The sequence below is a fragment of the Simochromis diagramma genome, unplaced genomic scaffold (assembly GCF_900408965.1).
Source record: "Simochromis diagramma unplaced genomic scaffold, fSimDia1.1 OVJJ01000085.1, whole genome shotgun sequence".
NCBI classification, from domain to species: Eukaryota; Metazoa; Chordata; class Actinopteri; order Cichliformes; family Cichlidae; genus Simochromis; species Simochromis diagramma.
Genome location: NW_024387315.1, coordinates 486,371 through 622,203, shown reverse-complemented (window position 1 = coordinate 622,203; position 135,833 = coordinate 486,371). Strand labels below are relative to the sequence as shown.

The 135,833-nt window shown below is 41.2% G+C and overlaps 6 protein-coding genes and 1 long non-coding RNA gene across 20 annotated transcripts in view; 5 read left to right on the top strand and 2 right to left on the bottom strand.

The window, feature by feature from the left end:
• Positions 1–25,316: 25,316 nt before the first annotated feature.
• Positions 25,317–99,987, bottom strand: celf1 (cugbp, Elav-like family member 1). Of its 12 annotated transcripts, none has more exons than XM_040005101.1 (15): positions 99,894–99,987; positions 90,158–90,277; positions 83,430–83,617; positions 65,828–65,910; positions 63,532–63,580; positions 63,274–63,408; positions 44,409–44,488; positions 43,858–44,019; positions 43,699–43,768; positions 43,395–43,517; positions 41,777–41,893; positions 39,757–39,942; positions 35,044–35,187; positions 31,233–31,405; positions 25,317–26,085 (listed from the first exon to the last, which is right to left on the bottom strand). In XM_040005101.1, exons 2-14 carry the CDS (start codon positions 90,259–90,261, stop codon positions 31,278–31,280), a joined length of 1,569 nt encoding a protein of 522 aa, XP_039861035.1. In that variant the 5' UTR covers positions 90,262–90,277; positions 99,894–99,987; the 3' UTR covers positions 25,317–26,085; positions 31,233–31,277. The 12 variants fall into 12 exon arrangements, with proteins under 12 accessions (XP_039861035.1, XP_039861037.1, XP_039861034.1 ...); XM_040005103.1 differs by lacking the exon at positions 99,894–99,987 and adding an exon at positions 99,539–99,883 and having other exon boundaries at positions 63,274–63,405; XM_040005100.1 differs by lacking the exon at positions 99,894–99,987 and adding an exon at positions 99,539–99,881.
• Positions 52,859–60,610, top strand: LOC120717213. Its single transcript, XM_040005099.1, has 2 exons — positions 52,859–53,485; positions 58,058–60,610. Exon 2 carries the CDS (start codon positions 58,349–58,351, stop codon positions 59,921–59,923), a length of 1,575 nt encoding a protein of 524 aa, XP_039861033.1. The 5' UTR covers positions 52,859–53,485; positions 58,058–58,348; the 3' UTR covers positions 59,924–60,610.
• On the top strand, positions 77,307–79,772 carry LOC120717215 (E3 SUMO-protein ligase ZBED1-like). The gene is made up of 3 exons (XM_040005114.1): positions 77,307–77,605; positions 77,994–78,622; positions 78,712–79,772. The coding sequence occupies exons 1-3, from the start codon at positions 77,320–77,322 to the stop codon at positions 79,102–79,104; spliced, it is 1,308 nt and encodes a 435-aa protein (XP_039861048.1). The 5' UTR covers positions 77,307–77,319; the 3' UTR covers positions 79,105–79,772.
• LOC120717216 lies at positions 83,115–100,017 on the top strand. Its single transcript, XR_005692124.1, has 3 exons — positions 83,115–83,221; positions 86,185–86,189; positions 100,007–100,017. It is a non-coding gene; the product is annotated as an uncharacterized LOC120717216 (long non-coding RNA).
• A 4,366-nt stretch (positions 100,018–104,383) lies between these two features.
• Positions 104,384–120,737, bottom strand: mtfmt (mitochondrial methionyl-tRNA formyltransferase). Of its 3 annotated transcripts, XM_040005115.1 has the most exons (10): positions 120,386–120,737; positions 117,370–117,567; positions 113,542–113,664; positions 113,363–113,465; positions 112,604–112,679; positions 112,430–112,521; positions 112,278–112,356; positions 110,898–110,971; positions 109,645–109,791; positions 104,384–105,116 (listed from the first exon to the last, which is right to left on the bottom strand). In XM_040005115.1, exons 1-10 carry the CDS (start codon positions 120,598–120,600, stop codon positions 104,934–104,936), a joined length of 1,290 nt encoding a protein of 429 aa, XP_039861049.1. In that variant the 5' UTR covers positions 120,601–120,737; the 3' UTR covers positions 104,384–104,933. The 3 variants fall into 3 exon arrangements, with proteins under 3 accessions (XP_039861049.1, XP_039861050.1, XP_039861052.1); XM_040005116.1 differs by lacking the exon at positions 109,645–109,791 and having other exon boundaries at positions 120,386–120,730; XM_040005118.1 differs by lacking the exons at positions 104,384–105,116; positions 109,645–109,791 and adding an exon at positions 109,819–110,391 and having other exon boundaries at positions 120,386–120,733.
• Positions 120,738–124,153: 3,416 nt separating this feature from the next.
• LOC120717219 (cytochrome b-c1 complex subunit Rieske, mitochondrial) lies at positions 124,154–127,208 on the top strand. Its single transcript, XM_040005120.1, has 2 exons — positions 124,154–124,425; positions 126,223–127,208. Exons 1-2 carry the CDS (start codon positions 124,215–124,217, stop codon positions 126,831–126,833), a joined length of 822 nt encoding a protein of 273 aa, XP_039861054.1. The 5' UTR covers positions 124,154–124,214; the 3' UTR covers positions 126,834–127,208.
• A 2,362-nt stretch (positions 127,209–129,570) lies between these two features.
• si:cabz01068815.1 (solute carrier family 51 subunit beta) overlaps positions 129,571–135,833 on the top strand; it is a 9,606-nt gene continuing 3,343 nt past the window's right edge. The window contains exons 1-3 of the mRNA XM_040005119.1: positions 129,571–129,806; positions 132,504–132,545; positions 134,076–134,459. Coding sequence (XP_039861053.1) covers positions 132,506–132,545; positions 134,076–134,459 — 424 coding nt within the window. The 5' untranslated portion in view covers positions 129,571–129,806; positions 132,504–132,505. The remainder of the gene's footprint in view (positions 129,807–132,503; positions 132,546–134,075; positions 134,460–135,833) is intronic.

The following is a 135,833-nucleotide window of genomic DNA, read 5'->3' as shown; positions in this document are numbered from 1 at the left end:
GCAGATGCTGGCTTAAGCGCTGGCAACGCCAAGAGCGAAACACGTCCGTAGGTTTGGTTTATGATACGGCCGTGTTCCGGTGATGCGGCCGTAAGTGCAGTAGTGAGGGGTTGCTGGTTTCAGCACATTGAATAGAGGTTTGACGGTGGTTTATGGTGCGGCTTGTGCCTCGAGGGCTGCGGTCATAAAATAATAAGTAAAATTTTTTACTTGCCATGAAATAAAAGTAAAGCAGACGCTGGTTTATGGTGTCGGTTTTGAGCCTCGGGGATGCATGCATCACTTTTTACGATGCGACTTTGCCCCGGTGTGGCGGCCATAAGCGCAGTGAAAGGGGTACCTGATGTATGGTGCGGTTGTGCTTCAGAAGAATTCTAACAGTTGAGCTCAGAGGTTTCTGTGTAAATTTCTGCTGATGAAAAGCGCGCTCTGTGGGTCTCACTGTGGGTGAGTGTGTGTGAGGCGTGCTCTGAGTGTGTTTCTGTGTGTGAAGTGTGAGCACAGTCACAGTGACGGTTGATGTGTGACTAGGAGGACACTAGAGCAAAGACACATTTTAGGATCAAAGGTTGATGCCTAGTGGACCTGTGGAAACTAATTTTGTTCATGGTGTGGCGACCCTCCTGTCTGTGGACGCACAGGCCAGTCCAGCGGCGTCTGGGTGCCGAGGTGGTGACTTGGGAACTGAGGACTCCCGCATAGCTACAGAATAACACTGGAACGGCCGTGTAACCACGGGTTCACATTTATTCTGGACTAGAACAAGACACATTTTGCGAACAAAGGTTGAGTCTAGATTAGTAAAGAAATATAAAAAGGTTGAATTCCTCGTTTCAGTGGTTGAAATTGTTGTGTGCCTGTCCGCTGACGAGTGTGAAATTAAATAAAGAGGGAATTTGAAGCCACATAGAGATAGACGGGCATAATTGGGTGTGTTACTCTGTGGTGTAATAAAAAATAAAAATAAAAATAAAAAAGAGAGATAGTAAGAGGTGTGTAGTGGAGAATTATGGAGGAGTAGAGAGAGGAATGTGTTGGGAGACTGGCGTGCAGTTTACGCTGTCAAGGTAGGCGTGTTGCCTGCTTATCTGTTTAACAGTGATGAAAATGAAATTAAATAAATCTCTTAGTGTGTTAATACAGGAAGCTGCGGACCTGGACCAACTGCCCCCACAAGCACAGCGGCCGAAGCAAAATTATAAGTAATGGGAACCACACCCAGCACGAATCAGCAGCTGTGAAACAGACAGCAGCGAGGAGAGAATTAGAGGAGAAATGAAGGTTTTAAGAGCAAATGAAATTGGGTTGAATTTTGGGGCCAGCGAACTTGTGGAGGTTGGGAAGGCGTCCGGAGCATCACAACAAAAGGTGAAACAAAAACACACACAAGCAGAGAAATGTGAGAGAAAGGCTCCTTTTAAGGTAACGCCTAGTTTGAGAAAAAATTAAAATTAACCTGCCTGCCTACAAATGCACACTCACGCAATGAAGAAACAGCTTACACTCATGAACACGTGAAGATTTTCCAGCAAGGTTAAAAAAAAAAAATATTAACATACTTCTGTTGTTAAATGATGAAGTTTATCCATTACTGACAAAGAAACCCTCTGGGTTGCAGGACAACAATTTAACTTAAAAAAAAAAAAAGACACTGGTCTGACCAACCAGTGAAGACACGACAAATTTAGTGGGTAAAAGATTCAAATTGTGACATGTTTTCTGCTGATTGATTAATACAAGTGATTACTGAATGAAAGAAAATTCCTTTTTGGGCTTTTAAACATGATCTTAAGAATTTTAACATGTACCTGTGTTGTCCTGTCAGCTTGGCGGGTCATGAGTGGATTATATGGTGAGAAAGAACAAAAAAAGGGGGAGAGAAGGCTGACACAGGGCCTGGCCCCGTTGTTTCCCCCTCTGAATAACACAGCCAACACAACATCATTTTCCTGTTCGTTTGTTTTTGTTTTTCGTTTGTCTTTGTTTTGTTTTTGTTTTTTCTCTTTATGCTTAATTACAGGCTGCGTTGTCGGCCCTGAAAGCCGAGGCTGGCCTGGACTCCTGCTCTCCCTCTACCTGACCCTGACCAAATGCTGCAACAGCTGGACCCACAACAACGACCTGAAAATGTCAACAGTGCTGCAGGAATGCGATCGAATGCAGCAGAGACGGAGAGCACTAAACCTAAGACCCGTTTCACTACACGGGGGAAAATTCTCAGACAGCTTCAGCTGACAGAGCTGTGACGAGACGCCCGCCAAGCCCGAATGAAAAGTAAGGCCGAGCAAAAGAATGCTGACCTTAACAACTCTGCATTAACACTGTGCAGGACAGTGATGGACCAACACGGATGATCGGGCAGCAAAAAGGGCGTGACCGAGACAGGAGGAGTAACTGAGGTCAGAAGGCCCCTCAGAATGGACAAAAACACAGAAGAAGATGCAGGTTTCACCTGCGGTGAGCATGGACACTGGAGAAAGGACTGCCCCAATTGGGGTCAGAACCAGGACGGACTGAACTTTGAGCAGCAGCAGCAATGGTCGCAAACTTACTAAAAAGGAGGAGGGCAGGACCCCAGGGCACGCTTCAGGCCGTGGTTTACCCAGAACACCAGAACAGGAAGGTGATGAACACACACACACACACACACACACACGAACACACACACACACACACACACACACACACACATTGGAATGCTGATTCACTGAGAAGTGATCCACATACATATACATGCACACGCTTGTGCAATGAATAATGCTTTACTAACAGATGCTTATGCTGACACGCAAAATGCTGCACACAAACATCCAAACACAGCATCTGTTCCAACAACAAGAAGCCATTGATTGTTTATTGGTTAAATGCGTTTCATGTCACCCAGAGGGCATTTGTGCAGATTTAGGGGACAGGGTCTAAAGCAGTTTGGTTATGAAAACAACGTCTGTGCGTGACGTCTGTTTGTGGCTCAAGGCCTCGACTGAACTGTTTGCTGTGCTTCACACGGCCTGATAAGGAGCAGTGGCGCAGAGTGAAAATTATGAATTAACGGTGTGAGTCTTATTTCGGAGCGCCACATTGTTGTGATTGAGATTTAATTGTGTCAAGAGATTTATTCTAAAGACACTTCTTCAGCTGAGAATATAAAGGTAGAAACACACAGACGCTGCAGCTTTTACTTGCAAGGGCATGATCACAGATGCTCCCACCAGAGTGGGGCCCTGTGATGTGCGCTCTGTTCCTGCACTTGTCTTTATTTATATACAAACGTAATACAACAGTGAATACATCTATTCATAGGCAGAGGGATGTTAGTGTGTAGGGAGTGTGTGTGTGGTTCTGAAGGACGTGGCCCCTCTTCTTGTTAGTGCAGATCAAAGTGTCCAGCTCTCCTCTTCCTGGCAGGAGTGAAATAATCACAGCTGGTTCAGCTATTATCGCTGTGAGGAAGAATTTATCAAATCTAAGTCATCAAAAGGTCATCATGCAGTATTCTGTCACATGCAAACTTATATCACTCAAAGCTTATACTGACTACTAAGTACAATTTTATATTGACAAACTGAAGGAGGAACACACTGAGGAAAAAAGGGAACAAAAAAGGGCAGCTCTTGGATTTACGTGAGCATCTCGCGTGTGTTTAACACGATTGCCTCAGGCTTTAAAGATCTGTACGAAATTCAACAACTTCATTGCATCAAATACAGGAAATCATAGCTTTCCTATATTTCCTCCATTGTTGGCATGCTGGTTAGTGCTGTTGCTCCACAGTAAGAAGCTCCTGGGCTCAAGTCCACAGTCTGGCTAGTTTGCAGTGGTTTCTCTCTGGGTATTCTGGTTTCCAGTGTGAGAGGAAAAGTCAGGCAGGTATTAGAGCTAGGTGAATTGATGATTCTAAATTATCCATGAATGTAAACGGCTGTGTGTTTCTATCTGATAGACTGGTGAGCTGTCCGGGGTGTACCCTGCCTGGTAACCTATCACTTCAGGGTTATTTCCCAGCCCTGCTGCAACCCGGATAAAGATAGGAGGATGGTAGTTGTTGTAGACCCCTTCCCTTTATAGTAACCAGGATCTAGACTTGATACTGAGACAAAAACGGTGCCGACTTTAGGATTAGTGAATGTCCACAACAATTCACCCAGCCTGTAGAAGAAGGGTGGAGGTTTTGTCTTGCTTTGTTTAGTTTGTGCAGGAGCAGAAGGATGACAGAGACTAAAGGGGGAGGCTGTAGCTTCACATGAGTGTGAGCTGCAGACTGAACCCTTTGGTTGCTAATGTTGAGTCACTGATGTTTGCATTAAGAAAATTGTGTTTTATTAGCTGTGTTTTAATTAAGGTATCACATTATATTGTTGGGAATGTTAAATGCTAAAGTGAAGAAAAGCTTTGATTTCACTCATGACTGAACATGTTATTATTAACCATAGCAGGCCACTGTAAAGAGTCAATTAACTTTTATAGAGGGAAAAAAAAAGCCAAAAACTCTGTTAATACCTATGAATAACAGGCAATGATAGACTTGTCACATTCAAAATAGAGATATGTAATAACAAACACGGGTCCGTGTCATTTAGGTTCTCCATTGAAATAGTCAATCATTTAGAAAAGTAGAATATATATATATATATGTCTCAACGCTGTTTCTCAATAATATTAAAAACCTAAAAACTATTGTTGTGGAAGATAGAAGTCACTGTGACAGCCCTCTGACTGTGGAGGACGTTTGTAATCCTATTTCTGCACTTAAGGCCAACAAATCTCCCGGCACAGATGGTTTAACTGCAGAGTTTTATGAATCATTTTCTAATCTCCTGGCTCCGTTCTTACTGCAGCTTTTCATAGGAAGTGTAGAGAATAACATCCTCCCTCCTACTCTTACTCAGGGTCTCATAACACTTATTCCAAAGCCAAACAAAGACTTACTTCTTATTGATAATTGGAGACCCATCTGTCTGCTCAATGATGACTATGAGATTATGGCTTTACTTGCTAACAGAATGAAAGAGTTCTTGGACACAATTATCAATGAGACACAATCAGGCTTTATGAGAAACAGACACCTTTCTAAGAACATGAGACTGGTTTTAGATCTACTTGATTACTCTGATTTGGTATCTGACTATAGCTTCATTCTCTTCCTGGATTTTTAAAAGGCTTTTGATACAATTGAACATCAATTTATTTTCCACTCTTTGGAAAAATTTGGCATTTTTCTGTAAAGCTATCAAAACCTTGTACACGAATGGCAATAGCTCAATTAAAATGATTAAGACTCCACCCCGAGATTTGACCTGTTATACAAGGAATCAGCACAGCTGATAAGGAGCTCATCATCAGCCAGCTAGCTGATGACACCACACTCTTCTTGAAGAATGCAAATCAAATCCGTCCAGCCCTTAGTGTTATTAGTGATTTCTCTGAGGCATCTGCTTTATGTCGAAATCTAAAAACATGTGAATTACTAGCAATTAAAGGCTGCACTGCAAATGCTCTCTGTAACATTTCTGTTAAACAAGAAGTCACATACCCAGGACTGTTAATATCCAAAGACCAAAAGTCAAGATGCTCGTCAAACTTGTCAAACAGTGTTGGGGAATTCTCAATGGTGCTTGGTGCCATACCCTCAGGGACTTTAATGTTATATAAAAACACTGACAGCTCAATATCTGCCTCAGTCACTCTCCCTGATCCAGCTGAGTCAGCAGTGGGAAAAATCTGCTTTTCACAGGAACTTGGTAACAGCAATAAGAGAATACGTAGTTTATTCCAAGAAGATATCATGTCTCTCCCATATATAGAATATCTTACTGGAACCGACATGTTCCAGATATCACCTGGAAGACAGTCTGGATGGTCCCATAAATATCTAATTGTGAACAAGGTGAAGGAAATCTCATATAAAATTCTTCTTAAATGTTACCCAGCCAGTCACTATATGGTAACATTTAAAAGAGACATAAATACTAATTGAACTTTCTGTGGGGATCATCCAGAAACTGTGGCACATCTCTTTTGGTTCCTCTACACAGAGATTCTGGAAGAATTTAGCAGTTTTGTTATTGTCCATATTTTAAGGGAGTTTTCTTTACGATGGGAAAATGTTTTATTCTTTTTCTTTAAGTTCCCCAGGAAGAATGATAAATGTTTTTTTTATAAAATATTTGTTAATACTTTTAGCTATTTTATATCCATAAATGTAAGTTTATTAATAAAACACCATATTTCTGCCTTTTTATAAGGATATGGAATTGTACATACAATCAATTTCAGACTCAACCAACAAAAAGCCTCTCAGAACAATATTTATATGTTGATTTTTTTCGCCTACTCATATCATAATTTTTTTACTCCTGGTTCTGTATGTTCATGTTCTGTTCTTTTGTAAACTTCATCTGTTTGTATGTTGTATACTCATTGTGTTTCAATAAAGTTCGATTTAAAAAAAAGGTACGTTCTAAACGAAGCTTCAGACGTCACTGATCACGTGACTCTGGCCAAACGACACGGTGCTTCTGAAGCAGCGTGTTGATCTTTCTGACACACGCACCGGAGCGTCAGCTTCAAGCGGACCATCACTACCTCTCACATCTAAAGGTGTCAAGGTAACTTTGAACTGAGTTCAGTCAATCTGGAGTTTTTCCAAGTTTTCTGTTGCTCTCTGTGAGAGAAGAGCGTTAAAGGCGGGGCTCTCCAGAGTCCAGCAAAACAGGAAACCACAGCTGGGTGTGTGTAAGTGTGCAAACCAATAGAATGCAGAGCATCGTGTGTGCTTTTCCTTAATTCTATACTAATTTCATAGCCGCATCAACGAGGACTCAACCGACACCATAAACCAACTTCAAAACCTCTATTCAATGTACTGGACTTATGGCCGCGTCTCCAAAAGAGATTCTAATGTATTATTGCAACAGAAGCCAGTCTTAGACAAAGTTAAATGTGGAAGGTAAAGTGGGCTGCAACTAGCTCAACGTAGTGTCTTATTAGTTTCTCGGTAGAAGCAGTTTAACTGCAACTAGCTCAACGTAGTGTCTTATTAGTTTCTCGGTAGAAGCAGTTTACTTAACACACTGGAATTCAGCCTCAACTTATGTTGTTAGTATCTCGCGCCAAAAACCAGACACCGACAAATTTAATGTGAAAATACGTGTAACTCAGCGAACAGATTAATTTGGAAAGCCCAATATGCACATTTGGTATTTATAATACAACAGGCTGTGCTTACCTTTTTATATTTGGACCGGTCCTCTGTTCGCCTCGCCCCACGATCTCACCACAGGCCAAATCTGCACCTCCTCAGCACACCAAAGATCCGGGTCACACGGCACCAAGTTGTTGAAAATCTCCCAATTCTTTTAATCTTTGGGCTGAAGGAAAGACAGTACTCGGTGTATAAATGCTCAATCAACAATCCTTTATTTCCATACAATTCAACACTTAAGAGCATAAGAACGTCCGGACGGGAGAGATGCTTGCAGAGGGTCACAGCATGTCTCAAAATGGTGACGGATTACTCAGCTTCTTATAGCTCCTAGCGGCCCCCACCTAGTCGTAAAAGCCCAAACATTCACATTCTTTCTCCCTTACAGCGCCTAAGTTATGACCTCGGCTCATTGCTCCTCTGCTCTACAGAAGGTGGGGGTAGGGAATGTGGTCTATCTCCCCTGTCCTAGACACAGAGTCTCCTGCATACAACCTTTCTTTTTATAATTCAGCAGTAAAGCATGTCAAGAAAACAGTGTAACACATTCAACAGTGTCGAGTAATACAGGTCAATCAAATAGATCTAATGATTTTCACACTCTTTTAAGTCAGAAGTATAATGCAAACTAAAACTACATACTGATCACACACTCTATATTAAGGGGTATAATATGATCTACAGCAGTATCATAATTCAACTACTTTGATTACATATATAAGGTAACATATGATAACAGAATAATCTCACAATACACTCTTTCAGTAATCTCTGTGAGCAACACAAGGTAGTGAATAACACACCCATGGTAAATTCACAGACACAGAAAAATTTAAACTAAAAAGGTTAAATTTTCAGAGTTCACATAGTCATGTGACCCAAGTTTCCTCCTGTGGTCTCCTTCTGCTCCTGCAACAGAGACACACACAGAGATACATCCACACCTATGTCAGGTGGGGGTTGACTTCACATAATGGTGTTAAGTCAGTCAGTCTTGTCAGCTTTTGTCAGTCAGTCAGTTCCCCATTTATTTTAAAATTCTTACTCATTCACTCAGTGATTCCTTCTTTTGCTGATTGTGGAAATTATCGTCGCATTCGTTTCCACGCTCAGCAAAACGACGTCATTTCAAAGAGAAAAAGAATTTAGACTGGATTTCCTCGTTGAATCCTTTTGGACAGGAACTTGTTTCCTAATTGTCCCAAATAAGTGGCTTTCTCCTGAGCCCATTTTAATTTTGGAGAAGCTCACTTTGCAACAGTTTTCTCGACGACGCTTCGGTTCTAATCGTGCAGATCTGCTCAAACAGAGATCATCAAACAAAACTTTCAGTGCACCATGAAAGTAACATAATAAAAGGAAAGAAAGAAAATAAAGGAAAGCAAAGGAAAGAAAGGCCTTGTTTAAGTCATGACACGTGTTCTTCATGCCAGGGGGATAAATCATAACAACCCAATTGGCAGGCTCAACTTAGTAACAAAAGACAAATCAACAGCCAGTTTAATCTCAAACATTCATCCAATCAGCCATACACACAACATACAGCATAACCCTGTTGTCTTAGCACATAGTAAGTTTCTTCTCATGTAACTAAATGTGTGCCATGGTAAAACTTCTTCACACACCAGAAACTCACAATCAGCTCACTCAGCTCACTCATTTAAGACCTCTCATCAGCATTCTGTTTTCTCCTCTATGATGCAACCATCTGTCCTCCTATAATATTCAGTCCACTAGTCTATGTATCACTTTCATCTTACTAGTGACTTGGACAAGATGACAAACAGAATCTCATGCTTAAGATGCTGTCTGGTCTTCATGAGTGTCATTGTATGTGTATATGCATGTAGGGTTAGTAAAGTTAATGCACTTTCTGTATGTTTTTGTGTTCCTCTCTCATCACACTTTCATTATTCTCATCACTGCTTAAAACAACACACATCTCTCTCTGTTTTTTTTGTTTGTGTTTTTTAACTGTACTTTTCTCCAAAACAGAAAGTAGCATTACAGCTGTTTCAGACTGAGAAACACCAAACACTCTTCATGCTATCATTCATCCACACAACTATTTTATTTCTTTTTGTCCACTGGGCAGGTGACCTGCAGAATCACGTCTGCCCCAGCTGGATACCTTTTCACACACACCGTGACATCAGACACACTCACTTCTGCTTAGATCACAATTACACTTCATTAATTTGGACAACGAGATCTGCATCTCCATAGGGCAGGGTGTTATCACCTGGCCCTGTGTACTGTCCTCTGACACGGGTCCAATTATAAGTGAGACATCTCCTAAAAGTAATCTCAGTTTCCTGTCCATTTAAACGGTATGAGGAACAAAGCTGTCTGTGTCGAGCCATGAACTCATCAACATTAGTCAATGGGTCTCCAAGGCTCTCGCAAGCATCAGCACATTCAGACTCGGTCCATGGCCGGTAAACATGAATAGTGCAGCTATCATTCCCGTCCACTCCAAAGTGTGGGTTAGCAACCTCTACCATAGGGTAAGTGCTCACCTCACGGACTGGATCAGGAGAAAAACTTTCTTCATCTTCATACTCTGGGACAGAAACACCATATGTTTTTGTTTTTTTGTGTTGTGTCAGGGATGGATATGTGGTTGTAACATTTGTGTTCACTAACTTTACTTTCTGTTTCCTGCCCTGCCTAGTCTGTCTTGGACTCAATGCTGCTCCTAATGTCTCTCCATACTCAGCCTTTAATTTCTCCTCCACCACTGCTCTCTCACGCTCTTCTCTGGCTCTTCTTTCTGCTAACATTCTTGCTCTTCATAATGCTTTTCTACGGTGTTGTTCTAAAGTAGTTGCAGTGGATTGAGCTGTGGTTTCATCCTCAGGTTTCACAACTACTGCTTGCAATACTGCTCTTTTAACATTCTGTGCTTCTCTCCTCTTCTGAGCCTGCTCCAGCCACAACTTAGCAACTGCTAACTGCAATTCCTTCCTCTGCTTCGCTTTCCCTGTTTTACCTGCTACACTTACAGCTATTCTTTCTACAAGCATTTTACCTCTAACTTCCACTAATGTCCCTTCAAATCCATATTTTTTACGCCAACAACCTACATACTGCGTGCTGCCCGGTGAAAATTTCTCCATAAATTTTACATCCCCTTCTAAGGCAGACTTACACATTTTATTCCCCATTATGACAATTCTTTTAAGTTTACAGCAGGTAACACCTTACTCCAAAACCCAGGCTACGTGTACACAACAGGTCACAGAATTACGTTAACACCGCTTTAGGTTTCCTTCTGTGCTGCTGCGTTCACTTTACTGGCACTCACACACGCATATGCTTATTCACACACTTTTTAAGGCCTATGATCTTAAACTCTCTATACCTTTAACGGCGGAGAAAAATACACTAAAGTAAAAATAAGATAAAATAAAAATCAAAGCTTGCGTCAGAATGCGCAGCTAGCGTGCTCCTGGACCTGCGACCTATCCGCACAGTCACAGAGCCGCTTCCTCTAGGTTCGCGTTGACCTGCGCAACCAACGCACTCCCGTACCTGTGAGAAACCGCACGGTCACGTAGCCGCTCTCTATTGTTTTAGGTTCGCGTGAAACCGCGCAACCAGCACTCCCCTGGACTCGCATGTACCCGCGCAGTCTCAGTGATGCATAAGGCCATGGGAAGAGTCTCTGGACGCATCAGTTGACTTCATTGTTTGTCCATGTGGCTCTCAGCTAACTTCAAAGCTGTAGCCTGGTCAACACCCTTCTTTATGACTCCTATCAACCCCCAAATCTTCTCACTGTAGGCATCCTGTGGGGGTTAGAGTCAACTGGTGAATTATCTGCATTTACAACTCTTCTCCTGTCCTGTTGTCACCACAGAAAAAGCTTTGTAAAGGAAATTGGATCAAGCTGTTTTGATCTTCTTGGCTCAAAACCTCAAGTGTTCATGATGTAAATGTAGACAAAAGGCTTCTCTGTTTACATCCTTCTTGCAGAAGACAAAAGAATAGGTGATGTTGCACAAATTCCATGATAAATCTCCAACTTGGACTAATCCATTGTCCTTCATACACATAGGCATTTGGCCTGTTTCCAGTTCGTTTAACTGTTCACTGTCCTGCAGCAAGTCAGATACTTGGAGTCAGACTAGCAGGTCTGTCGTACCAGAGGAGTTCACCTTCCCGGCTACTGGTGAATCAACCTTCCATTCAGGTTCAGAGGAGTTGAAAAGTTGGCAGTGTTCCTGGATGTGTTGCTAAGGCAACCAAACAAACTGTCTCGCTCTCAGTGATGCTATATGGCCACAGTCCAGAAGAATGTGTAGCCAGTGGCATCACAAGCATAACCATTGGTCTCGTTCTTTATGTGAGTGGTTGTGTTCTTAAACTGCCACCAGTAGTTGTTGAAAACCCATGCGGGCACTGGGTGTGGTTTGCTCTGTTCCAGTGCACTCCCTGTCATCCCACTCTGGGTCCACAGGCTCAAGAAGATGCACAGCACATTCCCAGCCATTCTGATGAGTACCTGTGGCTCAGTTGGTTTCTTCACCGGATTGAGACGAGGGGCCCTGGAGGCTTCCCCCCCCCCTTTGTACCCGGTCTTCCTGCCACTTACTCCGAGCTGGCCTGGATGTGTGTCACCTTCTTGCAGTGCACTTGATGTATCCAAGTGTTTCTTCCAGCAATCTTCACTGCTGTGGTCGTTGTCAGCAGCACCCGATAGGAACCTTCCACCATGGACTGGACCAGCACTTCCTCTCCATGGCCTTATCAACATCCAATCTCCAGACTTCAGATTCTGCTCCTGCGGAGAAACAGAATCATCTGGCAGATCATTTGTTCTCATGACTTCTTTACTTTTAAACATTTCAAGCATCTAATCTGCTAATATGCTCTCTCTTCTGCTCTTCTATCATCACTACAGAAGAACTCTAAATGCTCTAACATATATAATCTCAAAGAGTCAGACCGTTCTCTGTTGGAGTAATCCTCATGTACATCTTAACGAATTCTATACAGTCTAACCATGTCCTGCCTGTCTTCCTAAGTCTTAACTTTACTGTTCTATTAGTTCTCTCTGCCTGCAAATTTTTTTTAAAGTATTTAATAATCCTAGAGTGAGTATAAACTACTGCTCATCTCCCTCCTGTTGAGACATGGTATAGCCCATGGCTCAAAATAGCAGCAGTCTTATACAAATTATTAGGCAGTATTGGTTTATCACACAGATAATAAACACCAACCTGCAAGCTCGCTCCTCCTGTAAGTCACAACTGTTTTCCTGCCGTAGGTGAGTGGCCCTACATGTCTGCTGATGTTGCACTGCAAAAATGTTAACACCATGTTTAACTAAAGCTGCCTCTTTTGCGATCTTATCTGCAAAAACTTTCCCTAATGCAACTGGATCTTTCCCTCACATGTGTGCTGCACATCTACATACGGCAATTCCACTGGTTAATAACACTGCCTCCAGCAGAGTTTGGTGTGTTCTACAGGTTTCCCTGTCGAAGTTGTCACACCTCGTTTCACTCACTGCACTACAAAGAAATGTACAGTAGCAAATGCATACTGGCTATCAGGGTGTATTGTCTCTCTGCAGCTTTACACATTTCCGTTAAGGCTAGCATCTCTGCTGCTCAAGCAAATATGAAACATGTTAGTTGTCATGCACAGATAACTTTCTCTCACTGTCTGCTACAGTAAAACCTGTTTTAGTCTGTCCCTCTGCTGTCGTAAAACTCAAATCATCAACAAACCAAACCTTTCCCTCAACGAGTGGCATAGCTATTAAGTCATCCCTCGGCTTACACTTCTTCTCCTCGCGCTCTCTACTCTCACAAGAAGTGCCCTCTTCTTTCGTTGGCAAAAAGGGTTTGACAGATTCAGAATTGCGCACCACTTATGGTAATATGTGTGGTTGTGAGAGTAACAGTAACATTAAAGGCAAGTGTCTTGTAGGTGACAGAAATGTAAGTTTAGTCTGCAGTAGTAAACATCTACCTCGTGTGGAACTAACACTGTCAAAAGGTTAAATAAACTATTTCCTGAAACATTGTACAGCTTAAGCTGCTGCACATACTGATCTCACGCATGGAGGTAAAGCACGAGCAACCAGAGCTAATCTTTTAGGATAGTAAGTTACTGGCTTCACTTGTGGAAAAAAGTGCTGTTAGTTATTTTACAGTCACCTGGTATTTGTGCTGTTCACAGAACCACAAGTCCATCGCTGGACCTCCTCTGCGCTCTCACTTATGGAGCTTGGCACGCTCCCTCAGGTTCCATTTTCCAACGCTGCTGAAGATTTAAGGCAGAGCACGTCGCACACCTTAGTTGTCTTCCTCAACGTCGAAACTCTTTCATCTTATTTAAGATTTGCTGTGCAAAGTCTCCTTGTGATGATCTCCTCGTGACAATCCTTTGGAAGCACAGTAGCACAGCTCTCTGTGCTGAAGGTGATTTCTGATCCTCCTGAAGACTCTCTCCAGGCCTCAGCTTCCATCTTGTGGACAATCCTCTGAGTCACTCCTTCTCGTCGTGGCACCTCACGACATCTACAAATTGAAAAATGACACTCCTCTCGCCACACGGCTTTCGCCATGTGTCAACTCCCCAATGAGACATGTACAAGAGTGTTGCACAGTCTCCCTAAAACAATCTCCAGGGTTTGTCCCTTGGAGCTGCTTCACTCCAAGCTGTAACCCTGTGTAAAAACATTAGTCAGCACTTAAATGTTCAGCTTGTTTAACTCCCAGCTCCTGTATCCTAGAAGACAAAGTCTTAAAGTTAAAACAACTTCACATTTGCAACCAACTGCAGCTCGTAAGTGTAATAAAGTATTCAGCATCACAGAGACAAGTATCATTGCAGGTTTATTCTAAACTCATTAAACTCCTACTTTTCCCCATAATTTGTTCCAAATTATTTAACATCTCAACATCACTCCACATTGTAATCAGTGACTTTCCTTAAGTTTGTCACTCACCATGAGCCCAATAGTGTGGTCAGATAATGAGCCCCATGTAACTATTCTGTAACCACTGCACATCTGTTCAATTGTCACTTGTCTGTCTGTGCTGAATCCTTTACAAGCACTCTTAAAGAAAAACAAACATTTAGCCAAACACACGGTTCATCCTGGTTGTCAGGTGTCGGCCACCCAGATTCCAGAGGAGCTGTGAAAAGTCATAAAGTTAACATTCGCTGTGGAAAAAGTAACAATGGTCTCATCACAGTATGTCTCAAACTGTATTAATTTCTCCCCTGTAACATTCACATTCTCTCCAACATTCTCTCAACAACACAGTGTAATTTCATCATCAACATATAGCCTGTAACTACAGTTTCCTTCATACAAAATCTCAGTAATCCTGTGCTAGAAAAACATATTAAGTTGTGTCCTGCTGTAAATCACATGATCAAATCACATGATTAACCATCTGCTGTAAAAAGAAATGTAAATGTTAGCGCTGCGCAGGTGTATACACTCTTTCTCACAGTAATCTCTGTGAGTAACACAAGGTAGTGAATAACACACCCATGGTAAATTCACAGACACAGAAAATTTTAAACTAAAAAGGTTAAATTTTCAGAGTTCACATAGTCATGTGACCCAAATTTCCACCTGTGGTCTCCTTCTGCTCCTGCAACAGAGACACACACAGAGATACATCCACACCTTTGTCAGGTGGGGGTTAACTTCACACAATGGTGTTAAGTCAGTCAGTCTTGTCAGCTTTTGTCAGTCAGTTCCCCATTTATTTTAAAATTCTTACTCATTCACTCAGTGATTCCTTCTTTTGCTGATTCTGGAAATTATCGTCGCATTCGTTTCCACGCTCAGCAAAACGACATCATTTCAAAAAGAAAAAGAATTTAGACTGGATTTCCTCGTTGAATCCTTTTGGACAGGAACTTGTTTCCTAATTGTCCCAAATAAGTGGCTTTCTCCTGAGCCCATTTTAATTTTGGAGAAGCTCACTTTGCAACAGTTTTCTCGACGACGCTTCGGTTCTAATCGTGCAGATCTGCTCAAACAAAGATCATCAATCGAAACTTTCAGTGCACCATGAAAGTAACATAATAAAAGGAAAGAAAGAAAATAAAGGAAAGCAAAGGAAAGAAAGGCCTTGTTTAAGTCATGACACGTGTTCTTCATGCCAGGGGGATAAATCATAACAACCCAATTGGCAGGCTCAACTTAGTAACAAAAGACAAATCAACAGCCAGTTTAATCTCAAACATTCATCCAATCAGCCATACACACAACATACAGCATAACCCTGTTGTCTCATCACATAATAAGTTTCTTCTCATGTAACTAAATGTGTGCCATGGTAAAACTTCTTCACACACCAGAAACTCACAATCAGCTCACTCAGCTCACTCATTTAAGACCTCTCATCAGCATTCTGTTTTCTCCTCTATGATGCAACCATCTGTCCTCCTATAATATTCAGTCCACTAGTCTATGTATCACTTTCATCTTACTAGTGACTTGGACAAGATGACAAACAGAATCTCATGCTTAAGATGCTGTCTGGTCTTCATGAGTATCATTGTATGTGTATATGCATGTAGGGTTAGTATGGTTAATCCATTTTCTGTATGTTTTTGTGTTCCTCTGTCATCACACTTTCATTATTCTCATCACTGCTTAAAACAACACACATCTCTCTCTGTTGTTTTTTTTTTTTAACTGTACTTTTCTCCAAAACAGAAAGTAGCATTACAGCTGTTTCAGACTGAGAAACACCAAACACTCTTCATGCTATCATTCATCCACAAAAATATTTTATTTCTTTTTGTCCACTGGGCAGGTGATCTGCAGAATCACATCTGCCCCAGCTGGATACCTTTTCACACACACCGTGACATCAGACACGCTCACACTCGCTTCTGCTTAGAGCACAATTTCACTTCATTCGTCAACAATCTACACACCACGTGCGTCCCAATAAATACTTTGCAGTGTATTTCATCCACTTTCAAGGCAGACTTACTCAGTTTATTCTCCATTACAAGACAACAATCAGACTCACTCACGCAGACCACGTCTGGCCCGCACACACACAACATAGGCCTATTGCTTGCGTCTGCACGCACAGCTCTCGTGGACCTGCGTCCTAAATGCACAGTCCAACGCACTCCCGTGCTCGCGTGAAACCACGCAGCTACGGAGCCGTTTCTTTAGTAGCCTGCGACCTTCCTGCATGGCTGGCGCACTCCCGTACCTGCGAGAAACCGCACGGTCACGTAGCTGCTCTCTATTGTTTTAGGTTCGCGTGAAACCACGCAACCAGCGCTCCCCTGGACCCGCGTCTGCACGCACAGTCTCAGTGACGCACAAGGCCTTTTCTACTCACTGTTCGTGTTGTTTCCGTTCATGGAAAGAATCTCTGGATCCCGTCAATCGCCATCCATCCCGAGGGAAGTTCAGACGCAAGGGTCCCAGACGCTGGCTGCTAGTAGACTGCGGTGGAGTCATGCAATGTGTTAGGTTCTGGCTCCGAAGGACCAAATAAATGTTGGGTCTAAACTCAGACCCCGCTGTATCCAGGACTTATTCCCATGAAAGAAAAACAAGGCAACAACAATCGATCGATTCACTTGCAAGGGGGGCCTCGTTGATGTCTACCACGAAATGACCCCAAATCTGGCCTCCTCTTGGTGTACCACTCCCCTCCCTGCAAGACATTTACACCACTCGCCTCACCCGCAAAGCCATCACAATTGTCAACGATGCAACCCACCCCGCGCACTGTCTGTTCAGCCTCCTGCCCTCTGGAAAGAGATACAGAAGTCTCCGCTCCCGCACTACCAGGCTCACCAACAGCTTCATCCACCAGGCTGTGAGACTGCTGAACTCTCTTCCCTCCCGGCTCCCAGCCAGCAGAATCACCAGATTGGCAGAAGTATAGTAGACAGATTGGACTCTACCCCCCCACACTCTCCAACAAGGAAACACTCTCTGAACCAAGAACTGAAAACATTCCTGACTTGCATTGCAATTGCACACACCTGCTGCTATATATATATTTTTAGTATTCTTGTAGCACTATTTATATTATTATATTACTATTTATTATCTTATTGTTAGGCTGTTTTTGTTTTTGTTGTGCATCTGCACCTTATTGTTGTCAATGCCTACGCATTTTTTTGGGACAGTGTGAAACGTAATTTCAATTCCTTTGTATGGCAAGTACATTTGAAGAAATTGACAAATAAAAGTATTCTATTCTATTCTATTCTCTTGCTGCCTTTTATTGAGAAACAGTTCACACAAAACACATCACAGCAAAGCAACGCCCATGTGGTTCTAAGACAAGGCATTGTATGTCTTGAACTAAGACTGTACAAATTTAAGAAACACAATGGCAACATTCAACAATTTGGCGACATGAACACTGCCTCCTCCTAGGAGAAGGTACGATGGAAGTAGGTCCTGCTAAAGCTGAGGCTGGCATGGCATTGAAAGAGGGAACTGGTCGAGGTAGAGGAAATAAAGCGCTTGTCCGCTGCTGCAGCAACATGAGTGTGGAGACAGATGAGAGACTGAATGTAGCCAGCAGGGCTGGGGTGATTCAACCCGCATGCTGGGCAGCTGCTGCTGTGGCGATGATTGCAAAGTAGAGGAGATCGTGGTTGTAACAAAGTTCTTTGACTCTTTGGTAAACAGTCCAAGAACCTTGGGTTGGCCGTGGTTATCTGGGCCAGCTGGGCCCAAATGGACTCCTGCTTCCCTGCAGAGGAAATCATTCAAGATAAGCAGCCACCAAGGAGTGAGCCGGTGTGTACCTGGGTGCCCATCCCCAGACACAAAGAACCACCAACGCACCGATGTCTTCTGAGGGCGTCTGCCACTGGCAGGGGAAGTGGTGGGGGGAGATAGGCCTCCATACCTTAGAGGGCCTGAGATGTCCCCAGAGAGGCCCTGCATGTGTGGGTGATTGTGGTGGAGCGGGAAGAGGGAGGCAGCTGGAGATGGGGAGGGAAGGAAGGGAGGGGCAAGTGGCCCCTCCCTGGGGCCAGCTCCCCCGCTGACCCCAGTAGGCACCTCCATACTCCGCAACCCGCAAGGGAAAGGGGGCCCAGGCCCATCCGGACTGGGCCCCAGAACAGCAGCGCTGCCCGGCCCCACAGAGCCCAGGACAGCCTACCTGACCCCACCACAGAGAAAACTGCACCCACCCCACCATCCACTCATCTTCCAGACTACACAAGACAATAGACGCCCAGGCTGAGATCTTCCTCCACCTCTCCTGTATCTCCCCCTCCTGCAGAGTGAGTTCCTAAAGAGAGGAGAGCTCCTGCAAGGTGTAACAACTCCCCCACCAGTTGAAGTGCCCCCCAGGTGGCTCGATGCACTGGCGGCACCCTGCGCCAGGGCTGGGCCCCCATACATCCACCCGCCCACAACCCCAGCAGCATACCAACCAGGACCCAAGCCCCTGAGGCCCAGCAAGGGCCCAGAGATGGAGCACCCCCAGAACCGGACCCACCCAGGGGCAGCCAGGCTACCAGGTCAGTAACCCACGTCCGCCAGCACAGACCCTCCCCTAGCCCCGCTGCACGCAGCTGCACGAGGAAACCATCACCTAAGAGCCAACAGAGCCCTTAATAGGCCATGACTGCTACCCCGGGTTGAGCCCCCCAAGGAAGATGCTCCTGGGAACCCCCCGACGCCCTAAGCCTGTCTCTACCCCCACACCAATCACAACAGCGAAGGTGGGACCAAACTATGACCCCCCCCCACCCCCACTAGGCGATGGAGCTAATCAAAGGAGCCCAGAGCAATTGATCTGATGTGGTGGCAGAGGCTGTATCGAGACTAATGTAATCTATTAGATAATTTCTATATTGGTTAGAATTAAGATTATTTTTATTTTTCCAGTTCATGAGGACTGTTTTCTTGGCTATGCATAGGGCAGTGAGAACCATATGGGCTATATTCTTTTCTGAAGTGACATTATCTAAACTGCCCAACAAACACACTAAGGGGGAAGTTGGAATGTTACATTTCAGACACTTTGATAAGTCCTCACATATCTCGCGCCAAAACTTCTGAACTGGTGGACAGAACCAAAGAACGTGGATATAATTGTCCGGTGAGTTGGTTTGGCAGTGTGAGCAGTTGTTGGTAGACGTAAAGTCCATCTTGAACATCCGATGACCTGTATAGTGCACTCTATGTAGTATTTTGTATTGAATTAATTGAAGACTGGGATTTCTAATTAGATGAAAGGTTTTTAAGCAAATCTGAGACCAGAAGTTTTGGTCTAAGTTAACTGATAAATCCGCTTCCCATTTTGCAATAGGAAGTGATATTGATTCATCTGTTTTAGAAAGCATTCTGTATATTTTGGATAGTAATTTGGGGGTTTTAAGAGTAAGAAACTGAACCACACTTGGTGGTGTTTGTAGTTCAACTTGACCCAGTTTAAATTTCTTTTTTACTATGGATTTAATTTGTTGATATTCTAAAAATCTTTTCTTGTTGATCCCATATTGTGTAACTAGTCTATCAAATGTAATAAATTCTGTTCCTTCTAGTATATGTTCTAAATATTTGATTCCTTTACCACTCCAATCTGAAAAGTTTATCATATTATTGTTTTGTAATATGTCAGGGTTGTTCCAGATAGGTGTACGTTTGCATGGGATTAATGAAGACTCCGTCAATTTTAGAAACTCCCACCATGCTGTCAGAGAAGAGCTGATGTTGATGCTTTTGAGGCATTCATGTCGTTGGATGTTTGAGCTGATAAATGGTAGATCTGAAGGTTGAACATTAAAAAAACATGAAACATCTTGACATGAAAAACCAGAAACATGACTAGAAACAACAGACAACCTGACAAAGACTGAATGAAAACACACAGACTAAATACAGGAGGTGATCAGAGGAAGGGGAAACAGCTGATTAAAATGAACATAACATCACAGAGAAAAGTAAAACTAAACACAATAAATATGGGACACCAGACCGCTTCAAAATAAAACAGGAAACATATTGAGACACAGAAACAACATGAGCTTGACAACATAGCACACGCAGACATAAAACACATGAAGGGCGAGGGAGACTTAAACACAGGGGAACTATAACAGGGCAACATAGGCAAAATAAGAAATTAACTAATAAACTTAGACATAAACCATAAACGTCAAAATATATTAAAACTCAAAATGCTGGGTTAGATGACCCAGGATCGTGACACAACTACAGCCTTCCCTGGACATAATACATTCCACTCTCTCCAGGCAGCCTATCCTTCAAGCTCAGGTCCTCTACCATAGGCCTAGGAGCTTGAGGGTCCTGTGTAGTATCCTGCACTCTTCTGGACATAGATCTCCGATTTTGTTCCTCGAATCTGCTGGAGCCACTCGCTGAGCTTGGGAATCACCATACCTAATTTTCCAGTGTTCCTCCTTCCTGATATTGCTGTCATTTGGAACCGCTACATCGATCACTACGACCGTCTACCACCACTATGTCCAGTTGGTTAGCCACCACCATTTTGTCTGTCTGTATCTGGAAGTCCCACAGGATCTTTCATTCTCCACCACCCTTGGTGGTTCCATGATGGTTCCTCCTCTGAGCTACTAGTTGTTTCGCTGTCAATGTGGATGTCACACTCACCCTATTCATGTAACAGTTAGTCATGTATCAGTCATTGCTGATACACCATCAATTATTGTCTTTGTTACTATCAGTTATAAAAATGGCAAATCCAGTCAGAAGAGTGGTAGAATTAGTGTCAAATCAAAACTCTGCCATCACCACTGAGTAAACCATTTTCCCCATTCTTATTTATACACTGTGCAGACTGAAGGTGTCCTGTGGCATCAGACACCAAGACGTTGGTAGCAGATTTAAGCACTTTTAAGTATTGGAATTTGGACGATTGGGTTTGCATAGAAAGACTTGTTTTTTCCAACATCCCACAGATGCTCTATGAGATTAATGTCTTTCCAACCACTTTGTCTATAAAGCTTCATGGGATACAAAAGGCCTACCTTTATCAATGTCCCTACATGGTCAATATTTCCTGCTTCCAACACCTTGCTGGATAAAAAAAGAAAGGAAAGAAAAATAGATGGTGATGAAGAAGAAATACTTTATTAATCCCAGTACGATCTGATATCCTTGTGTTGGTGTTGTTCCCACATCATCATAATAAATGTTGTTCCAGGTTCAACATTGCAAGTGACCAATCACATTGTTGTGACGTCATACTTTTGCAAGCCAAGCGATTCATTCACAGTGTTGGTCAAGTTACTTGAAAAAAGTAATCAGTAACTAATTACTGATTACTTCCCCCAAAAAGTAATCCCGTTACTTTACTGATTACTTATTTTCAAAAGTAATTAATTACTTATTTACTTTTTAAAAACACGATTTACAACCTGAAGAGGTGATAAAGCGATAGATCTTTCAGCCCAATTCTACTTTTTCTGCATAATCCATCATACAAAATGTAATCAAATGGAAAAGTCTCTTTTTAAAACTTGTTTTATTAGTTTTAATCTTTTAACTTTATGCATCAAGCAAAAATGTAATTATATGCAACATTCTCTGACTGAAAGAAATTTGTTTAACATTTAAACCTATTTTTTGCACATTCCAGCACATATTTTTTTATGTGTGTTTACACTCAGTCTTTCAAATAGATGCAAGTAAAAGACAGCAGAAAATAAATAAAATCAAAGACTAGCGGTCCTGTTGCTCTATTTTCACCTGTAAAGCAGGAGTGGGGTAGGCGGAGGTTTACCCTGGTGCAGGTGTGCCGCGGTCAGTGGAAGAATCCGCGAGTTTCTCTGTGAATTTCCCATTACGTCGTAGCGCACTCGGTGCTTGCTTGGAAGTTTAGAGGGGGTTTTTTTTGGCTGTAAAAAGAAGTTTTCTTCCCACGCACAAACGGATGCTAATGTTTTTTTCACTTTTTATGGAATCAAACTCAAAGTAAGGTCAGTACTTCCATGCTTTAAACGCTGCACGCTCATACTCTCTCCCGCACTCAATATATTGGTCGTGTCCAAATTCATGGGCTGCATCCTCCTGAGGCCGCATTTGTAGACCGATTACGTCACAGCGACGCGCCGAAGGCTGTCCAAATTCGTAGACTCCTCCGAATGCAGCCGACAAATGCGTCCTCCTTTTCCCCGAATTTGAAGGATGGGTCGGGTGTGTCCTTCGTGGCCTACCATATCCCAGAATTCATAGCGCGGCCCAGCCAAACTCCAGTTTCCAACAATGGCGGCCGCTACTAAGTTTTAAAATTACTCATACTAATCTTTCTGGGTCACAAAATAAACTTTTAACATATTTTCAGGCGAGAAAGTAGCTGTGTAAACATCAAATATCTGCTCGGTTTATCAAGACATCGCATATTTGCAAAAGTGCTTCGACGTTTTCGGAGACATCTGCTACCCACCAGCTCGATAGCTAGCCGGGAGCTCGAGGGTCACTGATGCGGCCGAGAACGGCACAACTCCCGGCACATCGGGGCAGGGATAGCTCAGTAGGTAGAGTGGTGGCCCCATGATCGGAAGGTCGGGGGTTCGACTCCACTGAACGGCTACCCTGAGGTACCCCTGAGCAAGGTACCGTCCCTACACATTGCTCCCCGGGCGCTGCATTGGTGGCTACCCACTGGGTGAATGGGTTAAATGCAGAGGAACTATTTCCCTATGGGGACTAACACGCACACTTTACTTTACACTTTATCATTTTCAGATCACCGCGGACTTTCGCTGCTCAGGTTAAACGTAATATATAAGTCACTTAGACAACCTAAAAATGTTATTGTTGGGCTTTTTTCTGTGTTTTGTTTGTTCGTGAGTAAATCGGTTTGGCTGAGATTAAAGTTATTAGATTAGATAAAATAAAACTTTATTAATCCCCCGGGTGAGTTCCTCCTTGGTTTTTACACAGCTGACTAAACGTCAAACAGAAAACTTATTAAACAGAAGTATGAGACAGTCGAGAATTTATGCCAGTGTCTGGTTATATTTTAGATAGCAAGAAGCAGACGGCTGAGTTTATTAAACTCCACCGAGACAGCGGTGACGCTAATCAGAAGGCTAGACCGTCCAATTTCACGGCCGTTTACTTCCGGCCTACCCGACCTTCTGAGGACCCGGCCCACGTAGACCGCGAAGGCCGGGTCCTCAGGAGGATGCAGCCCATGAATTTGGACACGACCGATATCTACTGTTGATCTGCACACAGCTGTTGTCAAGAACGTCGCACTTGCTTACGTCACTGTCGTGAGACATTCTCACAAAAAAATCATGGTTTTAGTAACGCAGTAACGCAGCGTTCCTACGGGAAAGTAACGGTAATCTAATTACCGTTTTTGCAATAGTAATCCCTTACTTTACTCGTTACTTGAAAAAAGTAATCGGATTACATCTCTGTTCATTCATGAAATTCCAATGTTGCAAGGACAATATGTATAATGCTTACCGTTTATTAAAGAACAGTATCCTGAAATGCAAAGAGTTCAAATTGATGGATCGGCGGACAAAGGCGGTTTCTTGCAAGTTAAGTAGATTTTATTTTTTTAAGGCACTTTTTTCTGAAGTCGCAAAAGTATGACGTCACAACAATGTGATTGGTCACTTGCAATGTTGAACCTGGAACAACATTTATTATGATGATGTGGGAACAACACCGACACATAGTTTTTTCGTTAAAGTAGTACGCATTGGTTTTTAATCTTGTGGCCAACTGGTGTATTGTGAGAAATGCAATGCTGAATGTAATACTTGAGAACACCTGGAATTGGGCAGGGCAATATGGCCAAAAATATTTATCACAATATAATTTAAAAATTTGCGATAATGATATAACTGACGATATTATTGATGCAAGACAAAATACTTTACTCCACAACTTTATTAGTCCAAAAAAACCCATCAATTTATTTTCATTTAAACAAGCAGCTATTTTTTATCTGCATTAAAGCTATATAAAAATGTAAGAGTGCAAATGCTAATTCCTTGCTGACAGTTTAACCAAAAGACATTTCCAGTGGAAATGGGCTGACATATCCTGAGCCTAACCATGTATAATATCCACAAAAGTTAAAAAGAGGTGCTTTGCAACATGAAACTGGCATGCAGGATTATAAGGCGCATTAAGCGAAATTTTAAACTCAAGGCTATCAGTCACGCAGTAGAACATGGGAATAGAGCAGCTGCGAGAGAATTTAAAACAGTCAGATAAGTCTAACTTTACTCAACTCATTCTTCTTGCTTCCATCACTTCTGTACCATTGATTCATTAATACTGAATTCTCTCGCAGCTGCTCTATTCCCATGTTCTACTGCGTGACTGATAGCCTTGAGTTTAAAATCCGCTTCATAAGCATGTCTCTTAACAGGTGCCATTTTGGAGTCCTTACACACACACAATACGGTAATATTATGTTGAAGCACAGTATGTATTACTGTGAGGCTCCTGACTACAGTAGCTGTAATGCTCTGACAAGCGGTGGGGCTTTGTAGCTTACCAAAGTCATACAAAAACATTCTTTGATAGATTTTTGAGCGCTGTGTGCCACATAAAATCGGTTGGAGGTCAGTAAGCAGAACCAGAATTCATACATAAGGCGTACCGGATTATAAGGTGCACTGTCAAAGAGAGCCTTATAGTCTGAAAAATATGGTAATAACGACAGCCCGCTTGCATGTTCTACAAAGGAAAAAAAAAGTGCTTTGGTGGCTTTCTAATGGACGAAAACCAAACCAGTTCCACATCACTGAAGTTGCATTTCTACAAACCAATTCTGGTTCATCTGTTTCATTCAATGATCCGCTTTTGCCCTTCTCATTCTCCGTCACTGCCATGCTTTTTCCGTCATGTGTGTATGAAAACAAAAGCATTGTGCATGTGCGTTTTACTCATAATCTATTGCAATATTTCATTTTCTTATCATTGCCTAACATTGTACCGGTATTATCATGAAACGTATAATATGGCCCAGCCCTACCTGGAGCAATACTGATCCATTAGTCAAGGAAACGAACTGCAGCCCATATAAATGTGGGTCTGTAGGGTCTACGGACTGCATTTGGTAAAAACACCTCAAATCAAAAGTCCTAAAAAGGAGGAATACTGATTGCGCAAAACATTTGGCACAAGTTTATTTTTTTTAACTTAGCAAACTTAACAAACATATTCATTTTTCTTGATATTTTTTTCAAAAATTTCAGTGTAGTTAATAAAACTAAAACAGGCCTGACAAAATATTCTCCTCTATATCCGATTATCTGCAGAAACAAGAGTAAAACAGCATCATGTGCTTTGAGACAATAAGTCAAAAGAAAAAAAACATTTTTACAATTATGAATGTTTCCTTCTCATATCACTCAAAAGGGAACTCCAGAGGAGAAGGAATTACACAAGTACAACAACATGTCATCACCAATTTCTTTGACTTTTTTCTTTTCTTTTTCTTTTTTTTTAAATAAGGCACACACTAGCACTCACATACAACATAATCTAAAGAGATTAGCTGCTTTTCCACAAAAAACATAACAAAACCAAAAAAGAGAGGCACTGGAAAAATTGCTCCATCGTACAGTCAATAAAAACAAACTAGAGACTCTTATTAAACTGAATTGTTTTTTAATTGAGTGGTTATTTTACTTATTCTAGAAAAATAGATTTTCTTTTGCTTGTAATAAATTTTAACATTCAAAAATGCTCAGAGGCAACCTTTCTAGTGCCTATTTTGGCAGCACATAGGACATAGGAAACATCAAAACCTTTTGGGCAATCAACGTCAACTACAACGTCAAATGTGAAATTGGAAGCACCAGTGAAGCGCAGTAGACAAGGACTGGACGATGAGCTGTGACGCCACACCAACATGCTAGGGCAAACAGGAAGAGATCTAGAAAAACAAAGAAAAAAAATACACAACAGGGAGACAAACCTTGGTTACACAGTAATGGAACACAGACAGGAGAGAGAAAAGAAACTGACAATAATCACATTTATCATGGTGCTTTACTAAAGTCTAAAAACTCAGTAGCCATTTTCAGGGACAGAGTGAGGATGATGAGCATGTTACTAGAAACTGAGGTGGATGACAACAGCAGATTCACACATATAGAACAGCTATAAATGTGGTGCCAGCACAAAATCAGTGACAACATGCAAACAAACACAGCTAATCATGTAAGGAGACCAGAGGGTGTTACGGAGGTAGTACCTTTTTAAGCCTCATCTTTAACATTTTAGTACCTGATGTAACATGCTGCACACATCTTCTCTTAAAATCAGCTAATTGGAAAATGGAACTGATGATTTTCAACATTTATTTAAGTGCATCTGGAAATCTGCATTACTTTAAAAACTTAGAACAAATGTTTGTTGAGACAGGTAGTAGTGGAGGGCGAATCGATCCAAATATCGATTGTATCGATGCCAAGTCGGCATCCGTATCGGATCGATACTGGCCTGGTGAGATCGATTCTTTACTTTAAATTCTGCTTGTTTGCAATGCTGTGGTTTCGGCAAAGACAAAACAGCCAGGTCGCTGGACTCGCCGCTGCTGTGTCAGCTCCACCTCAACCCTCTTGTGTTTAGATGTTGGGCCATCACGTGACATGGCTTAGACGCTTTGGGGGTTGTTAAGTTGTTTACATATTATTTATATTTTCACCAGTTGTTTTTATTGTTGTTGGGAATTTTAATTGTAATTTTTGTATTATTATTTCTCAACAGTACTTGTTTGTTTTAATTTGTTAACTGGTTTGCGTTCACTTTTTAATTAAAGATTTTTCTAAAAAAAAAAAAAAAAAAAAAAAAAAGTGATAATATTAATTTTATATTAGCATTTTCTATTTAATTATTTAATCTATTTAATTATAAACTTTGTCCAAATTATGTCCTGGGTTTTAGCTATTTTAATAATAAAAAACTATAATCACAAAAAACACTTAAAGTCAAGGTAATTAATTGAGATTTAGCAATTCAATGACGCATCCACCTTATTTGTTGAAAAGTATCGGTACGAGCGATACTGGCCCGTATTTCCTTGGTATGGGATTGATACCAAAATATGCAGTATCGCACACCACTAACAGTTAGTGGTTTTATTCATAGGGATGTAGCCCAATTCCTTCGTTAGTCTGCCTGACTATTGATCCCGCTTATCAACTCTTGCAATTTTGAAACTGAAATCAGCTGATTTCAGTTCATGTGTCGTTGGAGGAAAATAGTGGCACAGCTCCAGCGTGGACATGGACATTTCTTTTATTTTTATTGCTCAAAAGTACGAGAAGTGGAGACTGCTCCAGGACAGAAACAACTTTGAACACAACTTGGGCTCTTCACAAGCATCTGCATAGACAGCATCTAAAACTAAGTTGGGTTATGGTAAAGCTGAGTAAAATGCCGACCACAGCCCAGCACAGTGATAAAGTGAGCTGTCATTTGTGGCAAAGCCAGCCGCTGCTGAACTTCAACAGGTACCAAACTGTTTCTAAAGTAGAATCACTGTGGTGGTCGCTTTAAAGTCTCTTTGTGCTGGTTCTCATCTTTGTTTGGTGTTGCTGGCTTTGGTGTTTATACCTAAATACTAAGAGAACAATCATGTGTGTCCTGTCAATTCCTCTCTCTATTTATTCATTTGAAGATTCAAGAACGTTGAACATTAATTTCCGTAAAATATGAAAATGTAACTGCATCTGTCCTGTGAGTGCTCAGGCCTATCTTTCTGTCACAGTTCTTAATTATCCTAGCCATGAGCACAGTTTTAATCCAGACTGATTGAATAAGGCCTTCTTGAAACATTTTAGTAAAAATTATTAAGATGGATGTGACATTCACATTAATTATACCTCTGGATCAAGTTAGGCATGATTTCCTTTATTGGAATAAACTAGTTATCTTGCATTCTATCTTACAGTTCTACCTTGTTTCTGATAGTTCAGTTTCTAATTTACTCAGCGTTATAAAGTCTGGTATTTGCATAGTGCTAAATTAACACTGGATGAACTGATTGTAGAAGCCCATACTCCTAACTGCTGTAGGTTCAAATAGCTGTTCAAAAACTATTCTAATCAAACCAGTGAACCATATGTCTGTGTAGGTTCTTAGTCATCCAGGTCATGGTATTCTGAGGTGCTTGGAAGCACAAGGGCAACCTAGACAATATTTGGCAGGTGATTTTAATTTTTTAAATAAATAAAAAAAAAAATTCAATTAATGACTGAGAGCCCAGAGTATTATCACATTGTGTGAGGTCTGATCTCTCATACGTTAAGGGCCCTCTCCTCAAAGGACACATTCAGATAGATCCTTTTAAGACGAAAGAGCTAAACAAATGGGGATGAAAAATGGAGTGAAATGAGGCACGTCCAGTTCTTTTATAAGGTTACATTCTCAATACATAGTTAACTGCCACCATGTAAATGCATACAATACATCAATGTACTTTTATTATAGATTTGTATTTTGACAATAACACATACTCGTGTCCCCCAGGCTCTCTGCCTTATTATTTACAAATAATAGGCATGACTTTAAAATGCCAAGTCTTAGCCTTTCATTTGACAACTCAGTAATATAATATATACCTAGTCCAATTAGACAGTACATGACAGTCCTAAAGGACAGAGCCCAGGGAACACAAAGATGTGGAAGTGCCCAAACAGTTACTCTCTAGGGCAGGGGTAGGGAACCTAGACCTGCAGGACACCGGCTCTCGAGGCCTGGAGTTCCCTACCCCTGCTCTAGGACGTAACTTATAGCAGAAAAGCTGATCAAGCTATGCTAAACAAATGTTTTTCCTTTAATATGGAACTTCCTTGTCTTGAAAGACTTTAAACACTGATGAAATACGTGGGTACCCTGGATGTATTAATACTCCCCATGGTAGCCCCTCTGCAAATAATTCAGTTTTGAACGTATCCTTGGTATTATTTTTCAATTATTATTAATATTCTAGCAAAAGTATCGGATGGATCCTTCATATACAGCTCGTGCCACAATGTCATGTAATACACATCAGCAAAAGGAAACAACGTTCAACAGGCAAGTCTAGGACACACACCAAGAGATGAAGTGAGGTGGCAGATTCCACATTTTCTTCATAATTTCCAATCAGATAAATATTTAGACAATAATAGTTCCCCAAGACTTACAGAAAGTATAAAATCTCTATGAAAATAGAAAAAGCATTACGATTAAAATATATATCTCAACATTTATCTTCCTTCCTAGCTCTATGTACGACGAAACATGCAAAAAACAAAAACACAATATAATTTCCTGGCATTTCAGAGAGCTGCCAGGTCAATCTTGCACAATATATAGAAAGTCTCTAGCCCTTGAGGTCAGCTAGCTGATAGCTATCATGAAAAGGGAGGGCTGGTGGAAAACTAAACTAAAACAAAATGTAGTAATGAAAACCATCATGTTCACATTGCACAGAATTTTAAGCAACTGAAAGAAGTCATTCAACTTTGGATTTATTGTGAAAGTTGGGGTTATTGCTTGTTAAAGTTGACAGTTAAGCTTCATAGATCACATCAGCTCAGTCCCTGATGTTTCACCCAGGTTGATCTACATCTCAACTGCATGTTTTATTAAATGTACTGATTATACATGAAGTATAATTCCATATCAAGTATAATTGGTCATGGTTTCTACACTACACTACACTCACCCCCTGAGGCCTCTCAATTAGTGTTCACCATAAAACTGTTGCTGTTGACAAACAACAGATGTAATATAATCAAACATGAAAGTGACTCGATTACGGCTATGTCCACACGTACCCGGGTATTTTTGAAAACGCAGATTTTTCTATGCGTTTGCACCTTTCGTCCACACGTAAACGCCGTTTTTGGTCACTGAAAACTGAGATTTTTAAAAACTCCGGCCAGGTTGGATATTTTTGAAAACTCCGTTTTTGCATTTACGTGTGGACGAGAAAAACTGAGAAAATGCAGAAAAGGCAGCGTCAAAGGTGTGCGCCTTTGACGTCACACTGTGCGCCACGTTATTGTTTCGGTGAAATGAATTTCTACAATACTGTTAATTGTTCTCTCTGCAGTGTTTAAATGCTTACATATACACACAGTTACTGTCCCTCCACACATACGACTCGGTTCTGTTTCTATGCCCCAGCTTTGTTTACTTTTTCCCACCGAGGCTTCTAGACTTCTGATTGGCCAACATTTCTGCACGGTTAGGAATATATCGCCACCTGTTGCTTTGGCATGTTCCTAGCAGCGTTTTCCTTCATTTCTACCTTTACGTGTGGACGGGATTATTTTTTAAAACGAAAACGGAAAATCTCTGTTTTCAAAAATACCCGTGTACGTAGCCTAAAAGTAATGCTAAAACGGAATACAGTCTTGCCAGCGCACAAAAATCACAGGTACTCTTTCAAAATGCCAGAGAAAAGGGTAGAACAACAACAGGCTTGTTAACTTTTGCAGAAATCAGTGATTTAACGTGCACACACGCATACACATGCGAAAACACTTAAGTCCAAATGCCAGTTGCACATACTGGTGGTGCTCCACCTTGACAATCTGATCTTCTGTGCCTACCCTGACAAATAAGTCTGATAAACAATACAGGTGTCTATCACTATTTGGTCTCCATTTCAAGCGATAGCAGGGAAAACCACATCAAATAGAGATTTGTCTTTCCCATTTGCTGCCTGGTTTTTAACATTAAATGTGTCAAAGAGGAAGAAGGTGAACAGGAAGTGGCAACAGAGAGATTTGGCATCTGATAGTCAGCATGCAACATTTCTTGACAAATGACTCATATGTGTTACTTTCTACAACAGCAAACTAACACAACTGCTTCTCTTTTTTGTTAAAAAGAAAAAGTGCATACACCACAAAAGAACATGGGGAGAATCCAGGCTAGTGTCAAAACTTGTCATGTAGCTTCACGTCTGTCTTTGTCCTGACATGTTTTCTAATGGCCACGAGGAGCAGTGAAGCAGCCCTGTAGCACACAGACAAGTTTCTGAGTGCATCAGTCTCAGCTGGTTATTCACACTACACTTACCATAACACCACCCTGCCTAACTAAGCCTGTAGTGTCTCAGCTCCTTCAGTAGGGCTTGCTGTCATTCTTTGAGCGCTTCAGCTGCACCTTCAGCCTTTTCATTCCAATCTGGAAACCATTCATTGCCTGGATGGCTGCCTGTGATGACACTGGGTTGTCGTAGCTCACAAAGCCTAGAGAAGAAAGAAACACTAAGAGCAGCTCAAGGCAGCTTGCAGTAGGTATTTTCAATGTGCCGAAGAAAACCAATTGTTGCAAATAAAACATATTTATATGCATACACACACACACACATATATATATACACACACACACACATATATACACACACACACACACACACACACACACACACACACACACACATATATATATATATAAAAAACAAACACCCAGCACGCCCCTGCGGGCGGTTTATCCTTCAAGCTCGGGTCCTCTACCAGAGGCCTGGGAGCTTGAGGGTCCTGCGCAGTATCTTAGCTGTTCCCAGGACTGCACTCTTCTGGACAGAGATCTCCGATGTTATTCCCGGGATCTGCTGGAGCCACTCGCCTAGCTTGGGAGTCACCGCACCTAGTGCTCCGATTACCACGGGGACCACCGTTACCTTCACCCTCCACATCCTCTCGAGCTCTTCTCTGAGCCCTTGGTATTTCTCCAGCTTCTCGTGTTCCTTCTTCCTGATACTGCTGTCATTCGGAACCGCTACATCGATCACTACGGCCGTCTTCTTCTGTTTGTCTACCACCACTATGTCCGGTTGGTTAGCCACCACCATTTTGTCCGTCTGTATCTGGAAGTCCCACAGGATCTTAGCTCGGTCATTCTCCACCACCCTTGGGGGCATCTCCCATTTTGACCTCGGGACTTCCAGGTTATACTCGGCACAGATGTTCCTGTACACTACGCCGGCCACTTGGTTGTGGCGTTCCATGTATGCCTTGCCTGCTAGCATCTTGCACCCTACTGTTATGTGCTGGATTGTCTCTGGGGCATCTTTACACAGCCTGCACCTGGGGTCTTGCCTGGTGTGATAGACCCCAGCCTCTATGGATCTTGTGCTCAGAGCTTGTTCTTGTGCTGCCATGATTAGTGCCTCTGTGCTGTCTTTCAGTCCAGCTTTGTCCAGCCACTGGTAGGATTTCTGGATATCAGCCACCTCCTCTATCTGCCGGTGGTACATACCGTGCAGGGGCCTGTCCTTCCATGATGGTTCCTCGTCTCCCTCCTCTTTCTTGGGTTTCTGCTGCCTGAGGTATTCACTGAGCACTCGGTCAGTTGGGGCCATCTTCCCAATGTATTCTTGGATGTTCGTTGTCTCATCCTGGACTGTGGTGCTGACACTCACCAGTCCCCGGCCCCCTTCCTTCCGCTTAGCGTACAGCCTCAGGGTGCTGGACTTGGGGTGAAACCCTCCATGCATGGTAAGGAGCTTTCTTGTGTATGTATGTGTATATATATGTATGTGTGTATATGTGTGGTGTGTGTGTGTGTATATATATATATATATATATATATATATATATATATATATATATATATATATATATGTGTGTGTATATACCAGACTGACCAACCTGTGCACTGCCTGGATTGATTACAAGAAGGCCTATGACTCAATGCCCCACAGCTGGATACTGGAATGCCTAGAATTGTACAAGATCAATGGGACCCTAAGAGCCTTCATCAGGAACTCAATGGGGATGTGGCGTACAACACTAGAGGCCAACTCCAAGCCCATAGCACAAGTCACCATCAAGTGCGGGATCTACCAAGGAGATGCTCTGTCCCCACTGCTGTTCTGCATAGGCCTGAACCCCCTCAGTGAGATCATTAACAAGACTGGCTACGGATACCGACTACGGAACGGAGCAGTTGTCAGCCACCTCCTGTACATGGATGACATCAAGCTGTATGCCAAGAGTGAACGAGACATCGATTCACTGATCCACACTACCAGGCTATACAGCAATGACATTGGAATGTCGTTCGGACTGGAGAAGTGTAGTCGGATGGTAACAAAGAGAGGGAAGGTAGTCAGAACTGAGGGGATTGAACTACCAGAAGGCAACATTGCAGACATAGAGGACAGTTACAAGTACCTGGGGATCCCGCAGGCGAATGGGAACCATGAAGAGGCCGCTAGAAAGGCTGCAACCACCAAGTACCTGCAGAGGGTCAGGCAAGTCCTGAGGAGTCAGCTGAATGGTAAGAACAAGATCCGGGCCATCAACACGTACGCCCTGCCCGTGATCAGGTACCCTGCTGGGGTAATAGGCTGGCCAAAGGAGGAGATAGAAGCCACTGACATAAAGACAAGAAAGCTCCTTACCATGCATGGAGGGTTTCACCCCAAGTCCAGCACCCTGAGGCTGTACGCTAAGCGGAAGGAAGGGGGCCGGGGACTGGTGAGTGTCAGCACCACAGTCCAGGATGAGACAACGAACATCCAAGAATACATTGGGAAGATGGCCCCAACTGACCGAGTGCTCAGTGAATACCTCAGGCAGCAGAAACCCAAGAAAGAGGAGGGAGACGAGGAACCATCATGGAAGGACAGGCCCCTGCACGGTATGTACCACCGGCAGATAGAGGAGGTGGCTGATATCCAGAAATCCTACCAGTGGCTGGACAAAGCTGGACTGAAAGACAGCACAGAGGCACTAATCATGGCAGCACAAGAACAAGCTCTGAGCACAAGATCCATAGAGGCTGGGGTCTATCACACCAGGCAAGACCCCAGGTGCAGGCTGTGTAAAGATGCCCCAGAGACAATCCAGCACATAACAGCAGGGTGCAAGATGCTAGCAGGCAAGGCATACATGGAACGCCATAACCAAGTGGCCGGCATAGTGTACAGGAACATCTGTGCCGAGTATAACCTGGAAGTCCCGAGGTCAAAATGGGAGATGCCCCCAAGGGTGGTGGAGAATGACCGAGCTAAGATCCTGTGGGACTTCCAGATACAGACGGACAAAATGGTGGTGGCTAACCAACCGGACATAGTGGTGGTAGACAAACAGAAGAAGACGGCCGTAGTGATCGATGTAGCGGTTCCGAATGACAGCAATATCAGGAAGAAGGAACACGAGAAGCTGGAGAAATACCAAGGGCTCAGAGAAGAGCTGAGATGTGGAGGGTGAAGGTAACGGTGGTCCCCGTGGTAATCGGAGCACTAAGTGCGGTGACTCCCAAGCTAGGCGAGTGGCTCCAGCAGATCCCGGGAATAACATCGGAGATCTCTGTCCAGAAGAGCGCAGTCCTGGGAACAGCTAAGATACTGCGCAGGACCCTCAAGCTCCCAGGCCTCTGGTAGAGGACCCGAGCTTGAAGGATAAACCGCCCGCAGGGGCGTGCTGGGTGTTTTTTTGTTTTGTTTTTTTATATACACACACACACACATACACACACATATATGTGTGTGTGTGTGTATATATATATATATATATACACACACACACACACACACACATATATATATACACATACACACGCACACATACATGTATATATATATATACATACATACATACATATATATATAGACAGCACAGAGGCACTAATCATGGCAGCACAAGAACAAGCTCTGAGTATAAGATTCATAGAGGCTGGGGTCTATCACACCAGGCAAGACCCCAGGTGCAGGCTGTGTAAAGATGCCCCAGAGACAATCCAGCACATAACAGCAGGGTGCAAGATGCTAGCAGGCAAGGCATACATGCAACGCCATATATTATATTATATTATATATATATATATATATATATATATATATATATATATATATATATATAAACTTACATGAACTCACCAAAACATTTGCTGAGGTTAGTCTGTTTGTCAATGAAGACTTTTGCAGAGATTACATTTCCAAAGGGCATAAACATCTGGAGCAGATCCTGATCTCCAAACTCCTGGGGCAGGTGGTAAATGAATAAATTCGCACCTTCTGGACCTGCCAAACAAAGAAAATTATACAAGTATAAAACACAGTAATATTCTAACAGGACTATCATTATGAATTCACGTAGCTTTTAAAAATAGAGTCACATTTTTTGTATTCATGCAAAGAAAAAAAAATCTGATTGACAGACTGTAACAAACTGTTTAATCGAGTCATGCAGAGCCTGGTTAACAGATTCTTAAAAGTGTTTAATAATATGGTTCAGAGCTGCTTTTTAACAGATTCTTGTGTTTTACAAAACATATATGCACTGCTTCTAAAAACACAAACACTGGCTGCACATCTCCAGGGACAAGCTCATAGCCAACCTGATTTTGTTTACTTTGTCTTATTTGACAGTTTCCATAACACAAAAATGCGATATCAAAACTTCTCTGCAGCCCAGCAGCTTCCTAATAAACTGACCAACTGCAATTTTTAGTCTCATTCCAGCGTGTGTCACAAAAGAAAAAAAAAGAAAAAAAAAAAAAACAGGCCACTTAGAAAATTATCTGTAAATAAGAACAAGTACACTGTGAATTCAGCTGCATTATAAGAAATGAAAATTTCACATAAAGCAGAAAAAGGACTGAAAAAGCAGTCCATATACACTAATGGTCAAACGTTTTAGAGCACACCAATTTTTCCAGCTATTTATTGCAGTTCAAGTCGTTCAAGTTCAGTGATTAGCTTGAAATGGTACAAAGGCAAGTGGTGAACTGCCAAGGTTAAAACAAAAGGTAAGGTTAGCCAAACCGAAAAATAATGTACATTTCAGAATTATACAAAAGGCCTGTTTTTTAGGGAACACAAAATGGGTGTCAGTGAATACAGTTTCCTTCACACTCAAAAGGAAGAAACTTTGACTGGAAGAGGTTTGGGAGACCGAAAGCCACAACTGAATCAGAGGACACGTTTCTGAGAGTTATCACAGGCGGCTCACAGGACAACAGCTTCAAGCACAGCTTAATAGTGGTTGTAGTAAGCGAGTCTCAGTTTCAACTGCGAAGACTTCGAGCTTGCAGCAAGAAAGCCATTGCTAAGATTTCAGAATAAGACAAAGAGGCTTGTCTGGGCCATGAAACACTGCCACTGGACTACTGAAGACTGGAAGAAGGTGTTATCAACTGATGAATCAAAATTTGAAATCTTCAGTTCATCACGCAGGCTCTTTGTACGTCGTCGAGTAGGCGAAAGGATGGTTCCACAGTGTGTGGCATCAACTGTCAAACATGGAGGAGGAAGTGTGATGGTCTGGGGCTGTTTTGCTGGATCCAGGGTCAGTGACTTGTACAGAGTGAGAGGCTCCCTGAACCAAAACGGCTACCACAGCATTCATGCAATACCCTCTGGTATGCGCCTAGATGGTCAAGGGTTCATTCTACAGCAAGATAATGACCAAAAACATTAGTCCAATTGTTCAACTGTTATATTTGCCAAAGGCGGCTACTTTGTTGAGTCAAAAGTTTAGAATAAATTTGGTCTATAAATTGATTCCATGATTACTTTTTTTTTTTTTTTTTTAACTCCAACTCCTTTCATTTCAGAGTGCAATGAGACTTTAAACTGCATAATTTTCGATTGGAATTGGAAAAATTGAGGTGTTATAAAAACCTTGACCGGTAGTGTACTTTCATGTTTCAAAAAAGACACATTGAAATCTTGAAATTTCAACACAAATTTGAAATTGTGCGCATACTTTGCCACTCCAGAGTTTCACACTTGTAGTTCTTTTTTACTATAAGTTGAGCTGTTGACATGATGAGCCAAGGTCATTTTAGAGAGATAGTTACATCTTACTAGTGCAGCACCCAGTCATGGCTGATGCAGCATAATAAAATAAGGCAAAACCCTTATCAGAAAGTGACATTAAAACACACTACACACATCTCTTAACAACTTAACAGTTAGTTGTAGCTAAACGGCAATTTTTATTTAAAGGCATACTCAGTGTTTCACACACCATATTCAGAAAATGTGAGAGATAAAATGCACTGCTAAAATCTAAAACTGTAAGGGGGGATTGTCACAGAAAACATGTAATGACAATAACATCTGAGAAGCAGTGTCAGATAATTGTTGTTCCAAGTAATTTCTATTGTAACTCCATGTTGATAATTGTTGATGTCCTTCTGCTCTTGCTCTTGACGAAGGCAGTCGCACTTTTCTCCTCTCCTCCTCCTCTCCCTTAGCTTCCCTGCTTAGCCTCTTATGTCCTGTCTAGTCTCGTGTTTTTTGTATTAGTTTTCCCTGGAACACTCTCTCACAGTCTGTTCTCTAAAACCTAAAAGAGGAATTATGGATTGGATCAACTGGTCCCTAAATGCAAGTGACACCCCTTTCTCAACGAGAAGTCTGGGCTTGGGTGAGCCTGAGTGCTGAAGATATCTACCTATTCGGAACCATGGTAACAGGGTTCTGGCTGATCGGAGCTGGCTTGGCCCTGACTTATCGAAGAATTAAGAAAGCGGAACCGGCTGTTCAAACCCCAACAAGGCTGCCCGCTGGGATTGAAACGACGGGACGAGGCGTGAGTTTCACAAAATGGGCTCATTGAGTGCAGCATGGATAAGATCTTTGAGAGGCTACGGCTGCTGTGAATACTCAGAATAAGATCTCTGACTGCAGACTGGATACATCTCAGAAGGGCTAGCTCGGAATAACATCTCTGTGCGCAAATCGGATGACATCTCGGGGAGGCACACTGCCGTGAGTTCTCAGAATCGGCTCCTTGAGCACAAGAAATGACAACATCACAGAGCGCAAGTATGGCGAAGCTCGCGGCTCTCCAACGGGAGATTGAGAGACCAGTGTTGGACTGTAGAACTGCTTTGAAATTCATATGAGCTGTTTGCACTAAAGTATAAACCACCCTCACTTCATGCGGATACCCCTTTGGCGCCAGCTGCGGTCTCAAGGCTGGAGCTGAACAACAACACCCTGATAACGACTGTGTTGAGTCTGTTCCTTCCCATTCCATGCAAGGCCACCTGGGTTGGCTGGAAGACTGTTTACTTAGCCTGGCAGGGCGAAGGACACTGTGTCAGCTGAACTCTGGACACACACACACACACACACACACACACACACACACACACACACACACACACACACACACAGATATGCACAACCTCATCCCCCCTCCCTTTCCAAACGCCTTCGACGCTTGTTCCCTTCCGATGCTGACGGTGGATCATGGAGACCAGCGCACGCAGGCCCGGATGTGCTGTCTAAATCGGCTGTCTCTCACCCTTTACCCATCCCTGTTGCTTGTCATGTGTTTCTTTGGTGTATTAAGAGTTTTTTCATGTGCAGAGGTGTTTTTTCTGTTCTCAAACTGATCTCCCTGTTGGAGCTCAGTCTGGGGGGAGTTATTTTTTCTCCTTATCTTTCCTCATGTGGTGCATTTTCCATTGTTATACCTCTCTGACCTGTCTTCCCCATGTGATGTTTGTGTAATGTATGTATGGTCGGAGGGTAAGATGGCGCCGCCATTGGGTGCAATAGGTCGGCAGCCTTATGAAATTTCCCCTTGTGGGACTAATAAAGGTATATCAAATCAAATCAAAATCAAGTAATGTTGCTAACTGTTAGTAGGTAAGCAGAGGCACAATGGTGATGCATGGTAACATCTCTGCAGCTAGTTTACTTGTTTACTGTTACATGTTACATTTACCATGTTTAATTACTTCAAAATGATGAAGGAATTAGAGCTGTCAACAAGTATTTTAAATTGCATAACAGTATTAAAAAACAAATGAGAAAAAGTGTAAAATTAAAACAAAATCATCCATGAATCATCTTTAGGGGTATTCAAAGGGAGATCATGATGGCAGCTGACTGAGCAGAGTATTCCAGACATCCTTCTCCCCAGAAACTGGGTTCTGCTCCTAAGTGCCTGGAGAACCTCTAAGGAGAAATCCAGGAGGCATCCTAAACCAGAGGTCAGAACCACCTCAACTGTCTCCTTTCATCACAAAGGAGCAGGAGCACTACTCTGATGAGCACTCAGCTTGGATATCAGAGTTACTCTCCCTACCGCAAATGCTGAGCACAGCCACCATACAAAATAAACTCATTTTACCCACTTCTGTTCATGACCCTACATAGTCTCTTTTGATCATTTCCCAGATCTGACCAAGGGTGAGGGTTGGAAAGTAGAAGAATTTCTTGTAAAAAAAAAAAAAAAAGTTGCATAACCAAATGGCACAACATGTGTGTGCATCTTTGTCATTAATACAATCCTTTAGAGAGGTTCCAAGTTACATATGGTTTATTCTTGTTGCCTGAGTTATGTTAAATTGTGAGAAAACTGACAGTAGGTTTATCTATTTCATCTAAGGCATATAGGTACGACCTAATTGAAAAAACAGCCTACAACTCATGAGGCTTATTACTGATCAAGCAAAAGCTGGATAAAACTGAATTAAAGAGAAAATACATTAAAACATGCTAATACAGTAGAGCTGCATTCTGTTTTTTAATAGTTACACACTGAACCTCTGTATAAATGCCTTTAATAAGTGTCCACTTCACTCATTAGTCATTGCATTAGATCTACTCCCAGCTAACAAAACTCACCTTCCTTTTGGCTGCCTGCAGCTGACACATTCTGCTGGGATAGCATGGTCTGGTTGTAGAGGCTAGGGAGGGTGGCGGCGGCGTACTGCTGAATGCCAGAGTAGGCCTGGCTCAGTGCCTCCATTGTATTTCCTGAGCCATTAGAAAGACTTCCAGAGCCAAGACTGCCATTAAGTGCTGCCATGCCTGCATCAGTTACAAGAAGAAAAAAAGCTGTATGTTCACAGTGGTACAAACTTCAGTAGACTAAGAATCAGAAAAGAGGCCAAAAGGCTGTCACTGTTCAAGATTCAAGAAAACTTTATTTGTCACATGCAAGTTGCCCTGCAGTGAAATGGGACCGACCCCCCCCCCCCCCCCGACCTTACATACACAACACAGACATCACATGGGGAGACAGGTAGGGGACCGGTAGTATTACGGAAAAACACTGAAATACAAAACAATGGGAAAGTCCAAGAGGGAAAAAAGAGACCTCTACTCATGCTGAGCTCCTGGGAGGACAGCATGAGAACAGGAAACAAAAAAACTCCTCTGCACAGAAAACACATAAATGTCCACAGCACAACATTATAGAGCACGTGACCAGCAACAGGGGTGGGTGGGGGGTGAGGAGTAATCCCAAGCAAACACAGCAGCCATCCTGCCCTGCAGCTATTTTTCCAGCGCTGGGCCCAGACCCGCCGTGTTCTCCAGGAGGGAACAAGCGTCGAAGGCGTTTGGAAAGGGAGGGGGATGAGTGTGTATCAGTGTATGTGTGTGTCCAGAGTTCAGCTGAGACAGTGTCCTTAGTGTCCTTTACTGTCCAAGTAAACAGTCTTCCAGCCAACCCAGGTGGCCTTGCAGAATGGGAAGAAACAGTCTAAGCACAGTCTGTTATCAGGGTGTTATTGTTCAGCTCCAGCCTTGAGACCGCAGCTGGCGCCAAAGGGGTATCCGCATGAAGTGAGGGTGGTTTATACTTTAGTGCAAACAGCTCATATGAATTTCAAAGCTGTTCTACAGTCCGACACTGGTCTCTCAATCTCCCGTTGGAGAGCCACGAGCTTCTCCATGATGTTATCAACCTTACGCTCCGTGATGTTGTCATTCTTGTGCTCAAAGAGCCGATTCCGAGAACTCACGACCGCAGTGAGCTTCTCCAAGATGTAATCCAATTTGCGCTCAGAGGTCTTATTCTGAGTGTTCACGGCAGCCGCAAGCTTCTCCAAGGTCTTAACCGTGCTGCACTCAATGAGCCCATTTTGAGAACTCACGCCTCGTCCCGTCGTTTCAATCCCAGCGGGCAGCCTTGGGGGGGTTTGAACAGCCGGTTCCGCTTTCTTAATTCTCCGATAAGCCAGGGCCAAGCCAGCTCCGATCAGCAAGAACCCTGTTATCATGGTTCCGAATAGGTAGATATCTTCAGCATCCTCGATCGACAGTCCCGCCAGGCACACGACCCTCCAGTTCTGCCACCCATCCATCGTGTATCCGGCAGGGAAAGTACCTCCAGGACACTCAGGCTCTCCCGAGCTCAGACTTCTCGTTGAGAAAAGGGTGTCAATAGCATTCAGAGACCAGTTGATCAAATCCATAATCCTCTTTTAGGTTTTAGACACAGACTGTGAGAGAGTGTTCCAGGGAAAAGTAAGTTTTTCCCCCTTTTGGTTTTACAATTGTAATTAATGAGTCAGCCTGAAAAGTAAAAAAACAAAACAAAACAACAACAAAACAACCCCCCCCCCTAATAAAATTATTTATGCAACAGATTGCATGGATTAAGTTGCTCAAGTTAGCAGGAACCACCGAAGGAACCACTGAGCCAACGCACTTGGAACTTATTTACAGTTAGTCCTTCAAGTACAATCCAATCCAACAGGCAGTGATTATTATAAAACAGTTACAAGCCAGATTACAGCCAGAATTAACGTATGAAAACAAAAAGCACAGACAAGCAAATCCAGAAAATGAAGATTTATATCAGACGTACTGCCTCAAATTAATCTATATTTCAGCCTATGCAGATAAGAGTTTTTACCTGCCAAGGAACCTATGTTGAGGCCAGCTCCAGCACTAGCAGCCAGAGACTGCAGGGCCCCTAAAGAAGCCATGGGGTTCGCCGAGGAGTTGCCACTGGAGGTGGGGGAGGAGCCTGCTTGGGAAACATTTGCTTTTAATGATATAATAATAGGGGAAATGAACAATTTACCTTGCATCATTAAAAGTACTATAAGAATGGAAAACATCAAAATTAAAATTAATTTCACAAGTCTAATCACAAGGAAGATTTGACAAAGCCAGGATTTATGTTTTAAGGGTTTTATTAGTTTAATTTTTATTAGTCTTACAAGTAATTTAAATGATTTCATTACTACAGTCTGCTATATATTTACCTATGAATCACATCTAGCCAGCTCTGGTTCATGTTATGGTAGATTTAATATCATCATGTGTGTAAACAATACATGTTTCCAGGCAGCCAGGCATTTTACAATAATTTCCATTGGGTCAAAATTACACCCTGGAAGGAAATAAATTGTTACAATGCGTTTTTCTTTTTATTCCCTACACCCAAAAAGTGTATCATGACCCAATTCTATTTTTGGAAAAGTCATGAAATTAGGTGGAGTTTTACTTTGACAGCTACATTTTAAAATGCAAAGGGGTCCAAATAAGCCCTTTGCCAATTCTAGCGTTAAACAAAAGCACTTGCTATAATAAGGTTTGGTTTTTTTGGGGGGGTTCAAGTCTTGCTTTTTTGGTTTTTGTTACATGACAAAGTGTTTCATATACAGTATACGTGTTGGCTGCTTTTCATGCATATGAAAAAAAAAGGCATTGGCCCAAATCATCACGATTGTAATAAAATATTTTTAATCAGGTTTTTTTTTTTTTTTTTTTTTTTAACTTAAGTTTGCACACGCCTTTCTTGAATTTTATTGCTCAAAAGCCCAAACATAATCTTATCAAATCTAAGGAGCTTGGAAAGAAAAAAGCATCTTTCCAAGCTCCTTAAACTATGATGACCTGGATGACTGAGAACCTTCACAGATATGATCTTATCAAATTTTACTGGGTTTAGGTGAAGGTCGTTGGCTCCAGTTCTCTAATACTATGCAATACTATACTATACAATGCACCAATACTATACTTCTTGAGGATGAAGTTGTATTTGGACTAATGGACTATTGTTTCTCCTTACCTAATTGAGCAGTTCTTGCGTTAGGCCAGTAGTGGAACAGAAATGAATTTGCTGTAAAGCAAATGGGTTTAATATACAGTTTAAATCCTGGTGTTCAGTATTTTACATTATATTAGAGATTACCTGACATTTAATTTCAGGTCCAAGAGCATATAAAGTTTTAAATTCTGTGAAAGTATGTATTTATAGCCATTCTGTGATGGATCCACAGTATTGTTTTATCCGGTTAGCCAATATTCTTTCACCTGTGTCCACTAAGTTTTACAGGGCACAACCTACATACTCAACCTCTGCTGCTCAACCCAAAAATACATTTTTCTTACAAAGGTGGCACCATAAATAGGCTTTCCAGTGATATACGATTCATTTGCAACATTCATTGTCACAACAAAGAAATCAACCAAACTTAAATTTCCTTAGTTTTGTAGTACAGACTCTGTGTTTTGGTTTTTACCTGAGCTTGTTAACGCACTTAGTGGGCTAGTAGATGTCGTCATGGCGCTAGAACCCGTAGGTGTGGCCTGTGTAGCAGTTGCTGCTGCTGCTAAAGCAGCGAGGTTCTGCATAGCATTAAGACCTGACAGACACATGAATAGGCAAGTTCAAGTTCCCCAACAGAGATCATCAGTTATACAGATATAAGGCTGGACTTAACTTTCTCAATAAACAAAGGGATGAATCCAAACTCAAAATAATTAATGAGATTATTATGTAGCCAGTAATATAGCTTTACATTTTTTGGATGTGTGTATATGTACCTGAAACAGGGTGCAGGTTGTTGAGTGCATTCCCTGTGGAGGCAGACTGCTGCAGCAACTGTAAGTAGAGCTAAAGCAAGAAGAAAAATGGAAGATAACATTTAAATTTGTCAATTTGTTTTCTAATGGTTGTTACATTTTGGATAAATATACACTTACTGCTAAGTACTGTGGGCCTAAACTGTTGAGTCCAGTGAGATTACCCCACATGGAAGCAGCACTAAGTTGCTGCATCTGCTGCTGCAGCTGTTGAGCCATGCGCTTCTGCTCCTTGTCCTTCTGAGTGTCTGCAAATTTCACTACAATTGGCGATGAACAACCCTGAACACAAACACAGGAAAACATTGTGCTCATGACAGGTTACTGGTCAAAACTATTAAACTGCAACTTTCAAATTCCAAGTAACGTAACCAAATAGTTAAAAAAAATCTAGAATAGAATAGAATAGAATAATCCTTTAATTGTCCCACAAGGGGAAATTTGGTTGTAACAGCAGCCAGAAAGACACATATACAAACAAACAGGACAGAAACATACACAATTTTTTCTTACATATTTACATCAAGGACAATGGTTAATCGCTTGCTGTGAATAATCATATACTGGGAAACCTTGAAACTATTTATCCAGTGGAAACAACAGAATGCAGATCTTCTAAAATCAAAATCACAGACAAAATGCAAATTTGTTTTTTTTAGTTTAAACTTCACCTCCATGGTCTGGGACTGGTGCATGGATTTGATAGCAGACTGGGCCATTTGTCTGGCTGTGAATGTCACAAACGCACAACCTGCAAGAAAGAAACTAAATGTATCAATTTTGTTAACCTTTCAGTAAGACCACACTTATTTTTAACAAAATTTTTGATACACTTTTCCAGTTTATTGGTGTAAGAGGGAGAACTTGGTTTTGATTAAGATTCATTATTCATATTAAACCTCCTAAGACCCGAACTCTTCCACAGCAGCATTTTTAATTTCTCTTTGATATTTGGGCTGATTGGGGCCCGATGAATGTAAAAACAAAGAATTACCAGATTTTTTTTTTTTACCTCACTTTTGTTTTTAATAAAAATGAGAGCCACGTATGAGGATATTCATTTAAAATTTTGAAAGAACAGTAGCAGTATAATGTCCTCATAAGTGGATATCAGGCCCTTGTAGAGCAAAATTTAGTATTTTGGTCTAAATAACCCAAAATGTGATGTCCACATATGTGGACGCCAGGTCCTAGGAGGTTAAGAGGGGAAAAGTAATTTATCTTTATATTTCAATTCAATCAGTAGGTCATCAGTTCCTGGCATTGGATAAAATAGTGATGATATCATCTTGTGGACACATCTGCTTTTCCAGACGATTGTACCGCTTAGTCTGTACACCCGACCTGACAGGGGAAGAAAAAAATCAAACAGAATTAAGGGTTGTCAGTCTGGTGAACCACCGGTGCAAGAGTTAGGGTTAGGGGCTTATCTAGATATTCTAACATTAAGGCTACAGTTAGATTTTCCTGTTTCAGTGCAGCTAACCAAATAATGAAAGAACTGCACTGAAACAGACAGTGAAAGCGGACAGTGTATCTTTTATTTGTTTGTTTTTTTAAGTACAAAAGTGATACCTTAGGCTGCTTTTTAGTTGTAGTGTCCTTGTGTTCCACTGAGTTCTGTCACTAGTTACCTTACCTAGGTAATGTAAGTCTATTAGCAGGGACCAACTAACCAAGTCATATCACTTTTTGACTCTAAACATGGTTTAAGAACAGATCTCTATGATGCAAATTATCCTATTTATAGTATTTTCACCTTCTAACATTTTTGTGGTATTCGAAACAACATTTTTCTTCACTTCTATCATGGTTCTTTAAAGCTGTTAAAGAGCAGGGCATTTTACTGAATTGATAATCAATGTTGTCTCTTTAGAATCAAACCTGCAGAGCGAAGAAAAAGTATGAGCTTTCAGCTGTTGAGGGCATCTTCTGGTGGATAAGATCAGTCTTTAATCTTAGTCACTTTTTACATCATCCCAGTTTAGTTGTCTATAAACCTTTGGACATATAGAACTGCTTGGTTTGCCATTGCACAGAGCTTCCACATTTTGGTTTCAGCCCATACTAGGCATTTACAATACTGTGCCATCCCTATTCTTTTTATTTGCATATGTTTCAGTACATTTATTAAAACATTTTAACATGTTAAAGTTAGTAAGACTATGACCACTTTTATTCCTCAAGTGAGTCTAAATTGTCTTAGACCTGGATGACTTTACCTCTCCTGACCTCTTACATACCATATTGACAATTGAACTGAAAGTTTTGGATTTGGATTGAGTCTGATGGAGTTACACTCCATGTGACCCAGTTCTTGTGTAATCTGGCACACAAGAGCCCTTTTCCATATTTGATGAAGCTTCCTTTTGATTGATCTCCAGTAGGGCTGCCACGATTTGTCGACTAGTCACGATTACATCGACTATCAAAATCGTCGACGACTGATTTAATAGTCGACGCGTCGTTTGAAGCTTTGTAAGATCCCAAAAGACGCAGGAATAAGTAGCAGGATTTAAGAGTGTAATAACGGACTGAAACAGAAGATGGCAGCACTGCATGTACAAGGATGCCAGCTGCCGTTAAACCCCGAAGAAGAAGAAGAAGAAGCAGCTGTGTCCCAGAATTCATAGCGCAGCCCAGCTCAGTTTCCAACAATGGCGGCAGCTAGTTAGTTTTAATGTTACTCTTATTATTCTTTCTGGGTCACAAAATAAACGTTTAACATATTTTCAGGCGAGAATGTAGCTGTGTAAACCTCAAATATCTGCTCAGTTTATCAAGACACCACATATTTTCAAAAGCGCTCCGACGTTTTCGGAGACGTCTGTTACCCACTAGCTCGATAGCTAGCCGGGGGCTAGGTCACTAGAGCCGTGAGAACACCGGACTCCCGGCAAATCGTTTTCAAACCCACCGCAGTCTTTCGCTACTCAGGTTAAACATGATATACAAGTCACTTAGATAACTTAAAATGTTATTGTTTGGCTTATTTTTTAGTATTTTATTTGTTCCTGAGTAAATCGGTTTGGCTGAGATTAAAGTTTTTACACAGCTGAATAAACGTCAAGCACACAGCTGATCATCAGAAGTGTGAGATGCTCGAGAATTTACTCCGGTGTCCTGTTATATTTTAGATAGCAAGGAGTTTATTAAACTTCACCGAAACAATCTGCAGATTTCATTAAACTTTAATAAACTATCATCTTGTCTTTATTGTTAGTTAGCACATACCTTACACACTTAAAGCTGTAAGCTAATGATAGTTATATAAGAGCAGATGCTGCTGGTGCAATAAGCTGTACGTTTTACGTCCAATGGATGATGATCTGATTAGTCGACTAATCGCAAAAATAATCGGTGACTAGTCGACTATCAAAATAATTGTTTGTGGCAGCCTTAATCTCCAGTCAAAGGGCCATCAGGTCCTGTGTCAAACTTCACAGCTTGTTTGAGGCTGGAGCCCAGGCCAACTGTTATAAGGTGACAGCAATAAGTCAGTAAAAAAAAAAGTTGGGCCTAGCTTTGGGGTCAAATAAATTAAGCCAATTTGGAAGTGCCAAATTATATCTGAGGGTCACCAGATTGTGACTACAAAAAGACTTCCGGTCCTACAGAAGTCTATGGGAAAAAGGTTTTCTATCTTGACCTTGGTAAACACTTTGGTCGTGAATAAATGGGCTTAGTCATTTGTTTTGGGTGATACTGAATAAAATAAACTGAGTCTATTGTGTAAATTTTGCTTAGACCATGTTTCAAAATGGCAGATTATCTGTAGAACTGAACAGTTTGGCCTAATGCATTGTCAGTCATTAGCCAATGAGCACATGGTTTCATAGTCAGAGTTGCCCTTCCTTGTTTTTTTTGCAGCGGTGGAAACGCTCATCTCAAGGCTACAAATCGGGACTTGAGAAACCAATTAGCTTTACTTGGCCTCTAATGTACAGTATTTTCCGCACTATAAGGCGCACTTAAAATCCTTTAATTTTCTCAAAAATTGACAGTGCGTCTTATAATCCGGTGCACCTTATGTATGAATTCTGGTTGTGCTTTTACAGACCTCGAAACAATTTTATGTGGTACACGGTGCTCAAAAATCTGTCAAAAATATATATTTTTTAATACTTTTTTTTTTTTTTTACTTTTTCCAAGTTTATAGAACATACAAACAAAAATAAAAGAAAAAAGGGAAGGAACACAAAAGGAACATAATGAACAGAATCTCTGGGCCAAAGTTTTTTTTAAAAAAAAAAAAAGCAGATTAAGCGTTATGCTGCTAGATTACACATTATATTCAGATATCTCACAGAATTCCCTTATCTCATTCTCAGAGATGCAAAACAACGCATATGTAAACATAACTGTTGCTGCCAGATCTGGGGTAACCCAGCATCTGTCCAAATACTCTCCCAACAAACAAAATGACACCCCCAAGAATTCCCAAAAGTCAGTAGGACTCCCCCAAACTCCCAAGCCCATTACAAGAACCTGTAACCAATTTCAGTCAAAACACTCAATTCTCAGGGAGGAACTCCTGCCAGCCAGGGATGCCCAAAGTAACGTCCAATCGACCCAATCCCCACCATCCACCCCACCCCACACATCCACAGAAAGACAGCCAGATGGAACCTGTTGCCTAGTACTCTCCCAGACAGGTCCAGTTCCACCTACAATCAAAGAAAATTTGACCGCAGAGGCAAAAAGCACAAAGCCCCAGTCTCTCCCAGCCATCCGCCTGCACCTCAAATGGTCAAAAACAGAAGCAGTTTGAATTCGAGAAACCATTCCAGCGAAGAAGAGTCCGTGCCTTATTCGGTTGAGTGGTCCTTGTAGGCTATCCATTTTGTCCGATGTTTTTGGAATTTGTCAGTTTTCAATTTCAAAGAGTAGGTCATTTTCTCCATTATATACATTTCCTCTATTACATTGGCCTATTCTTTCAATTTTAAGGGCTCACTTTTCAGACAATTTCTTGTTATTACCTTTTTCCTTGTCACCAACATAATTTTAAACAAGTAACAGTCCTCCTTTCTTACATTTTCCAATAGTCCAAAATACAGTACTCGGCCTCGCACGGCACATCATACCCAAATACTTTCTTCATTGTTACCGCAATACACTAAGATTTGACATTTTTGCACTTCCAAAACACATGAGAATGGTGGCGTTCCAGTCCCCACATAGTCTCCAGCATTGCTAGGGTGTTTTCAGCTGCTTGCTTTTGATATAAGGAGTAATAAAAAACCTAATTACATTTTTCCAACCATATTCTCTCCATTGTCTAGAGCTAGTGGAATTATGCTGTGAGAGACATGTGAATCCCCAATCATCCTCTGACAATTTAAGATGTAATTCAGATCCCCACTTTTGTTTAACATATAATGTTTCATTCCTATTCAAATTTCGCAGACCATTATATAATTTTGATACAATTTTTGATGGAAGATTTTTATACGCACCTGATATTATTTCTGTTATCTGGCTACCTTCCCTCAGGGCCTTCCTCCTGATTCCTGTATTATAAAAGTGTCTTAATTGGAAACAAGTCTGATTTATCCAGTCCAAACTGTCTGTGTAGTTTGTCGAAATATTTGAATATTTTCCCATCTATTAATGTGCACATTGCCGTAATTCCTTTATTAATCCATCCTAAAAATGTACTATCCCATTAGCCACTTAGGAATTTTTGAGAATATGCAGGCCAAACCAACAGTTTGCAGTCTTCTTCAATTCTACACTTCGTCACTATAACCCACCAGAGTTTAATAGTGAATTCAGTAATAGGATTTGCATGTGTAGACTGTATAGTTTCTTCTCCCAATCTTGCTTGTGGTTGACATGATGAACAATAATTTATCTCAATATGTTTCCATTTTGAGGTGTAGTCCGGTGAGCACCAGTATACAATATATCTCAGCTGGGCTGCATATAAGTATTCCTTGAAATTCATGAGGGCGAGTCCAACTAGGAAAGGAAAGAGGAGGAGGGTTTTAAATTTTACTCTTGGCTTTGTCGCTTTCCAAATAAATCTGCTCACTAGTTTATCACTTTTGCCAAATTGTACATCTGGTATATAGACTGGAGATCCATGACAAGTGGTGCCCATTTAGTCAAATCTTTTTGAATCGCGTTGCTAATCTTGCCATAATTTGCCTCATATAATGTGCCTAATTCACAGATTAGATAGACACCTAAATATTTGATCTTATTTGAGTCCCATTTTAGTTTATATTTCTTTTGAATTGAATCTCTGGGGGAATAGTTCATACAAAGTACGTGAGTCTTTAAGATGTTTAGTTTATACCCTCATTTTTTACCAAAATGTTTAAATACTTTAATCAATTGAGGAAAGGTCGTGTCAGGATCCTGTAAGTATATTATTATATCATCACCAAAGAGACCTATTCATTGTTCAACTTTAGAAACTGTAACCCCTTTTAAATGATGATTTTGATTCTAGATCTGCCAGCTTGTTTCGGATCAATTTCTGTGCTTTTAGGCTTTGGAAGAGCGCTTCGGTTAGCTCCAGTGTCATGTCTTCTATGTCTTCTCAGACCTTCATTATCTTGTTTGATTTCTGATTTCAATGATTCGATACCCTTTAGTAGCTCACCAGCTGAATTGCTAGCTATGCTAACGGGGCTCATGCTAGCTTGTCCTGTCATGATGCTAGCATTAGGAAGTGGCTTTATCCTGTCCCTTTGGCATTTTGAGTTCCCTTTGCCTTATCCCGCCACCAGCTTTGTCTTGCCCAGTTGAATTGTCTGTTAACGAGTTTCGGTGTTTTTCTATCAAGATTGTGGGGAGCAGCCACCGAATAGGTCCACTCACTACGTCATGACACCAGAAACCGCCCAAAATTTTTTAATATGACTTTGGTAAGCTACGAAGCCACACCACTTAGATTGTCGTAGGATTGCGGCTACCGTAGTCAAGAGCCTCACGGAGTAATCTGGGTCCAAAACTCCTTTCGCTTTAGATCCCAAAGTCAAACAATAGTAGGGGATCACTGAGAGTTAAAAACGGTGTAAATCAGGGGTTGACAACCCTGGGCACGCGTGCCATCAGGGTTAACTGATGGCACAACCATAGCTGGACTGGCCATCGGGCACTTGCCCGGTGGCCAGATTGTGATTTTTCGTTTTTTACGGGCCGATGGTTTTGTTGTTGTATTTGTAACGGTATAAACAATGAAAGGTGGTGGATTAGCCAGATGCTGGCCGATGTGTAAACATAACTCAGTTGTTTGGTGGTGACTATAGCGGAGCTTCCACAGAGGCCAGCAGGTGAATGAGGGAAAGGGGAGGCAGGAGGAGGAGAGACCCGAGGCGGCCGCCGGTCTGAGTGTCAGGTGAACTGAACTTCAGGTAAGAAGTTATGACCTGCAGTCTATCTGGGTCAGATATAAGCCAAGTTTAGGTGGAGTTTATTTTCATTGTGCTGACTTTTTACAGTCAGTTACAATAACTCGTACTGCGTTCTAGCTAGCATGAGTTTCTATATAGCAGGGTGGTGCTATGATGTTACTGATAGTGAACTTTATCTTATTCATAAGGTTAGTTAGTAGAGTTGCCAAAAGTCCCATAAAAAAACAGAATCGTCCCGTATTCAGAGAAAATATTACACATTTCGTACTGAGCTGAAAAGGAACACAGTTTGTCCCGGACTTCAGCTAGGATGGAAAAATACACAAAGCTGGATTTATTCTGTGTCTTTGCTGCACAGCTGCCTCTTCTTCTCTCATTCTCTCCCCTCTCTCTCCTGTTGCTACTTCAATCATGAAACTGATCAATGATCAGCTGATCGGCTTTTCTCTCTCGTTTGTTGATCGCCCACTTTGTGCCAGAAAGAGGAAACCAGCGGATGTCGCGCTAAACAACAGCAGCACGTTTAAGCTTGATCAGCTGATGTTAGAATTTATTTAATATTACTGTCTAGTATCAGCTGATGTTTGCTGGAGCCACAGCTGTAAAGCTGCTGGTCATGATGTCGGTTTGGATATGTGGTGAGAGGGAAACATGAAGATGAAACCAGGAGATGTCCTTACTGAACCATCAGAGCTGAACAGGTGATGGAGAAACAGGTTTACCTTTTAGGTGACATGAATGAGTTGAAGTTATGAGCTGTTTCTGAGAGACTAATAACACCAGGATCCTTTTCTAAGTAGCTGACAGCTGGTAACTGTGCAGGGGCGGGTCTAGCAAAGTTTTGCCAGGGGGCCAGGTAGGGCATTAACAGGGAAAGGGGGGCACAAAGAAATACTTTCTTATTCTCATTTAAAATGTCTCACTTTTAATAAATAATTATCTGAATTGTACAACCAAAGTTTTCATCTGATGTAAAATGTATAGAAATCATACATATATACCAACAAGACTGTACATCACTGTCACAACAGCATCTGTTTTCATTCAAAGGCTTTATGACTTTTCCAATAATACCTGGGGGGCTGGTCTCTAGTCAAAATGCTCGGGCTGTTTTTTTGTCCCAGTCCAGCCTTGGGCACAACACGCCGTGAATTAATCTGAGAAGGTGCATTAAAAAAAAAAAAAAAAAAAAAAAAAAATGGCCAGGACAGTGCTGCACATCACAAATCAGCTCGCATAGACACATTAGTTGTGCCGCTTCTTAATGATGGCATTAACCCCAACTACCAGATTCACCTTGTAATTGGCTAAAAATAACTTCGCCTACCTGTGAGAGTAGCTGGCAGTTTTAAGCGATGTTGAAATTTCCACATTCCGACACAAAGCTTCAGCAGCTGTCCGCTCAGCATCAGCACCGCGGAAATACACGGATACAGCCGAAGAGTCAAGACAGAATTCACAATGTGTTTTCGGGACTTTCAGGTCTATGGACCAATGTTTTCTTTTCTGATCAAACCAGAAAGCTTTAATGAGCAGCTGGATTTGTCTCGCATTAACTGGCTGGACACAAAGGACATCGAAATGCAGCTGACTGAACTGAAAAGCTCGACTCTGTGGGGTCAAAGTTTGCAGAACTACGAACGCAGCTGGAATCCACAGCTGTGCGTGTTCATGGAGCTGCATGTTCACCTGCTGGACATCACTACCTGACAGGTTTAACTGTCTTCAGAACATTGCAGAGGCCTTATTGACAGTGTTTGTTTCTACATGTGTTAGTGGAAAATGATTCTATGTTTCTTTACCTTCTTTTAAATGTACAAAGATGCCTTTTCTCTGCCCTTTGTCTATGGTTAGATTAGTTTAGAATTATCCTTTTAGACTTTCCCAGCGAAGACATATTGTTTTGGGACATATTGTTTTAGATTGTTTTATCTCTCACAGCTTTCTCACAGCTCTCTGCTGACGAGACTAGCGCCACATATGGAGTTGTTTATTTTATCTGTTTATTATTTTCTTATCCTGTTCTCACTGTCTTTCCTATAAAAAGTGCCAAGCCTCTGTTCACGGTGTGAGTTGTTCTCAGCAGCTCACCCGTGTACACGTTTAGCAAAGAAAGTAACTTTGTCTCATTGTGTCTTTATTTCTCCTGGGTTTTTTACAGAGTTTTCTCCCCAACATTTCTTGGTCCTTCGGAGCCGGAGCGCCTCCATCGTGTCCCATCTCCGTGACCAGTCCACGTTGTTCGCCTGTCGACAGCTCACACACCAGGTGTGTGATAAAAGACCAAGAGCGTTAAATTCGGGTCTTGGCCAACGTCTTAGAAAGTGACCCACGGTGGTGGGGCCCGATCGAGGTGGACCAGACCCGGCGACACTGACCAGGTAGATACAGACACACTGACACAATCTTGCGTAAAAGCGCATTTTAAATTCAGGGAATTTAAAATAGCGGAAGTAGCTCGTCGACTGGTAGCTCTGGGAGCTCGTCGACTGGTAGCGTAGCTCGTCGACTGGTAGCTCTGGGAGCTCGTCGACTGGTAGCTTTGGAGCTCTGGGTAGCTCCCCCAGCTGGGTCTAGACTGGGTCTAGGGAGTAAGTAGCTCTGGGAGCTCCCCTTATCATAAGGGTTCCGGTCGCGCGCGCGTCGAAGCTGTGAATGTGAATGTGTGTGTGTATTGTCTTAATTAACGGAGCAAGCTGAATTTTCACGGTCCAATAAGAGACTGAGCTGCTCCTACTGTGTTTTTCTTTTACTGCTGTTCACTGACGTGCTGGTGATTTGAGAGAACGGTCGAGTTCCGTCTCGTAAAGTTCACACCGCTTTTGGAAATAGTCCGAAAGTAGAAGGGCGTGTGAGCAACCACTCTCATTTCTAATACCAGCGAAGGTGATAGCAGCTGTATCGTGAATATATTACTTAAACAAAAAATAAGTAAATACATAAATAAGATGGGTAATCTTGTGAAATTAAAACTCACTCCTGCTGACGAGCAGTGGTAAGAAAAGTCCAGGCGCCGGACAAAACAGTCTGTAAATTGAGAAATTTAAGAAAACAAAATATAAACACTCAGAGGAATAGAACTCAACTGCCAGTTTAGTAAAACTAGAAGACGAGACACTGTGCAGTGCCCACAATCCTTTTAGTAAACCAACACTCATTCCTGCAGCCGCATCTGCAGCACCACCCATATCAGGAAGAACATAATAATCCCCTATTAAGTGAAAACTAGAGATCACAGTAGTTTGGGGTAGTTTAAAAGGGTTGAAAACAGACCCCACTGAGTAGATATAAATATAAAAAGTACGAAATAAAGCTAAACAATGGGAAAATTACAGTAGAAATTATCTTTAGAGTATTTGAAATTAATAATAGCAAGGATAACAACCTGTAAAGTGATATTATCAATGAAACACAGTTGGCATGATGACCATGCCCAGAATGTATAAAATGAATATAAAGCAAATAATTCACACGAAAATATTTTAATAACATAAATAAAGTATATTAAGGCTGTGTCACTGTTCAGCCAAGGACAGTGTGTGAAAAGGTAACTGTCTCCACCTTGGGAAAAGGATGATACTGCAGGTCATCTGAAGCCCTTGATGGATACAAAATAAAATATAAATAATATATTATAATAGAACTGCCTGGTCCGCCATGCAACAGAGAGAACAAATGTGACCGCAGATTGGATGAATTCTAAATTATCTGTTTGCTGAATAAGATGATCCTAACTAACAAATTGGCTCAGTAGTAGTATAGTGGTACACACTAATAGAATATTATAATATGCTATTGCTGTTATATAAGACAAAGAGGATAATATTAACAATGACATAATATTAATATGAAGAGGCACCTAAATCGGTTATGATGTGAGGTGGATAATTGTTAAACAGTAGTCTGCATCAAGCTTAAGGTTTGCTGAAACTCAGTGTAATGACATGTGAGATGAAGACAATACAGAGAATAACTAAACTAATGAAGTGCATAGAGGCACTTGACCAGCTTGAAACCTATCATCCTAGAATGACACATTGCTGAGATATAGAGCACACCTATAATAACAACCAATAAGCAAAACCCTGTAGACAACAGCTAAAACTACAGGATTGAGAAGCTGAATTAAATATGTAGACACTGCTAAGCTGATGAGCATGTTACACATTTTCTTTTATTTTTATTTCTTTTTTGTTTCTTTTAGAGCAGAAGCTGCTGTAACACACCCAAAGAAAGACTCTAGGTCTGACCAACCGTCTCAGTCGTGGGCAAAAAGATGACAGTCAATAAAGTTCTAAAAGATAATTTATTGACGAAAAATATATCAAGAGATAAAAGATAAAACAGTCCAGTGTCCCACTTATGAATTGTATAAAAACACACAGTCCCAAGGCCAGAGCCAGCTATGCCACACGGCCAAGTTGCACTCCACATGTTGCCTTTAACAGGGTTAGAAGTTGTCCTTGGAGACCCACCACCCTGCAAGCATATAGCATATAGTGGTCACTCAAGCCTCTGCAACTCTGCTGCCTTTAGGCTGTGGCATATAATAGGCCCTGGACTGCACAGAGAGACAAAACGACACACTTAATATAAAATTCATAGCGCAAAACCCATCCATCCCAAACATATCTGATTTCATCACATTACATACCTACACAGAGAGACAAAACGACACAGCAGTGTTTGTAGTGTGGGCTATAAGTAGACCAGTGTATCAGTGCAATCAAGTACACTTGCCTCTAATTAGTCCAACGCCATTCCAGCCATTGGCTCACCAAAAATGTGACACACACAAAACCACTCACAACCCAGTGCAACTTGACACAATAATATGGAGCTGAATTAACACAGGCACATTAGTCTACCATGTTACAAGCTGCATGCTATTAAAAGCCAACATATGCAGACTTCTGCCTTGTTCGGATGGCAGCATTTTTTCTTTTTTCTTTTGTGTCCTGACACGTGTATGTTTTTGTTTTTGTTTGATTATTTTGTTGGTTTTGGAAACAAATTTAAACGAACTTGTGACAATACTTGAGAATCACAGTGACACATAGTGATTAGGCATATGATTGGAAAATGCCTAGGTTTAGAGCTGTGAGCTATGAGCTGTGAGCAATGCAAAGTTAAATATATATATGTATAAATGGGAAACAACCCTAACTTGAAAGTTTGAAATGTGTGAGATCCATGACTTGTTTGAAAAACTAGAAATTATTTAAAACTGCCTTAAGTGAAAATGTAGTCTTGCATCTATTCTCCCAAACCAAGGAAAAAAAAAAGAAAAAAAAAAAAGAAGAAGCATTCTGTAACTTAAAAATAAGGCTGACGTGTTGACATTAGACTAAAACACTAATCCGCAGGTGGCTATCAGGGACAGAGAGGCGAGCAAAGTCACAAACACCAAGGCTGCAGACAGCCACGCAGAAACAGCAGACAACATAGAGACAACGCCTGCTAGAACCGTGGAGAGGAAGGTCACTTCACACGAGATTGTAGGAGTAGGCCACAGAGAAATAATGCAAAACAGTTTTGAGGCAGCCACTTAAGAACTTACAGTTTTCAAAGGACAAATTAGTTGTAAAGTCAGCTTCAGGCCACACAACTGTACAACAATTAACTGCCCCTTTAGAACTAGTACATACAGAAAGTGGCCGCAAGTGCTTTATTAAATGCATATATGACTCATCGTGTCCAGTAAATTTGCTAGGTAGAGACGCTCTGACAAAACTTAAGATAGGTGTAATACCAGAAAAGAATGGCATGACTGCTGAGTGCATGCTAAATGACACCCCACCAGAGCCAGATAGCACTAACACAGAAAACAGTAGCCGCGTGTGTCTCTCTCAAGGCTACGGTGTTCCACATTATTACTGGACTCTCGCTTTGCCAGAGCTAAAAGCACTACACGATGTGGCCCGTCAACACACACCCGCCACATCCACTTTCCAGAAACCGACCGAGTATCACAACACTCTGAGATTTAAGCAAACTCCAGGCCCAGATCCACCTTATGATCAGCAAGTGTGAAAGCTAGGAGAACAGCATTTGACCTTACAGCACAGGCCGAAATTGTGTAGGTTACGCAGTAACCACAGATAGTAAAATAATAGAAGCAAAACCACTTTCTTCTTCATGTCCTGCACAGAGCGCTGAGCTGATAGCTGTGATACGCGAAAGTGAAATACACAAAGACAAACTAATAAATATACATACAGACAGCCAGTATGTTTTCTCTGCTGTGCATCATTTTGCAAAAAATTTGGCAAAACAGAGGAATGATTAGACCAACCGGAAAACCGGTTCAGCATGCCAGCCTGCTACAACGCCTACTGACTGTAATACATTTACCACAACAACTCGCATTGTGTAAATGTGCAGCACACAAAACTGATGGCACTTTCATTACTACAGGCAATAACTTTGCTGACAGAGCAGCAAAACAGGCGACACAAACGACAAACATCACATTGATGGCAGTAAACACGCATCAGATTCCACTGGATGTGTTGAAAAATGAACAAAAAGCAGCAAGCACAGCCGAGCAGGCAAAATGGCTAAAACATGGTGCAGTTCTGACAAACAACTTAATGATGCGTTATGGCAAGCCAGTGTTGCCAAAATCCCTCCTCAAAACGGCCGCATTTGTCAACGGGGGGACTGACCAGTATTGTCAACTCTCATTTCTACACTGTAAATTTTGAAACATCAGCAAAACAATTTGTCAGAACGTGCATGACGTGTCAAAACAATCCACATGGACCTTATTGAGCTAAATGAATGCCAAGGGTAAAAATATGCCCTAGTGGTTATAGATGTATTCTCAAAGTGGCCAGAAATCTACCCTGTGAAAAAGGCAGATACAATTTCAGTAGCAAAATGTATGTCTAAGTTGTAGGAAAATAAAGAGATGATTGTAAATAACGAAGAATGTAATGATGTCTATGAAGTGTCTTGCAGATTACAGCCCGGTGACTGGGTTCTGATCAAGGTGCTCCAAAGGAAAAACTGGAGCGCACCCAGGTGGGAGGGACCACATCAGGTTCTCCTCACCACGCCCACCGCTTGCAAAATTGCGGAACGACCATCCTGGATCGATCAGAGTCACTGCAGGCGAGTAAGTGAAGCCATCTAAACTCAGCCGACACAGGCTCGCCCAATTGTTGTGATCTCGCCCGGTGGAGGGAACAGCCTTTCTGGCCGGGGGGTCTACTCACGACAGGAGGGTGTGTCCTGTTGTCATGAGGTGGTGGCTCCTAATACCTGCAGCGGCCCTCACCCTGGCCGGTCTCCTCATCTTTGCTTCCGTGAGGGACAACAAGTCACGCTATCTGAAGAGAAGGCAGACACTGTATGACAAAGGAAAGTACACAAAGTTTCCCCATGGCTACGCCACTAACTTCTGGTGGCAGCTTATGAACACTACAGCTAACCTGAATAATAAAACTGACTGCTATGCATGTACCCATATGCCCCTATCCTCGCAGACGTCTGGCCTGTGGCCGTACAGCATACCTGAAGATCGCAGTTGGTGCCTGTTGGGCCTGGCAACACATCCAGGCTACGGTACTCTTTGGTCCAAGGCCAACTACAGCATCCCAGCAAAAGCAACCTGGAGGTCATCGTCACTGACGAATGTGCACTGTTCCGGACAGACCTACCTACTGACCTGGCCCCAAGTCTCAGACCCACTGCCTGATGTAATTCTACTGAACAAGCTGAACGCAGCGCAACTGCCAGTATGTGTGATGAACAATGGATCGCGGGCAGTGGGGGAGCTGCCCACACACCTATGTAAGTACATATACACTTTCTGCCCACCGAGGAACGAGAGGAAGTGTATGGCCTGTTCAATCAACGACACCTGTGCCAGTAACACGACGCTGATGAGCCTCAACTGTCGCTCCAACTACAGCTACCGAATGCCACTACAAACAAAGACTCAGTACCAGACAGGATGTGCACGGACGGCACCCAGCAGTAGAGGAACCAGAGTTTTGGCTGACTGGTACTTCCTATGTGGCAATAAGGCTTATCTGTCACTCCCTGAAGGTTGGGGGGGTCTGTGCGCCCTGGTGCAATTATCAGATCACGTCTTCTTCATGCAAAGTGTTGCACATCACCCAAGCAGCCGACAGAGACGTGAAGTGGACATCGCCTCACCCAATTCTTTCGGCATTACAGTGGACACTGGAGTGCCGGGAGAGTTTCGCATCTGGGGAGGAGGAGTGAAATTCTTACAGAGCTTGGTCCCCGGCATTGGAGTTGCCGAGGTGCGGGATCACGTGGAAATCAACCGATATGCTCTGCTACGACACATCAACTTAACTAAGACCCTGGGAACGGCCTTAGCAGGAGAACAGAAGGCCATCAGAACGATGGTGCTGCAGAACAGACTGACACTGGACCTGCTAACAGCATCACAAGGAGGAGTTTGTAAGCTGATCGGGGAGACATGTTGCACTTTTATCCCTGATGGATATGAAGCTGGAGGAGACATTTATGAAGCTTTGCAGAATTTGACCGTTCTGCAACAATATGTCACTGACCACACACCTGGAGCAGCTACAGCACAAGGCTGGCTGGACTGGCTGTTCGGCGGTCCATGGCTGGCTGCTGTAGCAAAACCGTTTGTCCTTCTAGGTCTCATCATGATAGCACTGCTCATATTAGTGTTGTGTGTGTTGCCATGTCTAAGAGTAATGATTTCAAAGATGATAACAACTACAATGACTGCTTATGTTGCCGTGCCTCAAGAAGAACAGCATCCCGTTGCAATTCTGTTAGAGGAACTTGTAATAGCTGCTAATAAATGACGTGGTGATTAAAAATGACTTGTCAAGTGATCATGCACTGATTAACACATTAGTAGTTAATACAGGTACAACATAAGGTTTTCTTATTCTTTTATTTTATTTTATTTTTTGTAGTTTTAGTTTTATTATTTTTCTTCATTATTACTTTTATACTTTCTTTTATTGTATTTTCCTTGATTCTTTTATTATCTTTTTATTTGTTTTATTCTTTAGACCACATGATTTACATTTCTGCTATGTTGACATTTTGAACATTAAAAAATTGCTAAAGATACTTAATAAATAACCTTCACAGACAATTGTTGTATACATTTAAAATAAGTTAAAACAGGAGGGAATGTTAGTGGAAAATGATTCTATGTTTCTTTACCTTCTTTTAAATGTACAAAGATGCCTTTTCTCTGCCCTTTGTCTATGGTTAGATTAGTTTAGAATTATCCTTTTAGACTTTCCCAGCGAAGACATATTGTTTTGGGACATATTGTTTTAGATTGTTTTATCTCTCACAGCTTTCTCCCAGCTCTCTGCTGACGAGACTAGCGCCACATATGGAGTTGTTTATTTTATCTGTTTATTATTTTCTTATCCTGTTCTCACTGTCTTTCCTATAAAAAGTGCCAAGCCTCTGTTCACGGTGTGAGTTGTTCTCAGCAGCTCACCCGTGTACACGTTTAGCAAAGAAAGTAACTTTGTCTCATTGTGTCTTTATTTCTCCTGGGTTTTTTACAGAGTTTTCCCCCAACAACATGTCTGTGTGAGCAGATTTTCTCTCACATGAGTCCTCAGGTAGCCTCTGAATGCTGGACCCTCGGAGACCTGTGTCTGAGTGGGAGACCAGAGATCACATTAATGTGTATCGCTATATCAACAAACATGCCCATATTGGCCCAGTCTATTTTTCTTATCATTGTTGTGAGGAACCCATAAATAGCATTTTCATTTTATGTTGTTCATCTGGTGTTATGAATAAAAAGTGTCTCTTTTTTGTTTCAAACACAGATTTCTGAAAAAACTTAAAACGTACTCTGCTGTCACGTCCAACATAAATGAAGACAGGAAACTAAACAGCAGTGACATTTGTAGGGTTACTGAAGTTGGGCTAGTTGGTATATAATGATGTGCTACATGATTGCTAGCAACACAGCTATATTAGCATAACATAAACACAGTGAAGCTGGAGGATGAACGCTAACTTTTTTTCCACTCTATAGAAGTTAATGTGAGGGTTCCCAATGGTTAGGGACAACTGTAATCGCATGGCAGGATGCTGTAAACGGACCAAACTTCGGTCAGGAGAACAACTGAGAATTCATCCACAATACGAGGTTAGTCATTAATATACTGCAACAACATGGGAATAGAGCAGCTGCGAGAGAATTCAACATTAATGAATCAATGTTATGGAAGTGGAGGAAGCAAGAAGAATGAGTTTAATAAAGTTTGACTTATCTGTCCGTTTTGTTTCACTTAATGTACCTTATAATCCCGTGCACCTTATGTATGAAAACAGACCCATTCATCGGCAGTGCGCCTTATGGTCCGAAAAATACGGTATACGTCTTGCTTAGGCCCACACAAAGTCCTGAAAGATCAGGTCCTATAGCTATTAGTACCAGACTATTCTGTAGAAAGCATTATGTAGTCCAGGCTTATTTGTGCTTGTGCTAGATATACCTAAAACAGAATAGAGATTCTGCTCTGTGGAATCACCTTGCAATTTAAATTCAGCAAAGGCCTGGGTGATATCAGGAAAATCTAATATTGTAATATTTTTGCATTTTTTATTGCGATTCAAGATATATATCATGAAGTGTTTAAATAACTTCCAAAAACATGTTATTTTCAACCGTATAGTGAATAAAATTGCACTGGTATACTCATTCAAATCGACCATTCAATATTTTTTTCTACTTTGAATACAATAAATCTGAATGAATTGACATGTTTTATTTCAATCATTTTTTAACCCTCAGTTGTACATAGAAGTTTTTTCCAAATGACAATACTGTGACAGTAACTCTCTTTCTGTGGTCAACATTAGAGCTTCAACAAACTGAAGATCATAACAACAAGAAAGAACATCAAGCAAGAATTCGCAAGACAAAATAAAACGAGTGAAATTAGAAAGGCTCTTTTTTGTGCTTATAACATATAAAAACAGTAAAATTAAAAATGCAATGACCTCATATTACAGAAACAAAAGTCTAGATAGTGACTAAAAGCGACTGACCAAGAGCAGTCACAGGTATCACAGCTGGTTTATTCAATATTTTCTTTGGTGTGTAGGGAGATGTTGACATGCAAAGTTTAAAACATTCTTCATTTTGCAGTTGAAGGATAAATGGACTAGACTGATTCTTATATAGCGCGTTTCAACTCTCCCAGAGTACTAGAAGCGCTCTATACAACATGCCACATTCACCCAATCACACCCATTGGCACAAGCACTTCTAAACAGAGTGCTTACGAACTACATTCACACTCCGATGGATGCATCGGAGAGCAACTTGGGGTTAGTATCTTGCCCAAGGATACTTGACACGCAGACTGGACGAGCCAGGAATCGAACCACTAACCTTCCGATCAGTAGGTGACCTACCTACCTCCTGAACTACAGCCACCCCCAGTGGATGACTTTTCAGCTGGTGGAATAAATTTATGGCAATGCTACCCTTTGTGGCAATAGTTTTATGGCATGTTTTACGGCAAATTACTGCATTTTGTTTGGCATCCTCCTTGTTAAATCACAAAACAAAACAGTGAATTACATGCACATAGCTTAATATTGCCATGGGAATTTATAGTTTATGGTTGCAAAAGAACCATTTTAACCAAACCAAAACTCGCAATACATAAAGTATATCTAATACATCGCCTACCCCTAGTTCTGCATGCACTTTCCTTTTTAATAAAGCATTCAGTAGAGCATTAGATCTTGAACAGTTTTCTTGGTTATGCTCCTGGTTCATAATCTGTGCTATGTCCTGTTTAATTTTTGTTATCAGGACACTCTTCTGTCTTTCCTTCTCTAATCTGGCCTAAGAAAACAGCTTTCCCTCCCTGAGCCTGGTCAGGCCAGAGGTTTTTACACGTTAAAAGGGAGTTTTTATTCTGCTCCATACTGCAAGTGCTTGCTCATAGGGAATCGCTGAGTTTTAATTTACAATTCTTTAGTTTACTTACCATAAACTATTACAAAAGATGACTACTGGACTTAGTCATTTTCAGCCATATAACAAAGCTGCAGACAGACAAGACACAATATCACACTTCAACCTGTAATTGTGTATAAGCCTGGCAACAGAATAGCAAACGCTGGAAAGCTAAACCTTATCACAAATAAGTCTTACCACGGCTAAGTCCATCAGGGCCTCTGAGTATCCGGCACTCCTCTATCTGTCCATATGGCGAAAACATCAGTCGGATATCATTCTCGTTACACTTCTTGGAGATCATTCCAATAAACAGTTTTCTGTCCTCCACTGCTGTATTAAACATAAGACAACATTAAACTTCTGTACATTATATCAAGAATTATGGTGCCCTGCAACATTCAACATGCATACAAGTATGTTTATTAGCAGGTACTTATGCTACAAAATCCTTACCATTGTTTTTCTCACTATCAGCGGGCTTCATCTGGATTGGATGGTGCATCTGAGCAAGACAGTAAATATATATATATATTATTTCATAAAATACACAACATGTAGAGATACAGAAACGAATATGTTGGTTTCACGTGCCAAGTTATGTAAAATTACTATTGTGTGCTTGTTAGAGATGTTTGGATCCCATTTGACTACAGATACCTGAAAAGCTCCACAAACAGAAAAACCTTTCTCTTTTACATAGATACATATACATACATAGATAATATCGACAAATGGCATATTTTCCTTTAAGACACATGAAACATCTTCAGTGCAGTTTACTAAGATATGACATGGCAACGTCCTATTGTATTGTCCCAACAAGTCCTGAATTACATGTTTGCCTACAGATCAGCTCCTTTTGCATCAGCTGGCTGCTGCGATCTGTACCAAGTTTTCTCTACAGTAGGGGGCACTGTCACTACACTACTTCTTACAGAAGAACAGAAAATAAAATAAATAGACAAGGATTGTTTTAAAATAAGGAAGTGCATGTTTATGCTGCATTTTTATGTTAAAAGACCTGCTTTTTTTTTTTAAACATTTTTTTCATTATTTAAAAACAAAACTGAGTGACACTTTCACTATTGATCAAGCATTGACATTTTTCTTAGATTGTTTTTGAAATACTGCATTTTAAGTGGAAAGTCTTTCTGCAACATCACACGGGGGGTTTGTACTCCTCAGAAGGTAAATGGCAGGGTGCAGCTGGTCCATTAGTGGAACCTCGGATAGAGGAGGGACAATGCGGTTTTCGTCTTGGTCGCGGAATACTGGACTAGCTCTTTATCCTCTAAGACAGCGGTCTCCAACCTTTTTTGCGCCACGGACCGGTTTATGCCCGACAATATTTTCATGGACCAGCCTTTAAGGTGTCGCGGATAAATACAACAAAATAAAACTAGTACCGGTACCGAAAAAAAGAAGATTTATTCATAACACACGTGAAAAGACCCAGGAAAACCGAGTTAACGATAAAAACAATAACAAAATAACGCTGAAAACTGATAAAAACCCTGAAAACCATACATTTCACACCTGAGCCTCAACTCTCGCGGCCCAGTACCAAACGACCAGTACCCCGAGGCCCTCCAACAAGCACTAGAGTGGTTCCCAGTGTGAATTTGCGGGAATAAGAATCCGCACCTCAAAATCAAAGGCCATGGTCCTCAGCAGCAAAAGAGTGAAGTGCTCAGTCCGGGTCAGGGATGAGTTGCTGCCTGAAGTGGAGGAGTTTATCTCTGGGTTGTGTTTACAAGTGAGAGGAGAGTGAGAGACAGAGATGGACTTGTGGAAGCGTCTGCATTTATACAGACACTGTCTGTCGTGCCAAAGAGGGAGCCGAGTGTAAAAGGGAAGCTCTCAATTTACCAGCCAGTCTGTGTAACCTACCCTCACCTTCCTACTGTCACGAGCTTTGGGTAAAGCCCAAAAGAGGGAGATTGTGCAAATACAACAGTAGAAATTAGTTTCCTTCAAAGAATGGCTGGGCTCTCCTGTAGAGATAGGGAGAGGAGTCATTCGAGAGGGGCTCAGAGTAAAACCACTACTCCTCAGGATCGAAAAAAGACAGTTAAGGCAGTTGGGGCATCTGATTAGCATACCCCCTGAGCATCTCCTGAGGTGTTCGGGGCATATCCCACTCGGAGGAGGCCCCGTAGCTGACCGACCCAAACACTAACCCTATCTTAATATCAAGAAAACTAGTTAAGATTTGACAGTGGATAGCTATTTATGTACTTAGCACTTTTAAACCCTCCTTTTATTCTTTCTTAGCCACTTGTTAGTGAATTTGTAGGTTTAATAGTTTCATAGTTCATTGAAAAAAGTATGATTATAAGGATCGCGATTTAAACTGAACCAATCCTGATAAACAGGGGGAGACAGGTTTTTTTCTTGAACTGATATTTTTTTTATCTTCCTTAGTCAATTTGCCGTTTAATTCCTCTAATCTGCAGTTTTACTTTTCTATTTTTCCAGTATTATTGGGAACATCACACCAGCTGCCATGCAAAGAATCTGGAGGGTAAATGCTTAGTGCACCTCTGTGGACAACTGCTGAAAAAAATAGAGATGTCACAGAAATCAATAGCCTTTGATGTCTCAAAATGAGTGATTTAATTTCCTTTCAGACAGACAAAATATGCTTAATCTCTATCCACTTTTCTGATGGACAACCAAAAATTCAAGTTCAAGGTTTCAATGTGAACTGCACATGTGATGAAAGGGCAAATCAAGGACTATCACCTACCCCTGGCAGAATCTTCATGTTGTGCAGAGCATTCTGCGCTTCTAAGGCTGATTTGCGGCTATAGTAAGTTACAAAACAGCAACCTGCCAGAGATTGAAAAAGAAAAATCTTACTCAGCTGATTCACATCATACAAAGATCATGTTTTTCCTTTTTTGCTAATTAAAAACAAAGGACATTAACATAGCAAACCAAAAATAAAATCAATATATTCAATTTCAGAAGATTAGTAGTATAACTGGTTCAATTAATTCAGTCTTTTTTAAAACATAAAAATAAACTAATATTACTCTAGGTTTAGCAAATGTCAGAATAATAATAAAGTGTTTTGAGGGGTTATTTTGCCACCTCTAGAAAATGCACAGAATGTCACATAACAGAAGAAGCAAAGGATAAAATAATGCCTTGTATTACAATATGCATTAAAAATAACAAATGACAGTGATGTAAACTTTCTTAAACTCCTGTACCTCACAAAGTACAAGGGAAATAACTACTGTTAACACTTCATAAACATTCATAGGCAAGGTGTTGATAAAATTCAGCTCAATAAAGATAACCCTATTATGCACGCATGCATTTTGCAAATAACAATTCTTAACTCATTAATGTGGTCAGTGAAGAATACATGTAACATAATTTAACCTACATGTTCATGGAGCACTTTATTCTATACATGTTAAGCACTTAATCTAATCAGAGATGGAAGCCAGAGCACCACCACCCACCCAGCATGGACAGAACTTTTAAACTCCACAAAGAAAGGCCCCTGTTGGGTTTCCAACCAGGAATCTGAATGCTGCAAGGCGACAGTGCGAACCACTCCACCACTGTGCTGCCCATGAGCAGTTTAGAGCCGCACATGATTTTAAAACAACATGGGTTGTGTTTAATTCATCAACAATTTACGATTATTATTATTCATTCAAATCAGATCCACAATAACACGTATATGCTGTTGATGAAATGATATCTATTCCGTTTACAAAATTAAAACGTTTCAAGAAAACAGTGGTTTCTTTTTAAGAATTGTTGAGGACTGATTTATAGACAAACATGTGGGATAATACCACAGCAGTAGTTGTACTTTCCATCTTTTTGTCTAACACACAGTGACCAAACACATTATATGTTTCATAAAGTACAGAAACTTCTATATGTTAGTAGTTCTCCAAAAGCCACTCGGACTTGTTCCAATTAAGGACAGATTACAAATGTGTGTTGTAGTCCCCATCACTATAATGGCATACAAAGTCTGGTTATTGAAAAACTTTCACGGGAGCTTCTTAGAAACAGTATAGTAATAGAAGAAATTGGAAAACATCTCAGAACCAAACAGTATACCAGGGTGTCCAAACCTTTTGCAAAGAGGGCCCGATGTGGGGAGGAGAGGTGGGGGCTGACCATTCAGCCTGACATTCTACAAACCATTAACATTAAATGCAAATGAATTATTTAATGACATTTTTATTGCAAATGGCATACTTTTAATTTCTTCACACAGAACGCAAATAAATCTTAACTGTTTTACCAAAATCACTATTGAAAACTTTTGAGAAGGTTAAACATATCCTCCAATAAAAATCCATTCACTGAGATTGTAGAATTCATTCTCCTCAAAAGACTTAACAAATAACTTGCCTGCACTAATGTGAAGGGTGACACTGAGATCTCGATTGCATTAAAAAGGCCAGGTCTGGCTCAGAGACAGTGATTTTGATGCACAAGATGTCATGCTGGTGACTTCTTGCTAAAGTTCATAACCAAGAATGTCTTGCCAAACAAGCTTATCAATTTCTTAGAAATGTTCAAATCTCTTGGAACCTGCTTTCATAAAGCTGGTGGTAAAAGTTGAAAAGCAGGAGCTGTTGGTGCCAAATGTGACACTCAGCGTCACACTGTAGCTTGATGAGCTCCACCTGCAGGTGGTCTGGAGCGTCACCGGGGTTCACGGAGAAAGGAGAGGAAAAACCAGCAAAATCCAGGACACGCTGTTGAAACTCCTCAGCGAGAAATTAGATGTCTGCACGATTCTCCTCATACAGGGAGTGCAGAATTATTAGGCAAATGAGTATTTTGTCCACATCATCCTCTTCATGCATGTTGTCTTACTCCAAGCTGTATAGGCTCGAAAGCCTACTACCAATTAAGCATATTAGGTGATGTGCATCTCTGTAATGAGAAGGGGTGTGGTCTAATGACATCAACACCCTATATCAGGTGTGCATAATTATTAGGCAACGTCCTTTCCTTTGGCAAAATGGGTCAAAAGAAGGACTTGACAGGCTCAGAAAAGTCAAAAATAGTGAGATATCTTGCAGAGGGATGCAGCAGTCTCAAAATTGCAAAGCTTCTGAAGCGTGATCATCGAACAATCAAGCGTTTCATTCAAAATAGTCAACAGGGTCGCAAGAAGCGTGTGGAAAAACCAAGGCGCCAAATAACTGCCCATGTCTCAACTCTGTATATTTTTATATTTTTTATATTTTTATGTATTTTATTTATTGTTTACTCTATTTAATTTGTAAAATATGTGTACACACACACACACACACACACACACACAGAAAAATATTTAGTATACACATCCAGAAATGCATATACTATTACATATTGTACATATATTTATTAGTTTCAGATGTAGCCATTCTTGTATTTTGCTTGTTTACATTATTGTATTTTGCACAACTCTGTTGCTTGTGAAGCTCGCACACAAGAATTTCACTCACATGTACTGTACCAATGTACCTGCACATGTGATGTGACAATAAAAGTGATTTGATTTGATTTGATTTGATTTGAACTGAGAAAAGTCAAGCGTGCAGCTGCCAAGATGCCACTTGCCACCAGTTTGGCCATATTTCAGAGCTGCAACATCACTGGAGTGCCCAAAAGCACAAGGTGTGCAATACTCAGAGACATGGCCAAGGTAAGAAAGGCTGAAAGACGACCACCACTGAACAAGACACACAAGCTGAAACGTCAAGACTGGGCCAAGAAATATCTCAAGACTGGTTTTTCTAAGGTTTTATGGACTGATGAAATGAGAGTGAGTCTTGATGGGCCAGATGGATGGGCCCGTGGCTGGATTGGTAAAGGGCAGAGAGCTCCAGTCCGACTCAGACGCCAGCAAGGTGGAGGTGGAGTACTGGTTTGGGCTGGTATCATCAAAGATGAGCTTGTGGGGCCTTTTCGGGTTGAGGATGGAGTCGAGTTCAACTCCCAGTCCTACTGCCAGTTTCTGGAAGACACCTTCTTCAAGCAGTGGTACAGGAAGAAGTCTGCATCCTTCAAGAAAAACATGATTTTCATGCAGGACAATGCTCCATCACACGCGTCCAAGCACTCCACAGCGTGGCTGGCAAGAAAGGGTATAAAAGAAGAAAAACTAATGACATAGCCACCTTGTTCACCTGATCTGAACCCCATTGAGAACCTGTGGTCCATCATCAAATGTGAGATTTACAAGGAGGGAAAACAGTACACCTCTCTGAACAGTGTCTGGGAGGCTGTGGTTGCTGCTGCACACAATGTTGATGGTGAACAGATCAAAACACTGACAGAATCCATGGATGGCAGGCTTTTGAGTGTCCTTGCAAAGAAAGGTGGCTATATTGGTCGCTGATTTGTTTTTGTTTTGTTTTTGAATGTCAGAAATGTATATTTGTGAATGTGGAGATGTTATATTGGTGTCACTGGTAAAAATAAATAATTGAAATGGGTATATATTTGTTTTTTGTTAAGTTGCCTAATAATTATGCACAGTAATAGTCACCTGCACACACAGATATCCCCCTAAAATAGCTAAAACTAAAAACAAACTAAAAACTACTTCCACAAACATTCAGCTTTGATATTAATGAGTTTTTTGGGTTCATTGAGAACATGGTTGTTGTTCAATAATAAAATTATTCCTCAAAAATACAACTTGCCTAATAATTCTGCACTCCCTGTATGCACACTGATATTCGCCTGTGGAAAACTGGCGATTTTTATTTCCTATAGCAATGGGAAATTTGCAGTATTGGGCTGCATTTGTGACACAGTCAAGTTAGCTATCATTTGTGAGCCGCAGTGAGGCCAGCCGCCTCCTGTCCACCATATAAATTTTCTTGCACTTTTACAACTGCACCGATTCTCCTTCATTGCTGATCGCAAATGTAAGCTTGCGCAGACATAAAAACAAACATTGCACTGAAAGAGCCTGATTGCATCAAATTCAAAAATTCATTAAAAGTCACCCTTAACAGTTGATGTGAAACTTTCAGATTTTTTCTCTCCTCTGGGCCAAGTTTCATCTCAAACTGCTTTCAGGTTTCACGTGTGCTCAAATTTAAAAACTTCAAAGGAATGTGATAATGTCCTGTTAGAAATGTTAGAAAATTATAACATCACATACAAATTTTATTAAAATTCATCTGTGACTGTAAACTAGGGATGGACTGATCCGATATTACGTATCGGTCCACTACTGACCTAAATTACTGGATCGGATATCGGAGAGAAATTAAAAATGTAATCCGATCCATTAAATATCACAAAAGCACCTCACAAAACTTGTCACAACATGACTTAACTTCGTTCATACCCTTACCACGTCGGAGCAGTGTGCGTCACGTGATAGAGCGGCTGCGCGAGACCTCTCGGCGGTCTGGTTGAAGCCTCACTACCAACCCGGCATTTCATCTCCGAGAAAGTGATCCCACAGAGAAGTAAAGCAAGTGTGTAAGTCCATCTCTGAATGTTTGTAAAGCATTCCTGCGTTAAGCTTAACAAGTGACTGCCTCTTCTTGCTGCTACTTCAATCATGAAACTGATCAATGATCAGCTGATCGGCTTTTCTCTTGTTTGTTTTTGGCCCACTTTGCACCAGAAAGAGGAAACCAGCGGCTGAACAACAGCAGCACGTTTAAGCTTGATCAGCTGTTGTTAGAATGTATTTAATATTACTTTCTACACCAGGATCTTTTTCTACAGCTGACGGCTGTAACTGTGCAGGGGCGGATCTAGCAAAGTTTAGCCAGGGGGCCGATAGGGCATGAACAGGGAAAAGGGGGCACAAAGACATACTTTTCTTTCTTATTCTCATTTAAAATGTCGAGCTTTTAATAAATAATTATCTGAATCTTACACCCAAAGTTTTAATCTTATGTAAAATACATAGAAGTCCATTACTGTATATAGTAACTGTTAAGTCTAATATACCCTAGTAAGCTATAGTACTTTTTCCTTTGGGAAGATACCATCTGTGCAGTCTGCAGTTCTGTTGAAGAAAGATGTTGAATCTATTTAATTATTGTAGAAAAATAATTGATTTCTGTGCATTTTTTAAAAAAAATTTTATTTAATTTTATTTATTTAGTTTTTTACACACGTACATTAAATTAAAGTTGATTACGTCATCACGAGGCGGAGGGTGGTTCCCTTTTTTTTTTTTTTTTTGCTGGGAGTTGGCAGCCCTATTAGTTAGGTTGTTTGATATTTCTGCTAAGTACTCTTTAAAATACCAGAATAGGAATGATGGTGCAGGTTTAACTTTATTAGATCAGTGTTGCTGAACTATGAAATATTTTGGGTGCAGAGTATTTTTTGCATACAGGTATAAGAGAATAGCTTTAGTGTTGTTGTTTATTTAAACTTGAGTGTAAACTTATACAAAATGCAGCAACATATTAAAAACAGTTTTATTGATTAAAAATACACTATATCGGATTCATATCGGTATCGGCAGATATCCAAATTTATGATATCGTAACATGCCATCTCTACTGTAAACATGAAATTGTCAGTGGACTACTCCTCTGGGTTACCTTCTCTACACGTGTGCCAGCTTTCATCACAAAATGCTGCAAGATTCCAGAGAAATTAAATTCAACAAGGTTATTTTAATAAACAAAACTTTACAAAAACAAAAATTCTATCTTGGATAGCTGACATGAAATTCTCTATAAATTCCACTCCTCCACAACTCACACTACACGTCTACAACGTTTCAGCTCCAACCATTGCAAATATTTCTCTTTTTCACCTTTATTGGAAAGTGTAGTCAAGACAGACAGCCTTGGAAAACAGCTCACGTGTCCATTAGTTTTAAAGGGCTGGATTAACCTAATCGATTTCTTAGTTAGAGTGGGTGCAACTGCCATTGCCCCAGCAGAAACAGTATTGAAGTCTATCCCAGTTTCCTATCACCTGGCCGTGGATCTCTAGGAACTTGAAGAAACTGGTCAGCTTGACTCCATGGCAGTTACATTGGGTCCAGAGTCTAAAAGAGCAGCTGCTGAGGAAAATAAATAAATAAATGAATAAATAATCCAGCTAGCCTCCATCTTCAACAGGTACAACATCCTGGACAAGCAAGAATTCCCTCCACTTGCAACGGACCTCCTCCTATGCTCTCACTCGTAACCATCACCCAGTTGTGAAATAGTGCACTCAGGATTGTTCTGCCTGGTCTGCAGATCATCTGAAGGTGAGTAGAGCAGCCCCATCTCATTAATCTCGGGCCACAGGTTCTCCCTCAGATAGGTCTACACACATCATCTAGCATCTCCGAAAAGTCTCTCTAAACCCTATCTATCCAAGGCGCCATAGTCTTGGACATTTTAGAGAATTTTCTTGGCAGACACAGGCACAAATGATATTCCAAAACAGCAGTCCACAATACTGAAATGCACGCTTCTGCATCTTTTTGACACAGTAAAAAAAACTCTGCAATAGCGTTTTTATCTCTGACCCCACTCACACCTGTGGCCGTGGAATGGGGCAATAAAGCAAGGTGCTCAACCTCCACACCTGGTTTTCCTCCATCTCCATTGGCTTGATTTTGTTCTTAACAGAAATGTGGATGAAATCTGGAGAGTACGGTCTATTTGGTGAATTATGCCCTCCCACTTATGATTGTTTAATTCCTTCCAGAGAAAGTGGGCAGGGTGGAGGTTTGCCTGTAATGTTTAACAGTTTAAATGCTCACCTATTAAGGTTGATAAAGTCTGTAGCTTTCAGGTGCTGCTTTTTAAAGCATAAAACACCTCCAAAATTTTGTTTTCTAAACCGTCAATAGTATTTTTATGTAATCATATTATTTTTGCTGGGGATTTTATCATTTATGTTAATGATCTTACTTGTTTCCCTTATCTTAATCCATTATCCCCAGAATAATGAAGTCTTTTGGTTTTAAACAGCATGTTGTTGGACCTACACATAACCATGGACATACTTTAGATGTTTGGGTAGGGTTTTGTTGTTGTTGTTGTTGTTTTAAAAACACCTGACTTCAGTATTAACTCTATATTTTGAAACTGATTTGTTTATTTCTGGCCATTTATGTATTTAATTAGATCATGTTTCTTCTTTCTGTTTTCCAGGTGAACAGACAAATGAACCCACGGTAGTACACTAACAGCATTTTAGTGAAGAGAAAAAAACCCAATGAAATGTCTGTGAAGGTTCTCAGTCATCCAGGTCATGGTAGTCTAAGGAGCTTGGAAAGAAAAGCATCTGGACTTCTTTAAGTTTCTTGAAGACATTTCACCTCTCATCTGAGAAAGAAGCCATCTATGTCCACTATGAACGACCATTTTAGAACAGAGGGGGTGGCTTACGACACCAACTGTCTGGTATCTATAATCCAGGGTTGAGATCCTTCCCAAACGCTGTTGCTCTGGGATGAGAAGTGAAAATGTCTTCAACAAACTCCAGAAAAGTCCAGACACTTTTGTTTCTAAGTCCCTTAAAATCTATGGTGAAGAGAAACCCCTTCACAACACCAACCAAATGAACAACACTCTCCAGGAGGAAGGTGTATCGCTATCCAAATCTACCATAAAGAGACTGCATGAAAGTAAATACAGAGGGTTCACTGCAAGGTGCAAGCCACTCATAAGCCTCAAAAATTGAAAGACTAGATTGGATTGCTAAAAAACAACTAAAAAGCCAGCACATCTCTGAAAAACATTCCTTGGACAGATGAGACCAAGATCAACTTCTATGAGAATGATGACAAGAAAAAAAGTATGAAGAAGATGCAGTTCATGATCCAAAGTATACCACATCATCTGTAAAACACGGCAGAGACAGTGTGATGGCTTGGGCATGCATGGCTGCAGTGTAGGGCTGAACGATATATCGCATTTGCGATAATATCGTTACATGATCAAGTGCAATTTTCTAACCGCAAAGGCTGCGATTATACTCTGGACATGTCCAAATTCATGGGCTGCATCCTCCTGAGGCCGCATTTGTAGACCGATTATGTCACAGCGACGCGCCAAAGGCTGTCCAAATTCGTAGACTCCTCCGAATGTAGCCGACAAATGCGTCCTCCTTTTCCCCGAATTTGAAGGATGGGTCGGGTGTGTCCTTCGTGGCCTACCATATCCCAGAATTCATAGCGCGGCCCAGCCAAACTCCAGTTTCCAACAATGGCGGCCGCTACTAAGTTTTAAAATTACTCTTACTAATCTTTCTGGGTCACAAAATAAACTTTTAACATATTTTCAGGCGAGAAAGTAGCTGTGTAAACATCAAATATCTGCTCGGTTTATCAAGATATCGCATATTTGCAAAAGTGCTTCGACGTTTTCGGAGACATCTGCTACCCACCAGCTCCATAGCTAGCCGGGAGCTTGAGGGTTACTGATGCGGCCGAGAACGGCACAACTCCCGGCACATCATTTTCAGATCACCGCGGACTTTCGCTGCTCGGGTTAAACGTAATATATAAGTCACTTAGACAACCTAAAAATGTTATTGTTGGGCTTTTTTCTGTGTTTTGTTTGTTCATGAGTAAATCGGTTTGGCTGAGATTAAAGTTATTAGATTAGATAAAATAAAACTTTATTAATCCCCCGGGTGGGTTCCTCCTTGGTTTTCACACAGCTGACTAAACGTCAAACAGAAAACTTATTAAACAGAAGTATGAGACAGTCGAGAATTTATGCCAGTGTCTGGTTATATTTTAGATAGCAAGAAGCAGACGGCTGAGTTTATTAAACTCCACCGAGACAGCGGTGACGCTAATCAGAAGGCTAGACCGTCCAATTTCACGGCCGTTTACTTCCAGCCTACCCGACCTTCTGAGGACCCGGCCCATGTAGACCGCGAAGGCCGGGTCCTCAGGAGGATGCAGCCCATGAATTTGGACACGACCAGAGGCTGCACTCTGGTCACGTGACACGGGGAGCAAAGTTTTGAAACAGTCTACCGAGAGTGAACTAGCAAGCAAAGCTGTAGCCTACACAATGGCCTTAGGTTCAACAGAACCAGAGCCTGCGGGGATGCTAGTACCAAAGAGGAACTGCACATCAGCCGTGTGGGAATATTTTGGGTTTAAAAGAGATGATGTCGCACAGAGTCAGGTACTGTGTAAAACCTGTCTTGGTAGAGTTTCTACATCTCGGGGAAACACTACGAATTTGTACCAGCACCTTAAGACTCAGCACAAAACAGAGTATGATAGATGTATGGCTAAAAAAATCTAGTAGTGTGCAGAATAAACCTAGTAACGTTACTCGGCAAGGATCACTGACCGAACTGTTTGAAGGTGTTACGCCATATGAACGCACTTCAAAACGGTACGTGGAAATCACCAAAGCAGTAACCCACTGCATCGCGAAAGACATGATGCCCGTCAATACGGTGACCAAGCCTGGGTTCAATAATTTGGTAACTACACTGGATAAGAGGTAGGGGTGCAACGATATTCGTATCGATATTGAACCGTTCGATACAGTGCTTTCGGTTCGGTACGCATATGTATCGAACAATACAACATTTGTAATTTATTTTATCAACTTTCCTTCTGACGATGCTGTCTGTGTTGAGCGCTCAGTGAATCTGTGTTCGACTACTCCGCCTAGGCTGCACTGTCGAGCGCAGATCCACTGAGCGCTCAACACAGACAGCATAGTCAGAAGGAAGAGAGCAGGGCAAGCTAGCGAGACAGAAGTTAAGCTCTACTTGCAACAGGCAAATTGAACCTCATTCAGATCTGGCGTTTGGAATTATTGTGGTTTTCATGTGACGTATGACCCTGAAGGTAAGCGAGTCATGGACTAAAGTAAAACAGTATGTTGGATGTGCCATGCAATGCTCAATTACATTGGTGTGAACTAGTGTGTTAGCGCAGTTAGCTCGTTAACGTGTTTGCCGTCTAGCCCCATGCACGGGGCGATCGGCGGTAGCTCGTTAACGGAGATTTGCCGTGTTGTGGCGTTAAGGTCATTTCAACGAGATTAACCTGAAAGCACTAGTGGGAACACAACGAATATGACTGCACATTTACGCCGACATCATCCTAGTGCAAAGACAAGTGGAAGCAGACAAAAAAAGCAAGCATGCTACTAACTTTAGCCGAGTCATTTAGACAGCTGTTAGCACATGATTCTCCTTATGCTGCTGAGAATATAGCCCAGAAGAAGCGGATAGTATAGCTTTTATTTTGGAAAGAGCCATTTCTCTGTAATAAACTCTCTTTTCCAAAGATGAGTGATTCCTCAATCAGATACAGGGCTTGCAATATCGCTAGCCCGACGTCCCGGAGCTAGCGATTTTTTCAGTCGGGCTACCAAAATCTATCTCTTCCCTGCCCGTCGGGCTATTGTAGGAAGGAAAAATATATGTCAATGCTTTTGCATTCTTTCAGAAATGTAGCTGGGTAATTATGTCATTGGCATCGGTGAGCCACTGTCAATATGTGACATATTGAAGTCGCGTTTGAATTTGCGCTTGTTTTTTTGCTTTCACTTTGCAATTGTGCGAACTGTGTATAGAGAGCGACAGCACTGATCTGTGAGTGATGATAATTTGTGCACCAATTCCTCTGACATCGTCTTATTAATCGTTAGCTTACTATGCAAACATGACAAGTGAAATCTCCCGCAGCAAGCTTAAACATGTGAGAGGTTGATCGCGCAGAGAATCGCTGAGCTTATGTGAGTGAGCGTGTAAAAGCATTTCAGTTCTGCTGAGCCAAATAAGACAGGTCAGGGTGAAGAAGTGACAGCCAAAGAAAAGCTTACCACAAAACGGAGAAGTTATGACAAATCAGACTATAAGGCAAAAAGAAAGTGCAGCTTTATGGTTTCATGGACAAAAGAATTTCTGTGGCTGCAATATGATGAGCTAAATAACCAGGGCTGCACATAAGTGGTCCGCAGGTGCGCATTCGCTGTCAAAATAAAAAACACGCACAAGGGTTAGGGTTAAATTTATAAACTGTACTTTTGAGTTAAAATATATATTTATAATTTTAATAAATGACAAATTAAAAATGCATGAACATTTTTTTGTATCGAAAAAATATCGAACCGTGACACCAAAGTATCGAACCGAACCGTGAATTTTGTGTATCGTTGCACCCCTAATAAGAGGTACAGAATGCCCTCCCGCACGTATTTCAGTCAGACTGCAATACCCGAGCTACATATGCAATGTAGGCGGAGGGTTGCAGCGGAGTTAAAGGCTGTTGAGTTTTTTCCGGCGACAACAGACATGTGGTCAAGCCGTACAGCAGAGCCCTATCAAAGTCTGACGGTGCATTACATTACCGAAGACCTCCACCTCGAAGCTCGCAGCCTACAAACGGCCTACTTCCCCGAAGACCACACAGGGGAAAACATTGCTGCTGGCCTGAGAGAGGGGCTTGCGTGTTGGGATCTCCCTGAAGACAACCTTGTCTGCATAACGACGGACAACGCGTCAAATATGGTGAAAGCAGCACAGCTGAACGAATGGACCAGGCTCCAGTGTTTCGGACACAGATTACATCTTGCTATTGGTAAGTTACTGCCGTGAGAGAGAGAGAGTGTGTGTGCGTGTGCATGCATGTATGCGCGAGCGAGCCTGTGTATCACTCTCTCCCACAAACACACCACACTATTATTTATCTTCTTTACTGCTGTTAATTCTAGATATGTCATGTCAACCCCACACTGATGTACCCACCTCTTCTTATGTATTTTCTTTTTTGTTTTTGTCTTATGGTCTTATGTTCTTGTATGTCATGATGTATGTAACAATAGCTTTGGCAACACTGTTCCCATAGTCATGCTAATAAAGCAACTTTGAATTTGAGAGAGAGAGAGAAATGGTGAAACCTTGCATCATAACTGCAATTGTATGTCTAACACTAATTTTACTTTTTACTTTATTTTTTTTCCCTCCAGAAAATGCAATCAAAGATGGTAGAGTATCAAGAGCAATTGGGCTGTGCAAGAAGTTGGTGGGGCACTTCTCGCACAGTTGGAAGAAAAAGGCAGCACTCACTGAGGCACAGAAGGAGCTTAAGCTTCCTGAGCACTCTCTCATTACTGAGTGCCCTACAAGATGGGGGTCCAAAGAGAAAATGATTGCCAGAGTGCTGGAACAGATGAAAGCCATATCGCAGGTATTGACAGGTGACCAACATGCACGCTCCCTCATCCCAACCTGGCAGGATGCTGAAGTGTTGGAGTCCATTCATAAGGCACTGCATCCTCTCTCCGAATTTACTGATGCTCTTTCTGGAGAAGAGTATGTGAGCATCTCCTACCTCAAGCCAGTTCTCCATCTTCTGGCAACATCAGTCTTGGCTGAAGATGCTGAGGACACTGATCTGACTAGATCAATTAAAACCAAGGTCCTGGCATACCTCAACGACAAGTATAGTGACCTCAACACCCAGGAGCTTTTGGATGTTGCGTCATTCATGGACCCTAGGTTCAAAACGCAATACATCAGCGCAGACAACCTTCCTGCCATTAAGGCCCGACTGAAGACAGAAATGGTGGAATCGGCTAGACGTACACATAATCAGGTAAATCCTTGAAAATTATATTTCCACAAACACATAATATTTATATATAAGCTAACTGCAAAACTAATGTCTCTCTTCCCATCTGGCAGGAGAAGAGGTCTCGCACTGAAACTGCTCAAAATTCTCCAAGTGCACAGGCCTCTGGGGGAAAGGCAAAGAAGACTCTTGGTAGTCTTTTTAAAACCAGTGCGGCCTCTTCAGCTTTGCCTCTGCCACTTGAAGATGTCATGGAGGCAGAGTTGAATAGTTACCTGTTGACCCCTGTCATTGACGGAGAGGATGATCCCTTAGCCTGGTGGAAGGTGCACAACATTCACTTTCCACGACTGTGCAAGATGGCCCGCAAATATCTGTGTGTGCCAGCCACAAGTGCCCCCTCAGAGCGTCTGTTCAGCACTGGAGGGAATATAGTGACCTGCACTCGCTCATCCTTAAAGCCAGCAAAAGTAGATATGCTGGTCTTCCTAGCAAAAAACCTGTGAGCTAGGATGATTATGGCTAGCTGAGCCATACTCATTGTGCACTTTAGTTTGTGCTGTGTTGCTGTTACTTACTGCAGATAATCAAGATGTTCAGCCAGTTTTAATTTAAAGGCGTGTTTGTGTGCGTGTTTATACAATTGCTATTATGTTTGCACTTTATGTGTAATGTTACTGACTGCAGAGATCAGTAAGATGTGTGTATTTTTTATTTATTAGTTTTATTTATTTAATATTATTTTTTAATTTAATGACTGTCTAGTAGTTCACAGATGTCGAAAAACTGAGTGTGGTAAAGCCACTGATTTTTTTATGTATATTTCTGCAATCTGCACATTGTACTGACTTTCATTTTAATGTTTACACCAGGGTTCCTTGTCAGCACTTTATGCTCAGATGTTTGTAAGCTAAAAATAAACTATTGTGTATGTTCAAATATATTGTTGTGATTGAAGAAGTTAAATAAAAATGTCAGTCATCAATTCATGCATCACCTCATGTCATCATAACAGAGGTCTGTCTTCCAGGAAAGAACAGTTTAAAATTAATGTAATATAGTATTGGCCATACTATATGATGTATTGCTTGTCTTTGTTTAATAATACAGAAGACAAAGACCTTAAAAAATAATCGCATATCGCATCACAATCGCAATATTGGGGCAAAAAAAATCGCAATTAGATTATTTTCCATAATCGTTCAGCCCTACTGCAGTGGCACTTGGACACTAGTTTTTAATGATGATGTGACTATGGCAGAAGTAGCTGAATTAATTCGGAGGTGTTCAGAGACAGACTGTCTGTTCGAATTCAGCTAAATGCAAACTAAAGTTTGCTCAAGTCAAACTGATTGGCCAGAAGTTTATTAAGGTAAAGAAGTGAAATAGTCCAAGTCAGTCACCTGATCTTAACCCAAATAATTATGCATTTCACTAGTTTAAACACTAAACTTCAGACAAAGAGTCTCACAAACAAACAGCAAATGAAAGCTGCTGCAATAAAGGCCTGGTAGAGCATTAAAGAGGAGGAAACCCAGCATCTGGTGATGTCCATGAGTTCAAAACTTCAGGCTGTCATTCCCAGCAAAGGGCTTTCAACCAAGTATTAGAAATTAACATAACAGGTATCGGTGCGTTGGTGGTTCTTTGTGTCTGGGGGTGGGCGTCCGGGTACACACCGGCTCACTCCTTGGCGGCCGCTTATCGGGGCCTGGAGCCTGGGGCTCGCTCGGGCCACTTCGGAGGTGGGGTGCCCCCGGCCTCTCGGCCTGGGGCTCGGTCACTCAGGCACAGCTGGCTGCCGGCGGAGCTCACGGGCGCGTCACTGCAACTCCCCCTGGCTTCTGCTCCGCGGCTGCTGAGTGAGCCCTCATCTGGGACTCTCCTCAGCTCTTACTGGGACAGTGGCGCGGCCCCTCTGTTGGTCTTCCTTGGTCTCTTGTGTTCTGGGGGCCTCTGGATGTCTGGAGTTTTGATCTCCTCCATACCTGCTTCATACCCTGGAGGACGGGGCTGTGGCTCCCCACACTCCCTAGCAGATCGTTACATGGAGAAACCTTTGGAATGCAAGCATGCTGATCCACACAGGTATGCACACAGGTGTACACACGGGTATTCACAGACGCGGACTACAGCTTTCTTGGCTGCTGCCTCAAAGCACATTGTGTGTCTATCTTGCGTGCTGCACAATATCGTTTATTATTTAGTATCTACTGATATCTACTGCTAGCTAGTTTATTGTGATGGTGCTGTTTTTTTTATTATGTTGCTCTTTGTTGTTTGCTTTTTCTTCTGTTTTTTTTCTCCATACAGGTAACCCAGGTGTTTTGTTTGTTTGTTTGTTTTTGTTTTTTTTGTTTTCTTTCTTTCTTCCCCCCCTTCTCACCATCTCTTCTCCCCTTTGGTTTTCTCTCTCTCCCTCTCTTTCTTTCATTCTTTCTCCCTGTCCTATCCCCCAGTCATGTCTGTCCCGTTTGTAGCAACTGAAAATAAAATAAATTCATAATTATAATAAAGGTCAATCAAATGGATCAATATGGCAAGGCCATGATGATCCACTTGGTAAAATAAATCCGCTTGGCATCTATCTTGGCCTTAAGACAACAATTCTGATGGCTAAAGATCCAAAAAAAAAAAAAAAAAAAAAAAAAAAAAAAGAAATTAACATTTTATTTTCAGTTATTTAATTCATTCAATTAGTTTTAAGCCCCTGAAATGAAAAGATTGTGTTAAAATGTGCTTTATTTTCTCACATTTTTATACAATCTTTTTGTTCAACTCACTAAATTAAGGCTGAAATCTGAACTTCAACTGCATCTGAGCAGAACAACAGTTTAAAAAAAAAAAAAAGTTGCCTCTGTCCAAATATTTATGGACCAACTATTTCTCAACATTAATTACTGCTAATAAGCACAGCCAGAGAGTTCTTTAACACAGCGGACCGTCTCTTAAATAACACAAATTTTAATCAGATTCAAAGTGGGAAGTTAACTTTAACTTTATGAATTTTAAACCTATTTTAAGGATAAAATTAAACCCATAAAATACAAAACATTAGCCCCTGATTCTTTTATCAGTGTCACCTACCCTACCCCTACAATAACATTTTATCTTCATTTATACCAACCTCTTTAGATGAGCTTTTAAATACTGTGACTGACATTGACACAACAATCAACCATCACATTTTGATAGAGAGGCATGGGTTAGTATATCTGGGACAGCTCTGCAATGGTTAAGATAATTTCAGAAAAATTGCAAATTTTCTGTTTCCACTAGTGACCAAGGGTCACTGAATTATGGAGTCCCCCATAATTCCAACCCCCCAAAACTCATACTTGCAGGCTGTTGATGTAGAAATTTTCTCCTTATGAATGTAATGCCAGCACCTGTTCGGCAGGTGTCATCTGACCTGAAGACTGCAGCCTAGGGCTGGGCGATATGGCCTAAAATTCATATCGCGATATAATTTGAAGCATGTGCGGTAACGATATATATCGCGATATATTCTTTTCTTCTGTATAATGTATTTTCCACACTATAAGGCACACTTAAAATCCTTTAATATTCTCAAAAATCGAGAGTGTGCCTTATGTATGAATTCTGGTTGTGCTTACTGACCTCGAACAGATTTTGGCTGCAGAAATCTGTAAAAAATGTTTTAGTACAACTTTGGTAAGCCGCACTGCTTGATGGATCATCAGAGCATTACGGCTGCCGTAGGGAGGAGCTTCGCGGAGTAATCTGGGTCCAAAACTCCGTCCGCTTCAGGTCCCAAAGTCAAACCAACACTAAGAGTTAAAAACGGTCTAAACTCTTTCATCTTTAATTAAATCATCAGCGTTGCTGCTTTACCAGGTGTAACAATTAAGTTTAACATCCAGGCATCCATGAAAACAGAATTTCTTAAATTTAACGGAGTTAGAAGTTAGCAGGAAGTTAGCTCGTTAGTTTCCACCTAAACATTTCATAGCATGTTCTGACTGAGAGATTTTTGAAACTAATTCAAACGTACAGCTCTGCTGTCACTTCCAACATAAATGAAGACAGAAAACTAAACAGCAGTGGCGTTTGCAGGGTTACTGAAGTTGGACTAGCTGGTATATAATGTTGTGCTACATGATTGCTAGCGACACAGCTATGTTAGCATAACATTAGCACAGTGAAGCTGGAGGATGAACGCCAACTTTTTTTCCACTCGATAAAAGTTAACGTGAGGGATTCTGGTGGTCAGGGACAAATGCAATCGCATAGCAGGATGCTGTACACGGGCCAAACTTCAGTCAGGAGAACAACTGAGATCATTCATCCACAATACGAGGTTAGTTATTAATATACTGCAACAACATGGGAACAGAGCAGCTGTGAGAGAATTCAACATTAATGAATCAATGTTACGGAAGTGGAGGAAGCGCAGTTTTTGGCTTTCCCCATATTTCAACAGTGCTTCATCTCTTTGCTGTGACTGTCGTCCGCCATAATTTGCAGATGATAATGGTTGTAGCCTCTGCGATGCTTTCGACCAAAACAGGCGCAGCTTGATGACATCATCAACATACGCTATTGCGATAGAGATTTTGACTATATCGCTCTATCGTTGGCCAAATTTATATCGTTTATATTGTATAACGTTTATATTGCCCACCCCTACTGCAGCCCATTTAGTTTGAACAAATTGTGTTTGTAATTGTGACAAAGAAGTTACATTTAAGGGTGACATATTAGACTACTACAGGTTCAGAATGAATACAGCTGTTGCATTATGCCTCTCTCATCTGGATATTTGCTGTTTCTTAATGACCTTATGTGAGTATAACTACATGCCGCCGACCTTTGCTCTGCGGTGGATTCTGGCTGCGGTCTCGGAGAACATTAATCTCGTAGACTGCTCCATAAGGTTCAAACAGTTCACGAAGCTGCTCTTCCGACCAAGACCGGGGAATCTGTCCAACAAACATTTTAATGGCATCAATATCTGGTTGGTCAGGGTGATCCAGGGACCCATTCATCTTCTTCCCACTAGAAAGACAGACAACCGTCCATTAAATTGGAGCTAGAAACAAACTTAAAAGTATGCATTAAACAATAGTGTACATGTACAACATTTATCGATTAGGGTCTGACAGAAAGTGGCTATGGTCACATTTTCACACATTTCTCTAAAATCACCTCTGATTAGGAGCATAAATGACTGTTTGTGGTTTTTACTGATTAATTCTGTGAATACTCACGAAAGGGACACAAAATATGTTAATTGAATTAATTTCACTTTAATTTTACTCATCTAGCACCAAATCACAACAGCAGTCACCTCAAGGCGCTTAGGGCATTCGCCTCTTTGTTAGATACACTTGATCAACGACACATTAATGCAAATAACTAGTGAGCCAATCACATGGTAGCAACTCAATGCATTCCAGCATGTAGACAGAGTCGAGATGATGCACTGAAGTTCAAACCAGGCAACAGAATGGTGAGGAAAAGTTATTTAAGTGACTTAATGTGGACGGTTTTTGATGCTGCTGTTCTAAGTATTTCAGATACTGCTAATTTGCTCAATCACCTCTAAGTTATAGAGAATGGTCTAAAAATTTTAAATATCCAGTGAGCGGCAGTTTTGTGGGTGAAAATTTCTTGTTTATGCCTGAGATCGGAGCAGAATAGCCAGGCTGCTTCAATCTGATACGAAGCCAACATTAATTCAATAACAAGCCCACTAAGGTAAACAACCGTGATATTAAGAAGTCCATCTGTGAACACATAACACGCCTAATCTTGGAAGAAATGGGTTACAGCAGCGGAAAACCATGCCAGGTGCCACTCCTATCAGATAAGAACAAAACAAGAACAAGGAAACTGAAGCAATTCTAATGGTCTGTTGAGTCAATGTCTGCTGTGAACGGTAGGGTCAGAATTTGGTGTAAACAACATGAAAACATTAATCAGTCCTGTTTTGTATTATGCACTCAGGCTGGTGGCAGGGCAGCGGTGTGGAGGATATATTCCTCGTCTCAACCGAGTATTGTTTGAAAGAAAGTGCTTTTTTCAGTCTGAAGACCAGAAGCTGCTGCTGGCCTTCTACCACTCCTCAGTGGAGGGCATGCTCTCTTACTGCCTGGGAGTTTGGTACACAGGGGCCAATACTGAGAGCAGGAAGGCTGCACAGAGGGTTATTAACAATGCCCCAAAAGGCAGCCCTCTGCCAGCCCTAGAGGCCATTGCCAGATCCTCCTGTCTCAGGAAAAACAGGGTCATCACAGGGGACCTTGCACGCTGCCCACCCGTTTTACCCGCTGCCCTGTGGGGCTTTTTCCTATCCTGAATATTTATTATTACTTATTAATTAATGCATAAGTACTTCTTATGTGATTTCAAATGGAATAAGCGATAGAACACTCAATTACTAAAATAATCAAAGCACTACAGATTATTACCTGTACTAGCCTTACAATGCACTAAGGAATTTTTAATGTCTAATTGAGCTGCACTGGCTTTTGCGATCTCACACCATCTTTATCAGGTTATGTACAGAAAAGTTCAGGCTGCACTATGCCAACAACATACACATAGTGGACTCCTGCTTAAATACAAATTCTAATATTGACAATAATCTGGACTTTTTTTTCCAGGGAAGAGTTTTTGCTGAAATTTTAAGGAACCCATGTAGTGAAAGACCTACAAGCTCGTTTTTTTGTTAAACAGAATGCATATTTGATGGAGCGCATAATTTGTTTTTTTTAAGTATTTATTTTTAACTCTTTCACTATAAAAGGAAATACAGCTTTAAATAAAAGCATATACATAGACTGCCGACACAAACACTGAATGTCTTGTATATATATAACAAAAAAAAAAAAAAAGATGTTGAAATCGGGACTTCTGAGGAATTTCACTATCTTGCAGTACACATATTTATTGCTAAATGTACACTCCACTACAATTCTTTCCAGCTGACTTCAAGAGGCACCTGGAATAATGAACCTGGCTAGGAAGGGTTACTTACACAGGACTAGCATTTAAAGAGCAATGGTCCACCATCATCTCTGGGAGAAAATCCAGCTTAAAAGAAGCCATGCTGATAAAACCTGTATCTTTCTTCTTCTTCAGCACAATGGAAGTAAACTCACAAGGCGATCAGAAGGTAGAGGCAAACTCCAGATTGCACACTTGCTGTTAAGTCCCCGAGGACTGGTGTCATAGGGCAGCAGTGTGCAAAAAACCAGAGGTAAAAAAAATAAACCAATCCACATGAAAACCCGTGTGTTTGAACACAAAAACAAACCAAAAAAAAAAAAAAATCAAGTAAAGGGACACTTATGTTTGAGATGAAAGAAGAACAAAAACGTCAGAGACAAACTGGCAGGCCTTCAGGTTAGCTTACCAGGCTCTGGGACAGAGACTAAAAACTGCATGTAGTTCATGGAAACAGAGGGATGCTGGGATAACTGGGACTAGAGTGCGTAATAGCCATATGAATGACCACAATCAAAGTGCTGATGATCCAGGGCCTTTGTGAACATTTCTCCTAGGCCAGCAAATCTGGCTGCAGCGTCAGATAAACAAGGTGTCAGATTGATGGTGATAAGGCCCAGTGGTCAGAGGGAATGAAAAGGGGAGTGAATAGTACTCCCCAGCCAGCAGCTAATCCCTGGACTAGCTACACCAAGAGTAACAATTAGGTTCCGGCCTGAGGGGCCCGTGTTTTCGCTGTTGTCTTACATGCTGCACAGGTCTGTGTGTGATTTTTGTGTGTAAAGATATACATGAACCAATATCAAATAACGCCTTTGTGTGTGCAGCCTAAACTCACAGCTACACACAAACAATTAAGTTCACCAAGGGTTACACTGGAAAATAATTATATCAAGGGACATACAGTTTACTGACATGTTATAATTTAATATAAAAACATGCTTTGACCCACGTAAGTCCTCAACAAAGAAACAAAAAAAGACACTGTTAGTTGAGCACAACTATATTAATACAGTGACAAACAAACCAGGCAATAATTTACTACGAATTTAAAAAAAATAAACAGACCGAATCTGCAAAAGGCAGCATTTGACCTCTGTGCCTTCATTTCGACACAATGTAAGACAGTACACATTTTCCTCCACTGTCTAAAAGACAAATTGGATCAGATTAAAACACACCCGTCTGTTATTCCTTACATATGCTGCACTCTGCATGGGCGTCTTCACTTTTCCCCTCCAGCAAGGCACAGTGCCTTTGTTTACATACACACACGGCATTGACGCAGAATGAGAAGAGCAAAAGTGGATCGTTGAATGAAACGATGAACCAGAACTGGTTTGTAAAAATGCTGCAGCTTCACTGGTGTGGAACTGGTTTAGCTTTCGTCCGTCAGATACACAACAAAGCGCTATTTTTGGTAGAGCATGCTAGCGGGCCGTCGTTATTACCGTGTTGTTTGGAAAATACAGCACACTTAAAATCATCCTTTGATTTTTCTGAAAGTCGACAGAGCCCCTTATAACCCCGTGTACCTTATGTATGAACTCTGGTTGTGTTTACTGACCTCGAAACGATTTTATGTGCACGGCGCTCGAAAATCTGTCAAATGTTTTACTACGACTTTGCTGAGCTACGAAGCTGCACTGCTTGATGGTAAATGGTAAATGGCCTGTATTTATATAGCGCTTTACTAGTCCCTAAGGACCCCAAAGCGCTTTACATATCCAGTCATCCACCCATTCACACACACATTCACACACTGGTGATGGCAAGCTACATTGTAGCCACAGCCACCCTGGGGAGCACTGACAGAGGCGAGGCTGCCGGACACTGGCGCCACCGGGCCCTCTGACCACCACCAGTAGGCAACGGGTGAAGTGTCTCGCCCAAGGACACAACGACCGAGACTGTCCAAGCCGGGGCTCGAACCGGCAACCTACCGATTGCAAGGCGAACGCCCAACTCTTGAGCCACGATCGTGGATTGTCGGAGCATTACGGCTATCGTAGGCGGAGCCTCGCGGAGTGATACGTACTGTGCTTCAACATAATATTACCGTATTGTGTGTGTATAACCTCTTTTTAAGTTTTGTGGATGTTATACTTGGTTATGCTGAGGATATGTTGGCCAGTTTCCACTGGAAATGCCTTTTGGTTAAACTGTCAGCAAAGAATTTGCATTTGCACTGTTACATTTTTATATAACTTTAATGCACATAAAAAACAGCTGCTTGTTTAAGTGAAAATACATTATTAGTGCAAAAAAAACCATCAAAGTTGTGGAGTTGTAAAGTATTTTGTCTAGTGTCAATTATATCATCAGTTATATCGTTACCGCAAATTTTCAACTGTATATCGTGATAAATATTTTTGGTCACATCGCCCTGCTCTACTGGAGAGAAGATAAGATAAGATAACCTTTATTAGTCCCACACGTGGGAAATTTGTTTTGTCACAGCAGGAAGTGGACAGTGCAAAAGAACCCACGAAAACACAGGAGAACATGCAAACTCCACACAGAAAGATGATGGTGGAATTAGGACTGGGCGATATATCGAGTTTTTAAATATATCGATATATTTTTATACGAGACATGAGATGTGACAATATCGTTTATATCGATATAGTCTATGTTACGTTATAATTATACTTGTGGAACCGCAAGTTTGCCTCTCTTTCGTCCACTTTTGTCTCTACGCTGCGTTACTCTGCCTCGCCTCTCTCCTTCACTGAACACAACTCCACCTCCCCCATCGCTTCACCCGCAGGCAACAACAAGATGGACACGGCAGCTATCAAAGAGGAGCTGGTTGGTAAAAAGAAAACTTTTGGAGATTACTATTTTAGTGCTGCTGCGTTACACTCGTTAAAATGATACCATAACACCATAACCGTATTAACGCGGCAAATCTCCGTTAACGAGTTACCGCGGAATGCCCCGTGCGTGGAGCGTCAACACGTTAGCGTTGCAGTTAGCGTCAGCGGTTACCTCGTTAATGTGTTGACGCCGTGCAGCTAGCACTACTAGTATTTTCACCTCTCCAAAAGTTGATTCTGTTCATCTGGACGTAGCGTATAGTGGGAGAAAGGTTTCGTCACTCATCCAAGTGACTTTAAATTTGCATAATGACTGAAACCAGCCCACTGAAGGAACAATGGGCTGGGAGGTCAGTTCCTTAATCATAATTATGCAAATTCTCATGACCATTGATCAACAACCACTGACCAAAACCCACTGATCAATGGCCATGAGTCCCATTCACAGAGAGCTGGGGAATGGCTGCAATCACAGCATTGTAAGATGGTGACAGATGTACCCAAAGGCCCCCTCCTCCATTCAGAGATGGTCTTTCCCTTTTCACGTAAATGGCCTCCTTGACTCCGCCCTCAAACCAGCGTTAAAGGTGTGAGCATCACAGCAGATTCCTTTGTGTCAAAATAACTGAGGGTAAAATACAGAAAAACATGAAGGCGGTTTTCTTGGTCAGCTTTGATGTGCATAATTAATATGAGACAATAAATGTGTAATTTCAACAAACTGTGAGTATATCTGAAGTGCTTGTATTAATTAATGGGTGTGAATCAGTGAATGAGGCATAATAAAGCACTTTGAGCGAAAATATGACAATATATAATGATGCCCCTTTTTTTTTTTTACTTTATCTGTGACTTAAATGCTGTGATATTTACATTAGTTATTACGACAGGCTAGCTGAACATAAGGATTCCTATCAGGCCATGATGATTTGATCTTATTTGCAGCAAATATTGGTTTGCTGCTTTATAGATTATTTGTGCAGTTCTGAGGTGGACCAAATCTTTAAAGTATTTAATTTGACAAAAAGTGGATTTGATGGTTCTATGCAAAAATAATAAATACACCAATACACCTTAATAATTTAACGCTGGTATCAGATTTTATATTATTCAGATTAGATTAGATTAGATGAAACTTTATTAATTCCTTGGGTGGGTTCCTCCGGGAAATTTTATTTGCGTTATATTCATGCAGTTGTGCATATTCACGCAACTTACTTAATTACAGCTTAGATTAAGAGTCTTTACCGCACTTTGTTGTCATTTACATTAGTGCTGCTTTATCGCTTTTCTGTGTTCTTAGTTTACTTTGTGTGTGTACACACATACATGCATGCAAACACACAAGAGAAGAAGAAAAGACAGATGAGTTGAAGGTGACACTATCAAGACGGTAGACAGTAACTTGTTATCTTAAGTGCAAAAAATGCAAAGTTAATGTAATGACAGACATTGAGAGAGAGAGAGAGGTGAAAGAAAGGTGAGAAAAAGTTGAAAAGAACGGTGCTTCTGATGAAACTTTTCCAAACAGTGGTTTGGACATCGACCACAAACTATTGCAAACAAGGAAACGGCAACAGCAACTGTGAAATGTGTCCAACTGGTGCATCCTTTGCTCTTAGCTTCCTCTAACTATGTTAGCTAGTCTTCATTAGCAACCAGTGCATTTTTGCTAATGTGGACTTTTGGATGCAGAGTAGTTATGGTGCTCCATATCCACACACACACACACACACACACACACACACACACACACACACACACTTACCCCCTCAGTTCCAGGTTGGGGCCTTCCACGGTAGCAAGGACATGTGAGGGCAGACCAGTGTGTTCTGGAGACACATACAGTGTTTCAGGGTCAAGGCTATCCATCCAAGGCCTAGTAGTACTAGTAAAACACAAACCCACACATACACACAAGAGACACATCAGGACAAGACACAAAAGAAACCAATTACAAACACAAGGCTCTAGGAGTTCGGCCAATTTGGTCGCGTTTGCGACCAAATTGGCCTTAGAGGGCCGCTTAGAGCTGCTTAGAGGGCTGCTGAAGCACCGCCGCACCAACTCCGTGCTGCTGCTCCATATCGTGGTCTAAACCAATGAGAGATAGTCAATAGCGGAACCTCTCAGATGTTGATGCCCAAGGTAAGATGTTCAGATACTGAGATCTTCAGTTCGAAGTCTTTGAGGCACTTTTAATTTGGACTTCCTTTTCATTTTATATATCTTGAGACATTTTAAGTTTAAATTTCAGCTCAGTGAAGCACTTTAAGCACAGGAACTTTTTCATTACCATATTCTTCGGACTATAAGGCGCACTTAAAATCCTTTCGTTTCTGTTTTTTTTAATGTGCATTAAAGCTATATAAACATTTTACAGTGCAAATGCAAATTACTTGCTGACAGTTTAACCAAAAGGCATTTCCAGTGGAAACTGGCCGACATATCCTCAGCATAACCACGTATAATATCCACAAAACTTAAAAAGAGGTTATACACACACACACACACACACACACACACACACACACACACACACACAATGCACAAGGCTCCCGACTACGGCAGCCGTAATGCTACGACAATCCATCAAGTGGTGCGGCTTCGTAGCTTAGCAAAGTTTTACTAAAACATTTTTGACAGATTTTTCAGCGCCGTGTTCATAAAATCAGTTCGGTAATAACGACGGCCCGCTTGCATGCTCTACCAAAAAATGTGCTTTGTTGTGTATCTGACGGACGAAAGCCAAACCAGTTCCGCACCACTGAAGCTGCAGCATTTTTACAAACCAGTTCTGGTTCACCTGTTTCATTCAACGATCCACTTTCGCCCCTTCTCATTCACTGTCGCCGCCATGTGCGTATGAAAACAAAGGCACTGCGCATGCGCGTTTTACCCATATTCTATCGCAATATTTCATTGTATTATCATTGCCTCACATTATACCGGTATTACCGTTGAACAATATGATATGGCCCAGCCCTACTGGAGCCTCACAGAGTAATATGCGCTTCAACATAATATTACCGTATTGTGTGTGTATAGGGACCTCAAAATGGCACCTGTTAAGAGACATGCTGCTGTGACAGAATTTAACATTAATGAATCAATGGTACGGAAGTGGAGGAATGAGTTGAGTAAAGTTTGACTTATCTGACTGTTTGGTTTAATGCGCCTTATTATCTGGTGCACTTTAGGGTCCAAAAAATATGGTAACTTATCTTTCTTGTAGAAATGTGCTCCAAATAAAGAACAAGATTGTTAGTTAATCCTTTACAAATCAATGTTGCCAGTATGGACTAGAGATGGCACGATACCACTTTTTTATGTCCGATACCGATACCGATATCATAAATTTGGATATCTGCCGATACCGATATGAATCCGATATAGTGTTTTTTAATCAACAAAACTGTTTTTTAAATATCTTGCTGCATTTTGTATAAGTTCATACTCAAGTTTAAAACAACAACTACACTAAAGCTATTCTGTTATACCTGTATGCAAAAAAACCCATTTCACAGTTCAGTAATACTGATCAATCTAATAAACTCAAACCTACACCATCCTCCCTATTCTGGTATTTTAAAGAGTACTTAGCGTAAATATTAAGCAACCTAACTAATAGGGTTCCAACTCCCAGCAACAACAAAAATAAATAAATAAAAAATAGGGAACCACCCCTCACGCTCCACCTCATGATGCTTAATCGACGTAATCAGCCTTAATTTGATGCAGCGTGAAAAAAAAATGCACAGAAATCAATTATTTTTCAATATATTAAAATATTAAATAGATTCAACATCTTTCTTCAACAAAATTGCAGACTGCACAGATGGTACCTTCCCAAAGGAAAAAGTACTGTAGCTTACATATTAGTACTATAGCTTATATATTAGTTAGGTATATATATATTAGACTTAATAGTTACTATATACAGTAATGGACTTCTATTCATTTTACATCAAATTAAAACTTTGGGTGTCAGATAATTATTTATTAAAAGCTCGACATTTTAAATGAGAATAAGAAAGAAAAGTATGTCTTTGTGCCCCCTTTTCCCTGTTCATGCCCTGTCGGCCCCCCTGGCTAAACTTTGCTAGATCCGCCCCTGCACAGTTACCAGCCGTCAGCTGTAGAAAAAGATCCTGGTGTAGAAAGTAATATTAAATACATTCTAACAACAGCTTATCAAGCTTAAACGTGCTGCTGTTGTTTATCCACTGGTTTCCTCTTTCTGGTGCAAAGTGGGCCAAAAACAAACAAGAGAAAAGCCGATCAGCTGATCATTAAGCAGTTTCATGATTGAAGTAGCAGCAAGAAGAGGCAGTCGCTCCATATATCGTTTGTTAAGCTTAACGCAGGAATGCTTTACAAACATTCAGAGATGGACTTACACACTTGCTTTACTTCTCTCGGGGATAACTTTGTCGGAGATGAAATGCCGGGTTGCTAGCGAAGCTCCACATGCTATCCAGACCACCGACAGGTCCCGCATGCCACAGCCGCTCTATCACGTGATGCACACTGCTCCGACGTGCTAACGTTCTGAGGTGAGTTACGGCGTGTTGCAAGTTTTGTGAGGTGCTTTCGTGATATTTAATGGATCGGATTACATTTTTTATTTTTCTCCGATATCCGATCCAGTAATTTAGGTCAGTATCGGACCGATACCGATACGTAATATCGGATCGGTCCATCTCTAGTATGGACAGCAATTATTTTTAAAAAGTGAACATGTAAAGCTGCGGTGTTAAGCGATGTGGTTAAAACATTTGGGTGCACCTAAGAAAAAAAGAAGTTAGGTGCTCCAGCGCAACCATGGCAAAAGGTTAGTCTAGAGCCCTGAAACAAATATGTTTAAAAAAAAGAAAAAAATATTTTACAAAGACATCCAACACATAAATCAATATGCTAGAGCCACTAGACACTCAAGCTAAGTTGACTTCAGTGATTAGGCATCTAATCACTTTATCTAACGATGGCAACCCACAGGAAGCAAGCTAACTTGGCAAACAACTGAACATTAACAAATTATTCATAACCCAGCAATTCACAAAAACATTAAAATGACTGTGGTCTAAATGAAATAACGATTACAATACCACATTAATAATCTTAATTACTGTGTCAAGTCTTTACCAGTTTGCACACTAGTCAGTCTACCACCACCACCATCAGTGGTGGGTGTAACATATCCAGAAGCTGTTTGCTTGCCACAACTGAAATGCAGCAAAGAGAGCATGCTACTGACTTCCAGACAATTAAATGTTACTGTAGAAACAGGAAAACCTATAAAGTTAAAGGCAACAGCAAAATAAATGACAGTGTGTCAATAATCTGCCACAATAGTCAAGTATTTCCCAAATAGTCTAGTAGTTCCCAGGGAAATGTTCTTGTTTAAAAATGCCTAGGCCATTGAGTTACAGCTAAATATCAGCTGCAAATGCTGCTGACGCGCTTGCATTGTCAGGCCCTGAATCACTACTAGTGCTCCACATCTGTCTTGTCATTATTTCTATTGTCCCTTATCACTGTTTTCACTTGCTGAACCTGTAAAGCACTTTGGTCAACAATAGTTGTTTTAAATGTACCATACAAATGAAGTTGAAGTTGGTTAGGCCACCGACAACCACATCTTTGCCTTTTTTTCTTAGCACCTTCATAATGTTCCTTAGGAAGGTGAAACATTTGAATAATTTGAGATACAAAGTGAAGCCGATGACAGCAAGAAAAACACCCAGAAGGACAATAGGGTAGGGCCGGGCCATATCATACCGTTCACGGTAATACCGGTGTAATGTTGGGCAACGATAAGAAAATGAAATATTGAGATAGAATATGGGTAAAACAAGCATGAGCAGCGCCTTTGTTTTCATACGCACATGGCGGAAAATGCGTGCCGGTGACGCAGAATGAGAAGAGCAAAAGTGGATCGTTGAATGAAATGGATGAACCAGAACTGGTTTGTAAAAATGCTGCAGCTTCACTGGTGTGGAACTGGTTTAGCTTTCGTCCGTCAGATACACAACAAAGCACTATTTTTGGTAGCGCATGCTAGCGGGCCGTCGTTATTACCGTGTTGTTTGGAAAATACGGCACACTTAAAATCATCCTTTGATTTTTCTGAAAATCGACAGAGCCCCTTATAATCCCGTGTGCCTTATGTATGAACTCTGGTTGTGTTTACTGACTGATGTTTTAGTACGATTTTGCTAAGCTACAAACCCGCACCACTTGATGGGTTGTCGGAGCATTACGCCGATCGTAGGGAGTAGAGCAGGGCGATATGACCAAAAATATTTATCACGATATACATTTGAAAATTTGCGATAACGATATAACTGACGATATAATTGACACTAGACAAAATACTGTCAGGGTCCTGGGACGGGGCGACCCAGGACCCCTGGGCAGTCATGGACCTGTTATATTATTATGTATTTTTGGTGTTGCTTCCCCTTCTCTATGCTTGTACATATGTGTGTGGGTGGCTGTGTGTCTGAGCACTTGTTTATAGGCGCCGTCAGGCCTGGGGGGTGTGGCCCTGCTAGGGGACTGGCCACACCCGAAGCCACACACCTGCTGCTGATCAGGCCTCGTCGGGGGAGCTACTTAAGAGAGTCTTGGAGCTCCCAGCGGCGTGGGATCATTGCTTGAGACTCCACGTTAGTCACCCAGTTTAGGTTTCGTCGTTAAGTGCATGCCTGCCATTGTTTAGTGTCCTGACAGCTGCCGCTATTGTTTCCCGCAGGAGGAGCGTGGAAGGCCTGAAGAGCAGCGAGCACCGGGAGTGCAGACACGGGAGCAGAGAGCACTAGGAGGACGACACGGGAGTCTGGGGAAAACACGGGGATTTATTGTTGTTTTGTACCACACACTGTAAATAAACGCACTGTTCGCACACAGAGCACCGCGCCTGGGTCCTCCTTCCCTACACCCCCCATGGTCTGCCATGCCAAACCGTGACAAAATACTTTACAACTCCACAACTTTATTAGTGCAAAAAAAAAACAAAAAACATCAATGTATTTTCACTTAAACAAGCAGCTGTTTTTTGCATTAAAGTTATATAAAGATGTAACAGTGCAAATGCAAATTCTTTGCTGACAGTTTAACCTAAAGGCATTTCCAGTGGACATTGGCCGACATATTGTCATCATAACAGTATATAATAGGGCTGTGCGATATGACCAAAATCTCATATCCCAATATAAGAATTCTATCATCCCGATAACGATATAAATCACAAAAATGTAACATTTTCTGTAAATTCTGTGAATCTCGTGAGAGTGATTCGGTTTATTTTGAAAAGTCTCAACAGGATCTTGAGCTTTATTGTGAAAGGTTTATGTGGAACATAAACCAGCGGACATGCGATGGTGTTACCGTCGTTGTTGCTAACGACAACGCATAAAAACAGGCGCTTGTCCGTCCGTAGTGTGTTTATATTAAATATAAGAGAAAGAGAGAACTTTAGGAAATTAATACAGCCACTACAGTGTCCATCAAAATGATGAAAAAATATTGTCGTAAACAGTTTATTTTGCAACACCACGAAACAAACGATAGCGTAAAATGAAACTATAGACGTTTTTATATCGTCATCCGATATATATATCGTTATATCGAACAGCCCTAGTATATAATAGCCACCAAACTTAAAAAGAGGTTATACACACGCAATACGGTAATATTATGTTGAAGCACAGTACGTATCACTCTGCGAGGCTCCTCCCTACGATAGACGTAATGCTCCGACAACCCATCAAGTGGTGCAATGTCCACTGGAAATGCCTTTAGGTTAAACTGTCAGCAAGGAATTTGCATTTGCACTGTTACATTTTTATTAGGGGTGCAACGATATTCGTATCGATATTGAACTGTTCGATACAGTGCTTTCGGTTCGGTACGCATATGTATCGAACAATACAACATTTGTAATTTATTTTATCAACTTTCCTTCTGACTATGCTGTCTGTGTTGAGCGCTCAGTGGATCTGCGCTCGACTGCACTGTCGAGCGCAGATCCACTGAGCGCTCAACACAGACAGCATAGTCAGAAGGAAGAGCGCAGGGCAAGCTAGCAAGACAGAAGTTAAGCTCTCCTTGCAACATGGACCTCCCCCACCCTCATTCAGATCTGGCGTTTGGAATTATTTTGGTTTTCATGTGACGTATGGCCCTGAAGGTAAGCGAGTCATGGACTAAAGTAAAACAGTATGTTGGATGTGCCATGCAATGCTCAATTACATGGGTGGGAACTAGTGTGTTAGCGCAGTTAGCTCGTTAACGTGTTGGCCGTCTAGCCCCATGCACGGGGCGATCGGCGGTAGCTCGTTAACGGAGATTTGCCGTGTTGTGGCGTTAAATGGCCTGTATTTATATAGCGCTTTACTAGTCCCTAAGGACCCCAAAGCGCTTTACATATCCAGTCATCCACCCATTCACACACACATTCACACACTGGTGATGGCAGCTACATTGTAGCCACAGCCACCCTGGGGCGCACTGACAGAGGCGAGGCTGCCGGACACTGGCGCCACCGGGCCACCGGGCCCTCTGACCACCACCAGTTAAGGTCATTTCAACGAGATTAACCTGAAAGCACTAGTGGGAACACAACGAATATGACTGCACATTTACGCCGACATCATCCTAGTGCAAAGACAAAAACAACAAGCATGCTACTAACTTTAGCCGAGTCATTTAGACAGCTGTTAGCACATGATTCTCCTTATGCTGCTGAGAATATAGCCCAGAAGAAGCGGATAATATAGCTTTTATTTTGGAAAGAGACATTTCTCTGTAATAAACTCTTTTCCAAAGATGAGTGATTCCTCAATCAGATACAGGGCTTGCAATATCGCTAGCCCGACGTCCTGGGGCTAGCGATTTTTTCAGTCGGGCTACCAAATCTATCTCTTCCCTGCCCGTCGGGCTATTGTAGGAAGGAAAAATATATGTCAATGCTTTTGCATTCTTTCAGAAATGTAGCTGGGTAATTATGTCATTGGCATCGGTGAGCCACTGTCAATATGTGACATATTGAAATCGCGTTTGAATTTGCGCTTGTTTTTTTGCTTTCACTTTGCAATCGTGCAAACTGTGTATAGAGAGCGACAGCACTGATCTGTGAGTGATGATAATTTGTGCACCAATTCCTCTGACATCGTCTTATCAATCATTAGCTTACTATGCAAACATGACAAGTGAAATCTCCCGCAGCTTAAACATGTGAGAGGTTGATCGCGCAGAGAATCGCTGAGCTTATGTGAGTGAGCGTGTAAAAGCAGCAGGATATATATTTTAGTTCTGCTGAGCCAAATAAGACAGGTCAGGGTGAAGAAGTGACAGCCAAAGAAAAGCTTACCACAAAACGGAAAAGTTATGACAAATCAGACTATAAGGCAAAAAGAAAGTGCAGCTTTATGGTTTCATGGACAAAAGAATTTCTGTGGCTGCAATATGACGAGCTAAATAACCAGGGCTGCACATAAGTGGTCCGCAGGTGCGCATTCGCTGTCAAAATAAAAAACACGCACAAGGGTTAGGGTTAAATTTAAAAACTGTACTTTTGAGTTAAAATATATATTTATAATTTTAATAAATGACAAATTAAAAAGGCATGAACTTTTTTTTGTATCGAAAAAATATCGAACCGTGACACCAAAGTATCGAACCGAACCGTGAATTTTGTGTATCGTTGCACCCCTAATTTTTATATAACTTTAATGCAAAAAACAGCTGCTTGTTTAAGTGAAAATACATTGATGGTTTATTTTGCACTAATAAAGTTGTGGAGTTGTAAAGTATTTTGTCTAGTCTCAATTATATCGTCAGTTATATCGTTATAGCAAATTTTCAAATGTATATTGTGATAAATATTTTTGGTCATATCGCCCTGCTCTACTCAGCAGTCTACACTTTCAGGCCAGTGGCCACTCTTTAAAGGATTAGGATGTACACATCCTGGACAGGGAGGAACGCTGGTTTGATTGGGGAGTCAAAGAGGCCATTTACGTGAAAGGAGAAAGACCATCTCTAGATAGAGGAGTTGGCCTAGGGGTAGCTTATTGCAAACTCTGTGAATCTTACTCATGGCCACTGATCAGTGGTCAGGTTGGGGAAATCTGCAGTCAGCCGAGACTGAAGAAGGCACTCGGCCGAGTGACAAAACGTTTCTCCTGCTGAAAACGCTACCTCCAAATGAACAGTATCAACTTTTTGTGATTTCCTTACTTGGATGATTGATTATCAAGATAGTAAACTGTTATTTTGGTTATATTAAGAGTACATTCACCACTTTACTTGCTGTCACACAGCATTTTTTATTTTACTGGAGATGTTAATTCCAGACTTCTCTGACAAAAACAAACAACTTTACCTCAGCAACAATCAGTTACCTCAGGTTGCTGTGTGAATGCTTCATGCATTAGTATAATTCAGAATTATACAGTTTTCTCTCTATTACTATATTAACTTTAATCCAATGAGCTGACCAGCAGAAGACTGAACCCTGAAAAACAGCCTGAAGATAAACTGCTGACTTTAGCTGTCCAAAATATGTTTTGGTGCTGGCTGTTTACTGCAGTACAAGTAGCATCCATGTTAGCAGCATGCTATGATTCTCTGCTTTACACTAATACAGGAAGTGATACACTCCAGAGGATCAAAGGTTTAGCTCAGACCTCTTGGCTATATATCTTCTAAACTCGAGCTTGCTATTAAAGCTGGGAGGCGGTCTTGTTGCCTGGTGCAGAGAAGCTTAACAGTTTAACAGATCAGACTTAAATTAAAAAAAAGTCCACTATTACTGCGAGAGAGGTGGCAGGGGTGACTTCCGCTTTCGGTGACGTCACATGCATGTGTATTTTGTACAATACATACATTTATATTGGACATATTTATGTGCACATATTCACAAACCTTTCAAGTGAGTTAATGATTCGTATCGCTACTACCAAATGATACTGTAAGCACAGCTCCCTTACGCGAACCAACCCAAACTCGTCATGACGTGACTTAAACAATATTTTTGCCGGGCCATCAAACTATGCTCCAAGCCCAGCAGCTGCCTCTTCGTGAGTTGTCTGTGTCATTAACGCTAGCGACAACAGTTAACTTAAAATGCTCAACTACTTACCCGGGTTCTTTACTTCACTGTTAGTTGGATTTGTGCTTAACAGGCGAAATCGTGTTTTGGATATTTGCTTATTATGTAACAGTGTGACGTTTAAAAATATTGCACCGCTCGGAAAACAAACTGACCACAACACGTGTGGATAACTTGTGGTCTGTCACTTCATAGATTTAACTAGAAGTCACTGTGTAAAATGGCAGTCTCCTTATGCTGAACCATTTCCATTCGACAGCTGTAAAGGGGGTGGAGAGGTTTAAAGGAACCGGTCAGAACCAACATCAGCATGATATTTGCTTCCTTTTATATTTGAATGGCTTAATGTAGAATCGTTCCTTGAAACGAAAAGAAGCGATCTTACTTCTTCCTTTCTCTCCGTAACGATGGTGAAAGTGCACGTGACAATTCCCTTGTTCAAAGTGTAACGTGGTACGGTCCGTAGAAAGGGACTATCGTTTCCTACTTTCCAGCAAGCCTCTAATGTGGTTCAGTTTTGTTTGTCGTTGTTGTTTTCCCCATTGAAAATAGAAAAATAATAAAGTTAATAGATATTCATGTTTAACTTTTTAAAAAGGTGTGAAATCTAAAGATATTAAAATCAAAAAGCTTTATATAAGTTATCCTTAAAAATTAATTGTTCGTTGTTAGTGGCTATATTTCTAATTAGAAACACCTGTTAACTGTAGTTGTGGAAAAACATCATAAAGATGTGAAGAAGATGACAATAACAAATACTTTATTCATCCCATATATGGCAAATTATTTAGTTACAGCAATTATAATAATAATATTACTAGATAAATTCTTTTTACTTTTGAGTGTGCCATACCTGTCGCCATTTGAGCTGTCAACAGCCACAGTGTTTAACATCTTATGTGAAGGGATGCCAGAAGCTAAAAATAACATCATGAAAGTTGCAAAAAAATAGTCAAGTTCAAAATGTAGGTAGCTCACAAAAAAGCTAGTCAGAGACGTGTGTTTATGGTATTTTTTAATCAAAGGATTTTCATTTAGAAAGGCCAAGCATCCTGTTTAGCCAGTGAGGCAGCACCGAGATACTGAATTATCCCTGTGGTGCTTTTTCAAATTTTCCTCATTTGTCAAGGATAGTGAAGCTGGTGGACGCAAACACAGGATTCTCAGAATAAACGTTTATTTACAAAGAATAATAATGCAACAATATCTTGAGCTGAAAATCTTTGGAAAAAGAAAAAGGATCTCTCTGCTGCTGAAAAAGTGAAATAGTTGAATGCCTTGGACAAGTAATGAAAACCCTAGATATATCACAAATACTTAAGCGTGATCATTGTACTGTCAAGAGATTTGTGGCTGAGTCACGGCACACACAGGTTCATGCTCACAAGCAGAAACGGCTGCAGTGGGCCTTGAACTACATGAAGACTAATTTTCATCAGTCTTGTTCACTGATGAGTGCCATGCAACCCTATATTGTCCATGTGGATGGAGTGGTGGATGGCCACCATGTGCCAACAAGGATGTGAGGTCAGCAAAGAGGTAGTGGAGTCATGTTTTGGGTGGGAATCACATGGAGAGAGCTGGTCGGCCCCTTCAGGGTCCCTGAAGGTGTGAAAGTGACCTCTGCAAAGTATGTGGACATCCTGACTGACCACTTTCTTCCATGGTACAAAATAAAAGAACCATGCTTTCCACAACAAAATCATCTTCATGCCTGACAATGCACCATCTCATACTGCAAGGAATACCTCTGCATCATTGGCTGCTATCGGCATAAAATTAGAGAAACTCATGGTGTGGCCCCCGACCTCCCCTGACCTCTATCCGGTCTTTAAGTCTGACGTCATTAACCGTGTCTGGGCCCAAACTCCGCTGCAGGTCCATAAGCCAAACGATCACTGCGGCATTACTGAGAGTTAAAAACTATCTAAATTCTTTCATCTGTAATAAAATGATCAGTGTGGCTGCTTTACCAGGTGTAAAAATTAAGTTAAACATCCAGGCATCCATGAAAATGGAATTTATTAAACTTAACGTAGTAGAAGTTAGCAAAGAGTTAGCTCGCTAGTTTCCATCTAAATATAATATAGCTTGTTCTGACTGAGAGATTTCTGAAACAAATTAAGACATACAGCTCTGCTATCACTTCCAACATAAATGAAGACAGGAAAGTAAACAGCAGTGACGTTTGTAGGGTTACTTTAGTTTGGCTAGCTGATATATAACGATGTGCTACGTGATCGCTAGCAACACAGCTACGTTAGCATAATATTAACAGTGAAGGGTGGAGGATGAACGCTAACTTCTTTCCACTCGATAAAAGTTGCCGTGAGTATTCTGGATGGTCAGGGACAAATGCAATCGCATAGCAGGATGCTGTAAATGGACCAAACTTCAGTCAGGAGAACAACTGAGATAATTCATCCACAATTCGAGGTTAGTCATCAATATACTGCTGAATGGGCTGGACTGTAGTTGCATCGTAAGGTTTTAAAAACTGAGCTTTAAAATGAATAGTGGTAATAAAAACCGAGAGGGCAACAGTGATCACCGACTGTTTTTAGGGGCTTTTTGAGAATAAACAGAGCGTTCTCACTCCCGAGGCGTAACATGTCGACGTTTTGTCACGTCCCGCGGCGTTCCTGTGGAACGCGAAAGGAGGCCTTCGGCGTTCTTATGGTACGCGGCGGGTTATGGCTGGAATCCAGTGCAATGACGCTCCCGCGGTAGTAGACGTTCCAGCCCTGTATTCCAGCCCTAAACCTAACCTTATCCTTATTCCTGACCTTAACCAGGACTTTAATGATGTTAAATAGCGTGTTTCTAAGCGATTTGAAGAAAAAGAGCGAACATGTGTAGATTCAGTCCAGACGGTTCTCATATTTCCTCTTTTTTCCGAGGTCGTCATTTAGGAACGTGGTGGGTAGCCGAAAACGTAATATGGTGACGATTTGTCACCTAGCGTAAAATGTTACGCTTTGGGAGTGAGAACGGGTTGCAATAAATAGAACCAGACACAAAGCATTAAAACATGTTAAAAAAAACCCACAAAAGCCTTATTAAACGCAGGGTAGTTTGGGCCCGGAAGCAGGATTCATCATGTCATCACTAAAAGACCGGATTGAGAACCTTTGAGCATTCTCAAGCAAAAGACCAAGGAGGGTGGCGGTAGTTCAAAACATCCAAAAACCAGCTCTGGGAGGCTATTCTGACATCCTGCAGACATTCAAGCAATAACTCTCCAAAAAGTTACATGGATGCAAGAATTGTGAAACTGCTATCAAATAAGAGGTCCTATGTTAATACGTAACATGACCTGTTAAGATCTTTTTGATTGAAATAGCTTTTGATTTCAGTAAATATGATCTCCTAATGCTGCAAATTCAACAAATAACCATTTTCAGTTCTTTACAACCTATGAAATATTTTGGAACTCTGTTGTGCCTAATAATTCTAAACAGTGCATTTTAAGTTTTTTTATTTTTAAAAAACAGTATGTTTTCATTGGGAGGGTTGTTCAGTAACGTTCAAATTATACTAATAAAACTAATAGCCGATGACTCGAAAATTGTTCTGTTACTTGCATCGACTGTTTAGGAAAATCCAAGAGAAATATCATTTGCATAATAATTTGGAATGCGGTGTATATAGTACCAAATCACAACAATAGTTGCCTCAAGGTGCTTTATATTGTAAGATAACAACTGTACAAAAATATGGAGAAAACCCCAACAATTAAACAACCCCTTTGAGTCAGCACTTGGCAACAATGGGACGGAAAAAACCTGCAGAACCAGGCTCAGGGAGGGACATGTTCGTTTATCCACCTTGAGCATTCACCAGTAAAACACTTCTTCCTTGGATTATTAATTATTAAAGCATTGAATGACTAAAAATGATTGGTCAGTTATCTCATAGCGTTTGGGATCAATAGCTATGAATCTTTCACATCACTGTGGAGCAATTTTGGCCTAGTTTTCTTTGCAGAATTGCTTCAGCCACATTGAATGACTTTCGACCATGATCAGTCTGTTTCAGGTCATGTCAAAGCATCTTGATTTAACTTCAGACTTTTAAGGGACCAGATCATCAGATCATTTTCTTGTTCCATAACTCTTCAGCTCTTCAGCTTCAGGACACATCTGATGGCCAGACATTCTCCTTCCGGATTTTCAGATAGTCAAACAGAATTTATAAACTCCATCAAATCTGGAAAATCCATCATACTACCACCACCACCACGTTTGAATTTTAGTATGATTTCATGAAACGCGGTGTTAGTTTTATGCCAGATGTAACAGGACATACACCTTCCAAAAAGGTAAACTTTTGTCTCGGGAGACGACAGCAGCGTTGGGGTCATTACTAAATAAAATACTCGTTAGCAGCTCATCACATACATGAATAATCAAACTCCATATTATCCTAAAGACCTCATAGTACTGTGTTACCCCAACAGAGAACTTAACTCTCAGACTGTGGGCTTGCTTGTGGTTCCTAGAGTATTTAAAAGTAGTAGGGGAAGAAGAGCTTTCAGCTTTTAGGCTCCTTTTCTGTGAACCAGCTCCTAGTTTGACTCTATACTTCTAAGATTAGGCTTAAAACTTGCCTTTTTGATAAAGCATATAATTAGGATTAGATCAGGTGACTCTGAATCCTCTCTTAGTTGTGCAACAACTTTAAAGGATCGATAGGAAAAAAAATGTCAACAGTTATTGATGTTGCTGTACCATGAATACCTTTTTTCTCTAATAGCTAATAATTGTATTTAAGAAATTTATGTAGTTTGAGTCTGAACTAATATTTTCACAAAATGGGACATTTTCTCAACATCTGATAGGTTTTCTATGCGAATAAAACAGAACATTGTAAACATTTTCACAATTTTCAACATTTGCAAACGATTGCATTTTGCTTTTATTTAAACAGCACCCCAACTTTTCTAGAACAAGGTCATATAAGCTCTCTGAAGAAAAGCAGAAAACAACTGATGTAGCTATAAATACTGGTCAATCTGCTGTATTTGGACATGTTTATGTATGGTGTGCATGTTAACGTCACAGTGTTTGGTGTCTTAATTTATCATACACTACAAATGCTGCTGAGAGATTCCAGTATGGAGCAAAGAGGAGGGCAATTCCAGACTGAAAGACCAACCAAACACCATCACATCTACAGCCCAACCATTAACACTGGTAGAGACGGGGAAAAGTCCTTAAGGTAAATATTCAAAGGGAAAAAAATCAGTTCATTATTGTTCCTGGAAACTGCTGATCAACATTGCAATCATTTATTGCAATAGAATAAATACAGCAAAAAATAACTGTGGCATGAATGCAAATGCCTTAAAAGTATAACACATTAAAAACAGTACATTTCATTAGATGGTGTTGTGTTTACTTTAAGTGAGAATATTATTGTTGCGTCACAACTTTGAGTTTTTTCTCATTTGATGCACTTCAATTCCTCCTTTTTTACTGAAAAACTGTCCTTCAGCCATCTCACACGGCGTGTTCTTCTGCTGTGTCTGATGCAGGTAGCCATTATAGAAATCAGCTGCAGTGAGTCTTTTTTTCAGGAGCACTGATCTGAATCCCACCCAGCCATCCTGGAACACACATTAATATAAAACTTAGGGCAACAATCAACAGGACAAAGTGAAACAAAGAAAGCAGTACTACTGCTGCAACATTTCAGGAAGTTTAAGCTCAGGGGTCAAGGTCAAGGTCAAATTTATTTATATAGCACATTTCAAACAGCCGATGCTGCACAAAGTGCTTAACAATATAAAAATGGTATTAAAAAGCAACAATGTAATACAATAATAACAATAAAAAAACAATAAAAGGACAGTAAAAGAATTAAAACAATAACTAAACTAATTCAAATAAGACCAAAATGCTTGGGTCATAGTGTGTTAAAAGCCAGGGCATAGAAATGTGTCTTTAGTAATGATTTAAAATGCTCAAGTGTTTGTGCAGATCTAATATTTAAGGGGAGACTATTCCAAAGTCTGGGACCTGCCACAGAGAAGGATCTATCACCATGGGATTTGAGGTCAGTCCGTGGGATGGACAGCATTAGTTTTGAGCTAGACCTCGTGGTTTTTCCTGGAGCATAGGCAGAGAGGAGCTCAGACAGGTAAGGAGGGGCTCGGGCATTAAGTGACTTAAAAACAAAAAGTAGAAGTTTAAATTGGATCCTGTAGGAGACAGGAAGCCAGTGTAAAGAAGCTAAAACTGGGGTTATATGCTCTCTCCGTTTGGTACCAGTTAGCAGGCGAGCAGCAGCATTTTGAACCATCTGAAGACGATGGATGGAGGCCTGATCTAGACCATAACACAATGAATTGCAGTAGTCCAATCTGCAAGTAAGAAAAAGGTGAATAACACGCTCAAAGACGTTAGCCGGAAGGTATGGCTTTACCTTGGCTAGCTATCTTAACTGAAAGAAGCAGGACTGAACTACTGCACTCACCTGCTTATTCAATTTAAAAGAACCATCAATGTAGACACCGAGGTTTTTTACATGTGTTTTACAATACGAGAAAAAGGCGCCCAGAGTGCTGTCGATATGATTAACGTTGCCAAAAATGACAACCTCAGTTTTATTTTCATTTAGCTTTAAAAAATTTAATGACAACCACTGTTTGACATCATCAAGGCAGCGTAATAAGAGCTGCGGATGGTCTGACCCTGCTTTTAAAGGTAGATAAATCTGCAAATCATCAGCAAAACAATGAAATGAAATGCTGTACTGTGAGAAGATTGAGCCCAATGGCAACAAATAGAGTGCGAACAGGGCAGGACCCAAAATAGAGCCTTGAGGTACACCGTATTTAAGAAGGGCTATTTTGGAGTTGTGGGGGCCCATATTGACATAAAAAAACCTTTCTGACAGATAGGACCGAAACCACTGTAGGGCAGATCCTTTTAGGCCAGCATGAAATTCTAGCCGTGATAACAGGATGTCGTGGTCGACCGTGTCAAAAGCTGCTGACAAGTCCAACAATAAAAGGGCAGCAGGGCTGCCAGAGTCCAGAGTTAAAAGAATATCGTTAAAAACCCTTAAAAGTGCCGTCTCAGTGCTATGTAGTGATTTAAAACCAGATTGAAATTTTTCAGAGATCATATTAAAATCAAGGTGTGCCTGCAACTGTAGGTAGACCACTTTCTCCAAGACTTTAGATAGAAAAGGAAGCTTTGAGATAGGCCTGTAGTTGGACAGAACAGTTGGGTCCAGGTTTTGTTTTTTAAGAAGAGGCTGAACTACAGCTTGTTTAAAGCATGATGGGACGCAGCCTGTAGCAAGGGACGTATTAATTAATCTCAGGATGAAAGGCCCAACAGTATTAAAAGTGCTTTTAAGCAAGCTCGGGGGGAGACAATCAGAGGGGCAGTGTGATGATCTTAAGTTACTAACTACCGCGGTCAAGTCATTAAGGGAGACTGTACCAAACTGCTCTAAGACAGCTGAGCACACAGGAGAAGGACTCTGATCTGAGGCAGCAGACAACGAGACAAGGGCCCTAATCAATAGGATCTTGTCATTAAAAAATGCTAAAACATCATCGCACATACTTGGTGAAGAAGTGACTCCAGAATTATCACATAAACTAAGAAAGCGATTAAGAACGTTAAAAAGTACCTGAGGCCTGTGACTGTTTACTGACACTAAGTTTGAGACAAACTGTGTCTTTGCAGTTTTTACAGCTTCTTGGTGAGCAGAAAGACGAGTCCTTAAAATCTGTAGGGAAACATACAATCTGTCCTTTTTCCATCTCCTTTCAGCGCGTCTGTAGTCACGTCTGAGGGAGCGCGTATGTTCATTCAACCACGGCTCTGATAAATGCTTAGCGCGCACAGTCCTGAGCGGAGCAATACAGTCCAAGATATCAGTGCAGGTAGAATGAAGAATGTCCAAAAGGTCCTCAACACTTTTACAGTTGGAGTTCATTATTCCAGAGTCCATAAAGGCAGCAGAAAAAGCAGGCGCTGTTAGTACATTAAGCGCTCGCTTTTTGCGCGCTGGGACGTACGGCTTATCCATCGAGCAGCGCAGTGTTAGAGTGAACAACACAGGAAGATGATCGGAGATGCGCAACTTGGATATTTCCGTGATGCACACATCCAACCCGTGGGAGAGCACCAAGTCCAGTGTGTGACCTTTTTCATGCGTGGGACCAGTAACCCACTGGGTCAAGTTAAAAGAGTCAATAATATTTAAAAAGTCCTTGACCAAAAGTTTAGAGTCACAGCAGACATGGATGTTAAAATCACCAAGGATTAAAAAACTGTCAAATTTAAGAACGATTCCAGCCATAAAACCTGAAAACTGTTTGATAAAATCCTTGTTAAACTTGGGAGGGCGATATATGAGGGCACACAGCAAAGGCGCAGCAGAATTCAGGTGTAACTCAAACAGCTGGAGTTCAAAACTAGAAAATGAGTCGTGCTGTAATGTTTGATGGCAATGAAATCGAGCGTTGAACACGGTGGCTAAGCCTCCCCCCCCCCCTACCAGAGGACCGAGGGAGGCTGAAGAATGAGAAATTAGGAGGGACCAGTTCCGAAAAAGCTACAGACTCACCGGGTTGAAGCCATGTTTCTGTCAGAAACAGAAAGTCCAACTGTTGTGACTTTAGGAAGTCGTTTAATACAAACATCTTGTTTGCTAATGATCTTACATTTAGTAAAGCCATTTGGAGTGTGTAGATCCTAACATCAGATGTTCCAGCTCGGTTAAGTGTGCGAAGATTTCCGTGGTCCACGCCGCATCCACGGGTCCGAGGCCGCTTAGGGAAATAAAAAGCTGAGAGCGGGTGATCAAGTGTCGTGGGAGCTCCAGGGACAACAGGCTGGATCCATCTAAAGATGCACTCTGCTGGTCCAGTAGTTCCACGAGAAGCACGGAGAAGAGCTCGGACTTTGATGAGTGTACCAGCCCGCTTTCCTCGTTTCCTCGGGCGCTTCTTCCAGGAAGTGGTGTAGGTGTGTTGGCACAGATAAACCGGGATACAGGGCTCAAAAAGTGGTGGAGGAGGCCCATAATCATCTCCTGTCTCAGTTTGCTTAAGAGCCAGGTCATACGATGCTTTGATTTCTAAGAGTAACTGGTGATTGTACACGCAGAGCGAGGGCATTTTGGGATAAAATAGAGAAGGATAAGGCTAGCCAAGCCAAAGCAAAGCTAGCAGAGTTGACGGACGTGTCGCCGTGCATACTGCTGGCGCCATCTTGGAAAAAGTTTAACCATTTGCTTATCTGAAACAGACTTTTCAATAAAGGTCTTTTTTCACCATTCTTTGATTATTTTTTTGGTCTGTTTCTCGGCACTGTACCAATCAGAATTGTTGTCTGAGGGCCAAGAAAAATGCCCAACAGATTTGTTTTCCCAAGTGGACCAGTACAGCTGTGCCATACTGGACCGAGAGAAAAGACACAATAAGTCTGCTACATTACCTGATGGGAAAGGAAGAAAACAAGCAAAAAGAGAACAACACAGTAGGGAGACCACAGCAACATCCTAGATAAGCAGAAGTAACTGTAAATCATACATTTTGAATGATACCGAGCACAATATGCTTAAAGGGAGCAGCCAAGGAAGATAGCGTGTGTCTGTGAACACCCGTGTGCGTGAGCGTGCCTGCATTCAAAAGGTTTCTCCATGAATGCTACTATCCATATCTGATAGTAGTTGTGGGGAGCCATAGCCCTGCCCCTCCAGGAAATGAAGCAGGCATGAAGGATATCCAGGCCCAGACATCTAAAGGCCCCCCAGAACACAAGAGTCCAAGGAGGTCCACCGAAAGGGCGGATGCGCCACCCTCCTAGAAAAGAGCTGAGGAGAGCATCACCCTCACGACCGAGCCACCCGCACCAGGACCCGCCAAGCAGCCACTAGAAGTGAGACAGTACACACCCGAGCACCCAGCCCCAGACACCAAGAACTACAATGCACCGAGAGGTGAGGTCATCAGCCACCGGCAGGGAGTGTGGTGGGGGGAGATAGGTGGGGGCCCGAGATGTTCCCAGAGAGGAAGAGTCCAAGACCCAACCAGACACATAAACATAGACAAACAGGCACACAGTCACAAACATGCATTCCCACCCTCATACACATATATAAATACATACTCTATACCCCAAGGTCCAGGTGCCATCCTCCCCAGAGTGGCAATCCGCCCCCAGACACAGGAGATGTTTCCCTTTGCTCTGGGGTGGCACACAGACTGCCCAGAGAAAAGCCCAGACCCCGACCAGGCAGCCAACTCCTCCTCCCAGCTCCAAATGACAAACAGGGAAAGAAGGGGGTGTGAAGACCCCATACCTGACTCTGCCCGCTCATATGTGGTTTTGCTGCAATTTTATTGTTACATTCTTTAGCTCCTGTAATTATCTGATGCTGTTTATAGCTCAAACAACATCATGGTGTAGAGATTGTATGCACTGACAGCTTCTTTGTGGATGAAACTGTGGTGCTATAATCCTAAAGCTATTTAAATGTGCGGTGCTTCTATGACTGATATTTTACAAAAAGTCTTCCTTTTGGTCAGGTGACAAGAAAAAATGCAACACTGCCAAAGTCTGAATGCTGGTATCAAACTGCTCTCACTACAGTATGTGTGAGTTTATGTTGACAGAGTATGTTTCTCCTCAACAAAGAGTCTGCTCTAAAGTCCTCTCCACCTCTGGAGACCATGCTACTAAGAGTTTTCTCATCAGATGTGACAGTGAATAAGAGTAAAGGTCCTTCTAATAACATCCGCACCCATCCCCAAAATGTGCCAACAGTTAGCTGATGTTACTGGTGCAGATGAAGCCACCTTGGTGGGCCTTATAACTGAATGGGACAAGATGGCCATCAGGGACGAGGTGCAGCATCTGCCAGAGTGGAGTGCAAAGAACAACTTGTTCCTCATCACGAAGAAAACCAAGGTGGTCATTGCAGATGTCAGGATGAAGCAGAAGCACCCCCACCCCACAGAAACAACCACGTTCTGCTGCTAACACAACTTCAGCTCTTTGCAAGCACCTGCACAGACTGCATGCTGACACTAAGAACAAATGACTTTCTTCTAGGAGTAATTAATCAATGTACAGCATTACTTTAAAGAAAAGTGTTTTTTGTGTAACACATTATTTTTTAGTAATGAATCCAATACTGATCACAACAACGTGGAGAAACATCTCCAACACGGACGAACATTTAACCACACCATTCAATTAATTTGCACAAATACAATGTCTTTGATATGTTGCTTAGCAATGGTGGCAACTGTGTGAAAGTCACCTGTCACCTCACTACTAAAGCTAAGGAAAAGTGCAGACGCTATGGTAAGCATGTAGTGAAGAAGGTCAGGGGTGCTTGAGGGAACAGTTGGACCAACCTTGCAGCAGACTGCTAGAGTATTTGACTCCTTCTGAAAGCTCACTGAACCGGGGATGGGGTTCCTTCTTTGATCTGCAAACAGAATGTGAATGATAATGGCAGCACAGTGTTATTGTTATACAATATTGGAATACCATACAGTAGGGCACATTTATGTCAAATTACAACTTCCATAGCTCTCACTTAGAGGTTCCCACCTCTGATTCTACAAATATTTCTATTTAAAGGTTTACTTATTAACAAAGGTCTACAACACAGGTGCAGTGACATTATCTAGACAATTTACATGATCATGTATGTTCATTTTTGTGGCTGAGATGATCTTTTTTTTGAAAAACTGTCATCTTTCTCCACAAATTCCACAAAAAATTGGAGTTTTCTTTTAGTATGTCTGGATTGTTCACTAATTGGAAAGCTTGTGGTTTGAGCCTAGATACTTCTGGTCTGCATGTAAAGTGTCCTTGATACCGAAAGCTCAATTTCCCCGACGCAGAGACCAGAAACTAGTCATCACACTGGCTGCAATTAATGCCTTGAAATCATCCGAGTTTTCCCATTTACTATTTCTTGCTTGCAGTAGTCTCACGTTCCTTCTAGCTGATGACAGACCTCACAACTAATCACTAAGTAACTCAGTGCATCATGGGAAGTTCCCAGGAACCTAAACCTAGTGCTTCCTAACTAAGGGAGGATTCATGGTAACCTGATGCAGCCCTAACTATATGCAGTATCAAAAGGGAAAATTCTAAGCCTAATCTTAAAAGCAGCAAGGTGACTGTTTCCCGAATCCAACCTGGGAGCTGGTTCCACAGGAGAGGGGCCTAAAAGCTGAAGGCTCTGCCTCCCATACCGTTTTTAAATACTCCAGGAGCCACAGGTAAACCAGCAGTATCAGAGGAACTATTGTGGTGATATGGCACTATGAGGTCTTCAAAAAAAGATCAGGCCTTGTTACTTAAGACCTTGACTGTGAGGAGGATTTTGAATGTGATTCTGAATTTTAGCCAAGGAAAAGAAGCTGATATGGAAAAAATATCCTCTCAAGTCCAGGTTAGTGCTCTTATTACAGGATCAGCTCAAAGCTTTTCTAAAAATAGAGGCTGTCAAGGCCGCTGTGATTTAATGAGAGAGTCCTATCCTCATATTTTCACTGGTTTGCATCTTTTAGAAGCTGTTGAACTACCCTTAACTTTGAGTCACATGACCTGTGCCTCTGTTGGCTAGCTTCTTGTTCACACCAAAAGATCCCAACTCAAGGAGAAATATTTGGGCACTTTATGCATAGAATCTGGCCAAGACATTCATTTAAAACTCCACCAACGTCACAAACACTCATACGGTCCGTTTATTGTGTTACCGGTTTGGTTAATCACTTTACCTGATAATGACACATGACATTTTCCATCAAAATCCAGAAGTTTTATTGTTCTGCCCATCCACATAGTCCTCAAAGGTATCTGATGTAAGAGAGGGTCATTGTTGAGATCTCCAAGAGAGTTTGGCATGACTTAGTTATGCAATGAGCCTTACCCGGGACCCGACTGCACGATATAGACGGTCAATTTGGTCACAAGTCTGTTCCTCCCACACAATCCAGCTCATGGACATCTTGATTTTTGGGGCTGTTGGAGGAAATCATGTTGAAAGTTAGAAGACCAGTTTTTCATTCAGACAACTATATGTATCCAGCTCAGCGTTACGCACCAAATGTTGCACCAGTTTGTCCTTGTTCCCTTTGATTTTCCATTCTCTCAGACAGTGACATCAACGTGTTAATCAGCTGCAAAAGCACACACAAGCAATCATGTTACAGTCCTGCTGGTAAAAGGTAAAAAAATAACCATGTTCTGCAACAGTTCTGAAAATGCTGACATTGTGGGAATGTTAGTAAAAAAAATTCATTTGCAAATCTCAAAACAGCGACACATGGAAAAGTTTCAGGACCTCGAGGACTGGAGTTCGAGACCCCTGATCTAATCAGTATCTAAAGGAGTATCTTAAGGAGGTAGTGTTTCTCTGAAGTAAAGCTGGGGCAGAGGTTCAATAATCTTTACCAAGGTTTGCTTGTTATCAGTTCAAAACCCTGCATCTCTGATGTTATGGGGGTGCATTAGTGCCTATGGAGCTGGCAGCTTGCACATCTGGAAATGCTCTAACAATGCTGAAAGGCGTATATAGGGTTTTGAAATAGAAGACTCCTGTTGCTGAACTGGCCTGCCTGCAGACCTTTCACCAGCTGAGAACATCTGGTATTGAGATGTTGCTGCCATAAAATTCAAAATGAGCTCATATTGTCCTTAAAATGGAAAATTTTCTCAATGTAAACATTTAATAGATTTTCACGTTCTATTGTAAATAGACTGGGTTTATGAGACTTTCGGATCACTACTTTTATTTACATTTTACATAACATCCCAACTTTTATGGAACTGGAGTTGTACGTTGCATGTTCTATCAACTCACGAGATGTGCTCCCATTGTGGCTAGAGTACCTCCCAGCTCATCAGCAGTACAATTCTCAGGGACCTGATAGAATTGCTGGTTGAGAATAGGCCCCACATCAAACCTGCAGGGTGATATTGAGCTCTGTTATGGTTGTTATCAGGAAAAAGAAAATACTCAGACATTTATCTGCTGTTTACCTGTGAGGTCGGATCTGGATGATGGAGACTCCTGTCACACTGTCACCATGCAAGATGGTGTGGAAGATAGGAGCTGGACCGCGCCATCTTGGCAGCAGGCTAGGGTGAACATTCAAAATCCCACTGAAAGAGAATGCAGTGTCTGTTTCTGTGGATTTATATACAGGTTCTGATCTCATGCCTTGTGTAGAACAGCTTCAGTGCTCCTTAGAGCACAGTCAAGCCCATAACTATTCGTACTCCTGCACATTTTGACTTAAAGTTACTTTTATTTAACCAACGAGTTGGCTTTTTTTGACCGGAAATGACATGGGCGTCAATGTTGCACAAGAGGTATCGTTGTGGGGGAAAAAATCTCAGCTTTGATTTAGATTTGAGCAAAAAGTGTTACGTTCAGAATTATTCATACCATTCTCAATAATCAATAGAAAAGCCTTTATTGGCTATTACATCAATCAAAAGCTTCGTATAATTGCAGACCAGCTTTTTTTGCACGTCTCCACGGGTATTTTCACCCATCTTTAGCAATGAGCTCCAACTCTTTCAGGTTGGAGGGTCTAAGACCCTTTAGCTCCCTGCACAGATTCTTAATTCAAGTCAGGACTCTGGCTGGGCCGCTGCGAAATGTTAATGTTTTTGTCTGCCAGCCATTTCTTCACCACTTTTGCTGTGTTTTGGGTCGTTGTCGTGCTGAAATGTTCGCCGGTGCCCAGGGCCAAGTTTCTCTGCAGACTGCCTGATGTTGTTGTGAAGAATCCTCATGTGTTGCTCTTTTTTTCATGGTGCCGTTCACTGTGATTACACTCCCTGGTCCATTGGCTGAAAAACATCCCCAAAGCATTAGGTTCCCACCACCATGTTTGACAGGAGGGGATGGTGTTCTCAAGGTTGGAGGCTTCTCCCTTTTTTTTTTTTTAACACCTAATGAAGGAAACATCATTGTGATCAAATAATTCAATTTTTGATTCATTTGACCATAACACAGAAGACCAGAAATCTTCTTCCTTATCCAGATGAGCATTTGCAATTCTGGAGAATTGGCGTCCTCCTCAGTCTGCATCCGTGGAACCCAACAGTGTGCAGTATGCGTTGGACTGTCTGCCACCAACAGAGCCCAGATTCCCCAGGATGGCCTTAGTGGTGGACCTTGGATTCTTTTTCACCTCTTTCACTATCTTATCTGGCCAGCACAGGTGTGGCCATCTTGTATTTTTTAATAACACTTTATACTGTAGCCACTAGAACTTGAAAATATTTAGATAGGGCCTTGTATCCCTTTCCTTGTGAGCAGCCACAATGCACAGCCGGAGGTCCTCACTGAGCTTCTTTGTCTTAGCCATGACTGTCCATAAGCAACTGCAGAGAGCTGCTGCACACCTGATCTCGTCTGCTCTCGGAAGCTAGACAGGGTTGAGCTTGGTTAGTACTTGGATGGGAGACCGCCTGGGAATACCAGGTGCTGTAAGCTTTCACCCCAACCGGTCGCAGCAGATAGCCGCCCCTCCCTGAGCCTGGTTTCTTCCTGTTAAAAGGGAGTTTTTACTTCCCACTGTCGCCAAAGTGCTTTCTCATAGGGGGTCATATGATTGTTGAGGTTTCTTTTCCTCTGTATGTATTATTGTCGGGTCTACCTTACAATATAAAGCACCTTGAGGCGACTGTTGTTGTGATTTGGCACTGTATAAATAAAATTGAATTGAATTTCGCCTGTTGATTTGGTTAAAAAAGATGTTCCCAATTAATCAGGGTCATTAGGATGCTTTAGAACAGCTTGGACTATTTGAAATGGTGATATAAATTTTTGGATTTTCCCAGAGACTGACAGTTTGTGAAGGGTATGAATCATTTTGGACATGACACTTTTTGATCAAATCTAAATAAAAGCGGAGAAATATTTTTTCCCCCCCACAATGATACCTCTTGTACATCGTGTTATTATCTTTTGGGAGACGCCTGTGTCATTTCCAGTCCAAATACAAACGAAAAAAAACAACAAAAAAAACCTCGCTTGTTAAATAAAAGTAACTTTAAGTCAAAATGTGCCAGGGGTGTGAATAATTATGGGCTTGACTGTGCCTTAGAGCAGTGGTTCCCAAACTTATTTTGCTGGGCCCCCCTTTGTTTTACAAGAAAAATATTTGCGCCCCCCCCCCCCCCCTTCCCGGCGCGCACACACACATCCTCCAACCACACACACCCATATTTTGGTTTATTTCACACCTCAAACATTTAGTAAACAGTTAAGCAAATACAAGTAAATTGCAATAAATTACAGGTAGTAATAAAATGAACTACTAACTCTTTTACGCTGCGTCCGCACCTACACGGGTGATTTTGAACACGCAGCTGTTTCGTCCACGTAAACGGCGTTTCGAATCACCGAAAACTGAGATTTTTTTAAACTCCTTTTTTGTGTTTACGTGTGGACGAGGAATACAGAGTTCGTCACGCAGCGTCAAAGGTATGCGCCTTTATTCACATCACGCTGTGGCCACGTTATTGTTTACATGAGATGAATTGCAGAATGGCAGATAGAGACGAAATACTGTTAATCTGACTGTCTGCAGGTTTTACACACAGTTACTGTCCCTCCATTTACAAAGGCAGAGGCGTCACGGTGTCATTATTTTACATGTAGTTGTTTTTTCCTGTGTAATAATATTCAACATTGCATCAATACATTTCTCAAAAAATGCCTCTCTGTGCAAAATGGGTTCAAAAACATAAACAGCTGTGGGATCCTGTTTGTCTGTGATTTGAACCGAGGGGACAAATCGTGGCAGGATCAGCCTGATGTTATTTGTATCCTGCTGTAACTTTACTGTATAAAGAGCAAACATCTCCAACATGTCAGGAGTAGTTAGTCATTATGAGATGTGTTTGTGAACTAAAAATCAAGAATGTGGGATCCTGTTTGTCTGCGATTTAAACAGCCCAGCGCTGCTCCTGATGCAGGGGAAACCAATCCTGCAGGGAGACCTACCTCAGCACCTGTGCAGGTGGAGCCAAAGGGCAGATTTGCTTCACCATATTTTCTAGTCTTTGTCTTAGAATGAAGTTGGTTTGGAAACATATTCAGCGATGCTTCATCTCCTGCTTTGCGTTTGTGGAGGCGCCCGGTGCTAGCAGTGTCCAAGCGTTATTGTCCCCCCCCCCCCTTTTCATACCGCGCCCCCCCTGCAATGGCTCTGTGCCCCCCCCCCCCCCCCCAGGGGGCGGGCCCCACACTTTGGGAAGGACTGCCTTAGAGAGACTTAAAACTCAAACTCTCTTAAACTCTAATGACACCATTCATCTAGATCAGCCATTCCCCCCCCCCCCCCCCCAAAAAAAAAAAACCCAGGGGGCCTATCCAATCTTAAATCTTCACTCTAATCAAAATACAAGAGAAAGTCATATATTTCCTTGATTTTGGGGGGAATCACTAATCTACATATTCATTCATTTTCTCTTTGTGGATGTCAGCTAGTTGGACCTCTCAGTGACAGGGCCATGGGTTCAGCCTTTTCTTTTAATTTGTCACCCATCATATGTACACTGTATTTATGTGTCTCTCCACAGTATCACCTATTTTGTTTTATTTTCTCTTCCCAGTGCATTTGCATGAGTTTACTGAGATGTTAAACTGATTCTTAAAACAGAAAAGAAAAATCTGATTACAACAATTAACCCACCCTTGAAAGACCCAGGGGTGAGAGCTATAAGAGGCAGCCCTGGGTACTGAGGACATTGTCACAACATTTCAGAGACAGTGAGATCATAGCCAAACCACAGCACGGCACCAGTCCCCAGGTTTTAACGATTAGTTGATCAACGATAAATGCTCACTATGGAAACTTGCTGATTAGTCTCTCAGGAAGTAGGCAGCCAAAAGACACGACCACACCAACATCAAACCGTCCATTCACATCATCAGGGGGCCAACTGTGTAGCGGAAGGTGGTTCTCTTGAGCAAACCTCTTCACTGGAACATCACCAGCCAAGGTAACAACTTCAAGGGTCTCCACTATCCCTTCACTGGTGCCCCTACAACACAAAAGGAAGGGTTAAGTATAAAAAACAAACTGAAAACTGTAGCACCTCAGCAGTGTATTCAACTCTCTAGGACAAAAATATGTTTTAAAGTCAATACCAGATAAAGGCTCTATTTTACCAGGAAATCAAAGTGGAAAATAGAGCATTAAACTGATTGTATTCATTCCCTCACTTTTATTGACTGTGTTTGTGTTTGTGTACAATGTATGCAGTGAGATTTCTGATCATGGAGTCTGGAATTAAACTACAACACAGTTCTGTGTCAATGAAGCCCTCATCTATTTCCTGCAAGCTAACGATTCTTTTAGTAATCTATTCCATCAATTAGTACTTGTGTCTTATTAATGAGCATTGATAAATATTCAAAAGAGAAAAAATAAAGATCTTTCAAGTGCTCATTAGTTTCCGTTTTAGAAAGTGGAATGTTTTTTGTTCTATTTGTCAAAAAATAACTAAGCCCACTGATTGTATGTAAAGACAAACATTTCTTAAATGCAAAATTATATAAATACACTAAAGTACAGTCTAAGATCAAAGTCAAATAACATAAAATATGTATGCAATCTAAATTAAGGCATAAAAAATTACCTTCACTCTGTCTTTCAGGGTTTTGTAAGAGTTTTACTCGCCCATGTAGATTTTATTCACACACTTCTCCTAAATAAGTTTCTATTGCAGGTCTGTTTTTAGTCGCAAAAGTGTGCAATGTCTTGTTTTCATGGTGACAATGGCGCAGTACAGAGCCGTGCATTAAGCGAAGAATATGTGTCCAGAGTTTTTATAATTGAATTATTGTAAATACTCAATGAATAGTTGCAGCCCTGCCCTCTCTAAATGTTTAAATGTACATAGGACACTGGAATTGCACATACAGATAAAGCCAGCAAGAACTGCTGCCTGGTCCTCCCTGTGGGATGTGTCAACTATTACGAAGCCACTATCATTCAGTTACAGAGTATTACCAAGAGGTGGCGCTTTCCTCACAAGAACTTTGACTTGTTTGAAAGTGATAATAGTATTTTAGTATTTTATGCAAGGACTGTTTCTCACAGAAGTTCACAGAAAAGCTCCATTTGTATGTAACCTGTGTGTTTATGTACACTCACTGATCAATGAGTATGATACAAATACTGAACTTCACCACTCAACCACTGACATTGCTGCAATTCAGTGAATGTACACTTGTAGTTCAAGACAACGTGCTGAAATTAAAAGTGAGCAAAGGGCAATGCATTGGGAAAGAAAGTGACTTTGATTGTTGGTGCCACAGGAGCAAATCTGAGGATTTTTTTTTTTTTTTTTAAAAACTGATCAGCTACTGAGATTTGAAGACAACTGTCCGAAACAGGAAACACTTCCTCTCCCGTTCATACAGCAGGTAAATAAATAATCAACTAACAGTGCATATTATGTTAGTGCGATCTGCCTTATTACAAACCTGCTATTACTGTGCATTTAGATAACCACGATCAGAGACACAGACAGAGTCTGGCTCAGATGCTGGCAGTCCTCGCTGCAGTCTACCGGTAGCGTCTCCTTTCAGGCCAGACGAATGTCACCGAGCAGTGACTAGTTTGTGGTCAAAGGCTTGCACCCATTTGCCACAGCAGATGATTTTCAGAAAGTGAATGTGTTTAATTGTAGGCAGGGACATTACTGGATATTCTTGTGTAATTGCTACAGAATAATTTATGTTATACTTTGTTATTGCTACAGAAGAATATTGATTTTATTATTTTACATTTACAATTTTTTTGTAAACAGATGAACCTGAACTGGTTTGTAAAAATGCTGCAGCTTCACTGGTGTGGAACTGGTTTAGCTTTCGTCCGTCAGGCACACAACAAAGCACTATTTTTGGTAGAGCATGCTAGCGGGCCGTCGTTATTCCCGTGTTGTTTGGAAAATACGGCGCACTTAAAATCAATCCTTTGATTTTTCTGAAAGTCGACAGAGCCCCTTATAATCCCGTGTGCCTCATGTATGAACTCTGGTTGTGTTTGCACTGCATAACACAGAAACTGCAGTCCAGTACGGTGTAAAACATGCTAGAGATCTGACTTATGTTCACTCTGAAACGCCAAGTCTGCTACTGATCTCAGTAAATGTAAAAGAGCCGTTTCCTTGGTTGTGCCAAAGGTGATTTCAGATGTGTGTTTTCTGTTTAATATCTTTGCTTATATTCTTAAAAAGTCAGCAGTCAATAGGATTTACAAAGAGGTTACATTAAAAATAAATAAATTACCTGAGGTATTGCATACCCTGTTTTCTACGTTATAATCTATCTGGTCATTTTTTAATGTCAATAAGAGTTTTACAGTCATAAATAAATGATACATAAACGTTGTTTTGCAAAAAGCTGACGATCACTTTGTGGCACAACACAGTTCCTGTCTGTAAATTTAGAGATGTGGATATAAAATATTTTTTTAAAAAAAGCTGAAAAAAATCTTCACAGGCCATTTTCTTCAGAATCTACTGCATTTATTATTTAATAAAACTGACGGCACTCTGTGCTAATACATTTGGAGCTTATTTCGTATTACATTTTAAGTTAAATAGCACGTTAGGCAAGAGGACGATTTCTGGCAGGTTAAACTGCTGTGTCTGAAGAGGAAACAATTTCAACAAATTAATTAAGATTAATTTCAATAAAAAAAATACATTACAATATTATTGCAAACTATTGCAATAATATTGCAAAAAAAAAAATCCTCCTCTGTGTGTATGATATGTGACATGATATGTAACACGTTGCAGTGTGAAACCCCGTGTGCACGCCTGTAAGCGGCTTGTGTGGGACACGCACCTGCAGGATGTGAGAAGTTTGAGAGATTCCACAGCGAAGTGATCAGTGCCAAAAAACAGGAGCCTCCATTTGGGTTTTGATGCCGATGACAGGACTCTACATAGCTGTCTCTGCCCGCGGTCAGTGTCGCCCCTCCATACTGTCCCCATACAGCAACGCTGACAGCGCTTCAGCGTTTCCACAGAAGCTCTTATTGTCTTGGCGCTCGTCCACATACTGAAAGCAGCGTCGGCTCAAAGTGTCAAGTTCACAGAATGAAAAACTTCCTCAGTTTGTCGCCGTTTCGACCCACAGGAAGCCGCCATATTTGTTTCTTCTTCTTCGACTTCCTCCTCTTCTTCTTTATAATATTTATTGGCGGTTGACAAACAGCAAAATGGTGCACTACCGCCACCAACTGGTGTGGAGTGTGGACCGAAACGTCCACAAAAGAATAAAAAAACAAACAAACATTCAAATCCTTCCAAACAAATTAGTCCGCCTTAACCCTATAATGCCCTCTGTGTCATATTTGATACACGAGTTTCTGAGACCTCCATCTCATCAACATGATCAATACTTGCCATAATTTGTCCATAAAATGTTATGGACAAAACTCTTTGTTTTTGTCTAAAATTAACATTGTTGTTAACAAAAAGTTGCCAAAACGCCCAATGTATCAAATGCAAAACAAAAAATATATAATAAAAACATATTATACACAACATGATATACCAAAGAAAATGTGGATTTTGTTATTAGGATTATTAAACATCTCAGTTAAAAAAGAAAAATAATTTTCTGGCTATTTTTGATGGGTTGGGTCTTACAGGGTTAAAAAGCAAAATATGGCCTGATAACTTTCACTTCTCAAGTTCTTATGAAATAAATCAACCAAGTCCAGTTTCACTTTCATATCACCCAGCTTTTTGATCAATTGTCTTCTTTCAGCATCATATTTCTGACAGTGCATTAAAACACGTTCTATTGTTTCTTCTTCTTTATTGCAGTCACGCTGTCATGTATGGTGTTTTTCTATTAAAAACAACATACTATTCAATCCAGTGTGCCCAAATCTAAGTTGAGATATAACTGTCTCATCTCTCCTGTTCCTTCCTATGCTTCTCATTTCTCCTGTTTTCCTTTGGATTTTGTAAAACTATTATTGGCAACTATCAAACCTTTGAATGCAATCTTACATATTAAACAAATATGTAAGACTGCGTTCTTCCATTTGCGCAACATCTCTAAAATTAGAAATATCCTGTCTCAGAGTGACGCTGAAAAACTAGTTCATGCATTTATTACTTCCAGGCTGGACGACTGTAATTCATTATTATCAGGAAGTCCTAAAAACTCACTGAAAAGCCTTCAGCTAATCCAAAATGCTGCAGCAAGAGTCCTGACAGGGACTAGAAAGAGAGAGCAGATTTCTCCTGTTTTGGCTTCCCTTCATTGGCTTCCGGTTAAATCCAGAATTGAATTCAAAATCCTGCTCCTCACATACAAGGTCTTAAATAATCAGGCCCCATCTTATCTTAATGACCTTGTAGTACCATATCACCCTATTAGAGCACTTCGCTCTCGCTCTGCAGGCCTACTTGTTGTTCCTAGAGTATTTAAAAGTAGAATGGGAGGCAGAGCCTTCAGTTTTCAGGCCCTTCTTCTGTGGAACCAGCTTCCAGTTTGGATTCAGGAGACAGACACTATCTCTACTTTCAAGATTAGGCTTCAAACTTTCCTTTTTGCTAAAGTATATAGTTAGGGCTGGACCAGGTGACCCTGAATCCTCCCTTAGTTATGCTGCAATAGACATAGGCTGCCGGAGATTCCCATGATGCATTGAGTTTTTCCTTTCCAGTCACCTTTCTCACTCACTATGTATTAACAGACCTCTCTGCATTGAATCATACCTGTTATTAATCTCTGTCTCTCTTCCACAGCATGTCTTTATCCTGTCTTCCTTCTCTCACCCCAACCGGTCGCAGCAGATGGCCCCGCCCCTCCCTGAGCCTGGTTCTGCCGGAGGTTTCTTCCTGTTAAAAGGGAGTTTTTCCTTCCCACTGTTGCCAAAGTGCTTGCTCATAGGGGGTCATATGATTGTTGGGTTTTTCTCTGTATCTATGAAGCGCCTTGAGGCGACTTATGTTGTGATTTGGCGCTATATAAATAAAATTGAATTGAATTGAATTGAATTGAATTGAATAGCCGAGCAGCTGAATAGGGGAATAATATTGTTGAATAATGTGGAAGTCTTGTTATTTATATATTCCTCACTGCGGTGCTGCCTCCAAAATACTGAGTTTAGGAGAGGTAGTCTTAGCTCCCTCCTCCACATTCTATCCATGCGAACTGCTACCACTGCTGCCGTCAATTCCATATAGGGGATTGTGACTGGTTTTAAAGGTGCCACCCTGGATTTCCCATTATCAAGGAACTGTGTATCTGTGAGTGACTGTTGTGCAGCAGCAGGCAGGTAACAGTGTCATACCCCTTCTCACTCGCATTTGCAAGGTGGTGCAACTGACCAGTGGTCATCTCTCCAAAATCAGGAGGTTTTAATCCAATCACTTGTAGCCTTGATATTTAGGCATTTAGCTAGCGCTTCTGAGGAGTGAGTATAAAGGGAGTAAAGTTTTTTAACTGTCAGGTAATTTCAAATGCAACATCTCTATTAGGTAACAGACATCAGCTAACATACAACTGTGTGTGCAGTTTATCACACAATGTGTTGCCAGCTAAATGTCCAGCTACTGTATTTAGGGAGAGAAAAAAATGTGGAATAGCTTTTCTCAGAGGAGGAGAAAGACAGCATCTCAGAAAGACGGGACAGGAGAGGTAGAGGTGCAATTAGATTTAAAGGTAGTTAATTTTTAATCACATACTGGATCTGTGTATGATGTGTTTTGATAAATTATGTATTTTCATATCGGGAAACATCCTGCAAAACAAAGTTGTGTTATTCAAATGTTGCATGAAAATATTCAGTAGTTTAGTAGATGATAAATTGGTTAGCTGGTAGTACTGTGGTGATTTCACAGTAGGGCACTGTGTTGGACTGGTGTTCGGTGGCTGTGATGCTTATGGTCAGTGTTGGGTCACATCAAGTGTCGTAGATTAATTTGTAGTTAAGCTGACGATGCTTAGATTCATTCATTGAATTCCACCTTCATGCTAACTGCATAGGTCTAGTATAAAGAAAATATCCACTATACTGAAAATGTAGGAAATGGAAATCAGCCAAGATATCTTGTGAAACATCTGGTGACTTAAACACCTGACTGTTCACATATTCCTGTTTAGGTGTGGAGGCAAAGTCACCCTCTACCAGGTGGGCAACAGAAAATAGTTCATTTTTACATGTCTTTGTCACTACATGTGTCCTACATAACAAGCTGAGCAGATTCGTTAGAATTAGAATTTCAAATGGAATAACATTTTTATTCTCGTGTATTACTATTAAAATATTAAAATAGCACACGATTAATTTTCCTCTGTGTAAAAATAGATGGTAGACTCGTCCTTCAAGGAGCAACTTTTTACTTTGCTTCTACTTTCTTTGAGTACATTTCAGAGCCTGTATTTTTTTACCTTTACTTGAGAAAAGAAGTTGAATCGGTACTTCAGCTTTTAGTAATTTTTAACACAAGTATCTGTAAATACAGAATGTCTGTACTATTGTCACCTGTGCTGTAAATGTTCATTGTTCACCTTAAATGAAAGGGCTTTGGTCACGTTTACGTATCTGTACGTACGTAACTGTTACATGTTACGTAAGTACGCACTGAGTTCCGCCAGATCGAGGGGTGAGCAGTCGAGCGACACAAGGTCGTTACTGCAGCGGTTAAACATGATGTCTATAGCTGCCCGCTCAGGGGTGTTTTCCCCTTACATGCAGGCCACCGCTTTCGCAGTTGCGGGGCCTCTGAAAGCTCTTGTACCCGGGGTTGTTGTAAAGGGAGAGAATATTCTGTTGAACCCGAAGAAACAGTTTTTGTGTCGCGAGTCGCTAAACGGTCAAAGCCCAAAGACAGGCCCTGCTGTGACAGTTAGCATCAATGGTAAGTTGTCATTGAATTTTAGCATTATCTGAACTGGTAATGTTAGCCTTTTGTTTAGAAAAAGCACATTTAACTTTAACGTCGGATCCCGCGGACTGTCTATATCCTGATATATTTGTCAGTAGGAGGTTTTCCCTCTTACGTTTATACAGTCGGCTGCTGTTAGCTTTCTTATACAGGCAGTTAGCCTTTGGGGCTAAAAGGAGGCTACAGCTGACGTGAGCGTTACGTTAGTGTTAGATAATCAGGACTGACAACATCATCTCAGGGCTCTAAATATCTGATACAAAACCTTTTTAGAGGCTCTGTTAAGTACCGCAGTGTGCGTGGCGTAAGCGTTGTTGGGTCCGTTCAGTGTCCGTGTCACCCAGTATGCGATACGTCTCCTGCTCTGTATGTGCGTTTCTCCTCTTAGGTCGCAGACAAAACTCCAGACACAGGAACTTATCGTTGCACTAAATCAAGTAATCGTATTTTTTTGCTCCATACCCGACTACCAGCCCTGGGACTACTAATTTGAAGAGTGTAGTTCTAATACATTGTACAGCATGTTTTTACATGAGGCTCACCTGTCTGTTCCCTACTCTTCACTGTGCTCTCCACATAGAAAAGTTGAGCGGTTGGGTTTTCCCCCTCTGGTAACAGTCAGTTGAAATGATAAGAAGGTAGCACTGTCTAAACTTGCTCTTCACTCTGAGCTTACTTGACCCAAGGACTCAAAGGTCCATCTGCCCAATTTGAAGTCAAAGCTAAACTGACAAGAAGCACAGAGGCTTATAAAATCATCTCATTTTATAGCCATCTAAAGTAACATGAGTAGAATTAAGTAGTAATAATATGCTAATAATAATCAGGCGACGAGTCACCACCAAAAGTAATAGCACACCATCCCAATTGAGCTGCTCGAAATGATATAAGTTGTGGGGATTGTGTCAAAGCTGCGAGGCGAGTGTCACGGCAAAATGTGAGGCTGAAGATGGAGAATAAGAATAAATCTGACAAATAATAAGTGTGCTCTTGCATTGGCACTCATAAATGTCACGTGCTTTTGTAGTGTAGGTGATCAGATGTATTTTGAGTGATTTTTTTTTTTAACCTTGCAGCCTTGTAACTTCTGCATTATATTGAATGTTACTGCCTTATCCTTGTTAGTAAGAATATCAAAATCGTGTTTGTGTTTCACATGTGTTTCTTAAATAAACGTTTTTATATTTGCAGAAGTTGAATTTTAAAGGAAACAAACAAACCAATAAATGCAGTATACTACTTAATTTAGACAAAGGATCCACTAATTTAAAGCTGGAAACTTTAAAGCCCAGTTGCATTTTTTTCAAGCTGTTGAGGCTAAGAAAAAACTGTGTAACTCTTTGTTTGCAGTAGAGGTGGTCTGCTATCATATTATCTGTTTAATCAATTATATCCAGCCAGTCACTGGAGAACAAATGTTTTCAGATGTGTTTGGTGCAGCACATGTATGCCAAGGAAAAACATGATAATAAAGACGCTACTTTCTTTCTGAATGTCTCACCCTGATGTGTAAGCTGAAGCTTCCTGGCCACCGTCAGGGAGTCAGTCTTCCTCTTTAACTGCTGGGCAAAAGCTGGTAAGGACACTGTTGTGGTGGTCCTTGAACTCATTCGCAGCTCACTGGAGAGGCAGATCTGTTTAGAAAATCATTTAGTAGTCTCTAGTTTCGTTTAATTTGCTTTGAATTAATAGTTTGGGCACCATTCATTGGTGATGAATCTTTACTCTATTTAATCCCAGTAGTCTAACTTCCAGCTACTGTTTTTTCAGGATCTGCAGGAGTCAGATTTGCTCATACAGACATCAGAGTACCAGACTTTTCTGACTACAGGCGTCCAGAGGTGCTTGACCCCAGCAAGTCATCTCAGGACAGCAGTGAATCCAGGAGAACCTTCTCTTACCTGGTTACTGGGGCGACAGCGGTGGTGAGCGTCTACGCTGCCAAGACGGTGGTCACTCAGTTTGTTTCTTCCATGAGTGCCTCAGCTGATGTCTTAGCTATGTCCAAGATAGAAATCAAACTGAGTGACATCCCTGAAGGCAAGAACATGACCTTCAAGTGGCGAGGCAAACCACTGTTTGTTCGTCACCGCACAGAGAAGGAAATCGCTACCGAGGCTGCTGTCAGCCTCACAGAGCTGCGAGACCCTCAGCATGATAAGGACAGAGTCATCAACCCCAGCTGGGTCATCGTGCTGGGAGTGTGCACACATCTGGGATGTGTACCCATCGCCAATGCCGGCGAATACGGCGGCTACTATTGCCCCTGCCACGGCTCGCACTATGATGCCTCTGGCCGCATCAGGAAAGGCCCCGCCCCCCTTAACCTGGAGGTACCTTACTACGAGTTTCCAGATGACAACACAGTAATTGTGGGATAAATGGCACTCACAAGACTGAGATGGCTTTGTACTTCAGTTGTCAGTCCATCACAAATGTATTCAGGTGCATTCAGCTGTGTTAGTGAGAAGATGTTGAGGTGTTCGAAGGGTTTAGATCCTTTCAACAGCTCACTCGAACATGAGAGCACCTCTGCTTTGTTTTATATAATGCCATAAAGGCACATTACACGCTAAAAACAAGGAGGAGCTTTTGAGTTATGCATTCAGACATTGACTACACTTGGAAAACTTCATAGTCTTTTTTTCCTTTCCTGAGTACGACTTGAACATGATAAACATCTTGAGTGATATAATCTAGCTCTGGAGAACAAATGTATTCAGATTTGGATAATAAAGATTTAATTGTATTTGACAGCTGTGGGTCTGTGTTAAGCCTTTGTTTAACATTCTGTTGATGTTCAGGTCACATCGAAATACTTGGACAGAAGATAAATTGAGCAGGTCTACCTTTTGGGATTTACTTACCTGAATAACTGAACATGCATCAAGACAAAGCCCAGATGTGTTTGCGATAAAGTTACAAGCCTCAGAAGAACTGAACTGACAACCACACTAAAGCAGTGAGGAGATATTAAACTGTCCATGAAAAACTGAAACAAAGTTGTGGACAGAATTATAACAAGTAACAGCCAAAGAAATGTTAAAGGTGTAATTATTGGGCATAATGGGAAAGCATATATGATTTACATAAAGGAAAAATGGTAAACACAATTGGGATGGACAAAACAAGAATCCAGTCGAACTATACTACAAACAGAAGATGCAGTTTGAGTATCCGCTAAGGAGCACATTCCACCTCAATGAGACTTGGACATGTGCTGTTTAAAGTGCCATGTACTATAGCAAGTGTAGAGAAGGGATTCCACCTACAGTACATCCTGCAGCCGTGGAGTGTTGCATTTGTTTAAAATAAAATAGATTAACATATGTGGACGCAACCAAAATGGCAGGGATAGTTCTTCTTTTGGAAGCTCCCTGAAGGGGTCGCCACAACGGATCATCTGCTCCATCTCACACTATTCCAGCATCTTCTGTCACACCAACCATCTGCATGCACTCCTTCACTACACCCATTAGCCTCTGCTGAGGTCTTCCTTTTGTTCTCCTGCCTGACAGCTCCATCTTCATCATCCTTTGTCCAACCTCCTTTCTCTGCACCAAACCATCTCAGCCTCTCTGACTCTGAGATGTCCCTCTGATGGACTCATTTCTAATTCTGTCCATCATCTGAGCATGCTCAGCTCAGTGCCACTGTCTCCAATTCATACATCAACCAAACAAATATTTTATTGTGAAGCACTTTGTGATTTATTAATTTTCTGTGAAAAGTGCAATATAAATTAAAATTGACTTCCTTATAACTTAGATATTTAAACTCATCTGCCTTCACTGTCACTGTTAGGAAGGAAGGAAGGCTCAGGGTTTAAGTAATCAGCATCATGGGCTCATCCGATTAGAATGAGAATAAGCAGTCGTCTAATCATTCACAGGGTTCTCCTTTTATTCTCAAATCAATAAAGGAAGGACACACATGGACTGCCAATGCTCTGCTGCCGCCTCGTGTGGGAGTGAAGAAAGAGTGAGCCAAAAGTGAATGCAGTCCTTATATAATGTGTGACAGGTGAGTGCAATTAAGGACAAGCACCACACCCAATCAAAGGGGAGAGAAGTAAACAAGGTGCATCTGGTGAAGTGAGTGGGTGTGCTGGGATGTGCTAAAACCTGGATCTTTACAACAGTCACCTTTCATGTTACATATTCAGGTGGAAAACCTGTATCTCTCTCTCTAATTCACATACATGTATTCTGTCGTGCTTCTACTGACATTATAGTCTATAGTTTCCCTCACGTCCTCCTTACTAATCCTCTGCTCTTCCTGATTCAGGAGCTGTGCTCCATCTGTCCTCCTCTCTTTCAGTTCATCAAAGTACTCTCATATCTGAACACATGCTCTTCACCTCTAAGCACATTTTGATCTCTATCCTTAATCTGCTGCACATCCTTTCCAGCTCGTTCTCTCAAACAGTGCAAGTCATTTTCTCCTCAGTGCCAGGCCTCACATACAACTCAATTCAGTTTTATTTATATAGCACCAAATCACAACAACAATCTCCTCAAACCACTTGTAACCCTACAAATTATACAAAGAAAATGGAGAAAACCCCAAGAATCAATCTAATTCCATTTCCCTATGAGGAAGCACATCGTCAGTGGGAAGCAAAAATTCCTTTTTAACAAGAAGAACCAGGCTTAGGAAAGAGGCAGCCATCTGCTGGGGGGAGGAAGATAAGACAAAAGACCTGCTGTGGAGGAGAGCCAGAGATGAATAATTAATGATTAAATGCAGAGTATAAACACGAGTGAAAAGGGGAGAAACACCCATTAATATACCTTCCAGAATCTTTTTATATACACAACAAGATGTGCTTTTCTTTCTTGACACAGAGGTTATTCACCTCTCCACAAGTGTGCTATAAAAATGAATCTTTTTACAGCCAGCAGTTAGCCCGCAGGCGTTTGACCAATGAGTCATGTACCTTTACAAACAGAAAAACCAAGGTTGCAACGAGGTCATATAAATAGTAACTATGCAACAGGGTCAAAGACCTGAAATGCAACCGTCTGAACTTTGGTTTAAAGACTTTGCAGCACTTTTGTGAGAATGAGTTTCATATTGATATCAAAGATTAACAGTTTAGCATGACTGAGTTATAGCAGAACAGCAACCGGCTTCAGCTTCACATAGTAGTTCTGTTTAATAATTCAACAAAATATCACAGTGTTTCTGTTTATGGGCTTTAACGCAATCAGCGTTCAGAAAAAGAAGGCGGAGTAATGAAACATTGGGCAGTCTCCTCCCCATTCACTTTGGAAAGTCTCATTTTTAGCCTTCTGCCTGCATAGCACACAGATACTCTCTCCTTTCTTCTGCCAGAGCTGGAGCATCAAAAAGTAAGTACACTATCAGTAAATATAGACGGTTTCTTGTGATTTACGTAAGTGTAACCAGCAGGTTTCTATGAAGGGGAAAGCTGTTTCACAGTTTGTTACATGCTGTTTGCAAAAAACCCCCAAAAAACAAAACATAGGGGGTCATATGATTGTTGGGTTTTTCTCTGTATCTATGAAGCGCCTTGAGGCGACTTTTGTTGTGATTTGGCGCTATATAAATAAAATTGAATTGAATTGAATTGAAAAACATTTCTTTTTGTGCCACAGACTAGTTCTGAAGAGAGGGACATGTTTCATCAGAAACAAAATAAGTATTACATCTGTGCAAGTGATCCAAAGGTGTGCTGAAAATAAGACGTCTTTGCAGTCAAACAGCACTAAGAAACAAAATACTTGGGGTAGTCTGATAGAAGTAATTAAAAAGGGAAGAGGGATAAAGACATTAAAAATATGTTATGGATAAAATGAATGATTAGTACTAATAATGATTTTAAGCCCTTAAATTAGGATGATGGTGAGAGGTTAGCTGCTGAACCTTTTGAAAATCAGCAGTGATAATGAGTCAGACTGAAGCTTATCAGTGCCACATCCCATATAAATGTCTTTGAACACATTCCCAGAAAGTTGATTGCATTTTGAGAAGGAGAAATGTTTTGTCACAACCAGGTGGCTTTTTCATTCTCAGCTGACCGCAGGTTTCTCCGGCCTTCATAATCATTAATCATACCAGCTGAAAAATTGTATGTAACAATCATAAAACTGACCTAATATTCAAATGTATGGTTAGAATGTGACTTGTACTCTAAAAGTGCTTTGAGTGGTCAGTAATATTAGAAACACATTATGGAGATTTATATTCAATTTTATTTTATTTATACAGCGCCAAATCACAACAAAAGTCACCTCAAGGCGCATTATATTGTAAGGTATACACTACAATAATACATACAGAGAAAATCCAATCATATGACCCCCTATAAGCGAGCACTTTGGCGACATTAAAGCAATATCCAGAGTGTGATTAGTGAGTGGTGGGTGGGTTCTTTTACATTTTGAAAGAAGCCAACGGAGTCTAATAAGAGATTAAATGCCGTGATTTTAGCATCTACATGGATGTTAACATCACACAATAATGATTTTATCTGAGCTGAGCACTAAATCAGATAAAAAGGCTGAGAAATCAGACCAAAACTCTGTAAGGCCCAGGTGGACGATAGATGATTACAAATAAGACAGATTTTTGAGTTTTCCAGCTAGGGTGGGCAAGGCATCAGGCTTTCAAATGAATTAAAAGTGTCTGGGTCTTTGGTTGATTAATAGGCTGGTGTGGAAAACTGCTGCCACACCTCCCCCTCGGCCTGTGCTTCGAGGTTTCTGGTAGTTAGAATGACTCGGGGGTGTTGATTCATTTAAACTAACATAATCATCCTGCTGCAACCAGGTTTCTGTACGGCAGAGTAAATCGATTTGTTCATCAATTATCAACTCATGTACTAACAGAGACTTGGAGGGGAGAGACCTAATGTTTAATACTCCACATTTCACTGTTTTACTCTTTGGTGAAGATGTGGATACTGTATTGTTCTTTCTTTGTGATTTTTTATGTTTAAGTTGTTTTTTGCTCGCCATATTATATTTATATGCAAGGTATATATCTGGAGTTGACTGGCTCATCACATGCTTGTTCAAATAGAGCTTTACAATGAGATTTGTTCACTGTGAGCCAGACAGAGAAGTGACTTCTGACACAGCTGACACTCTTCAAAGTTGCATGGATGAAAGCATCCCATATGAAAAAGATATATATAAATCTTATAAAGTTTTTATCTGTCTTGTATGAAACTTGTATGAAAAGCATACAAGAGTGAAAACACATATAAGATCCCTTGAAAAATTATACAATGAAACTTGTATGTTTTGTATACTTACTAAAAAAATATATGAAAGTAATGAGAAAGTGGCCACTTTCATGAGTAAATCATGTATGTTTTTACTATTTCTTTTCCATATGGGATGTCCGGCAATGCTTTTAGACTGAACAGTTGTATTGCTGCATTGGTACGTTTGGTCCAGTGGGTAATCTTGGCACATGGTCTAAACTTTGTCTCTCTGACCCATACATTATATGGTTGCCTATTAAAAGAATAAATAGTATTTGAAATGTTTTATTCATATAGTTTTATGATGATTCTGGTGACACCTACAAGCTGAAATATGTCAGTCAAGCACTAAAGGTGTTTTGAAACAACATGAACACTATACAAATATTTTTTTTACTGGCTGTGGAAATAACACACACCACTATTCTCTATGTACTGCTGGTTCTTTGGATGTGTGCTCACTTTCCTCTTGGTTGACCAGAATAAATCTGCCACTGTGCTGGCTCTCTCTTATCTGCATGTAAACATGTATAAAAAACATAGTTAGTATAGTCTTATAGTCTTATAATCAGAATAGAATAGAATAGAATAGAATACAAAATGTAACCCTCCTGTCAGTAGTACAAAAGATTAAAAGTGCAAGATAAGGAATAAAAGAGATGAAATAATGGGCATATAAAAGAAATGTACTGATAATAAATAGATGTATAGTCAATGTATGTTTGATATCAACAGGATGATATTGCTGCACTTGGCATTATATTGTACAGCTTCTATTGAGTGTTCTGAAAGAATCCCCTTACTCTGTCTTTTTCAGATATGTTTGATGCCAGGATCTTACTGTTGCTGCTCCTGTCTGGTAAATAACCTTGTTATTCAAACACATTTTGAAATGATTTTATTAATACTTAATATAATATATACAGTCCCGATCAAAAGTTGAAAAATGGCAACAACAACCCCCCCCCCAAAAAAACAATATTTTGCATGGTTGGATCTTAACAAGGTGCCAAGTACAGATTCAACATGCAACAAGAAAAAATGGGAGTGAGACAAAACATTGTTTGAGCAGGCAATTTATTGCAAACAACGCTTAAACTGACCACTAACCCCCCTCCAAAACAGAAGTCAAAGTTCCAAACATGAACTCAGTAATGAGTAGCTCCAGCGTTATTGTTGATCACTTCAAAAACTCGATGCGGCATGCTTGATGCAAGCGTTTCTATGAGGTGAGTGGGAACATTTCTCCAAGTGGTGGAGACAGCTGCATAAAGGGCATCTACTGTCTGGAACTGTTGTCCATTTTTGTAAATTTCACTTTCCATCCTTCCCCATGGTGCAAATGGATGGTCCAAAATTCTCCTGGAAGAAGTCCCTTGTCGTGCGGTCATTGTGTACTGCAACGTTGTCCTGTTGAAAAACCCAGTCATTACCACACGGATGAGAGCCCTCAGTCATGAGGGATGCCGTTTGCAACATATGGACATAGCCAGCGGCCGTTTGACGCCCCTGCACCACCTGAATCTCCATTGTTCCACTGAAGGAAAAAGCACCCCTGACCATTATGGCGCCCCCTCCACTGTGGCGTGTAGAAAACATCTCAGGTGGGATCTGCTTGTCATGTCAGTAACGTTGGAAACCACCAGCACCATCGAGGTTTAATTTTTTTCTCATCAGAGTAAAACTTTCTTCCACCTTTCAATGTCCCATGTTTGGTGGTCTCTTGCAAAGTGCAAAACAGAGACGAGGCCATTGAAGATGTTTTTTGTTTTTAAAGCCCTTCAGTCTCAGATGTCGTCTGATGGTTATGCGATTGCGGTCGGCACCAGTAAAAGCCTTAATTTGGGTCAAGGATTGTCCAGTGTCTTGACGGACAGCCAATTGGATCCTCTGGTTCAGTGCTTGTGACATTTCTTTGGGTCTACCACTTGATTTTTTTGTTCCATAACCCTCAGGATCATCTAAGAAATTCCAGATGACTTTCTTACTGTGTCCCACCTCAGCAGCGATGGCGTGCTGTGAGAGACACTACTTATGCAGTTCAACAACCCAACCACATTCAAAAAGGGAACTTTTTTTTGCCTTTGCCATCAGAACATCATGACAGTTTGACTACCTGACAGAAAATGACAATGAATTGACATTTTTATACAGATATGGCCTTTTAAAGGCATGTGGTCCTAAACTTTTGATCAGCTGTAAAACAGCCTGTTTCAGTTTAAGCGTTATTTTAAATAAATTGAATGCTCAAAAAAATGTTTTGTCTCACTCGCATTTTGTCTTGTTCCATGTTGAAGCTCTACTTGGAACCTTGTTAAGCTCCAACCATGCAAAATATCATTTTTTAAGTGGTCTATATCTAACGTTGTTATACTGTCAACACCTGCAGGGGCAAGAGCATTCATGATCCACAACACCCAGCACAACCTGTGTCTGGAAGATTCAGCAGATACAGGTGAAGTCCAATTGAAGACATGCAACCTAGACTCTGAATATCAGCAGTGGATCTGGATCAGTCGGGACATGCTGATGTGTGTCGCATCATCTAGGTGTCTGTCAGCCCAGCACGAAGGGCCAGTGCACACCCAGGATTGCCACGGACCCGAGGTGGATGCTGCTTGGTTAATATGGGACTGTGACCGGGACCAACTGATCAGTAGAAAGCTATCAATGCTTCTGTCACACAATGGCCAGCATGCGATCCTCGTACAACACAGCAAACACCCAAAGTGGAGATCTCTGGATCAGGGGGACATCTGCCAGGAAAGATTCAGTAAGACTCAGTAGTTATTGAACAGAAAGCAGCTTTTCTGTTCTTTGCACACTTTTCACACTGAAGCAGGATTTATGGTCCACCAAAGACAGCGTGTTCACTGCCCACTTTAGTCCAGGGCCTGCCTGTAGGCCTGCAGTCTGCCTCTGTTGTCAGATGCTGGCAGTGTACAAAGTGTGTGTAACAGCTGGTCTGCAGGCCACTGTTGCTCTTTTAGATTTTGGTCTATCAGCCGGCAGCAGAGAAGTTCTAACACACAAAGAGAGTTAAAAACAATGAAAATGTCCACCGCAGCCACTGTGCTTCTTTATGTTGGACTTTTGTAGTTTAGTGAACTCTGCTATCACTCTTTCCTCTATTCTGACTCACTTATTAACCAGTCTACATTTGGCAGATGCTTATGTCATACGCTTCCAACAAAATGCAGTCAGGATATTGGATGACTGCACGGGAATGTATCTAGGGTGGGTGGAACCCCCACATGTACGCGGACACACCGTAAATCCTGCTTTAGCAATACGCAACACGTTCACATATAAGTAGAAAAGGAACTCGGACAAATTTAAAGTGAAAGTGCAATAATGTGATTTCATGAAAATATATTGAAGTAGTCAAAAAGTAGTTAATATTAAGTATTCTATTAAAGTGTTCATTTATCACTTTAATTCTTCAGCTGAAAAAGGTGGAGCTCATTTAAACTTCAGTGAATTTCTTTCGCTAATCTTGTCTAAATCAAACTTGTCCATACTATTGTGCTTATTAGTGACCTGTGTTTTTTGATTGCAGTAAAGATAGAAAAGCAAAGAAAACTCATTGCAACACATTCTTGTCATGAGAGACTGTGAGTCAGCTAGCAGTTAGAAAGCTGGATCCACATAACGTACTTTGTATGTGTCAAAGTATCCTTGGGCACGATACAGAATCCCAAGTTGTCCTGATATATCCACTGGAGTGTGAGTGTTAGATCAAAGTGTATAGATAAGAGCTGTATGAATGTGTGTGTGATCGTGTGGATGAGACTTGTGTTAGAAAGTGCTTTGAGGAGGTCAGGTCACAGTGACCTGAATCTTTGGCCAACAAAATCTTTACAGTTTATCACTAAGGAACTCAAAATATATTACATTCAGAAGAGTATGTTTAATGAACAGCACATGTAAATGGTAAATGGACTAATTCTTGTATAGCGCTTTTCTACTCTCCCAGAGCACACAAAGCGCCCAACATGCCAAATTCACCCAATCACGCAAGCACTTTTCTTCTAAGCTTTTTAGTGCTTCCTAACATGTGTACACATTTATAATGCGATGGATGCATCGGAGAGCAACTTGGGGTTAGTATCTTGCCCAGTGATACTCTGCATGCATACTTGGCAGT

Excerpts from the sequence above, each read along its gene's own strand:
- LOC120717215 (XM_040005114.1), top strand. The coding sequence starts at position 77,320 with ATGTGGTCAAGCCGTACAGCAGAGCCCTATCAAAGTCTGACGGTGCAT. Across the intron at positions 77,606-77,993 it reads CAGATTACATCTTGCTATTG|AAAATGCAATCAAAGATGGT; the intron begins GTAAGTTACTGC and ends TTTTCCCTCCAG. Across the intron at positions 78,623-78,711 it reads CTAGACGTACACATAATCAG|GAGAAGAGGTCTCGCACTGA; the intron begins GTAAATCCTTGA and ends CCCATCTGGCAG.
- mtfmt (XM_040005115.1), bottom strand. The coding sequence starts at position 120,600 with ATGTGGACGAGCGCCAAGACAATAAGAGCTTCTGTGGAAACGCTGAAG. Across the intron at positions 117,568-120,385 it reads AAACTTCTCACATCCTGCAG|GGGCACCAGTGAAGGGATAG; the intron begins GTGCGTGTCCCA and ends TTTGTGTTGTAG. Across the intron at positions 109,792-110,897 it reads CTCTAGCAGTCTGCTGCAAG|CTGGGAGGAGGAGTTGGCTG; the intron begins GTTGGTCCAACT and ends TGTCATTTGGAG.
- LOC120717219 (XM_040005120.1), top strand. The coding sequence starts at position 124,215 with ATGATGTCTATAGCTGCCCGCTCAGGGGTGTTTTCCCCTTACATGCAG. Across the intron at positions 124,426-126,222 it reads TGTGACAGTTAGCATCAATG|GATCTGCAGGAGTCAGATTT; the intron begins GTAAGTTGTCAT and ends CTGTTTTTTCAG.
- celf1 (XM_040005101.1), bottom strand. The coding sequence starts at position 90,261 with ATGGATAGCCTTGACCCTGAAACACTGTATGTGTCTCCAGAACACACT. Across the intron at positions 44,020-44,408 it reads ACCAGTCCCAGACCATGGAG|GGTTGTTCATCGCCAATTGT; the intron begins GTGAAGTTTAAA and ends GTTTGTGTTCAG. Across the intron at positions 43,769-43,857 it reads TAGGCCCACAGTACTTAGCA|CTCTACTTACAGTTGCTGCA; the intron begins GTAAGTGTATAT and ends TTCTTGCTTTAG.
- LOC120717213 (XM_040005099.1), top strand. The coding sequence starts at position 58,349 with ATGAGGTGGTGGCTCCTAATACCTGCAGCGGCCCTCACCCTGGCCGGT.